This window comes from Mustelus asterias, chromosome 2 (genome assembly GCF_964213995.1).
Source record: "Mustelus asterias chromosome 2, sMusAst1.hap1.1, whole genome shotgun sequence".
NCBI lineage: Eukaryota > Metazoa > Chordata > Chondrichthyes > Carcharhiniformes > Triakidae > Mustelus > Mustelus asterias.
The window spans coordinates 65,897,302-66,041,480 of NC_135802.1; the positions used below are offsets into that span (position 1 = coordinate 65,897,302).

At 42.5% G+C, this 144,179-nt stretch overlaps 1 protein-coding gene and 2 non-coding genes across 3 annotated transcripts; 2 read left to right on the forward strand and 1 right to left on the reverse strand.

Moving 5' to 3' along the window:
* Nucleotides 1-7,733: 7,733 nt before the first annotated feature.
* LOC144508493 (receptor activity-modifying protein 3) lies at nucleotides 7,734-63,923 on the forward strand. The gene is made up of 4 exons (XM_078236464.1): nucleotides 7,734-8,079; nucleotides 8,732-8,761; nucleotides 9,612-9,789; nucleotides 57,545-63,923. The coding sequence occupies exons 1-4, from the start codon at nucleotides 8,028-8,030 to the stop codon at nucleotides 57,798-57,800; spliced, it is 516 nt and encodes a 171-aa protein (XP_078092590.1). The 5' UTR covers nucleotides 7,734-8,027; the 3' UTR covers nucleotides 57,801-63,923.
* A 76,454-nt stretch (nucleotides 63,924-140,377) lies between these two features.
* LOC144482104 (U2 spliceosomal RNA) lies at nucleotides 140,378-140,567 on the reverse strand. The gene has a single exon (XR_013495858.1). It is a non-coding gene; the product is annotated as a U2 spliceosomal RNA (small nuclear RNA).
* A 922-nt stretch (nucleotides 140,568-141,489) lies between these two features.
* Nucleotides 141,490-141,688, forward strand: LOC144482134 (U2 spliceosomal RNA). Its single transcript, XR_013495870.1, has one exon. It is a non-coding gene; the product is annotated as a U2 spliceosomal RNA (small nuclear RNA).
* The last annotated feature ends 2,491 nt before the right edge of the window (nucleotides 141,689-144,179 follow it).

The window sequence follows — 144,179 nt, forward strand, 5'->3', positions numbered from 1 at the left end:
ATTGGCCTCACCATGGCGATCTCTACAAAGTTAAGTTTGAAGTTTACTTTAAGTAAAGTGTTAGATTTCAATATAGAAATTAAAGAGGATAACAAATCTTAATGGCCTGGATTTTAACGGTGAACAGTCAATGTTCACCTTCATTGTCACTCTGAATCTGGCCGCAATCTCTCGACATAATGTAAAGTACAGATGAATATGGAAATCCTGTGTTCTCTAATTCACTGCTCTGCCACAGGCTTTACTGGAGACTCTCTACATCCACCGCAGACCCAACAATCAGCAAAGTTAATTAAGCTGGCAAAACTTTCTCCTATTTCTGTCAGAAATACCACTAAAAACCTTGTTCAAAGAGGTATAACTGTTTTTAATGGTGATTTGAATAATAATTTTAACGTTGTTAGTGGTCTCCATTGTGATTGTTTTAACCTAGATAATTTAAAATAATCAAGTTTTAAAATAAGCTTTTCATATTTCAGCTTCGACCTCCATCCTATTTGTATGTCCCAATCATTATTTTGCTCTGTGTAATTTTTTTTGAAGAAGTGATTTGATTATGAGTTGGATGCTGTGAGGATATTTAATATGACTGGCAATTTGGATAGCTTGATGATACCACTGCAGCTCCCTGCTGGAAATCTCTCTTAAACAATGCTGCAATCAATTACATATCAAGAGAGTTAACGTTTCTTCGAGGCTAGTGCCCGTGCTTTGCTGCTGACTAAAATCCAGGCCAATGTAAATTATTTGGTGATAAAATCTAGCACAAGAGGTTTATTTCTGGGATCATATCTTTTCCGATATTATCCAGAAACAAGACCCATAACTACCTACACATCAACTCACACTTAGCTGTTCAATGGCAACTTCAGTTCTCACAGCTGAAGTAGAGAAAGATACATCGTTCTCCAAAAAATGTACACATACTTAGAAAATAATCTGATAATTGAGAAACAGCATTCTTTAGAAAGAAGCTGGAGACGATTTTGTACTTCATATATGTGAATATTTTCCTTTGTATGCTATTTTTAGCACTGATAAATTCCTGTCTGCACTACTCCAGTTCAATCATTATATTGTTTAAAATAAATGGGCTAATTACTATGTTAAAATAGCCACCAGCAATTATCACAAACATGTTAACCAGTGCACTGCAAAGAGCAGATAAAAATAGACTCAATCATCCTCTGGATGAACTATCTGACACAACTCATTACTCTGTACTTACTACATGATTGAAACACACTTCCTCTCATTTTGTATTGATTAACTAGCAGATATTTCCTTCAAGATAAATAAGATGGTAAAAATTATTGTGCTCTACATTTTAATGCAGCATAAAGACCCAGATATTTCCGTTAGCAGCAATACAATACCCCAAGAATGTGTTGGGGATCAGCCCTCCCCATAGTTTCCCAAAAATGAATTACAAGGCAATTTCTTGGGAAGTTTGACTTCCAATGGGCAGTGGCCTGCACTGAGTCCCATCTTAATGCAATATGAATCGCAAACTTTGATTGGTTCCAACTGTCTTACGGCAATAGTTATCCAGAGAAAAAAACTAAAACTGCTTCTAGTTTCTGGGTAACTATTATACTGACCACCTCTGACTCATCACGAGACATCTGACTACTTCTCCCTCCCCCGAGGATCCTGCACAATGCCCCCCTTACCATCCCACGGGATGTACCACACAGACCCGACTCTGCACAGGACACATTCCCTCACTCTTTTGAACCTCCATGGGACACCTGACAACCACTAAATGATTCCCCCTCCAAACCTTCCAAGGGACTCTTCCTATCCCCTCTGATCCCCAGAGGACACCTGACAACTAGCCTCATAACCCCCACCTCCCCCGCAACCCCTCCAACAACATGCTCCTTATTACAACCCTCTCAATTACAACCACACTCCCCCCTCCGGCGACTACACCTCCCAGACTACGATACCCTGACTATACCACCCCACCCCCAGACCACCCGGCCCACTCTTACCCCCTTCACTCCAATTTTGCCCACTTACCTTATACCTTCTCCCTTTTGAATGGGGAGTAGTGGGTTGGGCTATACTTTTAATCACTCACCTACACCAGATATTATACAGTGGGGCAAAACTGGGCTAAGGGGTGTCCCTAAAGAGGGAGCTTGCAGTGTCTACCGGCACTGTTGAGGCCTTGTCTGGTGGGCACCGTGGGGACTGGAGTGACTTAATCTCTTAATCACATTTTGGTTTAATGCTTTAAGTTTCATTGGTGATTTGCTTTTTGATTCAGGCAATATCCCTTTAAGTGGCTTCTCCTTTTAATTTGTCCATCAGTTTATTTGATTTAGTTTAATTGGTTATTTGATTTATTCAAAATAAGAATACTGAGGTAAGTATTTAGGTAAATATCACACAACAGGCCCAATTGTCAGAGGCATGCTTGGATTGTCCGGGGCAGCCCATTGGAAGTTTAAACTTCCCGGGTAACTACTGTGTCATTTGCGTAGCTCAGGATTTCTGATGAGTCCCAATGTGCACAGGTTCAATATTTGCTGCTGCTGGCGTCAGAGAATTGGCTCAAATCATCAAAATAATTCATATCACTTTATTGCCAAAGCAACAAGAAAATTTAGTTATTTATAGTTTTTAATTTTTAGCAAGCACTCAGGACTTAACTAGCTTAATAACTATTTTCCTCATTAAGAGTGCAACATATGCAGACAAAAACATTACATGATAAGTAGTTGTACCACTTTTATGTAACCTGGAATCAGAATCTAAAATGGAACTATAAGCCAAAAGCAAAAGATAAAGGTCAAACAGCCTTTTGTGCTGGTTACAGTTACTCTCAGCTGCCATAGTAACTTGGACCTAAGAGCTGATGTGGAGGTTTTAGTCACATAGCTAACAATATACAAACATCTGAGCTATATATCACGAAGAATATAACAAGCATTCTCACATTGTCCCTTTATATCTAAGGATTCTGCCTGTCACTACAACAGTCCTGGCAAAATCCAATGTATTCCAATCTTGCAGAAGTGGGTGGTGGAGGAAAGGAATTAATCTGGAAGTATGGGTTTCCTTGAATGGCAAGGAATTTTAATTGCAGTGCATATATCTATTTGTTTTTCCAGGTATTTTTTATCTGACAGTCAGTCTGATTTAGTTGTGGAGCAGGTAGATCTAGTGGTGGTGAGAAGGCAGACAAGGGTGGCACGGTGGCACAGTGGTTAGCACTGCTGCCTCACAGCACCAGGATCCTGGGTTCAATTCTGACCTCGGGTGACTGTCTGTGTGGAGTTTGCACACTCTCCCCGTGTCTGCGTGGGTTTCCTCTAGGTGCTCCGGTTTTCTCCCAAAGTCCAAAGATGTGTGGGTTAGATGGATTAGCCATGCCAAATTGCCCCTTGGTGTCCCAGGATGTGGGGGTTAGGTTGGTTGGCCATGCTAAATTGCCACTTAGTGTCAGGGGGATCAGCAGGGTAAATACGTGGACTTATGGGGATAGGGGCTGGGTGGAATTGTTGTTGGTACAGGCACGATAGGCCGAATGGCCTTCTTCTTTACTGTAGGGATACTATGATTCTATAATCATGATGTAGCAGAGTGAGCATGAATGGAGAGGTCCGAAGGAGGAAGCAGAGAGATTTGTGGGGAGCAAAGAGAACATAAGGAGAGTGGGCAGATAGTGGGGGAACAGAGAGATTATTAGGGAGAGTGGGAAGAATGTCTGTGAAGTGGAGAGATGGTTAAGGGGTGGGGAGATTACAATACAAGATTGGTGATTGAGAAGAATTGGAATTGGACAGAGTGTGGAGGACATGGTGGTGGTGTGTTAAATGGTAGGTTAAGTGCTGCAAAGGCATTTAGCATATGAACCTAGTCGTTCCCGCTTCCTTTTACCTGACGGTTTCTTGGGACCAGGGAATTCTGGTTGACAGTAGTTAAAATAGAAATCATGTTAAAATGTTGTCACATAGTCTCCTTAAAAGAATTTAATGACCAGTTGGCCCCTAATTCAATTGAATTGTTATTATCCATTCGGAAATTCATTGTGATACATTGATTGTTCATCAAAAATCACACATAATGAATAATTAGAAAAAGAAAAATCACATCATCAGAAAAATCTGATCTTGATTTAAAATCTCAACTCTGTTAAAACCAGAAGTTTAAGGCAGGTTGTGTTTGGATTCATTTTTAAAAACATTTTAACTTCCCACCTGACCCAAAGCCATCCACTTGGGTGTTAAAACACCCTCACTAACTCTGGCTCCTTCTCTACAATTATTGCCAGGCATGCTGATTTATTTTCCATGATCTTCTGATTTTATTTTGAATTTCCAACATCTTTTGTTTTTATTAAAAATTCCTTTGAAATTTTAAAGAATATTTTAAATGAGATGATAGAAGGGAAAGCTAGTATACATTACATTATATACAAAAAAAATTACATTTCTTTTATACCTTAATTTGTGATGGAAGTCGCCGAGTATACATTTCCCTTCCCTCAGAGTGGAAAACGATGGACAATGTCTTCTTATATCGAAACTTTTATTTATAGAAGTGAGAACAGAAAGTGTTAAAAATACTCAGCAGGTCTGCCATCATCTGTGGAGAGAGAAACAGTGTGAATGTTTCAAATTGAATATGACTCTTCTTCAGAACTGAATGAAGATATAAATTATTTTCAGCACTTTCTGTTTTTATTTGAAATTTCCAGCATCCGCCTGCTGTATTTTGCTTTTTATTTTATTTATATAGTTTCTTTTTTAAGCGAACCCTTCAAAGTGATGGAGTTAGGGGATGATTTTTATGCCAGGGGATCTTGTACTGGTTTACGCCCTCCCAGGTCAGTATGGTATGTTAGACGTGGAGCAAAGCTTCCTGCACTTTACCCCAACATATTGACTCAGTCTTAACTTGGGAAGAACACCTTTATGGAAGAGATGTAGAACTTTTCCAATTTCCATGTTAGTATAAAGGGAAGGGTGGCATAGCTGTAATGTTACTGGACTAACTACTCACCAATGCTCCAGAGTGAGTGCAAATTCTTCCAGTGGCCGCAGGAATTTAATTAAAACATATGGAATAAAATGTTAGTCTCATTCATAATGTTCAGGAAACTAATCAAATTAGTGTAAAAAATCCATCTGGATCATTCATGTCCTTCAGGAAGGGAAATCGGCTGTCCTTATCTGGTCTGAGCTACATGTGAATCCAGCCGCTCCATAATCTGGTCGACTCTTTAACTGTTCTCTGAAATAGCCCAGGAAGCCACTCAATTTAATCAAAATGTAAAAGGATAGCACTCTGTGCATGCACCATCATCTTCAAAAGGCAATTAGGGATGAGAAATAAATGCCAGCCATGCACACATTCCTGGGGAGTGTGTTTTAAGTTATTTACATAGTTCAAAACAGTTAGCAGTTTTAAATGAAATAATGTGCTTGTTCCAATTATGAATGAAGTAAAGTAGTTAATCCCAGCATGTGATCTTAAAACGGATCAGTGGACTATTGGTAAATCAATTAAATAGCTTTATGTAAAGTACAAGATGTTAATGACCTTGTTATCGTACAGTTATTTTGTTATTTTACATTTCTATGATGTTTTCACAGTAACTTCATTGCAGTGTTAATGTAAGCCTACTTGTGACTAATAAATCAAAAATAAATAAACTTATTATTTTAGCACACAGTGTATTCATTTGTAATGAGCTGGCGATGAGGCAGTAATGGCCGATGGACATTGCAATTCTGTGCAGTATACCCCAGCAGGTAAATAGTTTTCCCTTTCCAATCTGAGGTGTGCTTAGTTGGATCTATTTAAGAACTCAATAATGAAAACTGCATTGGTAAAACAATGAGTTAAATACTAACGTTCATACAAAGTTGGTCTAATATAGGGTCAACAAACGACTCAGAATTCTGGACCAGGTTAAAGTTTGAAAGGAGTTCTTGTGGTGCAGAGGGTAGTGTCCCGAGGCTGGATTCTCTGACCTCACTTGTAGCTGGGATTTTCCCGTCCCGCTGCAGTGAACGGAGGGAGATTTGGCTGAGTGCCAAATTCTCTGTCCTCACTGTCAGTGCTGGCGGGGTGCAGACGGCCAGAGAATTCAGCCCCTATCTTTCAGCCAGAATCTCTGGAATCAAGTCGCATTCCCACACTCGATGGCCATGGAAAGTGTGTGTATAAAATGTGGCCAAACAAGTTGATTATGAGCCTACAAATTCTTCCAACACGCCTATAGGCAAACGGCTTAAAGTGAGAGAGACGCCTGGTCAGCCACACTTGGTGTGAAGTGGTACTCGCCATGCTCTACCCTCTGACTTAAAGTTAGTGACCTGTTCCAGGAAAAACACACTCCAAAACATGTGTTCAGTCTGCCTCATACCTGCCTCGGAGTTTTCTGGGCAGCACGGTGGCACAGTGCTTAGCACTGCTGCCACATAGTGCCAGGGATCCTGGTTTGATTCCCGACTTGGGATGCTGTCTGTGCAGAATCTGCACATTCTCCGTGTGTGAGTGCTCCGGTTTCCTCCCACAGCCTGAAAGACCTGCTGTTTAGGTGCATTGGCTATGCTAAATTCTCTCAGTGTACCCGAACAGGTGCAGGAGTGTGGCGACTAGGGGATTTTCACAGTAACTTCATTGCAGTGTTAATGTAAGCCGGCTTGTGACACTAGTAAGCAAAATAAACAATAAGTCTTAAAGGCTGAATTCACTGAGGAACAGAAGTCCAATAAAGTATGCTTTAGTTAATTTTACACTGAGTTGCAATTCTTCATAAGCTGTCTATCAAAAGAAAGGTCCTTAGAATTTAGCAAACCATGACAAAAAGTGTCATGATTTTCTATTATAAGCAGGGTAAGGAGGGAAACCCCGATTGAACCCGGTGATGTTGGCTTTAATCTGATTCATACACCGGCCATCCGAGCTAACCAGCAGCCCGGAGATGGAATTATATAGCCACTGTATTTACTCTGCCCAAGATCTGTGCGCAATCCAATTTGGGGGGAAATGCGTCCAATTTTCTAATCGCCAGGCGTGAAATCGGTTAATATCGTGTTTTTGCTTCAAAATTGTCACGGGGGGGAACAAGTTGGTGACAGGTTTATGTTTGGGTCATTTGGCTTTGCGTTGAGGTTCTGCCCCAAATTCCCAGAGAAAGCGGGACAGCTGAACTGTGTTTAATAAAATCCTTCGCGAGTGTTCCAGTTGGGAACGATGTGGGCCGGATATTAACAAGTCATCTGGCCAAAACCTGGGAACATAATTGCTGCTTTGTTTTCTATCTCCCATTCGGCATCACTGCCAACTAGCAGCAGTTTAAACACACATCAAAAACACACACACACAGGCTGGGCTTTAACGGGACCGAAATGAGAGTGAGCAGAGAGTTCTATCCTCTATCTCCCCTTTCTTCAATTGCTTCTGAATGCAGGGATGATTTTAAAATGTGATAGTTAGTGATAGCAGTGCGTGGCGGAATAATAATGTAGCCACTCTTCTTATTTATCAAACAATTTACAAATACAAAAATACATTACACTTTCAAAATGCCATCTCACAAGAATAAATGATAAAGATAACAATATAATGTAGCCTGTGAGCAGGATGGTGGTGATGAACAAGCAGCACAGTGCTGACACACACACACACAGTGCGGGAAGTGGCTCCTTATTTTGACGGCCATGTGATCCAGCGACAGCCAGATCGATTGGAGAAGAGCGCGCAGGGGAAGGAAGCTCAGACATCAGGGAGTCGCAACCAAGACCAAAACCTCGTCTTGTTTCACACACACACAAAACAATCCACAGAAAGGCTCAGGGGTATCGCGGAGCCCGCTCCTTCCGTTCCCAAAACCCGGACATCTAACAGACCCGTGGAGACACCAACTTGGTGAGACTGCCCGTCCCGTTCTGTCCCGTCTGCAGCGGGGACCATTTCAGTACCCGGGGAGGAGGAGGAGGAGGAAAGCAGCCCACTCTTTCGCACCTTTCAATGCAGCGCTCTCCCGGAACCCAGGCATCGTGATGGAGAAAGATGTCTTTCTTCTTCTTCAGCTTTTAGCTCTCGCTGTTTGGGGTAAGTGGCCACTGACTCACTAACCTGATGCTTCCAACGGGCAGCACCGTATGTCAGCAGGGCAGGAATCAGCCCACGCTGTTCACTGGGTCACCTGTACTAAACTCCTCATCCTGATCATTGCATGGGGCTAACATTTAGTGTAAGGTCGTGTCTCTCATATCTAAGTGCGAGTTATCCTTCTTTCTTTTAATAAATTAGCTTTAACCCCTTTTTTCACGTTTCTAACTTTTGAAATGTCTCTGTACAGCTCTCTTTGTTAAAACATGTTTCCCTTTCATTCAGTCTTTCTTCGCCCACCGCGCTTTTCTTTGTTAGATCGCCTTCGTTCAATTTCTTTTGCAACTTTTGCGGCTTCGTTTTCTGCACGTTGCCTGTAAATTTCATTTTCTCTTTACTGACATTGCCTGGGGACTGTGGCGCTCAACCCGGTAAACGCTATCGGCTGGGAACGGGAAAGAGACGGGATCAGAGATAAAGACACAGCCGCCTTTCCAAAGAACACCCCACCACAATATTACTCCCATACATGTATATTACAATATATATTGGTATCGCTGAGAATGATTTTAAACTGGAACAAAATCAAAGTCGATCAATGCGTTAACATCTTCATGGCCTCTTCTAATGTTTTCTATTTTCTGTTTTGTAGGTAATAGTTTATTGACATCAAGCCTTTCAGGTAAGAATAAGTTACAGCGATTGGCTTTGACCTAGTTTCCATCTGGCAAGCATTCTTTTTAATCTTCGCGCTCTGCTCATCTTGTTTGGCTCAGTTCTGGTGTCTGGTTCTTGTTTGTAACTTGGTTTTAAACAGTGCTATTTCTTTATGTAACAATGATAAGCCGCGTCGCAAACATTAACATGTAGCACTTGGCATGTCAGACTCATATGCGGCAGACCAGCCTAAGTCTGCTACCAAAACTTATCTTAACCAGTACAAGGTTAAGAACTAAAAGTTGGAAAGTAGAAATTTACACTTTGAGGTCTAGACCAGAATTCCAACACCTACTACATAGTATGTTCAGACTCTTATATCCACAGATATGTGTTCCTCTGTGTGTAAAGTTAACTACACAGATTATGCTTTGTTCAGACAATTAGTTGTTGCAGAACTGAAGTAATTATCTTAATGCTACAATGTTAAAAAAATGCCAAGTATCTCGAAACCATTACAAAACCCCTAAGGTTTCTTTGAAATTTTAGTCCCACCAGATAGATATTTTCAAAGCATCAATTTCAAAACAATGAAAAGCAAAGTCTAACTTGTGAAAAAATAATTAAAATGTCCATGGTGTATCTAATTGGAATTTAAGGGAAAGTAACCAAAGATGAGTGTTATTGGCTTAGTTTTACAGTGCTGTATTTGTAAGTTTCAACATTGCCAGAAAAATAATTTGTAATAATTATACATTTGAAAACTGTAAAGTAAGGTGTCACTGTCAAACAAAAGAATTTCTCTCTTTTGAAAAATGTGAGTTTAAAACATTGATGTATATGTATTAAATTAATAATCTTGTTCATTTTTCCAGCCAAGAACAATACAAGCCTGCATAATCAGCCACAATTAAACCAGTCAGACAGGAAAGCAAAACGGATCTGTAACGAGGCTCTCATGTTGGAAGTGGTGCACTTGTGTGGATATAATTTTAAAAGCCAACTTAACAGAATGAATTCCAGTGACTGGTGCAACTTCACACTCATTGCTGGGTATGTGTTTTTTTAATACATGTCAAATTTGCCAGAAGTTAAACCTACAAGGTTAGATGCTAAAGTTAACAATGAAGAAAAATTGTTGCACACTCAATATTTCTTGATCTTGGCTATAAAATTTGTAGTCATCCAAAGCTTGTGAATTAATCTGCAGTTTTCAAGATGTAATTAAATGTTCCATCAATATTCTGAATGTATTAAATTCCAGCAGAGAAATCAATATTTACCTATTTAAGTGAGGATAGATTCCAGAAACATGGTATGCACCATGGAGCCAATTCTCATTTCCTCTGCAGGCAGTTCATTGATTTTTATCCTGCCTTGATCTTTCTAGTATTATTTCTGGTCTTATTACAAATTAGCTGTAAATCTGGATCTATTACAGTATTTGATTTTGGCCAAGCAATGACTAATTTACTGTGTTGTCTATAAAGGACGCAAGCATATGCTTTTCTGGTACTGTGTAACACTTCTGAATGCATCTGAAGTTCATTAACAGCAAAAATGTTACACTCCATTGCTGCTAACATTTGCAACTTGACTCTACAGAATGTGTTATAGTTTGCAGTTAAAGATATATACCACACAGACCCATATATCCTGTATTCACAGCATACATTCACTATGTGCACCAATAACCACTATCCTCTCTATGTGCGTTCCCTGACCATTGAGAGGCAAGCACCTATCTCCTCTTCTCATCACCCTGGCTACTTAGATAAATTAAATTTAGATAAATGAAATTATCTGTATTTAATGACACACTTGATCAAATTCAGACATCTACAGAATATATGCTGCATGGAAAAGCACATAATGTTGTGATACACTAATATCATGATATTCTAGGTAATGAATCTCTGATTCTGTCAGAACATCAGAGATTTTGGGAAACTGTTGATGTGTAAGTACAACCACTCAGAATGGAAATGTCCCGCTGGCAGGGTGTGCCCATTCAGAAATTATGGTCTTGGCAATAGCAGTTTTAAAAAATATTAATATGTACCTGGAATCTTTGTATTGAACTTAGAATGTAAGGATTTACCTGGCCAAGTGGGAATCATGAAATAGGAGGGAGGATGTGTCTGGAATCCAGAATTTCCAGAGGCCCCACAGAATGCATCATGATGTTTGTTTAGGAGCAAAGGGCTATGATATTTTTTCTGATGCTCTGAACCAATGGTGGCCATCTGGGTTCTGAATATGGCTAACAAGACATTTTGTTGGGCATTGCCATATGCAGGATTGCCACATTACGCTGATTTCTGTCTGCATAGTTTTTTCCTACCAGTATGACTGAAAGTGGTTTCCATGTACAGCAAGGGCAGTTGAAGTGAGGTGGATGCTGATTGCACGCAACATTGAGAGCCCTGTGTCCAAAGTGCAAATATTCATTCTGCTTTTGCCATTTGAAGTTGATGCTTGCTCTATTAATATATAAATGATAACAGTATTTTCTCATCATGAAATTTTCAGTCTGTATTAAATGTATTTAATCTGATTCATGGGGTCATGGTTTGTGAACAAGCCTGATTTCAATCTAGAGGGCCACTCGTGCGGCTCATTCAGTAGCCTAGGTTGCCTATCGCTGCTCTGAATGTTTTAAAAGTTTATTTTGTTAGATGGTATTAGTTTTAGAATATGTGGGACATATGTCACAGCAGCCATAGTCTACAGAAAATATATTAGATATAAAGTAATGTGTTCAGTCAGAAATTTATCCAAATATAAATTATACCACAGGGATGGTTCTGCAATGTGGTTGCTGATTTAAGGGGGCTTATTGGCTAATGGATCTGGAATTTAATTGGTTAAATAGAATTGGTTTTACATAGAATCAACAGCATAGAAACAGGTTATTCAGCCCTGCTACTCTATACCAGCATTTATATTCTGTTTAAAGTGCTCCAATGAAGCAACTTGAGGCATCATATCATATTAAAAGTGCTATAAATAGTGCAGAAAATATTATACCAACAATGTTATTGAAATCATCCTTTCGTTCACACCCCAAAGTAGTGCTGTTGTTTTTAACCCTAATGATTTCCTCATTACACCACTGTTAGACCATAAGACATAGGAGCAGAATTAGGCCACTTGGCCCATCGAGTCTGCTCCGCCATTCAATCATGGCTGATAATTTTCTCATCCCCATTCTCCTGCCTTTTCCCCATAACCCCTGATCCCCTTATTAATCAAGAATCTATCTATCCCTGTCTTAAAGACACTCAATGACCTGGCCTCCGCAGCCTTCTGTGGCAAAGAGTTCCACAGATTCACCACTCTCTGGCTGAAGAAATTCCTCCTCATCTCTGTTTTAAAGGATCATCCCTTTAGCCTGAGGTTGTGCCCTCTGAACATAAGAACATAAGAAATAGGAGCAGGAGTAGGCCATCTAGCCCCTCGAGCCTGCCCCGCCATTCAATAAGATCATGGCTGATCTGAAGTGGATCAGTTCCACTTACCCGCCTGATCCCTATAATCCCTAATTCCCTTACCGATCAGGAATCCATCTATCCGTGATTTAAACATATTCAACGAGGTAGCCTCCACCACTTCAGTGGGCAGAGAATTCCAGAGATTCACCACCCTCTGAGAGAAGAAGTTCCTCCTTAACTCTGTCCTAAACTGACCCCCCTTTATTTTGAGGCTGTGCCCTCTAGTTCTAGCTTCCTTTCTAAGTGGAAAGAATCTCTCCAACTCTACCCTATCCAGCCCCTTCATTATCTTATAGGTCTCTATAAGATCCCCCCTCAGCCTTCTAAATTCCAACGAGTACAAACCCAATCTGCTCAGTCTCTCCTCATAATCAACACCCCTCATCTCTGGTATCAACCTGGTGAACCTTCTCTGCACTCCCTCCAAGGCCAATATATCCTTCCGCAAATAAGGGGACCAATACTGCACACAGTATTCCAGCTGCGGCTTCACCAATGCCCTGTACAGATGCGGCAAGACATCTCCGCTTTTATATTCTACCCCCCTTGCGATATAGGCCAACATCCCATTTGCCTTCTTGATCACCTGTTGCACCTGCAGACTGGGTTTTTGCGTCTCATGCACAAGGACCCCCAGGTCCCTCTGCACAGCAGCATGTTGTAATTTCTTTCCATTTAGATAATAATCCAATTTGCTATTATTTCTTCCAAAGTGAATAACCTCGCATTTGTTAATGTTATACTCCATCTGCCAGATCCTCGCCCACTCACTCAGCCTGTCCAAATCACTCTGCAGACCTTCTACGCCCTCCACACGATTCACTTTTCCACTTATCTTTGTGTCATCTGCAAACTTTGTTACCCTACACTCAGTCCCCTCCTCCAGATCGTCTATATAAATGGTAAATAGTTGAGGCCCCAGTACCGATCCCTGCGGCACGCCACTAGTTACCATCTGTCAACCAGAAAAGCACCCATTTATTCCGACTCTCTGCTTCCTGTCGGATAGCCAATCTCCAATCCACGCTAACACCCTACCCCCACCTCCGTGTGACCCAATCTTCTTCAGCAACCTTTTGTGAGGCACCTTATCAAACGCCTTTTGGAAATCCAAAAACACCGCATCTACCGGTTCCCCTCCGTCCACCGCACTAGTCACCACTTCATAAAAATCCAACAAGTTCGTCAAGCACGACTTTCCCCTCATGAATCCATGCTGCGTCTGCTTAATCGAACCATTCTTATCCAGATGGCCTCCTATTTCTTCTTTAATGATAGATTCCAGCATTTTCCCCACTACAGACATTAAGCTAACCGGCCTGTAGTTACCCGCCTTTTGTCTATTTCCTTTTTTAAACAGCGGCGTAACATTAGCCGTTTTCCAATCCGCCGGCACTACCCCAGAATCCAACGAATTTTGATAAATAATCACTAACGCATCCGCTATTACCTCTGACATTTCTTTCAGCACCCTGGGATGCATTCCATCCGGGCCCGGGGACTTGTCCACCTTCAGTCCCATTAGTCTACCAAGCACTGCCTCCCTGGTAACATTAATTGTTCTGGTTCTAGTTTTTCCTACTAGTGGAAACTTCCTCTCCACGTCCACTCTATCCAGGCCTCGCAGTATCCTGAAAGTTTCAATAAGATCCCCCCTCATCCTTCTAAACTTCAATGAGTACAGACCCAGAATCCTCAACCGTTCCTCATACGACAAGCTCTTCATTCCAGGGATCATTCTTGTGAAGCTCCTCTGGACCCTTTCCAAGGCCAGCACATCCTTCCTTAAATATGGGGCCCAAAACTGCTCACAATACTCTAAATGGAGTCTGACTAGAGCCTTATTCAGCCTCAGAGGTACATCCCTGCTCTTGTATTCTAGCCCTCTCGACATGAATGCTAACATTGCATTTGCCTTCCTAACTACCGACTGAACTTGCACATTAACCTTAAGAGAATCTTGAACAATGACTCCCAAGTCCCTTTGTGTTTCTGATTTCCTAAGCATTTTTCCATTTAGAAAATAGTCTATGCCTCCATTCCTCCTTCCAAAGTGCATAATCTCACACTTTTCCACATTGTATTCCACCTGCCACTTCTTTGCCTACTCTCCTAACCTGTCCAATTCCCTCTGCAGCCCCCCTGCTTCCTCAATACCCCCTGTCCCTCTACATATCTTTGTAACATCTGCAAACTTAGCAACAGTGCTTTCAGTTCCTTCCTCCAAATCATTGATGTATATTGTGAAAAATTGTGGTCCCAGCACTGACCCCTGAGGCACACCACTAGTCACCAGCTGCCATCCTGAAAAACACCCCTTTATCCCCACTCTCTGCCTTCTTCCAGTCAGCCAATCCTCTATGTGCCCTGTTTACACATTAACAGTTGATCCAGCATTTAGTTTTTTTTTTTCTCTTTGCACCAATTATTGGGTGCCCTGCATTTTCTGTCTATGTTGCAATCCATTGCTCTTATTCCTATGAAACCATTTAATTGAAATGCAGTTCTTGAAATAAAAGTAACCAGTTATTATAGCATTAGTGAAAGATACACTGTGTTCTGTTTGTGGAGCAGACATATGCATAGGCCCAAACAGTATTTCATTTTATTGGGTTGTTAAAATAAAAAGAATGTTCAATGTTTCTTCATTTCTTGGTGTATTTCCGAATTCGTATTATAGTGTGCTGACAGATTCATAAGCAGAATCTTGTATTATTAGCAGTCATTTTCCTTTTTGCAGCCCAAAAATTGCCAGATTTATTAAATGTGTTTCAGAATCTGTCATGGTGAGACTATGAATGCTCAACTGCTAGGTTCTGAATCTAATACTGTAATTATAATTCCAGAAGTGAGGTGAAAGTGACTTTTCTCTACATCAAGGCAACATTTAGTGTGTGGCATTATGGAGCTCTAGCGACGTTGTGGTCAATAGGAATCAAGAGGTAAATTCTCCACAGGTTGGAGGCATACCTAGCACAAAGGAAGATGGTGCTAGTTTTTGGAGGCCAATCATTTTAGTTCCAGGCTATCTCTGTAGGAGTTCCTCAAGCTAGTCCTTGGCGCAAACATCTTCAACTGCTTCATCAGTGACTTTCTCTCCAGCATAAGGCCAGAAGTGAAGATGGTTGCTGATGATTTCATTGTTTAGTACCATCCTTATCTCAGGTACTAAGTAGTCCATGTCCACATGCAGCCAAACTTGGACAAAATTCTAGCTTGGGTTGATAAGTGACAAGAGACATTTGCAACACATAGCCCCAGGCAATGAGCATCTCTACCAAGAGAGAATCTAACAATCCCCTTTTTACATTCATTGGTGTTACCTTTGCTGAACCCCCACCATCAAATTCATATGGGGGTGGAGGGGACAGGGGGGGGGTCACTTTTGACCAAAACTAATAAATATAACGGCTGCTATATTAAGTCAAAGACTGGGAATTCTGTGACAAGAATTCACTGACACCGCATGGTCTCTGGTACAAACGTGTGAGTTTATTAGGAGTTTCTTCAGTTGACTCATTACCAGATGTTCACCAGCTTCTCAGTCTCACTCGCCCTCTCTCTCTCTTTCTCTTACATGATGTCACCAGTCTTCCTTGCTCTCTGTCTTACAGTTATTATTGTACATTATTTCAGAGAACACCCCCTTCACATTCATTGGTCAGTTGAATACGTTCACATAAAGTGACCAACACTGATTAGTCTGACCTCTGGTCATGTATTATTCATGAGTTAGTAGTTTCTGCTGAGATTAGCAAAATCACACACTGAGTATGTGATAAGCAGAGCAGCACATCTCAACATGTCACATTGTAACATGACCCCAGCACTAGTGAAACTTGAAGCTTCAGTAGGATTTATCCCATGTGCAAATGTTAATACAAATACACCGTTATAAAATGTTATTTAAAAATAAAATAAAACAGTGGCTTCCCACAGCTACCACATATTTGCATTACAGCAGCTGTAAGATTAACTTGCTCTTTTTACTCTGTGTACAGGTTGAGCCCTGTAGCTTTACAGCATTTGGCAGGTACTGGGAATTCGGGGTCGGAGGGGTTGGGGACAGTGGGAGACTTTGAAATAGAGACTCAGAGGGGCACGAATGATTGGAGAATGGCTCATGACAATTGTGTTTTAGGTGATCGCCATGAACACTTGACGATCGCCTGATAGACTATGGGGTCTGATGTGTTTCAGGCACCCTTGTGGCGTAGAATACAGCATCCTGAAATTGGTCCTTGCTGCCCCCATTTTCTACCTGGAAAATGATTGTTGTGAGGGTCAATTTCTTCTCCAATAGCTTTTCATTTAGTTGCGATCATCTGATTTTTCCACCTCCCTACAACTTAATTCAGTAGGAAATTTCATGAGTTTTTATTTCACAGAGAAAAGAAATACTGTTTTGTTTCTATGCCGTGTCTAAATATTTTTATGGGTGTCTGTGAGGTAGAGCTTTGTTCAGCCTCCATCTGTACCAGTCTTCTGGAAAATTTGTATTATAATCAAATTCTACCCATTTACTACCAGGTTTTCAGTTATACTCTTTCAGCCAAGCTTGGTTGTAACCATTTGTGTTGTCAATGAAGAGAGGAAAGATGCAGTTTTGGCATTCTGTTTCCTGAGAACCGTTAGTAATGGTGACGTCACTGACCAATCCTCCAGCCTCAGACTGGTTCCATAATAAGATCCAGTATAGTATAATATTTTGTGTTGACCACTTGTAAGTATAATGGCGTATGACTGAATGTATTGCTTTTCCAATTATTCATTAATTCATCTGAAATATGAAATATTCAATATCTGGTTCTTCTAAACAATTATGATTTGTAAATGGACTCCTCATTCACTTGAGCCAGTTTTCTGTAAAGTAAGATTGCCAAACCTACATTTTGATTCTGCTGACTTTAGTTTGATCTATTAATAATCAAATTTAAAAATCTGGAAAAAAACTAGTTCTTTGGAATGGATTGCTCAAAACTCTATGTTCCCAATCAGATACAGCATATCCTATGCCAATTAAGTGTTCAGTTATTATTATAAAACTAGGAAGTTAGCATACAAGTTGGGGGACAAAGTAGAAAGGGTCGAGAGCTTCAAGTTTTTAGGTGTCCTGGTCCTCTCCATGCCGACACTATAGTTAAGAAAGCCCACCAACGCCTCTACTTTCTCAGAAGACTAAGGAAATTTGGCATGTCAGCTGCGACTCTCACCAACTTTTACAGATGCACCATCGAAAGCATTCTTTCTGGTTGTATCACAGCTTGGTATGGCTCCTACTCTGCCCAAGACTGCAAGAAACTACAAAAAGTTGTGAATGTAGCCCAATCCATCACACAAACCAGCCTCCCATCCATTGACTCTATCTATACTTTGACAAAGCAGCCAGCATAATTAAGGATGCCTGCACCCTGGACATTCTCTCTTCCATCTTCTTTCGTCGGGAAAAAGATACAAAAGTCTGAGGTCACGTAGCAACCAACTCAAGAACAGCTTCTTCCCTGTTGCTATCAGACTTTTGAATGGACCTACCTTGCATTAAGTTGGTTTTTCTCTACACCCTAGCTATGACTGTAACACTATATTCTGCACTCTCTCCTTTCCTTCTCTATGAACAGTATGCTTTATCTGTATAGCATGCAAGAAACAATACTTTTCACTGTATACTAATAGATGTGACAATAATAAATCAAATACAATTGCATTGCCAGTCCTTTTTTTAAAGATGATAAGACTATGCTCAAAACATTTAAACAAATGAAACTTTTGAATTCTTGAGGATTGGAATTTATGTATACAATTAATTTTAATGTAAGATTATAATTATTGCAAGGTGGTAGCTGTTTTCCTTGTTTCTTAGATCAGTTTAAAATAAACTTCCTTGTCAATATAACAGCACGGTGAGGCACCATTTTTGATTTCTAATCTGCTCAGAAAATATGAATAGAGAAAAGGGTTTGCATCTGTGATTTCTCACATTGCTATCTTAGCTATTTTAATCTGCCAGATGCTAACAGATGTCAGACGCCTGCAGGAAGAGAAAGGTCTGAAATACAAAATGTTGGAGTGTTATTGAAAACTCAAGGTAACCGTGATTCATTTGCTCCTTGTGTAGTATAATTTTTTCCAATTATATTTTATTTGAGATCAAGTTGGGTTGTGTGAGTTGAAAGGTATTGCATCACACTAGCGGCAGTTAATAAAATCTAATTGAGATGGTGTGCACTAACAGCACCATACAGGAGAAACTGATAGTGGGGGTGAAATTTGACAGGAGCAGGGTTGCAAATCAAGCAGTAGCACATGGGTTGCCTGTCTACCCTCTTTAAATATTCAGTTCCATTGACTTCTGTATAGCGGTTGGAAGATGCGATTCTGCTATGGAATAGCGGATATGAGAGGTGAGATTAATCGCATCAACCTGAACAGAGAGGTTTTACTATAATTGTACAAAGATCATGATGGATCTCATCAAATATACTGTCAAGGACCGAATCAGAAACTCCAAGGTATATTTTGAAGTTGGACTAGACCCCAACTTTTCCTGATTTTGACATTAGTGTGAGCATAAGGTGTTCCACTCCAGGTGTGATTCTATTGACCCACTAGGAAGCTTTTATTAAAACAAACTTTATTTAACAACACAGTTAAAAGATAACAAAAATAATTAGCACAACTTTTACCAATTGAAATACTTAAACATGACAGATATAATTCTTAACTGCTAGCTATTTCTATTAGTTCTAATTTAAGCCATATGTCCATAGACGTAAATTCCATTTCAGAATCAGTTAGCAAGACAAACAAGCTTACGTGAATTCCCAGTCCTCCAGCCTTTTAACCCCTCTGGACAGGGATACAGAAAGACACACGTCGTCTGACTCTCAGACAACAGCTGCCAGACTTCAATTTTCAGAAAGAAAGAGAGCGAGAAAGAGCTAGAGCTCTTTTCAAATTCAACTGCAACTGCTCCTAATTATTGGAGTGTTTGTTTTAATCTCGGCTAATGTTATTATGTTGTTATTCTTAGAGTTGTTTCCTGGGGTTTCAGAGTAGGGTTTGATTAGGTTGATTGACAAGAAAATCATGTGCATGGGTGGAGCTAGGCTTACAGAGAGGATAAATGCAGGCAGTTGCAGATGCTATTTTTTACATTTGTTCATGGGATGTCTCTGGCTAGTAATTAATTCTAATTGCCCTGAGAAGGTGGTGAGCTGCGCTCTTTAACCACTTCAGTCCACATGTTGTAGGTACATCCAGAGTGTTGTTAGGGAGGGCTTTCCAGGATTTAGTTTGACCCAGCAACAGTGAAGGAATGGCAATATATTTTCAACTAGTAGCTTGGGGGCGGCGGGGGGAAGTTCCAGGTGGTGGTGCTTCCAAGTGTCTGCTGCCCTTGTCCTTCTAGATGGTTGCGGGGTTCAGAAGGTGCTGCCTAAGGAGCCTTGGTAAGTTTCTGTTCCGCATCTAATACTAAATAGCTCCAAAGTCGTCTTATCTGCTTATGTGGCTCAGTGCCAAACTCTAGTACTACGACATTCAAGGCACACTTTATGAATGTTAATTGTTGAAATTGCTGTTATTCTCGGGAAGCATACGTTGGCGTTGGGTTGGGTGCAGCACAGATTCATCAGATTGATACCAGGGATAACAGCTTACATAGACAAGGCTCATAAATACTCAAATATAGAAGATTAAGGGATTGTGTTTGAGATGCCTCAAAGATTTGGCAGGGTATACAAGTGAAATTATTTCTTCTGGTGGCTTAGTCTAGAATGAAGGGGCAGAACCTTAGTAATAATGAAAGGCATCTCAGGGATGCTGTTAGGAAATAGAGTAGAGGAAATCTGGGACTCTCCACCTCAAAAGGTTGATGAGGTTAGGTCAATTGAAAACGTTAAAACTAGGATTGAAAAATATTTGATAAGCAAGAGTATTAACTGATATGGAACCAAGGCAGACAAATGGAGTTAATGCACAGATTAGTGAAGATCTAATTAAATGGCAGAACATGCGTAAGGGACTGACTGGCTTATTGCTGTGTCTCTACATTCCTACTTATGGAATCTCACAAAGGGGAGGTGGTGATGTAGTATTGTAACGGGACTGGTAATCCAGAGACCCAGGGTAATGCTGTGGGGACTCTGAAACATGGCAGTTGGTGAAATTTGAATTCATGATAATGACCGTGAATTGACTGTTGTTAAAAACTGATCTGGTTCACTAATACCCTTTAGGGAAGGACATCTGCCACTCATACCTCGGTCAGGCCTCCCTGTGACTCCAAACTCCTGATCAACAGAAATGTGGTTGATTCATAAATACCCTCTAGAATGGCCTAGCAAGCCAAGTTCAGGGTGATTAGTTCTTTGGCAGTAAATGTTGGTCCAGCAAGTCATTCAGTCCTATGAATGAATAAAAGGAATGTGATGTGAACTGCCAATACTATATGAAGAAATAAAGAAAAACATTGTATCAACATAATGCCTTTAATGACTTCAGGATGTTCGAGAACATTTCACAGTCAATGAAATAGTTTTGAAGTTCAGTCACACTTGTAATAGCGGAAAGCACACCAACTAATTTTATAGAACATAGGGCTTGATTTTACAGCCTTACGTCTGGCGTAATTTTGTGCACGTAAAATATGATGAGTGGCTAGCCCACTGCCTCCCCATATCAAATATTAAGCTGGCAGGCACTGAAATTGGCCACCATTTAAAACAAAAAAAAATTAATGGGCAATCGAGCTTGTAAACAAACCAATTCACTTCAATATTATTCTGCCCATGCCATAGTGTGGTTGGCATGAACAGGAGAATGGGAGTGGACAGGCCATTTTCTAATCAAAACTGGTTAAAATGCAAGATGGTCAGGAGTGTATGCCCATTGGGGTGGCTCCCTATGCCCATCAGGGTTACTCTCCCTTTGTCACTTCCGCCTGGCCACCAAAAACTGCCTGCCGCCGCTAGGATCCATGCTGATTTCATCCTGCAGCCTACCTGCACTCCTAGCAGCTGCGATTGATTTTTAGTGCAGCTGGGACTGCTAAAGCTCTTGAGGATGGGACTTCCACTGAGGGACAGAAGTCTGACTCTCAGCTTGTTGTGGTTTCCCCTAATGTATGTTCACTGCTGGGCGGCCTCAGTTTGGGGTTGACTTGTTCCAGGCAATATTCTTAGCTTTGCAACAATTTTCAACATCAGTACAGAAGTAAGAAATAAACCAGTCTTCAAAACTCTTCCTGGCTCTCCATTCTTTCTTCTTATCCATCATAAAACAGGAAATGTAGCCATAACATACCTCTTTATAGAGTCCTTGGATTTTACTGTGATTTGATTTATTATTGTCACACGTATTGGGATACAGTGAAAAGTATTGTTTCTTGCGTGCTATACAGACAAAACGTACTGTTCACAGAGTGCATTGGGGAGAAGGAAAGGAGAAGTGCAGAATACAGTGTTGCAGTCACAGGGTGTGGAGAAAGATCAGCTTAATATATGGAAGGTCCATTCAAAAGTCTTCATCGGTTTCAAGCTAAAATCTCCGTTACCATTGGACCAAATGAAAAGCAGTTAACCTATCTTTCACAGCCTTAAATCCAGAGCATGCTTTTCTTCTACAGAAATATAAGTTTGGTTCATTTTTTTTCCAAAAGAGACCTTCTCGTCAACATTGAAGACTTGACTAGGTAAATAATTTCCCTTCTCAATGAAACTCTTTATAGTTGAAGGATATGCATCTGCCTTAATTATATCAGTACTTGCCCCCTCATCAGTAAACTTCAGGTTTGTCCTCTTCTTGAACACCTGAGTTTGCTTTAAGTGAAACATTTGAATATACTTTGTCCTTTAATTTCAAATTCTTGATGAGACTCCTCGCTTCTTCCTGCATGACAACTGTGCTTAAAGGAGTTCCGCTAAATTCACAAGTTGAAATTAATGTTAAATAAAATTTTAAATACTGTAGGTGAAAATAAGACACCCTTACAGTGATGCATAACCTTCAACAGAACAAATTTTTGTAATGTCACTGAAAACAGTTTAGGTGCAGTTTTTGACACATGCACAGTATTTGCAATCAGCTGTTTCTGTGAGTGCATGCATGATGCTCCTTCATAAGGGTGGTTCCTGGCACATGTGGAATTAACACCCAAAACAGCGTTTGCATGCACAGAAACTGCGCCAAATCAAAATGGAAGGCAATTCTGTTTGAATAAGTTCAACACTTTATAATTTGCATAAAAACAGAAATGCATTATTGAACACGCTTTAAACAGGTGTTATTTGTAGTCGTTATCCCAACACTGATATTAGACTGATTAGTCTGTAGTTATCAGGTTTATCTCTCTCCCTTTTGGAACGGGGGTGTAACATTTACAGTCCCCCAGTTGATTGGCAGCACTGCGGGGGTTCGGACTAGGTTGATTGACAGCGTCATGTGATCTTGTGGTTTATGTGCTGTCCTGGATTTATGTGCAGAAGAGAAACAGGTTTTGCAAACAAAGGAGTTTGAGTTTGGCTATTCTGGTTGAAGTCAGGAGAAGTTTGCAGACTTCTATATATCTCTGAAAACTCCAAAGCAGTCTAGTCTCAACATAGCAAATATATTGGTGATTGATAACTATATTTACAGTGGGTTTTAAGCCTAAGATAAATGTTGCTTATTTGGAACTGAAATAGTAATACGTTAGAAAATAAGAGTTATTTCTTTTCACGTTTAAAGACTGTTCAACTGCTAAGAGTTAAACTGCTTTATTCTGTTAGAGATGTACTTAAACTGTGCTATGAATAAAGCTTGTTTTAATAAAAGACCCCTAATTTGTCAGTGAAATTATTCCTGGAGTGACATATCCTTTCCTCACAATGCCAAAATAGAAATATTGTTGGGGTCCAGTTTGGCTTCATAACATACCTTGGGGTTCAACCCTTGATTCATCCAATCTGGACTGGGTGACATGTTAAAATTTGAGTGATGCTAAGCTATTATCATCTTCCTTCCATTTTTTTTCAATAATAGCCTATATTTCTATTCGTTTTTCCTCTACTGTAACATAAATGGATTATGGCATTAAGTTAAACCCTTTTGTGAAAACAGATGCAAAGTATTCATTCAGTACCTCAGTCATGCCCTCTACCTTCACAAGAAAATATTGCCCCTCATCGGCCCCACCTATTCCTTTAATCATTTTTTGTGCTCACCAGCTCTCTCAAACAGCAATGAATTAAATGGCCTAATAATATGTTTTTTGTAGTGTTATCAAAGGATTAATGCTGGTCAAGATACAAGCTGAACACTCCAATCTCCCTCCAAAATGCCATAGGATGTTTTACATTCACCCAACTGGATTTGCTAAGATCATTAAGTAAAACGCATCAGAAAAAGGCAAGTGCCCTCTTAGGGCATAGACGCTGAGGGATTTAATTATCATGTTGGTAACAAAAGACTACTACAAGATTATTTTTCTTTAACATTCAACACAATGCATTATACTCGAGGCACATTGGGAATTGAGCTTTAAATATCTTTGCCACATTTCAGAACAATGACATTTACCTCATCTGATAGTTTCAGCATTTTCCCTTCCAAATGAATGTTGATTATTTTACAGAGACTTCAGTTGAATAGGATCCCATAAAACTATCAGCAATATTCAGGAAAGAAAATCAAGAGCTTTACCATATTTTTTTAGGAACAATCTTATCTTGTATTGGTAAATATTGGAAAGAAGTATGAAGAGAGTCATTGAGGGTTGCATTTTAAATGAAGCCTAATATTCCCAAGGATTCTGAAAGAGTGTTCTCTGAAAGATTAAGTTGTTAAAAGCTATTTTAATTGTTTCAGCCAGATTGGAAATAGAAGGCATTCGTTCAGCTGTCCAGTGGAAACGCTTAGAACTGACCCCTAAATTTTAATTGTTGCTGAATAACTCAATCAAAAGTTAATTTAATGGATCATTTTAGATTTTTAACCCATAATCTGGTTTTATTTGTGAATCTAGACCACATTAAATTAAATTAAATTCTGCAATCGGTTCCTGTAAGTTTCTGTTTTTCTTTCTCTTTCCATCTTACAGATATCAACAATTAAAATGTTTACATATTTGAATTAGCTGTAAACAGTGGCAATAATCGGACACTTTAGGGTAACACACAAACTTAAAATTCATTTCACTTGCATAGAATTTAAATTGGACATTTTGTTTGTTGTTAAATTTCAACTTTTTAAAAATACCCAATTTAAGACGAATAAATACAGAGGGTGTGATTTTGGATAGTTTGAGAGGGCAGGTTTGGGGCAAGCGGTCACTGAAAGCCAGTCTGGAGTTGGTGTGCCAGTTTCCAGTGTGAACCCAGCATGTTCAGAATTTGGGATGTGCTGATGGGAGAAAAGGCAACGCATCCTGAACCTCTGAATCTCCACATAAGTGTATTATCGAGTTTGTTGTCAGCCCGTGCAGTGGACAAATGCGAGTTTTCATTTATTGGAACGTGTTGTCAGAACCATGACATGGAGGAGGAGCTGGTGACAGAGCGGTGGGCAATCTGTAACTGCAAGATAAAGGCAAAAGGAAGCATTGAAGAGAGAAGACTGAGATAGGCCTCAGTGTTGGCCGCAGAAATTATGCAATGTTCGTAGCAACAGTAAATTTCCAAGGTGCTCTGGAGAGATAGGATTCAATACAGATAAAAAAACAAAATTCTGATAACACGTTGGCAAGTCTATTAACATCCATATGAAGAAAGGACAGGCTAGCATTTAAAGTGCAAACTGTTTTTTTATGGCCACCCTTCCTTATTTCTCTTTCCTTGGTTATGTTCTCTTTTTCTCACACAGCTCTGTTTAGGAGGTTTCTTTACGTTTAAGGTATTTTATAAATGGAAGCTTTTGGCACTGCTGGGTCTGACTGCATCTATACCCGAAATGTTAATGTGTCTTTGCCCTTTGGGGAAGTTTATGGACTTGCTGCCAAATTGCCCTTTCCTGCCACTGCCATCTGCTTAGGTTGTGCTTCCATTTTGTTAACATGCAGCAGCCTCAGCGGAGACTATCACTATTCCTTTAAGTGGGGCCTGCTTATGGCTTGGTTCCACCTCCTTCCCATGTCTGCCATTGCTAATTGGGTGACAAATGTGACTCCAGGCAATTAAGTACTTTGTATATTAAAATTATAACATGTATGCCTTTCATGTCAGTGCAGGGTCAGGATCTGGAAGTCATCGTAATGTCAGAGTTCTGGCCCAGGAATTGAAATCCCACTACTGTGTGTGTGTCTCTCTCTCTCTCTCTTTCTCTTTCCGGGTCTCTCTCTTTCGTGAATGAATTGTCACTAATTTGAGCTACCATCAGTAAAAAACTAATGACAGCTAGGGACTTTCTGTTTGCTTTCAAAATTCAACTCTTTTTTTAAAAGAGAATTAAGATATGAGAAGATTGTGTCTTCTCTCTGTAAACAGAGTTGATCTGGCCATTTCCAACACTTCCTGCTTTGTGTCATTTATTTTAAGATCAGTAACAGTTGCATTATTTCTGTGGGGGAAATACAGTGTTCTCTAATTTGCTTCAACATTTTAATATTGAATCTGTTGTAACTGTTTTCTGTAATCACATGTTCTGATATCACGAAAGAGTTGTGTTTTCCAATTCAAACAGACCCCAAAATTGCCAAATAAGCAATGGCAAAGTTTATGGTAATTGCCAGTAATGTGTCTGTTGACAGACGGCCACCCTGCCCTCCCCTCCTCTTTAGGGTCTCAGCCTCTCACCAAGTTGTATGCACTTGAAGAACAGAGAGTTGTAAGTGGCATAATGGCTGAGGGAAGGACACTATTTGTGGTGGGTGACTGTGAGGTAATGGTATACAAGGGTAATAGGAGAGTGAGTGTGAACGTTCATATGGGGACCTTGAAATATGTGCAAAGAAGAGATATGCCAGGAATTCCAAATTGTCACATATTGCAGGATCATTTGTGCCACTCTGTTTGCAAAACAGAACAAATTGATTTCAGGGATTTTGCTGCTCCATACAGACTAGAACTTGTCCCGTTTGTGCAATGCCTCCAGTGAGTGGAAAGTGTGTTTTTAGTGTTATGTAGGGCAAGTCTTCCCATTTTAAAATCCTTATGGGACAATTGTTGATCATTAGTTTTTGCTTCATTATAGTGGTCTTTATTCCTCCAACAACCATGGCTAGAGATGTGTTTCCCAGAGGTTTTTCTTTCAAAATGAGTTTTTTGTCGGGCGTTTGCATGACTGTCTGAAGGGGTGATAGTTTGTGGAAGGTACACCATTCTAAAAGGCTGAATGGATCAACTTTTCCTATTTTTTTTGTGTTTGTGTCCATTGGAAAGTTTTGTCATTATTTTGACTGCATTTCTGTAAAGTTTTTGATTGAGGTTTTTGGTCCTGGGTGTAAAAATTCTCTGTTTGTTTGAGCGAGAGAGATGTAATTTCGCTCCCAAATTAGATAGCCACAAGTTGTTCAGGAAGATTTATTTATTTTGCCAGTGTATCAGTTAGTAAGGGGATACAGGGAACTGAACAGTCATCACCATATATCCTAAAATAGAAACAGAGTTGCTAAATTTTAGTTTTTCAGACTGAATTATATTCAGAAGAACATAGCATCAACAATGTTTCTTGATAGTAAGGAGGTTATATTTCAGTTGTACAGGGCATTGGCGAGACCACACCTGGAGTAATATATGTATAGTATTGGTCTCCTTATTTAAGGAAAGATATAAAAGTTAGAAGCAGTCCAGGGAAGGTTTACTAGACTAAATACCAGGAAGGGGTGGGTTGTCTAGTGAGGAAAGGTTGGCGAGATTAGGTTTGTATCCACTAGAGTTTAGAAGAGTACGAGGCGACTTGATCAAAACCTTTAAGATCCTGAGGGGTATTGACAGGGTAAATGCAGAGTGGATGTTTCCTCTTGTGGGAGAATATAGAACTAAGGGTCATTGTTTAAAAATAAAGGGTTGCTCATTTAAGACAGAAGAGGAGAATTTGTTTTCTCTGAGGGTCGTGAGTCCCTGGAACTCTCTTCCTCAAAAGGTGGTGGAAGCAGAATCTTTGACTATTTTTAAGACTGAGCTACATTGATTCATAGAATCATAGAATCCCTACCCTGCAGAAAGAGGTCATTGGGCCCATCGAGTCTGCACCGATCACAATACCACCCAGGCCCCATCCCCATAACCCCACTTATTTACCTTGCTAACTCCCTGGGTTATGGGGATAGGGCCTGGGTGGGATTGTCGTCGGTGCAGACTCAATGGGCCGAATGGCTTCCTTCTGCACTGTAGGGATTCTATATCAGTTGTGCTCAAAAGGAAACTTAACATTTACAGCTGATTAAATTCATCATCAGTTTTCCTTGCATTGCATTTTTTAATAGAGATTTCAAAATGAGTCTGGTGGTCCATTTCCTGTAAGTGTTAGGGTTATTCAGATTCAACTTTTGTGCTTTTTAAGTAATCTGCTGCCGTTAACAATGTTGATGGCCGGAACTTTACCGTTCCGCCTGCCACGGGAAACTGAGCAGGCGATGGGCGAACCATGGAAAGGTCATTTGACCTCGGGCGGGATTTTACGGTTTCGGGATGAGTGAGGCCATAAAATCCCACCCGATGTCTTTGTACCATTTGCCATGGCACTGCTAGATTCAGCCCCAACTTACAGAATACCGAAAGGCCTGGATAGAGCGGACGTGGAGAAGATGTTTCCATTAGTAGGATCTGAGGGACAAACCCTTTTGAAACGAGATGAGGAGGAATTTCTTCAGCCAGAGGGTGGTGAATCTGTGGAATTCATTGCCACAGAAGGCTGTGGAGGCCGAGTCATTGAGTGTATTTAAGGCAGAGATAGATGGGTTCTGTAGCTTCTGACAATGCTCCTCACTATCTGCAAGTCCTGCCAATTTTGTGTCGTCTGCAAACTTACTGATCACCCCAGTTACACCTTCTTCCAGATCATTTATATAAATCATAAACAGCAGAGGTCCCAATACAGAGCCCTGTGGAACACCATTAGTCACAGGCCTCCAGCTGGAAAAAGACCCTTCCACTACCACCCTCTGTCTTCTGTGACCAAGCCAGTTCTCCACCCATCTAGCCACCTCCCCCTTTATCCCATGAGATCCAACCTTTTTCACCAGCCTTCCATGAGGGACTTTGTCAAACGCTTTACTAAAGTCCATATAGATGACATCCACAGCCCTTCCCTCGTCAACCATTTTGGTCACTTCTTCAAAAAACTCCACCAGGTTAGTGAGGCATGACCTCCCTCTCACAAAACCATGCTGACTATCGTTAATGAGTTTATTCCTTTCTAAATGCGCATACATCCTATCTCTAAGAATCTTCTCCAACAACTTCCCCACCACGGACGTCAAGCTCACCGGCCTATAATTTCCCGGGTTATCCTTCCTATGCTTCTTAAATAATGGGACCACATTAGCTATCCTCCAATCCTCTGGGACCTCACCTGCGTCCAGTGACGAGACAAAGATTTGCGTCAGAGGCCCAGCGATTCCATCTCTCGTCTCCCTGAGCAGCCTTGGATAGATTCCATCAGGCCCTGGGGATTTGTCAGTCTTTATATTCTCTAACAAACCTAACACTTCCTCCTTTGTAATGGAGATTTTCTCCAACGGTTCAACACTCCCCTCCGAGACACTCCCAGTCAACACATCCCTCTCCTTTGTGAATACCAACGCAAAGTATTCATTTAGGATCTCCCCTACTTCTTTGGGCTCCAAGCATAATTCCCCACTTTTGTCCCTGAGAGGTCCGATTTTTTCCCTGACAACCCTTTTGTTCCTAACGTATGAATAAAATGCCTTGGGATTCTCCTTAATCCTGTCTGCCAAGAACATTTCGTGACCCCTTTTTGCTCTTCTAATTCCCCGTTTGAGTTTCTTCCTACTTTCTTTGTACTCCTCCAGAGCTCCCTCCGTTTTTAGCTGCAAAGTCAACAAACTAATGATATCTGGGCCCAGATTTTGTAGTCAGTGGTGAAGCAACAATGCTGCTTCATTCACTAACTTGACCCATGGTGACCTATGACGTCCAGGATTGTTACAGAAGTATTGGTATTTTTTTCATGAGTATGGCTCAAAACTTGAAATGTGGAAGCTGAGTTTAAATCTAGCCGGACTCTGCAATTTGCAAACTGCAGAGCTGGAACAGACAGTATTCATGCAGCCAGGCCTTGGGCAATCAACTTCGCATCGAAACCAGACAGAAAATGCTAGAAAATCTCAGCTGGTCTGACAGCACCTGTGGAGAGAGAATGGAGCTAATGTTTTGAGTCAGGATGATTCTTTCGAAAGGTTGGCTCTATTCTCTCTCCACACTTGGGATGCAAGAAGACAAAGTGGGTTTGACTGTGGTAACCCTAAAAAAAAAATCAGCCTGTGCAAATCTGTAAATGCTTATGATCACTAAATCATGAACATAAGAACTCGGAGTAGGCAATTCAGCCCTTGAACCTGCTTTGCCATTCAGTACGATCATGGCTGATCTCATCTCCACCTTCCCGCCTGCTCCCCATAACTCTTCATCCCACTACTAATTAAACAAATTTACAGAGCAGATAGACTTTGTGTTCCGGCATCTACTGCATTCTGGGGTAGTGACTTCCACAGATTCACGACCCTTTCAGTGAAGTGATTCCTCCTTGTTTCTGTTTTTAAATCAGCCACCCCTTAACCTAAAGCTATGGCCTAGAACGTCCAACAAGGAGAAACATCCGCTCTATGACTACCCTGTCAATCATTTTTAACATCTTGTATACCTCAATTAGATCTCCTCTCATTCTTCTATACTCCAGTGAGTGCCTAAACTGCTCAATCTCTCTTCATATGACAAGTACTTCATCCCTGGAGTCAAGCTAGTGAACCTCCTTTGAATTGCTGATAGAGCATTTACATCTTTCCTCAAATAAGGGGACTAAAACTGTGGGCAGTACTCCTGATGTGGTCTCACCAATGCCCTACACAGTTGCAATAGCACTTTCTTACTTTTATGCTCTATTCCATTAGCAGTGAATGCCAAAATCCCATTTGCCTTCCTTATTACCTTCTGTACCTGCATGCTAACTTTCTTCAATTTGTGCACGAGGACACCCAGATCCCTCTGCACCAAAGATGATGCTCATTTGGAGAGCCAATGCAGATACAACAGGCCGAATGGCCTCCTTCTGCACCATAATTCTGTGATTTGGTGCTGTAGAATGAGGTTACAGGAGAGCTAGTGACCTAGATGAAACTCACCTAAGAGGAGTAGGAGGCTATTTGACTCCTTGAGCCTGCTCTGCCATTTAAGATGGGTCTGATCGTGGCCTCAACTCCACTTTCCTGCCTACCCCCTACAACCTTTGACTTCCTTTTGGATCAAAAATCTGTCTTAGGCAGTCTTGGATATATTCAATGCCCCAGCCTCCATTTTCTCTGGAGTACAGAATTCCAAAGGTTAATGATCCTTTAAGAGAGGAAATTCCATCTAATCTCTGTCTTAAATGGAAGGCTACTTATTCTGAAATTGTGTGCCCATTTGTGTTCTTTTATGAGAGGAAACATGCTCTGTGTCTTGTCAAACCCCCTCAGAATCTTATTTTTTTTCAGGAAGATCACCTTTAATCCTCGTAAACTAATGAAAATAGGCCCAACATGCTCAAAATCTGCTCATAAGAAAACTTAATTATCCCAAGTATGAACCAAGTGAACCTTCTCTGAACTGCTTCCAACACAACTATATTTTGAAGTGTTTTATTCATTCATGGGATGTGGGCATCACAGGCTGGATCAGCAATTATTGCCCATCCCTAATTGACCTTGAATTGAGTGGCTTGCTGGGTCATTTAAAAGTCAACCATTTTGCTGTGGATTTAGAGTCACATGTAGACCAGACAAGTTAAAGGACATTAGTGAATCACACACAGATTTTACAACAACCAACAATGGTTTCATAGTCATCAATAGACTTCTAGTTCCACATTTTTATTGAATTCAAATCTCACCATCTTCTGTGGTGGGATTTGAACAGTGATCGCCAGAGCATTACCCTGCATCTCTGGGTTACTAGTCCAGTAACAATACCATTACGCCACCACCTTCCACTATTGTGAAGTATACAAGTTAGATTTTAGGGTTAGTCATAACCTTCAATGAGAGAATAAAAAGAGGAAAAATGTAAAAGGAATAATTATATTAATGGAATTTTGTAATGGTCTTATGGGATTTGGTTCAAAGCCTTATGGGCGGTGGTGAGTTGGGGCATTACATTAGGCATCAGTGCCTTAGGCTAAGGAGCTGGAAACAAAAGTCTTGTGCCTGATTGTTTACTGGTAGCTCCCACTGGAAAATGTGCGTATGTGAACTTTAGGCAAGGGCAGGAATGGGCTTGGCTGAGATTCCTTTGTTAATCGAAAAGCCTGCTGACACATGAGCTGTGGCTGCACAAATGAAGGGAAGCCACTTGGTTAAGCTCACTATCCTAACAGTGGCTGTTGAGCTGTGTGTCTGTAAAAAAATAATGCCCTCAGCAACGAAAGAGAGGCAATCAGCAAAGCATTTCTACTTTCAAAAGTTTATTTTTAAATGTCGTTAATGGTTAACAAAAATCAGAAAGCTGGAGAATTTCTCACATGTTCCACTCGTTTATCCTGCACCAGGATGTTTCCTCTATTAATAGAACTGCTACTTCCTTCTACTCCAAACTCGACACAAGTAAGCACTTTTGGCCGTATGCTTTTGCAGTTCTATTTTTACTTATACTGCTTTTCCTGGTCTGATCGAACCTGGACATTCCCAGGAGTGGTGTGTCTGAGAGTGACTGGCATCCTCCCTCACCTATTGGAAAACTCCTTGGAGCGGCTCGAGCTCCACTGGTGTTCACCTTTTGGAGTGGATCTAAAGCCCACTTACAATCATAAAGGGGTCTCAGCTGTGTTTGATTTCACTTTAGAATTATTTTGGACAGGAATCAAAAACTCTCCTCCTAATCAGCTGTTCAGCTACCTCTTCTACTGCTGTTCTTGACTATTCTTACAAGTCGACCAGTGCAACCCGGATCAAGAGGCCTGAGGTCAACCATGAATTGGGCTTCAGACTTCAGTTTGTGTTGGGAAAATGTTGCCGCTGTTGTTTGAACCTCCACAGCTATATTGTCCTCCAAGGAAAATCAATTTTGGGCCACCTACCTACCTCATGGTGTCTGTCACACAAGTTCTGCGAGCAGTGTTGGAGAGGGCAACACAGATCTCATCACACATTTACCTTTAGTAGAAGGTTGCTGAAAGATCCTGGGCGGGGCAATGCAGACAACACTTCATCAGTTATTAATTTTGTAGAAGGGTTTTTCAAGAGGTGTTAAATCCCACATTCACACATTGAAGGGTGTTTGCTGATGTAAAGTAAATAGTTAAAGTTTATTTATTAGTCACAAGTAGGCTTATCTTAACACTGCAAAGAAATTACTGTGAAAATCCCCTAGTCACCACACTCTGGCACCTATTCAGGCATACTGAGGGAGAATTTAGCATGGCCAATGCACCTAACCAGCACGTCTTTCAGACTGTGGGGGGAAACTGGAGCACCCGGAGGAAACCCCACGCAGACACGGGGAGAACGTGCAAACTCCACACAGACAGTGACCCAAGCAGGGAATCTACCCTGGGTCCCTGGCGCTGTGAGGCAGCAATGCTAAACACTGTGCCTCGTGTGTGAGGAGCTCACCAGCGCCGTTGTGATTGTGCTGATTTTTTTCCAAGAATAACCACCAGATATTCCCATTAAAATTCTGCCTGTTTAGATGCCGCTGGTTTGTTACAGTGGCAAAGAAAGCTGCGTTTATATGGAAACATTTCCCATCTGTCATTAATACCCAAAATTGCATCAGATGCAGTAATGCCTATTTGAGGTAATTACCTAGTTAACTAAAATAACACTATAAGAAGGATGTGGAAGCGCTGGAAAGAGTGCAGAGGAGATTTACCAGGATGCTGCCTGGTTTGGAGGGTAGGTCATATGAGGAAAGGTTGAGGGAGCTAGGGCTGTTCTCTCTGGAGCGGAGGAGGCTGAGGGGAGACTTAATAGAGGTGTATAAAATGATGAAGGGGATAGATAGAGTGAAAGTTCAAAGACTATTTCCTCGGGTGGATGGAGCTATTACAAGGGGGCATAACTATAGGGTTCGTGGTGGGAGATACAGGACGGATATCAGAGGTAGGTTTTTTACGCAGAGAGTGGTTGGGGTGTGGAATGGACTGCCTGCAGTGATAGTGGAGTCAGACACTTTAGAAACATTTAAGCGGTTATTGGATAGGCACATGGAGCACACCAGGATGATAGGGAGTGGGATAGCTTGATCTTGGTTTCAGATAAAGCTCGGCACAACATCGTGGGCCGAAGGGCCTGTTCTGTGCTGTACTGTTCTATGTTCTATGTTCTAACAAACAGTGGGAACATCTCCTGTGTAGGTTGGGTGCATGCCTTCCCATTTCTAAACCGGTGTGTTTGGCACCCATTTCACGCCAGAAAAACAGTCAACACATACCAATTTCTCACACAGCTTTTGGAACATCTTGCCATTCACACAGACTTTCTGACTGCAGTTGGGATGAAGTTTTTTTACTTGTCACCCGAGCTATTAAAGGAGGTGAATTACTGTGATAGAGTATCTCCACTTGGGAAAGCAAAGCTGCCATCTATGTTCTACTATTTGTTGTACACTTGCTGTATATAAACGCACCTTGTATCAGCCAGTCAGTTAAGGAGAAGCATTTGGCTCTGCCCATCTTGCACTACTGAAAACTGAAGGTCACATAACAGTGAGGACTTGCTCAATATGAAAACAAAATAAATATTTGGCAACACAAGTAATCTAAAGGAATTGTCTTTATAATTTTATGTTGGCATTAGAAGGGTGTTTGTTGATGTGAGGAGCACACCAGTACCATCCTGATTGTGCTGATTATTTTCCAAGAATAACCACCAGATATTCCCATTAAAATTCTGTCTGTTGTTTAGATGCCGTTGGATTGTTGGTGACAGAGAAAGCTGCATTTATATGGAAATATTTCCCATCTCTCATAAATACCCAAAATTGCAATGGTTGCAGTGAATTACTGTGAAGTGCAGTGATGTTCATAGAATCCCTGCAGAGCAGAAGGAAGCCATCGGCCCATTGAGTCTGCATGACTACAATCCCACCCAGGCCCTATTCCTGTAACCCCACATATTTACCCTAGCTAATCCCCCTGATACTAGGGGGACTTATGGCCAATCAACCTAACCCGCACATCTTTGGGAGGAAACCAGAGCACCCAGATGAAACCCATGCAGACATGGGGAGAATGTGCAAATTCCAAACTCACAGTGACCCACGGCCGGTATTGAACCCGGTTCCCTGGCGCTGAGGCAGCAGTGCTTGCCACTGTGCCGCCTCCGTTGTTAGAATGTGGCAATCATTTTGTGCACAGCACGGCATTAGTTCAGCAAACATATCATTGAGGAAACATTCAGCCCTAATAATGCACTGTACAAATCCAAGAGTCTCAAAAGTATTGTGCCCACCAGTGTTTTCAGAACCAATGCATCTAATTTGCATAAATCCTTTGAGTGCCCATAGCACTATGATTTATATTGCCAAAATCTCCAGGACTGGCAGCCAACTAGCTCAGGCATCTCCTCCCAGATTTCCTCACTTCCAGCCTTTTCACAGGCATAAACATCTGATCTAACTTTGGTGTCCTGGCCTCCAGTTTCATTCCCCTCATGGGCTGGGAAACGGGAACTCCCAGCGCAGGAAGTTTCCACCCTGACCCAGCACTTCTGACGTGTCTGGTCTTACAGGGCCGGCCGAGATTTTATAACTAAAGTATATCCCAGTCCAGGCTATTTCCTGAGTGGATTGAAGAAATCTAGCCCCAGCTGTTGACATGCAGAGGATATTACATTGACAATGTAAATGTCCCTCAAAATTTCACTGGCATGTCACCCTAGTTTACACTGTCAAGTCCCTGCCACTTTCTAACTCAGATGTGAGTGTAATTAACTCAGCCAGACTGATGCTTTAACACACCGATTGGAATTTTATTGGCACAACGGTTGTCACAACAATGGGACTTAAAGCCTGTGACAACCCTGCTTCGGCTATTCGTGGGACCCCAGTGGCATTTTTCAGCCATCTGGCAACTAATTAATTTCTGCTGGGGTTCCTGGTCCTTTGAAGGACAGGCGGCTGTCCTCAGGACCTGCCAGCCATTCACAGGATCTGCAGTTTGGCTGTCACAGCAGCGCCACCAGGAGCAGTGGCTACTATAGGCACTGCGCCTGGAAGAGAGGATGGTGTGGAAACAGGCTGCCCTCCCAATCAGGTAAGTGAGGTCCGGGACACCAGGGCCAGTCAGGCAGGCACTGTTGTTTGTGTGTGGGGGGTGGGTATTGATTAAATTTGGGGGAATTTCAGGTCAAAATGGCACCAAATCAAATCGGGAGTATACGGTGATCGATGCCATGATCTGCCTATTTTGCCATACTTGCAATGATTCAGTTAACACTTTCTCTTAACTTAGCACCTGAATGTGTGTTCAACAACAGGGCCATTTAGAAGAATCTCTCCAGGGCCGTTTTGAGGAATCACCAACCACTTTCAAGTTAGTTGACGATTGATTTCTACTAGCAGCTGTCAAGTTTGTAGAAGTAGATTTCAACATCCACATAAAGTTGGTGAAGTCTGTAGGAAGTGGGTGGTACATGGCAAAGGTTGGGTTCTCACTTTGACCATTCTGGTCAGATAATTGGCTCCTAATCACAGGTCCAATAATTAAATGAGCCTACCCATTGTTCACCAGCATGACAGAGATGGAGAAGAGGCAGCACAGAGGAAGATAAACAGCTTGAAGATAGAGGAGGGCAAGCGGACAAGTGTTATCGGTAAGAGGCTCTATTCACCCAGGGTTTTCACGGAGCAATTATTTTACCTCAATCTCGGGGTGGAATTCTTCCATCTCACCGATTGTGCATTTGGTAGCAGGAGGAACAGAGAATCTAATTAGAGCTAAAAAGTTGGAAACCCGGTGGCATAAAATCCTGTTGCAATTCTTCCAGTGGCGGGTTAATGATGGGTCAGTCTTCCTGCTTGCCGGTGGTATGAATGCCATTTGCATTCATTTGCATCCCATGAACGCTCATTAAAACAACTGCCCACTGACATCCTGTCAGGCCTTTCAATCTTGCATCATGCCAACATGGAATTACATTGTTCTAAAACCTAATTGATAAAGAGTGGCATGCTCAAGGTGGCCCTCCGTTCACAAGAGACTTGGAGCTGAGTGCAGCAAAGCCTTGCTGTCATAGTGCTGCACTGCTCCTGATGTGCTGTACACCACTCTACCAGGGCAGACCAGCTCCTGCCCTTCATCTCCATGCTGAGCTGATCCTCATGTGCTTTACCATGCTGTGGATCCATGAACCCTTCTGAGTCACCACCAAAAGAGTGGTTTGACGGTTGAGGAGTGTGAAGTGAAGCCAGGGCACAGTCTGCAAAGACAACGGGTGGGGGGTGTGCGCAGGGATTCACAATGGCACAAGAGGGGCAAGGATGTGGATGAAGGTGAACAATGGAAGGCAGAGGGAAGACTGAGGGGAGGAAAGCTGGACCCTGACAAAGCTGCATGAGAAGTTCACAAACAGGGGAGGGGGTTGGTCAAAGGAATAGCACATTGTTTACTTGAAGGGGATGCATGAAGACTCCAGACACAGTAGCCAGAACACCACATGGGGCATGGATGCCTTGCTGTGGGGAGGGTGGTTGCATCAAGAATCAGACTTCGCCTTGACGCTGCTGGCCTTTTCCCTTTGGGTTGTTGACATTCTGCACGGTGTGATGAAGACAATTAGGCTCGAAAGAGTGATACAGGTGTGCTGGACTGCTGTATAAATATGACGCTGGGACCTTCGAACTTGCCAGCTGACAGCGGCCAGCCCACCAGGTGACTCAGAAGGGAACTCACCTGTGTGTAATGAATTGGGTTTCAGGCGTAGAAACTGACGTGGGATAATGTCATTCTAGCCAGAAGGAAAGGCTATTGGAACCACCTGCCACCACATTTGGGACGGAACTTTCCTGAATATTGGCAAAGGTCGATAGCAAGTGGGAAAAGTGGCGTTGAAGCTGTAAACACCAACCACTGCTTTCTCCAGCACATCACAAAAAAAAGACAAGTGCTGTTCCCACGACATCGGGATGATTAAGCCTGCCTGGCCAGGAACTTCGTTTTTTGAAAATTGAGGCGGCGTTTTGAAGATCACCAGGAACCCCTGGCACTGCCTGGGCATGACCTTCTCTTCCCTGAGCGATGAACTCGCTTGATCTCTCGGAGGTCTGCTTGTCAGATGCTTGCCTTGCGAAACCAGTCTGGCTACAGGCCAGTCTGCCCTCACGCCGATGAGAATGACCTTTCTGAGAGTTGAATGATGCAGGCGCAGAGGCCTGATAATGAGCTGCTAATATATGGAAATGATGTTCCCTGTTACGTCACTGGCAGGGGAGGGACAGTCGCATCGTGCTTTTATGTCAGCGTGAAACGCGATTTGGACATCGCGTGGGATTTTCCACTCCTGTCGCCAAACCTGCCCAACCAAATTGGGAGCAGAAAATCCCAGCATTCTCAAAATTGGACAATTATGCCCTCTGCGAGAAACAGTGAGTGGAATCTTCCAGTCGTGGAAGTGGGAACTTAATTTGGTGGGAGATCAAAAATCAGTTTCCTGACAGTGGGATGAAATTTAGAAATTCTGTTCTGGGGACTTGTAAGGTAGGTTGAACTTCTTCATGAACAATGTCATTTTATGCTCCTGCACCGCAGCCTGGCCACGTCACAGTACTTGTGTATTTAAAATAAGAAAGGGTAGGGTTGTAGTGAGGGGTTGGTTTGGATAGGGATTGAGCAATGGGTGCATGCTTACATCTGAAGTTTAGGAATCTGAAGAGATTGTGAAATGATGGGGATGTGTGTTGGGAGAAGGAGGATTAGAGAGGAGCATGTCGTCATCTTTGATACTTTCAGCCCTCCCACTGGCAACACACTCAGTCATGATTACCCCAAAAATGGCGTGCACACTCATCTCCATCAGGGTGAGAATATGTAGCTGTGCCTTTGTCCCGCTGATTAGGTCTGCTATTGCCATCGGTTCTGTGCCACCTTTACTGCAAAAGAGAAAGAAAAGTGCCAGTGTGTATTAGGTAATATTTAGGTAATGAGGCTATCATGATTAAATAGATGGCAAAAGTGCAAGATGTGAGATGCGGACATATTTCTTGTAGGTGTGCGAGCACCTTCCAAACCCATGACCACTTTTATCTAGAAGGACAAGGGCAGCAGATAAATGGGAACACCACCACCTGAAAGTTCCCCTCCAAGTTGCTCACCACCCTGATTTAGAAATATATTGCTGTTCCTTCACAATCGCTGGGTCAAAATCCTGGAATTCCCTCCCTCATGGCATTGTGGGTCAACCCACAGAACATAGACTGCAGCGATTCAAGAAGGCAGCTCACCATCACCTTCTCGAGGGCAACTAGGGATGGGCAATAAATGCTGGCCAGCCAGCGACGCCCCATCCCATGAATGAATAAAAAAAAAAGCAATGACTTTTATGTTTAGTTGTGATTGAAAATATTGTTGATAGGTGCAATTAGTAGAATATGGTATTTGAAAAGGCATTCACTGGATTATATCACTCATATAATACCATTGATCTTTTGGCACTGCATCCAGTTCTCAGGGTTACTCTGCTCTCCGAGACTATCTACTCCTGCCTCTTCTCAGAGATTGTCTTCTGGGTCAGTTTGCCCCTGTGGAGAAAATCTCTCTCCATCTGTCAACCTCTTGTACCAAGTCCTCCAGTGCCCTGTCAGAGAACCTTGGAGGCCACTCTCTGCTGCGTTGTGCTATTCCTACCTTTTTCTGAGATCAAAGTCGTTTGTGCAAAAAATTCCAGCACCTACTCCAGCCCAAATGCGCCATCCTTAAAAAATAGGTGCGCGCTTGCTTTAAGTAGCATAGGCTACCTTAAACTCATGTTAATCCTTTGAAGATTTTTCAGAATCTCCTACTCGCATGTGCAGCCACTCAACAACAGGCTTAATCTGGTTGCATGCTTCAATCATATAAATGAGCATGGCAGCCTGAAGTTTACGCGCTGTCTGCTGATGCAGGAATGGGTTCAGGCTAACCATGCATTGTGATTCCTGTGTCCATTTTTGTGTCTTATCCAATTTTTGCCCGAGGTGTTTTGACTCATTAAATTGGGCTAGTGGGCTCCGGATTGTGGCCTGGATTGCTGAAGATAAAAGGGTAAATGCCTTGAAACTATTTTGCCAAAGGGACCATTTGGGGGCGGCTGAGTGCCTTTTTGGAGATGGCCCCACAAGCTTCCAATTGGCACACTTGCACTGGAGATTTTTTGGGTCACTCAAAGTGTGCCTAGTGGCATGGATATCTGCCTGAGGTATGACCTTGTAAACCATGGCGTAAGTTTCTGAAGTCCTGGGAAGGTGTAGTTTGGCAGGTCCATGTGACTGCACACTTCACAATTTTTGACTCAGTATGCATTAACGAGAATATCACACTGCATTGCATCAGTGTGACACTTTCCCTCTCCTCACACCCACTGGGTGCTGATGCTAATTTCATACCAGACCAATTTTGGTTGCATTGTGTACTTTCTTGTGACATAGATATATCCTTAACCATAACCACATGAAAGTTGTCCAAATTCATTTATTTAGAAACCATGGGTCTAATAAATTGGAACTTCCTAAATGAACTATTTTCAATATATTGGTTAACACACTTACCTTACCCAATCCCTGCCCTTGGTTTTTAACACAATCATGATTTGATTTATGCATATATGTTGATTGGTTATAGAGTAATAGAAGTTTACAGCATGGAAATAGGCCCTTCGACCCAACTTGTCCATGCCACCCAGTTTTTATCATCAAGCTAGTTCCAATTGCCTGCATTTAGCCCATATCCCGCTATACAAATCTTACTCATGTAACTGTCTAAATGCTTTTTAAAAGACAAAATTGTACCTGTCTACTACTACCTCTGGCAGCTCGTTCCAGAAACTCTCAACTCTCTGTATGAAAAAACTGCCCCTCTGGACCCTTTTGTATCTTTTCCCTCTCTCATTAAACCTATGCCCTCTAGTTTTAGACTCCCTTACCATTGGGAAAGGATACTGACTATCTATACCCCTCATTATTTTATAGACCTCTATAAGATCACCCCTAAGTCTCCTACGCTACAGCGAAAAAAGTCCCAGTCTCTCTGACCAATGAAACCAAGCATGCTGAGTTCCTTCTTCACAACCCTGTCCACCTGTGACTCCACTTCAAAAGAAGCTATGAACCTGTACCCCTAGATCTTTGTTCTATAACTCTCTCCAACACCCTACCATTAACTGAGTAAGTCCTGCCCTGATTCGATCTACCAAAGTGCATCACCTTACATTTATCTAAATTAAACTCCATCTGCCATTCATTAGCCCACTGGTCCAATTGATCAAGATCCCAGTGCAGTCCTATATAACTTTCTTCGCTGTCCACCATGCCACCAATTTTGGTGTCATCTGCAAACTTACTAATCATGCCTCCTAAATTCCCATCCAAATGATTAATATAAATGACAAATAACAGTGGACCCAGCACTGATCCCTGAGGCATAAAGCTGGTCACAAGCCTCCAGTTTGAACAACCACCTTCTGTCTTCTGTCATCAAGCTAATCTTGTATCCAATTTGCTCCCTCATCCTGGATCCCGTGAGATTTAACCTTATGCAACAACCTACCATGTGGTGCCTTGTCAAAGGCCTTGCTAAAGTCCATGTAGACAATATCAACTGCACTGCCCTTATCTACCTGTTTGTTTGTCCAAGGTTTGACAAGAGGGTGAAATCCAACAGTGAGGAAGCATTACAAAAACATAAGATGCTGGAAAACTTCAGATCTGACAGCATCTGTGGAGAGAGAACTGAGCCAACATTTTGAGTCTGGATCAGAGCTGGACCGATGAAGGAGCAACCCCTGTGGAGCTGGAACTCCAGTTCCACAGATGCTGTCAGACCTGCTGAGATTTTCCAGCATCTTCTGCTTTTGTTTCAGATTCCAGCATCTGCTGTATTTTGTGAGGAAGCATTGTTTTGGATTCAAACACAGGGTCCAAAGTTTAAAGTATTAGGGTAATATTAGTGTATGGTATTAGTGTACAGTGAGACATTTGGTCAGTTTGTAGCATGACAACATTTCCACTCGAACTGGGAACTGTTAATATGTTCAGGTAGACAGGGTGAAATTTTGAAGGACTGCTGCAGGTGTTAAAATTTCTTTTGATGGATGATTGCATTCATGTTGTTAATGTATATAGCTGGCAAATCATAGACTAAAGTGAGGACCTTATAAACAAGGAAACTGATTGCGAATTGTTACCTTTATTAAACAATACAAAATCATGAAATAGTGAATTCCGTGAATTAAGTAATTTTACATTGTTCAGAATCTTGCAAAGTCTTGAACATTTTAGCATTTTGTATTAAGAAACAGAATCCTTTTTTGGTCTGAAAGTTGTAAGATGCCGAAATCCTTTTGAGGAGCAATTTGGTTGCCAATACATCCATGGTTGTTATGGAAATGCAAGTTTGGCCTCCACTTTGCATTGCAGTGGCACAGTGGTTAGCACTGCTACCTCACAGGGCCAGAGACCCGGGTCCGATTCCCGACTTAGGTGACTGTGTGGAGTCTGCACATTCCCCCGTGTCTGCGTGGGTTTCCTCCGGGTGCTCCGTTTTCCTCCCACAGTCTGAAAGATGTGCAGGTCAAGTGGATTGACCATGCTAAATTCTCCATCAATTTTAAAAGTTTATTTATTAGTGTCACAAGTAGGCTTACATTAACACTGCAATGAAGTTACGGTGAAAATTCCCTAGTCATCACAATCATGCGCCTGTTCGGGTACACTGAGGGAGAATTTAGCATAGCCAATGCACCTAACCAGCATGTCTTTCGGACTGTGGGAGGAAGCAAGAGCACCTGGAGGAAACCCATGCAGACACTGGGAGAACGTGCAGACTCCGCACAGACAGTGACCCAAGCCGGGAATCGAACCTGGGTCTGTGACGCTGTGAGGAAGCAGTGCTAACCACTGTGTCACCATGCCACCCAAATGTACCCGAACAGGCACCAGTGTGTGGCGATTAGGGAATTTTCACAGTAACTTCATTGCAGTGTTAATGTAAGCCTACTTGTGACATGAATAGATAAACATTTAAAACTTTAAACTCTTATTTTGTATGTAATGGAAAGGAAGAGGTTTAAAGATTTACCCCATTTCCCCACCAATGGAGGCTTCCTAAATGTGCAAATCCATAATTACTTGAGATCCTTATGCAGACAATGAAGCTCAAGAAGGTTGCTTTAGTGAGTACATCCCCAGAGACAAATAATTTGGATGCCTGACAGATCATTTGTATACTGTGGACCTGGCTGCAAATTTCAAAAAAAGTAGCTGAATTGAGAAAAAATACCAAGGGCTCTACATGTCCCGAGGTTTGTTTTCAGAAGCTATTGCTTTGCGTATTTCTCCAAAGCTTCAATGCAACTGTACAACATTTTGAATGCTAGGAATTCATGACAGTGCAGAAGCATAACAAATATACAGTTATTTTGAAACTGAATCCACCTCAAAACATTCTTCCTCCAAACCTAAACTAAAAGCCAAATACTGCGGATGCTGGAATCTGAAACAAAAACAAAAAATGCTGGAAAATCTCAGCAGGTCTGGCAGCATCTGTGGAGAGAGGAAATAGAGTTAACATTTAGAGTCCATATGACTCTATTTCAGAGCTCCCAAGAGGAGTCATATGGACTCGAAACATTAACTCTATTTCTCTCCCCATAGATGCTACCAGACCAATTTCCAGCATTTCTGTCTTTACGTTCCTTTAAACCTCTCTACCTCTTCGCTCAAAGCCAACTATTACAGCCAAACATTTGGTCACCTCTCCCAATTATCTGCCATGGCTTAGTATCAGTTTTATAGCATGTTTTTTGTCCCTCGCCCCACTATAAAATATCTTTCAGCTAAAGACCAGTTCCCAGCATATGGCGATAGATGGTAAATATTGAAAGGAAATACACTTGTTCTGGAGGTGAATGCTGAAATTACTTGACTCTCTTTAAAGAGACTACCTGCACCTGCTTTTGCCTTTGGGAATGTGTAGGAGGAAGATGAAATCTAAGTGCCTAATTCGTGTAAAAACTGGAGTAAATCCTGCTGGTTTTTTCAGCGGGTTTTCAAAATGAATTTCCCAAACCCGAAGCTCTGCAAAGTGCCCGACTGTGAATCACGATAAAAATCTGTGGGCGGGGCTTTTTCCCACTGGAGAGGCTGGCAGCATAGCACTGAGTGGACCACTGCGCATGCGTCGGTCTGTCAGAGCGGAGATTGGCACGTGCGCAGTAGCCCTGCACTGCTGGTCTCCCAATTGCTTGCTAGCTTGATCACTGGCCAGCCTCACGACCCCACAACACTGCCCCTCCGACCGCACCCTCCCCCCCCCCCCCGGCCACCGATTGCTGGCCTCCCTCCCTCTGCCACTGATCCCAAGTGCAGAGTGGCAGCGGGGCCCCACCCCCCTTGGCACTGCCCGATGCCCATTGGGCAGTGCAAAGGTGCCCCCTGGGCATTGCCACTTTGCGCCTTGGGCAGTGACCCCGACCTCTTGATGGGGGCTTTCATGGCTTCCCTTCACTCCAGCAGGGTCAGACTTCGATTTGATTCATTATTGTCACATGTATTAACATACAGTGAAAAGTATAGTTTCTTGCGTGCTATACAGACAAAACATACCGTTCATAGAGAAGGAAACGAGAGAGTGCAGAATGTAGTGTTACAGTCATCACTATGGTGTCGAGAAAGATCAACTTAATGTAAGGTAAGTCCATTCAAAAGTCTGACAGCAGCAGGGAAGAAGCTGCTCTTGAGTCGGTTGGTACGTGACCTCAGACTTTTGTACCTTTTTCCCGACGGAAGGTGGAAGAGAGAATGTCCGGGGTGCATGGGGTCCTTAATTATGCTGGCTTCTTTGCCGAGGCAGTGGGAAGTGTAGACAGAGTCAATGGATGGGAGGCTGGTTTGCGTGATGGATTGGGCTACATTCACGACCTTTTGTAGTTCTTTGCGGTCTTGGACAGAGCAGGAGCCATACCAAGCTGTGATACAACCAGAAAGACAGCCAGCTCCCCATTAGTGCGGAGCTGTTGTAAACCTCGCAGGAGTGAACCACTCCTGGTAAGGTGGGCAGAGGCTAGCGGGCCTGGAGACATCAGTCTCGGGCCCATTAATAATGTTAAAATGAAGATTTTAAATATTTAAGGCCGTCAGAAATTTGGGGCCTGGAGGTACTAGAGCAGCGCAGCGGGCTGGGAGAATCGTCCCCGCCACATTATGCTCAGGTTTTGATTTTCCCTTTCTCATTCATGGATACACCTAACTATAGAACATCTCCGAGGGAAATATCTTGCAGTGTTTTTGAATGTGGCTCTTCAGGTTATCATTCTAACATATGTTTCTCTATTGTTCCTGTTGGCATTGGAGAACAGTCTACTCCCTTACCAGTGGTCCAGAGCAAAATAGCTTTTCGGGAAAATATATTCTTCGCACCATATTTACAAGCATCAGCATAGCTCCAAAACACTACAGACAGTGAGTTTGTGGAGGTAACACTAGTGGTGAGCAATATGTAATGTCAGAAAAGGTCCAAAATCAACTGTCTGGATAGTTAGATAGATTGCCTCCAAATTGCTGTGTGCATGATGTGAAAGAAAGAACTTGAATTTATATCATGCCTTTCGTGAACTTAAGATCTCTCAAAGGTTTTACAGACAATGAAGTATTTTTTGAAATACTTGTAATGCAGCAGGGTGGTGATAATTGGCAACCATTTCATACTATTGTTATTCAGTGGGATACAAGTACTGAACTGTCTGAACAATGCCTCAGTCAGTTGTTTGATTTGGCTGTGTAGAAGAAAAAAAGAGGCTTGCATTTATGTAGTGTCTTTAATGACCACAGGACGTCCCGATGCTCCTTGAAGCCAATAAAATACGTGAAGTGTAGTCACTGTTATAATCTAGGAAATTTGGTGGCCAATTTGTGCATTCCAAGCTCTCAAATAATTTAATAATCAGTATTGATTGAGGGATATGTATTGGCTCAGCACTGGGGATAACTTCCCTGCTGTTCCTCTGATTACTGCATAGGATCTATTATGTCTACCGCAGAAGGAAGAAAGGAATTCAGTTTAATACCTATTTTAGTCATTCATGGGACAGGGGCATCGCTGGCTGGCCAGCATTTATTGCCCATCCCTAGTTGCCCTTGGAGGGCAGTTGAGATTCAACTACATTGCTGTGGCTGTGGAGTCACATGTAGGCCAGACAAGGTAAGGACGGCAGATTTCTTTCCCTAAAGGACATTAGTGAACCAGATGGGTTTTTCTGACAATCGACAATGGTTTCATGGTCATCAGTAGATTCTTAATTCCAGATATTTTTTATTGAATTCAAAATCCACCACCTGCCGTGACGGGATTTGAACCCAGGTCCTACGACCATTAGCTGAGTTTCTGGGTTAATAGTCTAATGATAGCACCATTAGGCCATTGCCTCCCCTTCTTTCAAAAGACGATCTTTGAAGGTGACAAGGTGTATTGAGAAAATAATTAGCAAAGCATATGTGATTTTGGTTATGCCAATAAAGCTCTGGTTAGGCCCGAAGTAGACTACTGCGTCCAGTTCTGGCTACCATTCTTCAGTATGGAAGGGAAGATCCTTGAGAGCTTGCAGAAGAGATTTACCAGAATAGTTCCAGTGCTGGCAGATTTTAGTTACAAGGCTAGGTTGGAAAAGTTGGTTTGTTCTCCTTGAAGCAAAGGAAATGGGGAAATATTTTTATAGAAGTGTACAAGATTATGACAATTTTGGATTAGACAAATCCAGATTAGGAAAAACTGTTCCCATTAGTTAATAGTACCAGGATTAGGGGACACGGGTTTAGGATTTTGGGCCAGGGATATAGAAGGATTGTGAGGAGGAACTTTTTTCTCACACTGAATTGTAATGCACTGGAACTTGCTGCCCACAAAGATGGTGGAAATGAAAATACCCAATGATTTGAAATTGAATGAACATTTGAAGGAAATAAGCCTGCAGGGCTCCGGGAATTGAGTGGGGGAATGGGACTGATTGGATTGCTCTGTGACATGGACTTGATGGGCCGAATGACCTCCCTGTTCTGTAAATGACGCCTAGGCCCAGATGTTTGCTCCTGTGGCAGGGAGCGCAATTTGGGAAATTTTTCTGCTTGCTGAACCTGCCTCAGGAGAAACTCCCGCAAATGGCGGGATCTTCAATCAGGTGGTGGGCAGGCAGGTGCAGGTTGGAGACAGGCCCACCACCCCTGGACGCAGATCAGAGGTGGTCATCGAGCCTGCTGACTGCCTAGGTGGGCTGTTTAAAAGACCTCCCTTTGTTCTCTGGACCCTCACCCAGTTGCTCATAATTCAGATCTTCTAGCCTTCGCCCCTCATATCCCACACCTCTCTCCATACTCATCAATGTCAACTCGTGCCCCACCCACCCCAAACATCCCCTCATACCCTTCCATGCCAACTCATTACCTAAAACCCTCCATGCCAATCTATGTCCCAACCCCCATGGTCCCTGATAGCCGCAATGCTAACTTACTTCTAACTCTTGACAACTCATGCCAACCCACATACCACTCTTGGCCGTTATATCTTCCATTGCCAACTCACCAGAATCTGCCATGGAGAGACCTCATGAGCCATGTTGAGATGATATAAAATAAAGTTCTAAATGCTATGTTAAGAAAAGTCCCATTCATGAAAGCCCATTTAAAACTTTTAAAAGTCCTCAATGAGTGGTGGATAGACACTTAAATAACTTCAAAGCTTGAATGTTTTTACTTCTCACTGACACAGCAGGCTGTTGCTTTGTACTTTTTAAGAGCTGGGGATTTAAATAGCCTCATAACTTGATGGTTCCACAAACCTTCCCCAGCCTTCTGGAGCATTTACGCCTATTCGTAAAAAGTCATAACTTCCACACTGTGAGTTAAGGTCTACAGCAAAAATGGGGAATGTTTGAACTCATTGATTTTTGAGCTGATGTTTTAAGAGTGGGGCTAAAACTCGACAACCTTCTAACTCTGAGGCAAGGCTGCAACCAACTAAGCCACGGCTGACACCTAAAAACCTGGATGATGATGCAGGTGATCCTATGCCAACTGGGGAGAAGGCCCAGGCTGGATGCAATCTGGTCTGTCACTGACAGTTTCAACCTTAGAGTGGAATTTGCTTGTTGAAGATGGTACAGCTGTGGAACCACTGACCTGGAGCCGGCAGTAGTTATTGCGTACACAGATGTGCAGACATAGTTGATGCATAATGACAGGCAGTCTGACTCTCTGCCACCTGATCTCTCCGACACGTCGTTTTTATCCACTTCGCTGCCCTGCATGGAATTCTGTGGAAACAGAACTTTGAAATTAGCCACGGTTTCTTCCAAAAAATGCCCGTTTTTAAATAAAGGATCACGTTACACCTTTCAGACCTGTCTTCATTACATGTGATAATCTCACTAGCCTCCGATGCTCACTTTAAATGGATAATTTTAACTGGCAGTTAAATCATGGTAGGAATCAACGGCTGCATCCTTAATATGTACATTTGCATACTTTTTCAAAGCATAATGAAATTCTCTCAAGTATACAAGAGCAAATATTCCCCATGTGAAACCAGGTTGGGAATATTGAATAGTTACAAATGAGCAGGGAGCTGCACTTGACCAGTTACTGCAGCTGCAATGTTTCCACCAACTATGATTTTTATGTTCTGTACAAGCTGCATGTATTTTCCTTAATTAAAGATGTATTGAAAACCTTTAAATAGCTCAATATGAAATTCTGATGGACAAAGTGAGCAATGTGAATAAATGGTTTTGATGTCTGTGCTAAATAGCAAACAGGAATTTTGGTGGAGTGTGTTAGGAATTCCTAAACCTTGGCCAATCAGAATTTTAACTCATGGGGTGTGACTTTCCTCCCCCTCTGCGGTGTTTTATGGTGGCAGGAGATGATGCACCACTTACTGGATGCAGGATCTTATGGTCCTGTCACTGTCAATGGAATTTCCCTCAAACGCACCCCTCGCCGCTGGGAAACCCATGGTGTGGGTGTGCCGTCAGCGGGGCCGTAAGATCCTACTGGTGTAAACGCCAGCAAGATTTCAGTGATAGTCAGCTAGGGAATTGACTTTTCTGGACCATTACTTACATTGTCAAGGAATGCCAGAGAAAATTTAATAGCAAGAATTTTTATATTGTCAATGTTTAAATGCCACTGAAAAAAATCTATCATTTAAAAAAGAGATGACAATGATCACTCAATTGCTGGGGTCTTATTGAAAATTTCTGCTTGGAATTTGGGCGATTTGATCAAAGTTGCATTTATTGCCAGTCCCTAGTTGTCCTGAGAAGGTGCTGGTGGGCTTTCTTCTTGAGCTGCTGCAACTGTTTTGTTGATTACTCTCCTGCAACGATGTTAAGTAGGGAGTCTAGGAACCTTACCCAATAACAAAGAATGGACATCAATGTGTGTTAAAATCAGGATAGACCATGAGACCATGAGTCATAGGAGCAGAAGTAGGCTGTTCAGTCTATTGAGTCTGCTCTGCCATTCAGTGGACTGATCTGATATGACAGTCCTTAACTCCATATTTCCACCTTATTCCTATAACCCTTGATTCCCTTACTGATTAAAAATCTGTCTATCTCAGCCTTGAATATACTTAACAATCTAGCTTCCACAGCTCTCTGTGATAACGAATTCCAGATATTCACTACCTTCTGAGAGAAGAAATTTCTCCTCATCTCTGTCTTAAATGGGCGACTCCTTACTCTGAGATTATGCCCTCTGGTCCTCGACTCTCCCACAAGGGGAAACATCCTCTCAGCATTTACCCTGTCAAGCCCCCTGAGAATCCTATATGTCTCAATAAGGTCACCTCTCATTCTTTTAAATGTCAATGAGTACAGGCCAACCCACTCCATCTCTCCTCATAAGGAAATCCCTCCATATTCGGGATCAACCTAGTGAGTCTTCTCTGGACTGCCTCCAATGCCAATATATCTTTCCTTAGATAAGGGGACCAAAACTGTTCACGGTATTCTAGGTGTGGTCTAACTAATGCCTTGTGTAGTTTTAGCAAAACTTCTCTATTTTTATCCTCCATTCCCTTAGAAATAAAGACGAGCATTCCATTTGCCTTCTCTATTACCTGCCGAACTTATCATAGAATCCTACAGTACAGAAGGAGGCCATTTGGCCCATCGAGTCTGCACCGACCACAATCTCTCTGTGCTGTAGCTTTCTGGAGTCTTTTGCCATTTAAATAATATTCAGCTCCTTTATTCTTCCTACCAAAATGCATAACTTCACATTTTCCTATATTCCATCTATCAAGTTTTTGCCCATTGACTTAATCTGTCTATATCCCGATATAGATTCTTTGTGTCTTCCTCACTACTTGCTTTCCCATCTATTTTTGTGTCATCCACAATAGGACATTCATTTCCATCATTCAAGTTAATGATATATATTGTAAATAATTGTTGACCCAGCATTGATCCCTGTGCCACTCCACTTATTACAAGTTTCTATTCTAAAAATGCCCCTCTTATCCCCTCTCTCTTCTATTAGTTAGCCAATCCTCTATCCATGCTGATATACTATCTCCAATATCAAAGGCTGTTATTAAGTAGCCTTTTGTGTGGTACTTTATCAAATGCGTTTTGAAAATCCAAGTATATTACATCTATTGGTCTCCTTTTAACTACTCTGCTTATTACCACCTCAAGTTCTAAAAAAATTGGTCAGGCGTGATTTCTCTTTTATGAAGCCATGCTGACTCTGCTTGCTTATATTGTGTTTCTTTTTAAAAAATGCATTTTTATTGAAGTTTCTTCCCATTCTTACAAACAATGCAACAAACCCTCAAGGATTGGTACAGTACAACATAATCATTTTTCAACATACACACAGAAAGACACAGCAATAACACAGTTGGTTTATTATTCAATACAGACGGTGTCTCCAAAGATACAAACTATGAAAGGATGTTTCAGTGATGGGGGGGAAAACAAGATAACAAGACAAGCCATGTGTATTCAGCCAAGAAGAATATAGGATATTGACACAAGTATAGAACAGTCAAAGATTCTTGCACTATGCTAAGGTACAGACCGAAGCATACTTCCCCATCTCCAGTTATATCAGGGGCACCATTAATACAAAACAATGTATTTTTTCCAAGCTACGTACTCTGTCCGCACCTTTCCAGGAGTCTGTCAGAAACTCTTTGACCCCAAAATAACAAAAATATAGGAATAAAATGTGCAACACCAATAGTTCTAAAGGGATTTTCCTCAACAGCTTTGAGGACTTAGTGGGCCATACCTGCAACCTCCACAACAAACCATTCTCCCACCTCCCTACAATGGTGCTACTCATGTTAACCATGACGAGTAAAGGATACTACATAGTATATATCACCATTATAAATGCAAGGGTTACAAGAATAAAAACCAGATAAACACAGCCCTAGTGCCATACAACCTATCCAGCATGCTCCCTAACACACTCAAACTCTTTAAGGATATTAAACCACTAGGATTCAATTTTGACACAGGACCAGAATCAATGCAGGTAGACCCTGTGCCATCTTGCACTCCTGGCACAACAAGAATATCATAGGACCAAATCTGTATCTTAACCTTGGTGTAGTTAAAGGAACACACCATTATAAACAAATGGACATCCCTAGTTTTCAAAGGATAACAGGCAAAATATGCCTCAGTGCTCATGTACTAGATCACCCTGTCAGCGTGATAGACCACATCACAAAATCAAAAAAGTAGTGTAACAACAAGGAGTAAATTCCAGGATTAGCGATGAACTGCAGATTATAACTCCAAATTATTGCCATCTATAGAGTTTAGAGAGGCCACTGTCAAAGTCTTAAGGGTCGGTCAGATGTCACCCTCAATGTAGCAGAATAAAACAGGACAAAAGATATTCAGATAGCTTACAGATGCTTTCTAGCCTCACCGAAACCTTTGCGACCAAAGCTATAAAACTGCATGATAACCGGCCAGGATTCAGGCCTCGAAAACAGGATTGATATGCTCAGCTTTCATGTCGAGATTAAGAAAATGTGGTGGAAGGTTCTCAGAAGATTTAGCTCAGCTCCTTCTGAAATTAAGGTAACCTCCAACAACAGTACAATGTCATGCTTAGTTAACAGAGCTACCCCACTACCTTTTCCTTGCTGCTTTCTGAAATATCAATACCTTGAATATTTGGGTTCTGCCCTCATTAACCTTGCAATCATATCTCTGAAATGACTATCAGCTAATAAAATAAATTTACTTAGTGTTGTCAATTCATCTGCTTTGTTAAGCTTGCTGTGTGCATTCAGATACAGGGCATTTAGATCTGTCTTCTTGCCAATCCTACAAATTTTGGCCTTATCTGCTGGCGCACCCTTGAATTTATACACTCTGTCCTTTCCTGGTACACCCTGCATTATTATCCCTATCACTGTTCTAATGCCTTATCCTTTCTCTTTAATTTATCACATCTCCCCTTACTGTGATCCCCTTACTATCGTCCTTATACACTGATGACTATGTGGCCAAATTCCACTCCAACTCCATTTTCAAGTTTGCTGATATAGTGGGTCGAATCTCAAACAATGATGAGACAGAGTACAGGAATGAGATAGAGAATCTGGTGAACTGGTGCGATGACAATAATCTCTCCCTCAATGTCAGCAAAATGAAGGAGATCGTCATCGACTTCAGGAACCGAAGTGAGGACATGCCCCTATCTACATCAATGGGGATGAAGTGGAAATGGTTGAGAGCTTCAGGTTTCTAGATGGCCAGATCACCAACAACCTGTCCTTGTACCCTCCATGCTGATGCTATAGTTAAGAAAGCCCACTAACACCTCTAGTTTCTCAGGAGGCTAAGGAAACTTGGCATGTCCATTATGACTCTCAGCATTTTTTGTGGATGCACCATAAAAAGCATTCTTTCTGGTTGCATCACAGCTTGGTATGGCTCATGCTCTAACCAAGACCACAAGAAACAACAAAGGGTTGTGAACGTAGCCCAATCCATCACGCAAACCAGCCTCCCATCCATTGACTCCGTCTACACTTCCCTCGGAAAAGCAGCCAGCATAATCAAGGACCCCACGCACCCCAAACACACTCTCTTCCACCTTCTTCCGTCGCGAAAAAGATACAAACGTCTGAGATCACATACCAACCGACTCGAGAACAGATTCCTTCCCGCTGCCATCAGACTTTTGAATGGACCTTGCATTAAGTTGATCTTTCTCCATACCCTAGCTATGACTGTAACACTAAATTCTGAACCCTCTCCTTTCCTTCTCCCCTATGTACTCTATGTACTCAGGTGCAGGATCAAAAGCTATACTTGGTCTTAGCCAAAAGGCTGAGATCATTCTATTTTGGGAGTAACAGCTGGTTTTAAGGTAACTATCTTTTTCAAAATAGGGAGCAATAAAATGAGCATAGTCTTGAATGAGCAACCATTGCATAGTGCAAGAAACAATACTTTTCACTGTATACTAATACATGTGACAATTATAAATCAAATCACATCATTATTTAGTTTACGCAGAGAGTGGTTGAGGTGTGGAATGGACTGCCTGCAGTGATAGTGGAGTCAGACACTTTAGGAACATTTAAGCGGTTATTGGATAGGCACATGGAGCACACCAGGATGATAGGGAGTGGGATAGCTTGATCTTGGTTTCAGATAAAGCTCGGCACAACATCGTGGGCCGAAGGGCCTGTTCTGTGCTGTACTGTTCTATGTTCTGTTCTATGTTCTAAAGTTTGAGCATTATTAGCATTGAGGGTGGATGAAAAGACTGACCTGCTGTGCATCAAATGAGTGAATCAATGTAAGGGAAACCCCGGAGGTAGTGCTTCACCAACATCAGCAGAGAAGATTCAGGTTCTTGATACAAACATTAGGATTGAAGGTATGGGTCATTTGAGGTGACCTGTTAGAATGAACAGTGTTTTAGATGATCAGGAATGGAATGGGTTGAGCTTATTGGTAAAACGATGACTTTTTAAAACAAAATTCTCATGTATTATGACATTTTTGTGCGTATACACTAGATAATGAACGCTTATCTTCTGGTGGCTTGAGAAAGAAAGCACCTTGACTGGATTTCTTTTGTTGTTGTTTGTGCCTTTTGAGGAAATGGATTTTTAAAAAAAGTTCACTTCTGTTTAGTGAGCAGAAAATTATTCAATCAGCACTCAGGCTTTTAAACAAGGACATTTTCCCATGCCATACTAACACCTCCCCATAGTTTCTTGGACACTTTGAGTGATAAACACATATCTGACACAAACCAATCATATTCAGGGTTGAAATTCCACAGAGTTTCATCGCTTTGGTAGAAGATCAGTTGAAACCTTGGAAAAAGGGTAGAACTTGAATGACCCTCCTGCCAAAGTTATGATGGAGAGGGGAGTCCACACTGAAATCCCAAACAATGGGGCTACTTTATTTTCAGTGTTAATTTTAAATGTATTCTGTATCTCCACATTTCTAGCCTTTTGGTACCTTATCAGGTAAATAGAATTTGTTGTGCTGACGACAGTCTGGATATTTTCACAGCTCATGAATCAAAACCTTTCACGTCTTTATTATTTTAATTGGAAGTCCTAGCGCTTAGGCTATTGGGCCAGATCTTGCGGTCTCAATAACCAGGAACACAGCCATTTGCCCTTTTGAGTGCCATAACAGAACTTCAAATTCCAGGGTAAAAGCAAATTACTGCGGATGCTGGAATCTGAAACCAAAAGAGAAAATGCTGGCAAATCTCAGCAGGTCTGGCAGCATCTGTAAGGAGAGAAAAGAGCTGACGTTTCGAGTCCAGATGACCCTTTGTCAAAGCTTTGACAAAGCCAGCTTTGACATAGGGTCATCTGGACTCAAAACGTCAGCTCTTTTCTCTCCTTACAGATGCTGCCAGACCTGCTGAGCTTTTCCAGCATTTTCTCTTTTGGTTTCAGATTGCAGGGAGCTAACTTGCGATTGAATCCATTATTTGCAGTTTGCCAGAATGGGCTGACAGCTCCACCCAGCTCCTCAGTCCCAGCTGATTTGACCTACTTTTTTTTGATTGTTTGTACTTTGGCTGATAGTTGTTTTTGAATGGCAGTAATTGAAGGTAGATACGTTCACTGATGTCGGAGTTTGTGTATGCCAGGGTGGGGGCTAGAATTAAAAGTACATTTAAAATGATTAAAAACACTTCTCTGTAATTGAGCTGAAGGCAGACCTCAAGTCTTCAGCTTGTTTTACTGAATTGCACCACATACTCCGGATTTACCTCATCAATGGATCCATGCTGCAGCTGGGAGATCAAGGGGGAGATTCTCCCAAAAGTGCTGAATTGGTGGGAAAGCTGGCCTTGATCACGACTGTTTTTTCAGTGCAACTTCAGACCTGAATCTTCGCACTCTGTGCAATGCAGAGGTCACAACTGTGAATCTCATTAAAAACCCTGGGGGGCGGGGCCTATTCGCGCCAGAGTCTGACAGTTCTGGAACTCTGCGCATGCGCAATGGCCCCGATCTGTCAGTCTCCTCGGTTGCTGGCCAGCCTGGGACCCCCGCAGTGTTGCCCCTCCAGCAACCCCCCCCCCTCCCCCACGGCCCGATCATGACCCCCATAACAATTCCCAGGCCAGCCCGGGACCCCCGCAGTGCTGCCCTGCCAGCCCTGACCCCCCCCCTCACCCCGCACCCAGCAGTGGTGATCCCTCCACCCCCCTCACTCTGGCAGACCCTCCCTCGGGGTCAGATCCCCCCCCCCCCGCCCCCCCGGGAAGCAGACCCTCACCCCCCGGCAGACCACCCTTCCCCCAGCCTGTCGCAATCACTGGCCTCCCTCCAGCCCAGACCGATCCCCATGCAGAGTGGCAGCGGGAGCCCCCACCCCCACTGATTGCGCTCAGGCCCTGCCCACAATAGTCCCCACCCCCTTGGCACTGCCTGATACCCGATGGACAGTGCCAAGGTGTGCCCCTTGGGCAGTGTCAGGGGGCAGAGTCTGGCCCTGCCAGGGTGCCCATGCCCAGGGGGCACCACTCCCCCACTGCCTGACCTCCTGGGGGGCCCTGATTTCCCTCCTCTTCACTCCGGCGGGGTCTCCCACTAGTTCCCTGAACATGGGGAGTTACTCTAAACCCCGCCGGAATGAAGTACTCCTGGCAGGGTGGGAGATTCAATCGGGCCTGGCAAGTTCCATGCCTGGCCCGGTAATCACATTTAAACTACATTTAAAATATATTAAAAGCAGATTTAAATGACCTACCTCTCTTCCTGCCGGTTTCCAGCACGGTCCCGACTGCGACTGTTCCCTGGCACTGGGAGATGCGCATGCGTTGGGAACGCATGTGCGAATCCCGCGAAATGGCCGACTTGCGATTCACCCGACTGGACCCGCCAGAAAATTTGTGGGTCGCAATGGGAGAATCGCTCCCCAACTTTCCATTGCAGTCTATGAATAAAAGTTGAAATGTATTTTATATTGGTCAGTGACGTAGAGCTTTACTTCGCTGCTGACCGTGAGATCCGGGTCATCATAGTTGAATAGCATAGGAAGTAAACATAAAGTGAAGTAAAATTATGTGATCCCAAAAATGTCACACTGTGCACTGTTACATTGTCACTGTCTCACACTCACACTGTGCACTGTTACACTCTCACTCCATCACACTGCCGCTGTCGCACCGCCGCTGCTGTGCCGCCGCGCCGCTGCCCTCGCGCCGCCGTGCCGCCGCCCTCACGCCGCCCTCGCACCGCCGCCCTCGTGCCGCCGTGCCGCCGCCCTCGCGCCGCCGTGCCACCGCCCTCGCGGCGCCGCCGCCGTCGCACCACCACTGTCACACCTTGCACAGTTGGCCTCTGTGTGATGCACTTTTGGTGTCCTTATCTAACGAAAGATACACTGGCATTGGAGGCAGTCCAGAGAAGGTTCACTAGGTTGATCTCGGGTGTGGAGGGATTTTCTTATGAGGAGAGGTTAAGTAGGTTGGGCCTATACTCATTGGAGTTTAGAAGAATGAGAGGTAACCTTATTGAGACACACAGGATTCTCGGGGGGCTTGACAGATGCTGAGAGGATGTTTCCTCTTGTGGGAGAGTCTAGGACCGGAGGGCATAATTTCAGGGGTCACCCATTTAAGACAGAGATGAGGAGGAATTTCTTCTCTCGGAGGGTAGTAAATCTGGAATTCTTTACCACAGAGAGCTGTGGAAGCTAGTTTGTTAAGTATGTTAAAGGCTGAAATAGACAGATTTGTAATCAGTAAGGGAATCAAGGATTATGGGATAAGGTGGGAAAGTTAAGTTGATAATTACCATTTCAGATCACTCTTGATCTCATCGAATGATGGAACAGACTCACTGGGCCGAATGGTCTACTCCTGCTCCTACATCTTATGGTCGTATGGTTTTTGAAAGCTGTAGATCATAGAAACAAAGAAAGGCTAAGCGAGATGAAGTCCTGAAAATAAAAGCAAAATACTGCGGATGCTGAATATTTGAAATAAAAACAAAGTGCTGGAAGAACTCAGCAGGTCTGGCAGTATCTGTGAAGAGAGAAACAGAGTTTCAAGTCCAGTATGACGACTTTGGAACTGCAGATAACACTGTTTCTCTCTTCAAAGAAATTCTTAAGTTGTGAGTTTGTGGAAAATAAGTGCTGGAGAAACAGGCAGTACAATGAGCATTAGTTTCAACGTGGGATGTGAATTTAATCTTCACTGTTTATTCATTGCAGAACAGGTCACCTGCCTGTTATAGAATGTATCCAAAATTTCATTTCATAACAGGTTCTGATTGTAGTGGGTGTATGATTCACTGCCTTATTATTGTCCTTTCGGTGAAGCAACAATTTACCTCATGGTCAGTTTTCCTCCTAGTTGCAGACACCTTTTCTGGTTCAATACGTTACCATGAAATAAAGTTATAAGCTTTTTTGTTTATGATACATTATCCTCAAAAATATATATGTTAATTAACATTGTCTTTTTTTTCCACAGCCATTACAATATTTTCTCACAGTGCATGGAGTCCTTAATAGAAGAAGTTGATTGCTTCTGGCCGAATCCACAAGTGGAAAACTATGTAATTAATATCCATAAACTTTTCTTTTCAAACTGTACTTTGGAGATGATAATCTTCCAGGACCCTCCTGACAAGATCCTCATTATCCTCATCACAGTGCCTATTTTACTAACCATTGTAATGATAGCCTTGGTGGTGTGGTGTAGTAAAAGGAATGATATACTGGTGTAAATTTCAGAATGCCTAATGGACAGCAATATAAAACTACTATTTTACAATCACTCTACCTTAATGTGATTGAGTCGATTCCACTGACAATGTCTAGATTGTTGTTCATCGCCTTCAGTTGGAAGGGCAAATGGTCCAACGGTGATCTCCGAACAAGCACCTGCAACAGAGATGAGTTAAAGCTGTGAACCTTACTGGGGAAGAAACAATGTCTGATTTATTCAGTAACAAAAAGTTGACCTATTGGATTCAAATGAACACACTTAAACTGTGTTACAAACTCATGCGGCTCAACAATTTAACTCTGTTTTATCAAACTCGTACACAATACTGGATAACCAATTATATTCACTGGCCAACATCGCAAATTAAGTTTGTAACTACCCGAATCTACAGTAAATTCTAAAGCCAGCTACAGAAAGGTGAGAAGGGACATCTTTGGACACAATCATATGAAGAAGGTATCAGCACTTACTGAAAAAAAACCGTTTCCAATCTACTTTAAATTGATTTTGCGGAGTTGGAGCATGTGGAGCAAGCTCCAGGAAGGATGTTGAGAGTGCTTCCCAGAGAAGGAGAAGAATGAAAGGAAATGGCTGACTGTGCTTTCGTCAGGAGGGGTACGGGAACTGACAAGAGCTCTGCATTTCCTAAGCTCTCTGTTGTGACTTAGAATTAAATATGCTGCTCATCTCCTCCCAGTTTGTTTTGGGGCAGGGGAAAAATGACAAAGGTTGTTATGTGACAAATGTTATGCTATTAAGATCTTAGTATTAAACAGACATAAGCAAAATAGATAATTGTTACCACAAAATGAACAAAGATCAGAATGCAATAGTTTTGTCCCAATCTGTGTTTGCTGTAATGTGAGTAGAAGTGAAGATTGCTGTGCTGTGTCCTATTTTTGTCTAAAATTACATATACTTGTTTGTATATTTTCAGCTGATGACCTCTTCAAACAATGGTAGGAAATTAGAGTGTTGTACTTCGTTGAAACATGCCTTTTAGTAAGTTAGTTAGTGCACCTGGGCTACACATGAAAGCACAACATCTCATTTAACATGTTCATTCACTCTCGCGACAGTTTGAGGTTATTTTCTTTGCCCTGAAAAATATCTGCAACAATCCTGGTAGTTACACTTAGATTACACTGCCAGTTAAGTTCTGTTGCTGAACCCTGAACCCACTGTACTCTTATCAGGTCAGGGATAATGTTGCCTCTAATTATTTTTGGAATGTGTGGCTGTTTTGTTCACGTGCACAGGTCCCCTAATGCATTTTGCATGCCTGCACATGCGCGTCAATGTAAAAGGGTCAACTTTAATTGTGTACGGCCTATGTGGCCACTTTTGGGATAATGCGTGGCCTTAGGAGGAGCATTGGTCAGGAAGAGGTTATCTAATTACATTGCTCTGGAGGACATCCAAGCCACATTGGCTTCTTATTCAGTATCTGCCTTCCACTAGAAATTGCGCATAGCTGAAACATGATCTTTGTAATTAGGTATCAGCTGTCTCATAATCCAGGTCATACAATGACCACTTTGGAGGGCATTAGACCATAAGACATAGGAGCAGAATTAGTCCACTCAGCCCATCGAGTCTAAATATCAACCATGGCTGATATTTTTCTTATCCTTATTCTCCTGCCTTTTCCCCATAACCCCTGATCCCCTTATTATTCAAGAATCTATCTATATCTGTCTTAAAAACACTCAATGACACTCCGCAGCCTTATGCGGCAAAGAGTTCCACAGATTAACCACTCTCTGGCTGAAGAAATTCCTCCTCATCTCTGTTTTAAAGGATCATCCCTTTAGCCTGGGGTTGTGCCCTCTGGTTCTAGTTTTTCCTCCTAGTGGAAACATCCTGTCCACGTCCACTCTATCCAGGCCTTGCAGTATCCTGTAAGTTCCAATAAGATTCCCTCTCATCCTTCTAAACTCCACCGAGCACAGACCCAGAGTCCTCAACCGTTCCTCATACGACAAGCTCTTCATTCCAGAGATCATTCTTGTGAACCTCCTCTGGACCCTTTCCTAGGCCAGCACATCCTTCCTTAGATACAGGGCCCAAAACTGATCACAAGACTCCAAATGGGGTCTGACCAGAGCCTTATACAGCCTCAGAAGTACACCCTTGCTCTTGTATTCTAGCCCTCTCGACATGAATGCTAACATTGCATTTGCCTTCCTAACTACTGACTGAACCTGCACGTTAATCTTAAGAGAATCTTGAACAAGGACTCCCAAGTCCCTTTGTGTTTCTGATTTCCTAAGCATTTCCCATTTAGAAAATAGTCTATGCCTCCATTCCTCCTTCCAAATTGCATAACCTCACACTTTTCCACATTGTATTCCATTTGCCGCCACTTTGTCCACTTTCCTAACCTGTCCAAGCCCTTCTGCAGCCCCCCATCTTCCTCAATACTACCTGTCCCTCTACATATCTTTGTATCATCTGCAAACTTAGCACCAATGGCTTCAGTTCCTTCCAAATCGTTAATGTATATTGTGAAAGGTTGTAGTCCCAGCACTGACCCCTGAGGCATACCACTAATCAGTGGCTGCCATCCTGAGAAAGGCCCCTTTATCCCCACTCTCTGCCTTCTTCCAGTCAACCAATCCTCTAGCCATGCCAGGATCTTACCCTTAACACCTCTTAACTTGGGTTCTTAACTTATTTAACAGTCTCCTATCCGGCACCTTGTCAAAGGCCTTTTGGAAATCTAAATAAATCACATCCACTGGTTCTCCTTTATCTAACTTCCTTGTTAGCTCCTCAAAGAACTCTAACAGATTTGTCAGACATGACCTCCTCTTGACGAAGCCATGCTGACTCAGTCCTATTTTATGCACTTCCAAGTACTCCACAATCTCATCTTTAATAATGGACTCTAAAATCTTGCCAATGACCGAAGTCAGGCTAACCGGTCTATAATTTCTCGTCTGCTGCCTCCCTTCCTTCTTAAACAGCAGTGTTCCATTAGCTACTTTCCAGATTGGGATTCAGATGGGACAGGCGAGCCAAGGGACCTGCTCTGCCTGGAAGCACGAACACTTCCAACTCTGGTCACACTTCCACTACATCAATGGTCTTGCTTGAGACAGATAGAGGTTCTACTCCCCAAAAAGCCATCAAGAAACATTGGAAACGGGTTAGAACCTAGAGTACTTAGGACTTGATCTTATTTTCAGCCATTCTGCTGTACTCCACTTCCAACCATGGTTACATTGAAATTGCACAGAAGGACTGAGGATTTTAGGTGGCTTGAAGTTTGGTGAGTTGGTTAGCTCAGTTAGCTGGACGGCTGGTTCGTGATGCAGATTGATGCCAACAGCGAGGGTTCTATTCCCATTCCTGCTGAGGTTATTTATGAGGGCCCACCTTCTCAACCTTGCCCCTTGCCTGAGGTGTGGTGATCCTCAGGTGAAATCATCACCGGTCACACCTCCTCCTCAAAGGGAAGGCAGCCTATAGTCATCTGGGACTATGGCAAATTTACCCTTTTACAATATTGAATATATGTCCAGTGAATGAGAAAATCCATTGCTTGGATTGTACTCCTGAGTACAGGTCCACAAAAAGCATCCTTCAAAAATGTAATATATACAGATTAAACAGTAAACTATATTAAGATTAATATATTTTAAAAATCAAACAATTTTATTTAAGTTTACTTCAGTCCATCTTAGAATTGGAGTCCTTAAATATCTGAAACAATTTAGTTTATTTCCTAAAAGCAAAATACTGTGGATGCTGGAATCTGAAACAAAAACAGAAAATGCTGGAAAATCTCAGCAGGTCTGACATCTTTGGAGAGAGAATAGAGCCAATGTTTCGAGTCTGGCTCGAAATGTTGGCTCTATTCTCTCTCCTCATGTTGTCAGACCTCCTGAGATTTACCAGCATTTTCTGTTTTTGTTAGCTTATTTCTTATTGTATAGAAGCAGCAACTGAAAAACCCTCAATTGCCATACAAAATGAACTGACATATCTTTTGTGTTGAATTCTATATCTAATTCTCCCAGTTTCAAAGAACACAATGGTTATCTGAAGTGGGACTACCATTGTAATTCGGTGCTACCTTTGATTCAGATAAGACTACACATTGTAAAGTTAAAGTTACCTGTTTTGTTCTTTGCATGAGGAATTCTGGCAATGATCACCCTTGTCACTCAAATTTCAGAGTAGCTGGAGAAGTGTCCTCCAAGTTTAGAATTAGTTGTCATAGAGTCATAGTGCAATACAGCATGGAAACAGGCCCTTCGGCCTAACTGGTCCATGCTGACCGTGGTGCCCTCTCAGCTGGTCCCAATTGCCTTAGTTTGGCCGTTATCCCTCTATATCCTCCATCCTTTTTTAGGCATTCTCCCACCTCATCCCTATCATCATTAGTCAAATCGCCAATTTCTAGACCACTGCCAAAGTTGGTTTTGAACCAGCTTCCAGGGAAGACAGGCCTGGGGAAATGCTCGGTGTCTGCTTGATCATGATCGGGATTTTGCCACACACAGTCCTAAACATGAGCAGCACCTTAAGACTTAACAATGACTATATTAACAGTGATGTATTTTTCCATTGCTGCATTGCTCTGTGTAGAAAATGCAATTTGTAATAAGTTGTCACATCACTATCATGATCCTAAAGATGGTAGTTGGATAAAATTCACTATAATCTTGATACTAAGCATTTTGTAGAACCTGACAAAGGTTGGGAGTTACGCTGGCTGACAACAGAGAAGCTACAGAAATAGTCTGGAACAACATTTTCATAAAACCACCGTAATCAGAGATTGGTTCAAATAACCAGTTTAAGACTTCCATGTTTTTGACTCATCATGCTATGCAGAATTCAGCGTTCAGCACTTTGCCAGTTCCCATCTGAAGTTGACCATTATAAGGTGTAAACAAACAGGCTGGGGTAATTGTCAATTCCTGTTATCCTCTTGTATTGTGGTGAAACATCTGAGCTATTACAATCCACACCTCTCCATTGTGTCATAGTTTAGATCAGACATGGTTGAAATAAAAATGCATTTGCTGGTGCAATCTGTTTACATTCAAACAAGCTCTATCACCAGTGCACCACTTAGCCCTTTCGCTATTATTTCATGCTCAGTCTATCAGTACCAATCTTTTATTTTCCTGATTTGTTTTGATCCGATGGCAGTGTCTTACACAGGTGACATCAAGCCTCCAGTATCTCGTGCAAGCCAAGACAACAACAGCAGGCAATTTGATCAATAGAAGCATCAGTTGATCCTCCCCTTAACTGATGATCATGTATATAAAATGCCCTTTCCAGCAGAAACTAGTGAATAGCAACCAGCATCAGGAATAGTAGCTATTTTTTGTACTTCTAAGCTCTGGGCATTGAGGCCAGATGAACCACTCTTATTCTTGTCATTGTTGAAAAGCCAGCTTAATCAGCTCAGACCCAGAATCAAACCTGACACCTGATGGTCTTCACCGTATGATATATTTACCCATCAAATTACTGGCAGAAGTTCTACCAGCCTCAATGGAACTGATTGCTCTGTCAACAACAATATGTTCATGTATCAGTTCTGGTTTGTAAACCAGAAATGTCTGGTGCCATTTTCTTTACTTTTCCTTTTGAATCTACCTCTGTTCCCCTCAAAAAAGCACAGGAATATTAAATGCTATGCTTCAATTTGCAGTGTTTGAAAATGCTTGTTCTTTTGCTTTTAATTGACAGCACATTACTTTTAAAACTGTATTCTTGAGGCCTATTGCATCCCAGTGTACATAAACAGCCTGCAGGTGATTTATATTTGTTATGCTCCAGTGCACAGTGCTCCTGTGGGTGGTTAAGTGTATATTATGCTCCAGTGCACATCACATTGAAGGTCATAACATTTCAAAATTTTTAGAAGCTTGAAAAATACATATGTATTCATTATCTTTCCTAAACATTTATGGTCAAAAACGATTCCCAGCATTTTGAAATTAATAAGAAAACAGATATATAAAAGGGGATGCTGTGCATCTTTGATTTCCAATGTTTCCAAATAATGTAGTCTAATCTAACAGGAAAAATCCAGCTTTGGTTTTGTCCAGCTTTGTATTATTTAAAAATTGAGTTTTGGAATAAAATGTGAATTGTTGTGAAATTTGTAGAAAATTGTGCATTTTTCCCTTCAAACTTTTAAAATACAGATTCAATGCTGTGATTGTGCCAGTTGTGACATATTAAGCAGAAACAATGTCCAAATTCCACATTGAGATGGGTGTTGCAATTTGCAGCACTATCATGCATTGTTTGTGATCAGCTGCACAATGGCTACAGGAGTTATGTTACCAGAGGCTTGGACGACTAATTTGGAGATATGAGCTCAAATTCCATCACAAAAAGTTGGGGAATTTAAACTCGGTGATTTACCTAAGTCCCCAATTAAAAAGTAGTGGTAAACATGAAACTACTGGATTGACAAATACTCAACTGGTTCATAATTTATAGGCTTTGATCTATATGTGACTCCAGACCTATAGCAATAACTCTGAACCGCCCATTGAAATGGCCTAGTAAGCCCCTCATTTGTACTCTAGGATGACAACAATCCAAGTACCTGCTTCAAATATGACAAAGGGTCACCTAGCCTAGTCAACAGCCCAGTCAACCTTGCAAAGACTTCCTAACATCTGAGGACTTGTGCCATAATTGTGAGAGCTGTCCCACAAACTTGTCAAGGAACAGGCTCAGATAGTCATTCTCTCAGAATCATACCTTTCAAGAAATGTCCCAGAGATCTCTATCATCATCCCTGAGTGAATCCTGATACATCAGCTGGTTTGGCACAATGATATTTAGTTAGGGGCAAGTGGCTCTGAGAGATTTCAATATTTACTCTGGATCACAGGAATTCCATGGCAAACATAGACATCAAGAAATGGTTCCGCTTACTTGATATGGCAAAGGCTATGGGTCTGGATACCATCATTGCCGTATTCCAGCCAAGTTCTCCTCCAGCTAAGCTTTTCCAGTACAAGTACAACACAGGCATTTATCCAACAATGTAGAAAATTGCCCAGGTTAGGTCCCTTCGATAGAGAAAGCCAAATCCAATCCAGTCAATTCCCACCCCATCAATCATCAATTGTCAGCAAAGTATGAGAAGGTGTTGCCAATAGTGCTATCATGTGGCATTTACTTAATTAAAGCCTGCTCACCAATACTCAGTTTGCTTTTCGCTTGGATCACTTGGCTCGTTACATCCTTTGTCCAAATGGATGGAAGAGCTGAATTCCAAAGGTAAGATGGGAACAACTGTGCTTGATATCAAGGCAGCCTTCGCACAAGTGTGGCATCGAGGAGCTCTGGTAAAATAGGTGTCAATAAGTATCAGGGAAAAGATAATCCACTGGCTAGATTCATAACTAGCACAAAGGAAAATATGGTTGTTTGAGGCTAATTGTCTCAGCTCCAGGACATCTCTTCAGGAGTTAAAACTGATTTGCAGAAACCCACCAAGGCTTCTTCAAGAACATCTCCTAATCCCACAACCTCTACCACCTAGAAGAACTAGGGCAGCAGGCACATGGAAACACCACCATCTCCAAGTTCCCCTCCAAGTCACACATCACTCTGACTTGTTCATTGCCACTGGGTCAAACCCTGGAATTCCCTCCCAAACAGCACTGTGGGTGTAACTACATCGCAGGGATTTAAGCGGTTCAGGAATATGGCTCACCATCACCTTCTCACGGGAAATTAGGGATGGTCAATAACAGTTAGCTTTGCCAGCGACGTGCACAACCTGTCAAAAAAAGGAAGAGAAAGCACAGCTTTCGAATTACGATTTACAACTGTTCTATTTTGTTTCCAACTGTGTTTATGTTGGAATGTGTTCAAGCAGCGAATCAATACTGTACTCTGAGAAGCAAATAATTCAACTGCCACAGTTGGGTTGCCCATGTATACAGTGTAACAAAACAAGCTGCCATGCAAAAATATACAAGGATTGCTAGAGATGAGAGTCAGGCTCTATACATAGTCATGCACGGTGGCACAGTGGTTAGCACTGCTGCCTCAAGCGCCAGGGACCTGGGTTCAATTTCCGGCTTGGGCCGCTGTCTGTGTGGAGTTTGCACGTCCTCCCTGTGTCTGCGTGGGTTTCCTCCGGGTGCTCCGGTTTCCTCCCACAGTCTGAAAGACGTGTAAGTTAGGTGCATTGACCCGAACAGGTGCCGGAGTGTGGCGACTAGGGGAATTTCGCAGTAACTTAATTGCAGTGTTAATGTAAGCCTTACTTGTGACTAATAAATAAACCTTAACTTTTTGCACTGCATATCCTCGGGTGAAATCATAACATATTTTCCATCTACTGTATTTCTGCTGAAGTTGTTCATAGAACAAGCTAAACATTTGTTAAGACCTGTCAGAGATTGTGGTGTACGATTACCGTGCACGCAATGGAAATGATACAAACTTCATGCTCCCTGCTCATCTCCATGACTGGGGTGTGCAACTCAGAGCCAGTCGTGCTGCTGACTGGCTGTAGGCTCAGCAGGCGGGAAGGATCATGAAGGGTGAGGCCGATTAAAACTAGCTTTAATTTCTTAAAGCCAGCCTGCACCTCTTCAAGAATAGTGCATTCTGACTGCAGCAAGCACTGGAGGAAGCTGTGGAGGAGTTTCTGAGCTGAGGAAATTGAAGTAATGAAACAGTCGGCCAGTAAGAATACTCCCATGTTTTCAGATTCAGCATTGAAGGCCTTGGTTCAAGGAAATGGAAAGGAGAGAAATAATCTTTCACAGGGGACCAGGAAGTCCTCCAGATGTACACTGTGACAGTAATGGCAGCAGATAGCCAAGAAGGTCAATGTCAGGAGTTCAGCCCCAAGGAGCTGGATACAATGTTGGAGAAAGTTCAATGTCCTCGCATGAGTGATCAAGGTCAGTGAATACATCTTCAAATCTCATCACCTACTCATCACCAACTGCACACACTGCTGAATGCACCACATCACATTTTATGGCCATCAGCAACCTCTAGCTATCAGTACTCATGCCTAATATTCATTTGCTCCACCTCACCCTCCTACATTTATAGTTGTTGTGAGTTCAATACTTTCATCTTATAATTTCTGCATACTAACAGCTATTCAGCTATGACATGCATATCCTTGAAGCAGATTTCAACTTATTCATTTACATTGTTGCCTCGATCTTTATAGAACAATGTTGCACCTGACATTTCGCTATTCCTAGATGACCTTGGTGAAGTCTTTGAAGAATATCAAACTGAAGAGTTCATGGTATAACTATTCTCTCACTCAAGACTAGTAAGTTGTCCATGTCTATGAGATGCTTCTGCTGTTTAAAGTACTGCTGTAGTATTGGATTAGTGGTGATATAGTCTGGCCACCCTTCCAGACAATAGATTTTGGAGACATTCTTCATCTTGTTGTTGGACTTGTTTGATTTCCTGTAATTTTTTTGCAGTAGCTGGTAAGTGCTGAGTGAGTAAGGATGTAAATGCTTCAACCTGCTTGATAAATCTTCTGGTTTGGTTCCTTCTCATGACGGGGTATCTGCTGTTGTTTGATAATTCCCTTGTACATACTCTGTGATGGAATTATATCTCATCAATATTAATCTGAACCACTGGATTCTGGGTGGCATCTTCTGAATTTCTTTCATGTTCAGAATGGTGATTGGTAGCTTATGGTTTGTTTCAATCTTGAAATGCAATCCCATAACGTAGACTGAAAATATTTGCTTTCCCATGTTGCGGTCAGTGGTGGTTCTTCTATTGTGGGGTACATTGTGCTGTTTCTGTTAGTGACCTAGAGGTTTAGCAGACTAGACTATACTGGCTGTCTCTGCACTTGAAATAAAACTGTCCCAAGACCAGAAGATGATGTATTTGCTGCTACTATGGTCTGTAATTCTGGGTCATAATATGCCTAGGTTTCAGGAGAGATTAAAAGTTGTTGAATCCTTTCAAAAGCACTTTGCTGGTCCACATTCCAGAACCACTGTTGACTCTGTCTCAAGGGCTCATTGCCCTCTGCTAAATTTGGTAGGAACTTGCCTACTTGGTTGACCATCCTAAGGAATCCTTGTAGCTCTGTCATGTTCTTGGGTTGTGGAAATTCTCTGATTATTTTGGTTTTCTGTAAAGCAACTGTGATTCTATTGGCTTGTACTTTGTAACCTAGAAACTTGACCATAGGTTTTGTGAACTCACATTTTTCGTTCAATTTTAGGCCTGAATCCTGTAAGACTTTCAGGACAGCTCTGACTGTGCGATCATGCTCTTTTCTCATGGAGCCATGTGTAAGTACATCATCCATATGGCATATTATTCATCCTTCTGGAGTGTGAGATATTGTTCTGTTGAACACATTTGGAGCAGACCATGTATGCCAAAGGGCAATTTTTTGAAACAATAATGACTAAATGGTGTAATAAATATGGTCAGCAATCTGGATTCTGCCAACTGCCAAAATTCACTGTGTGCATTCTATTTGTTGGGAGAAGATGATCAGTTTTAGGCATGCCTTTTTGCTTACTAGAAACCATACTTTATTTTGAGTGGCAGAGAATTTGACAATTTCTCAGGCTTGATATTTCAGCTTTGCCATGCCTTTGGCTTTTAAAGTTGTCCCACCCATGACCGTAACCTTAGAAATCTTAGAAACCCTACAGCACAGAAAGAGGCCATTCGGCCCATCGAGTCTGCACCGACCACAATCCCACCCAGGCCCTAACCCCATATCCCTACATATTTACCCACTAATCCCTCTAACCTACGCATCCCAGGACACTAAGGGCATTTTTCAGCATGGCCAATCAACCTAACCTGCACATCTTTGGACTGTGGGAGGAAACCGGAGCACCCGGAGGAAACCCACGCAGGCACGAGGAGAATGTGCAAACTCCACACAGACAGTGACCCAAGCCGGGAATCGAACCCAGGTCCTTGGAGCTGTGAAGCAGCAGTGCTAACCACTGTGCTACCGTGCCGCCCACGGTAACTTAATAGATTAGGGTTGCTATGAATTCATCTGATAAAACAATCCCTGCTCTGGTGTCTAATTTAAAGTCTGTGGGGCCTCCATCCACTTTAAGTTTAATGCTCCAATGCTTGTTTTCAGCTCTCATTCACCGTCAGAGAAAATGGTGGTGCCATGGGAAAATCTGGAGAGAAATGGGAAACGCATTTCTCGTCGGAGAGATCTCGTTTCCGGATTTTCCACACCCCTCACCGGTGACATCATGAGGTCCATGCCCACAAAGGGTGGGAACCTCATTTTAATGGCTTTGAATGAATTTTAATCTCATTAGCCAGCCCCTCCACCACATGACCCTCTCCCTGAATATTCAAACCTCGCCGACGCGACGTCACACCAGCGAGGTTTACAACAGGTATTGAAAAATGAGATTCAGTTGAAAGGATGCCCTGGGGGCGCAAAGTTAAGTTTAGCGCCCATGGGGGAGGGACATTCCTGGGCAGTGCCCTGGCACTGACCCCTGGCACAGGTCGGCACACAGGTGCAGTGCCAACCTGGCAGTGCCAACCTTGCCATGGTTGACAGGGCACTCTAAACTCTATTTCTCTCTCCACAGATTGCGGAGTGTTTCCAGCATTTTCTGTTTTTGTTTCGGGTTTCCAACATCTGCAGTATTTTGCTTGCACTTACTTATTTGCCAGAAACACCCAAGGCACAAAAATCATCTGAATATGTGCCAGGTCCCTTGTCAAATAAACGGCACCTCTATTATTAAGCATACAGAAAAAGCTAATCTTCTCCATTAGTTTAATCTGCCCAATGGGAAAAGGACTATTAGGGAATATTGCTGTATCAGCCACCTTAACATTTTATAACAAAAACAGAAAATGCTGGAAAATCTCAGCAGACCTGACAGCATCTGTGGAGAGAGAGCAGAGCTAACGTTTTGAGTCTGGCTGACTCTTGGTCAGAGCTGGTGTGACATTGGCCATCTGAATTTTCCTAGTCATCTCACCCATTCCAACCTGTCTCCTTCTGAACTTGCTGCATTCTGTTCTCTCAGGTCCAACCCTTACTATGTCATCAAACTCGCCAGTGTGGAGGGATTGTCTTATGAGGAACGATTAGACAGGTGGGACTCATTGGAATTTAGAAGAATGAGAGATGATCTCATTGTATCATATAAGATTATCAAGGGGCTTGACAGGCTAAATGCTGAGAGGATGTTTCCCGTCCTGAGAGAGTCTAGGGCCAGAGGGCATAGTCTCAGAATAAAGGGGTTCCAATTTAAGGGTGAGATGAGGAAGAATTCTCTCTCAGAGGGTTGAGAGTGTTTGGAACTCCTTGCCACAGAGAGCTGTGGAGGCAGATCGTTGTGCATATTTAAGACTGAGATGGACAAATTTTTAACAGGTAAGGGAATCAAGCATTATGGGGAAAGGGCAAGAAAGTGGATATGGAGAATGTCGGGATCAGCCTTCATTCTACTGAATGGCAGAGCGGGCTCGAGGGGCGGAATGACCTACTCCTGTTCCTATTTCTTATGGGTGAATGGTATTGAACCCTCTGTAATTCTAAGGTACAACTGGGTGGAGGGTGCACCATACATATGGTATCAAAGGCAATGAGTAGCCTACCAAGTGGCTCTAAAAGGAACCACCATGACTGTTCCACAAAAGGGTTACAAACTTTCTTTTCTTTTTACTGTGTGGGGCCAGGAGGTGTAAGAGTGTTTCTGCTGGCCCTTCAAAAATATTGTAGTCTACTGCCGGCATGTGTTCACACATCTATTCCTGCCTGCCTCATTCCTGTCCAGTCAGACAGCTCAACATACAAATTGAATGATTACATCCCCTCCCACAACTGACAATATAAAAATAACTTGAACATCTCAGAGCTGCCTACAGGAAATCGATGCAGTTGTTCTGTTGACTAATGTTAAAGTTTATTTATGAGTCACAAGTAGGCTTACATTAACACAGCAATGAAGTTACTGTGAAAATTCTCTAGTCGCCACACTTTGGCGCCTATTCAGGTGCACTGAGGGAGAATATTGGCGTGGCCAATGCACCTAACCAGCGTGTCTTTCGGACTGTGGGAGGAAACTGGAGTACCCGGAGGAAACCCACGCAGACATGGGGAGAACGTGCAGATTCCGCACCAGACAGTGACCCAAGCTGGGAATCGAACCCGAGTCCTTGGCACTGAGAAGCAGCAGTGCTAACCACTGAGCCACCATGCTGCCCCATCTGCACCCATTTTAGGTGGAAGTTGAGGATTCCATCCTGTCTGGGTTGTCCCCGGAAATTCCCTTTAAAGAATGTAGATGATGTGTATTTTATATTCTGAATCAGATGTCCTTATAAATGACTCCTCAGTGGGATGAGAAAGAGAGGCTGATGGCTAATGGGACCAATCTCTAGAATAGAAGTGGACCAATAGATGCCTTGTAGTGAAATTGGTGTGGTAACGACATGGGGCTGAGATTGGAGATAGGTACTTTATACAAAAATTCATGTTAGGAAGCAATAACTATAAACAAAAAAATCACAATGTGATGTTATAATAATCATGTGCATCACAGTTGAATGAATGTCGCAGCTGTGACATGAATGAATTTGCTTGATCCACTCCTCATTTGAATGTATTATAATACATGGCTGCCCTCTAGTACCTCATTGAGTGCCTATTACTGAGATGTGTCTGCAGGCTATTTGTTCACCGGGGACCTTTCTAATATGAGTCAGTGGTTAGCATACAAATTTTTCTGTCCCATAGCCCAAGCCAATTATGCTAACTCTACTCCAGGGTCCTGTAACTGAAATGAAATTAGACAGATTGGACTTATCCAGGATCCTTTCTGGATTGTATGCCTCACTGCTCAAATTCAGTTTCCTGTGTCCTTAAAATTATATTTTTCTCTCCCTTTCTTTTTGTTTTTCTTTCCTTCTACGACCACCAGATTTTTAAATTGAAGATTGCAGTACCTAACTGGTACTGTGTTTCTCTTCAAGCTGCACCAAAATCTTAATTTTTTTATAGAAGGTAGTGGTAACCCACCGTATATTTGTCCTTGATTCAGTTCCAAGTGCAGTTTGGAAGGCCAGAGACAGATTCCAAACCTTAAGCTAGACTTCCTCAAGACTTTGAAGCCATTGTTTAAGCCAGCAGGCACACAAAGTATTCAAGTTAAATGATTCAAGTTTCATGCTAACCAAAACCAAAATTCCCAAACTCAGTGCTTCCATAATCTATGTTGAGGGATCGTGTCAGCCTTGGCTCATGGGCAACCCATTTGCCTATCAACCCATAATCCAGGATGAAGCTTATGTGCTGAAGGAATGCTACACTGTGAGAGGGGTAGTTCCCTCAGGTAGATGTAAAATGTCCCATGATTCTAACTGAAAAAGAGCAAGTGAGTTCTCCTGGTATTCTGTTCTTCAAACAGCACTTGCAAAAATGTTTTATTTGGTTATTTGTACTTGGGGAACCTTGCTCTGTGAAGATTGGCTGCTGCGTTTGATTACAGTGGAACAATGGGCTGAGTTTTGTGGCAAGGCTACAGGTCCTAACATTAGGATCAGAAACAGGTACCATCTCCATTGGGCATTAAACAGCTGGCCACACACAATCTTATCGTGGCTGACCGGTTAACTCTGGGGAGGGGGCATGGGGGAAACAAACGATTGTACTTCAGAGGCAGAAAACGAGCCGGTGGAGGTGGTGCATATTTAACAGTCTGCCAACCATGCAGTCACTGCCATTGACTGGTATCAAGGAGCTTTCGCCTCCCTGCCTCTCTTCAGTGACCCTCTGCCCGCCTCTCTTCAAGGAGCAAAAATGGAGCCTGCGAATACAATGGCATATGGAATACCCCAGGTAACCCTACGGTTTACCGATGCCTGCTTGCAGGTTCTCCTCCAGGCTGAGCGAATGAGGCGGGAAGCCCCCTTCTCCAGAGGCTTCCCCCCCCCACGCCCCCCTCCCTCCGACCAGACATGCCTACACAAAATCACGGGAAATCAGCAGCCATGGGGGCCACCCAGAAAACCTGGATCCAGCGCTGCAGGCATGTTGAGGATCACATTTGGTCAGCCAAGGTGAGTACTCCATGCCTCATTTCCATTCAGGGTTTGCATTTGGAAACACGAGGGACTGACCACACGGTTGGTAACAATGGGATCACGCAGTAACATAACCTCTGAGAGGCTTGCCTGCCTCTTGGTGAGAGACGCCTTTCTACCTTTGTTGACCTATACAATATTCCTCAAGTGTTGCCACTTGCAGGGCACCAGTATTGCTGGGCTGCCACTTAACATTAGGGGTTGTGCTTGACTCCATGGAGAAACTAACATTTTTCTTTTTTGTGCTCACAAGCGAATATAGTATGTAACACCCAGGAAATGGCCAAGACTGGCAGAAGCGTGCTGTATCTACCATAACCTGCCCTCTCTGCCTCTGAACCAATTCCAAATGAGTACTTGGTTTGATGAACTCAATGTTGAGTCCAGAAGGCTGTTAAGAATTGGGGAAAATTCAGATTAAAAAATGAAATTGGGATAAAATCAAAAAAGAGGAATTGATAAGTGTAGCTAACTGAAGGGGTGTTTTGATATGTGAATTAGCATACCAGTGATAAAATCAAGTGTTTACCTTTGTGACTAGGGGAAAACAATAGGGTGTAGAAGAGGGAGCTTCAAAGTGGAGAGGTAAGGAAATTGGCACTCATATGCTAAAAGCCAGGTCCACAGAGTGGGCAACATCAAAGGGAAAGAATGATATATCCAGAGCACAATAATTGGAGAATGACGCACAGAAAAACAGCTATCATTATAGCCACACCCAGCTGTAGAAAATAATCTCCACCGAAAACAAATTATTGCTAAAAGACGGCTGGTTAAAATCCCAAAACCTGAAAAGAGAAGGTTACACCTTGGTAGAGACTGAAGATGGTTTTCCCAAATGTAGACAAATAATCTGTGTGTGGTAAATATCTGCTGGATTTAGCTCCTAGAGTTACATAATATTGGATGTTGTTTGGAGAAAAGGGGTGTCTCAGAGTTCAGGAAATGTAGGTAATTGGGAATAAAGGGGTAACTTCATGTAACTGTGTGTGTGTATGGCCATCAGTATAGTTAATGGTACTTGCTGTAGTGTATTATTGTCCTTGTGTGTTTTTCTTATTTAAGTTAATAAATATTCTTTATTAATTTATCACAATGACTGGACTGTTCCTCCCTGGTTTGCATATCTTTTCTCACATTGTACTAAATTGAAAATATACATCACTAAGACCTGGTGTTCCATGTTACTCTTCTGGGTTTTGGGATACCTTTATATTTAACATCAGGTCTGTAACAAGACTGTAAAGTGCCAAATCGGAAGATGAGGTGCTATTCCTCTAGCTTGCGTTTGGCTTTACTGAAACATTGTAGCAGGCTGAGTGCGGAGTTGTGAGCATGAGGGAAAGATTGTGAACTTATTCATTCATGGGACACGGGCATCGCTGGCTGGCCAGCATTTATTGCCCATCCCTAGTTGCTCTTGGAGGGCAGTTGCGAGTCAACCACATTGCTGTGGCTCTGGAGTCACATGTAGGTCAGACCAGGTAAGGTTGGCAGAATTCCTTCCCTAAAGGACATCAGTGAACCGGATGGATTTTTCCAACAATTGACAATGGTTTCATTATCAGTAGATAGCTGATCATGCGCACAGACAGAGTAGTGTTCAACAAAGAAGCTACCCAGTCTGCTTTTAGTCTGCCCAATGTAGAGGAGACCACATTGTGAACAGTGGATACAGTAGACTAAATTGAAAGAAGTACAAGTAAATCATTGCTTCACCTGGAGGGAGTGTTTGGGCTTGGACAGCGATGAGAGAAGAGGTAAAGAGGCAGGGATTCCCTCCAACATGGGAAGGTTCCATTGGAAGGAAATGAAGTGTTGGGGGTGATGGAAGAATGAACCAGGGTGTCGCAGAGTGAACGGACCCTTCAAAATGCAGCAGAGGAGGAGAAGATATGTTTGGTGGTGGCATCATGCTGGAGGTGGCAGAAATGGCAGAGGAGGATCCTTTGAATATAGAGGCAAATGGGTTGGAAAGTGAGGACAAGGGGAACCCTATATTCTGTATGAGTAAATCTATGTATTGTACCAGTTTGCAAATTTCTGATTCAAGGCCAATGGAACCTATTAGACCTGATTATATTCTCTTTCTTGAAAAATTGTTTTGTGTTTCCAACAAAGTATGATGTTTGAAGTACGGTGGTTGGTCTATGGTCTAAACTGCATGGTACCCATGTCTCCTGGATACTAGCTGGTACATTACTATGATAAAATATGAAATCATATACAAATAAAGAGCTACATTTTATTTGTACTATTGTTAATATTATTCAATTGGAGATGGCATAATAACTCAATTTTATTTCAATCTAATTACATTTCCAGCACACAGGGTACTTCCACTTTGCATGGTTGAGATCTAACAGTACATCACAAGAGGGAGATGATGCAGGAATTTAAAAGGTAATTTCTTCCCTGGTAATGGGACTGGAAAGAAAACAATCAATATTGCATTAAACCCAATAGTGTCACCACTATATTGCTTGAAAACAACTCATGCTAAAATCTGAGGCTAACAGGCAGGCACAAGATAAATTAACTTACATTGCTAGCATATTTAATGCTTCATTAATATTTTCCCCGTATTCCCCAGCCTCTATCGAAGCAAAGGGCTGAATTTTGCCACTTGAATTGGATACCAATGTCAGCCTTGATTCTGGGCGGGAACCTGTCATGGTGGGACATCACTCGCAATCTTCCCAGAGGCAGTCAATTAAGAAACTGTGTTTGGAAAGCCTGTCCAATTCTAGACTGAAAATGTTGGGGGGCTTTGGGAGGGTCTCACAGAGACACTGGGCTGGCAGCCCCTCTGGGAAGGGTGAGCACTGCTGATACAGTCCAGAGATCAAAAGGGTGCCTGGAAACAGAGCCATCTCTGCAGCATTGTAAAAAAATTAAAATTTCCTCATGGCCACAGCTGTCAAGTTATCAGCATGGAGGATAGTCTATAGGATAGACTATGGCCATGGCTGCTGCCATCACATTCTAGCCGGTCTGTGATGGGATGATGAAGAGGAGGTACTGTGGCAGGCCACCTTCAGTTAAGTGATGCCCTCAGCCTCAAAATCCCTCTCCCTATTCTGCCAATAATTGACCTAAGCAGATCACCTCTGCCACTCCCACCCTGCCTTCAGCAAGATTGCTTGCAAGTGGGAACATGTTAGGTTGTCTACCTTAATGTTCTCTTTTTCTGAATTTGCTTCTGGTTCTGCTCTCGCTTATCCCTGTGGGATCGGAATAATTCAGTCTATAGACTTTCATCCTTTTACTTAAAAATTGTTTTAAGGGATGTGGGTATGGCTCACTATGCCAGCATTTATTGCCCAAAGCCAGTTGCCCTTCAGGCAGTGGTGGTGAGCTTCCCTTTTGAACCACTGCAGGCCCTATCTTTGTAATCAAATAACTCAGTGTAATGAAGAAAAACAAAAGGGGCGCGACTTTCACTGAGTGAGGATGACTATGGAGCCATTTAAAAATGGTTGGAAGGACACTATTCTATGATTCCCACCTTCTGCCCCGGCATCGACAATTTTCACTGGTGTGGGATAAGTGTGTGACGAGATGGCCACATGTGTTCCACATGTCCTCATTATTCATGTTTGGCTTAAAGCCCAGCCCAATAAAATTCTCAGCAGGGAATTTGTTTTGGCAAGTCAAATAAATTATTGACTTTGTCTGATTGACATCTTTATGTGGTTATAATAAATTGTTCTTCCTGTGATCTCTCCTGCCAACTTCTCGAAGTTTATTTGGACAAAATTAAGAGGTGTGAAGAAATTGAAGCTTCTGTTATTGATACTTTCATGTTCTATTTGACAAACACTTTTAGGGATGTCAGAACAGTACCTATTTTCCCCAAAGTAGCATTTCTGCTTTTTTCTCAACAGTTCCACACTTACCCTTGTTAGTACCTGACTCATTTGTAAAATACATAGTCCATACTATGGGTGAATGGACATGGAAAGGGCATGAGTTGGCATTGTGTTGGCTTGGAAAGTATGAAGGACTCTAGCGAGTTGTCGGTGGCATGAGTTGGCTGGCAGGGTATGAGGGGTCATGGGAAGTGGGTGAAGGGACGAGGTTGTGCAAGGGGTGAGGTATGGAGGACTGAACTGCTTTTATTATAACTGCCTCGAAGTCCCAGTAAATTGTGGCAGCCTTCTAACTAGCCCATCTTGGCAGTAGCCCACCCTTGCGACTGCCTACAGAATCTACTCGTGTGTGTGGCCAGGCCTGATTCTACGCCACACTCCACTACGTACCTTCCCCTCCAACCCTAAAGCAAACGTTGTGTGTGACCAGACCTTTAAAATGAGGCAGGTCAGCCAAGTTGAGAAATTTCCCAACTTACACTATCTATCTCGGAGGCGAATATCTGGCCCTCGGTCTTGGAGAGAGCAGGGACCTGGGTCTCTGTTATCTACATGTTTGATTGAATAAATTCTCTCTGATTCCAGAATTTAATTTTCCCTGCTTATTTTTCTTACTTTCTGTCTCGTCTCTGAAGTTGACTTTCAGAGGTGTCTAGCGTAATGATTAGAATTGGATTTGTAATCATCTGTATTCAATTAGGGTTACAGATTATTTCTAGATTTTTCTCTAGTGGCATCCAATATTTCCTTGCTTCTGCACTTACTGTTATGGTGATATTTGATTGCAGAAGTTTGCTTTATGCTGAATAACACAATAATTCAAAGCAGATTGAGTTTAATAACTTGTAAAAAGATATTGCAGCCAAAATTGCAGTGCAGTCAGCAGAGGGTAAACAATGAATTGATTACATTTGTCGAAGTTTATTTACATAATTTTATACTTTGGCTTATTATTCGCTGTTCTATACTGGATACTCTGCCAATGATGGTACTTTTTCATGAGTTTAAATTATAGGAGTTTAAGAAAAGCTTGGATGGGAAAAGGCCAATTGGCACATGTAATTCAACAGAATGTAGATCATGCCCTCTAACCCACCTCATTAAAATGCTGATGCAAAGTTATGCATCATGCTCGATTATCTCCCAAACCAATCAAGCAACACTACAAAATATTCAATCAACTTCACATCTCCAGTAGCCAGTTATCATTTTCCAGATGATATCACCTTCTGGCTTCAGTGGCACTGGAACTATGGGTGGTTAACATGATCTTGGTGCATTTTCACCATAATGACTGCTTGTGTCTGTGTGCTTCATGTTAATCTTCACTTCTGTGAAGTCATGAAGTTCTTGGAGCAGCAAGAGTTATACATTTGGCCATAGACATTTAGAATTAGAACTATAAGCTCTGTTAATTCCTTTATTATCCATGTTTCATTGTGTAGTTAGGGTCTAGACCTAACTTTGTGGATTGTCTGTTCTCCCTAGTCTTTATCGCTATTATGTTTACATCCTCCTACATCTCCCCCAGAGTCTCCAGACTTTGGGTTAGACTCAGGGTTAGTCTCTGAGGTACCTTAACCAATCTCCCTGATCTCATTCTGATTTCCTTTTGAGGTTAAGGTTGTCTGTATTCTCCCTTTTGTCATTGTGAGTTTTCTTCTCTGCGGTGGTTGTAGTGCTTGTAGTAAGTCTTTCTTCTTCAGGATATTAAGGCACCTGCAATTTCTCCCTATGATACTCTGGTCTGCCTCAGTTTGGTATAATCTTGGTTGTGGGTTTTTTTCAATGATTTCACCTTCCCTTTGTTGTTCTCAGACCCATACTTTCTCCCTGGTAACTCACATGCTCTATGCCTGTGATTAAAGTTCTTAGCCTGGTTGCTCTCTGTTCTTCCTCATATTGCTTAATCCTCACATGGTCATTCGTGGTGATATTAGATATGATTTTTTGGTGTCAGAAATGGAAACTGTGTTCTCAACCTCCTACCCATTAGTAACTCTGATGATGAGAAGCCATTTTGTAGTAGAGAGGTTTGATAACTTAGAAAAGCTAGATTAATCTTTGGTTTGTTTTTCTTCAATAAATCCTTAGTGGTTCGCATCCCTGTCTCAGCTTTTCCATTTGCTTATGGATAGCTGGGTGAACTGGTTATGTGAATGTACCGGTATTCTTTTGCTAAATTGTGGAATAGGTCATTAGCCAATTGCCCATTGTCAGGCACTATGATATCTGGGATGCCATGCATAAATTCTCTTAAGGGATTGGGTGCTGCTTCTGTTGTGATACTATGCAGTTGGTTTACTTCACTCCACCCTGAGAGTAATCACTGATAATAAGGAGTATTTTCCCTATAAATTCATATAATCCATTCCCAGGAACCCTCATGGTTTTGATGGAAAAGACCAAAGAACAAAGAAAAGTACAGCTCAGGAACAGGCCCTTTGGCCCTCCAAGCCTGCGCCGATCATGGTGCCTGCCTAAACTAAAACTGTATGCACTTACGGAGTCCGTATCCTTCCATTCCCATCCTATTCATGTATTCATCTGGTTTTTTTGTTCTCGGCTGGTAATGGCACAGGTAAGACAGTTAGAAATGATTTTTTCTGTAGGGTGAATAATGCCTGGCCACCAGACTGATTACTGTGCGCTCGACATTTTGCATTCCGAGATGACCTTGGTGAAGTATTTGAAGAATATCAAGCCAATGTATTCTGTGTGACTATTCTCTCATTGAAGACTAGTAAGTTGTCAGTTATAGTGAGGTGTTTTCGCTGTTCAAACTACTGTCACTGTATTGGATTACTGGGATTATAGTCTGGCCTTTCTTCCCGAAAGTATGCTCAGACTTGGAGACATTCCTCATCTCATTTCTGGGCTGTTTTATTTCCTGCAACTTTTTTGTAGAAGTTAGTAAATGTTGAATGATTAAGGATATACATTATTCAACTTCCTTGATGAAGTATAAATCCTTTTGTTTGGTTCTTTCTGGTGGTATTCATGACATTGTCCAATGTTGTTTGATACTTCTCTTGCACATATTCTGAAATTGAGTCATACCTTATCAATCTTAATGTGAACCATTAGATTCTGTGCAGCATCTTCTTTCATGCTGAGAAGTGTGACTAATAGCTAAAATACTGGTCCAATTTTAAAATGCAACCCCATAACAGTCTGAAAATTCTTCGTATGCCCACATTGCTGCCAAAATTTATTTTTCTATTGTGGAGTATCGTTGTTTTGGGCAGAATTATCCATGCAACTGGCCATGATCCGAGGCAGTCCACCATTGGCTGGAGGTGGGATCTTCTGGTATCATTGTTATCAACAGGGACCCCTGTTGAATGCACCCCTTGCTGCTGGGAAACCTACCAGACGGCGGGTTTCCGAGAAGATCCAGAAGATCCCACGGGCGTGAATGGCTGGAAAGTTCCGGCCTCTGTTTCTGTTAGTAATTTGGAGGCATGGTAGATTGGATTATGCTTGCTGTCTCCCTACAGTTGAAATAAAACTGCCCAAGACCTGTAGACAATGCAGCTGCTGCTACTATGGTCAGTAATTCTGGGTCATAATCTGCCAAGATTTCAGAAGGGATTAAAAATTGTTCAATCCTTTTGAAAGCATTTTAATGGTCCACTCTCCAGCATCACTGTTGATTCTGTCTTAACAGCTGTTCCAAAGGTTCATTGACCCACTGCTAAATTTAATAGGAACTTGCCTCCTTGGTTGACCATCCCAAGGAATCTTTAAAGCTTAATTATGTTCCTGGGCTGTGGAAATTCTCTGATTACTTTCATTTTTTGTGGATGAACTGTGAATCCAGTAGCTTGCATTGTGTGACCTAGAAACTTGGTCATAGGTTTGGTGAACTCGCATTTTTCATTCAATTTTAGGTCTGCATCTCATATGAATCGCAGGACTTCTCTGACTCTACAATCATGCTCTACTCCCATGACGCCATGTATTAGTATGTCATTTATATGGCATATTGCTCCTTCCCTGCCTTCCAGAATGTGAAACATTGTTCTCTGGAAAATATCTGGCATGGACCAAATGCATACTAATATTGTTTCTATTGAAATAATACTGACTAAATGGTGTTCTAACTGAGGTCAGCAATCTGGATTCCTTGTTCAAGAGGCATCTGCCAAAATCTGCTGTTTGCATTCAATGTAGTAAATAAAGTACTCTTGGCTATTTTGGCAAGGCTCTCATCCACTGAGGCTACGGAGTGAATCTCACGTTCTGCTGATTTGTTTAGTTAACTCCACGTAGACTTTTACACAGCCATTTTGGGACTGTAGCCATACCTGAACACTATTTTGTTGGCATGGCGACCAGTGAAATAACCCCTTGCTGCTGCTTCTTTTAAATTTCACCCTCGACTTTGCCCAAGAGTGGGTGAGGGACTTACTTTGGTGTAAAGAAGCAAATGGGTTTAGCATCAAATTGTTGGGTTTACATCCCCTGACATCTCCCCCCAGAGTTTCAAATTTTGGGTTAGACACAGGGATGGTCTCTGATGTATCTTAACCAATCTCCCTGATCTCAAATGGTACTCGATCTTTAACTACCCTAGCCCTGCAAACAATTTTGAAAATTCATTAAAAAATTTACTGCTGCAATTCTCATCAGCAATTTCATTCACTTTATAGATTAATTTCAGTTTTAGGAATGCCTTTCTGCTTATTGATTGTGAATAACAGAGAGAGGTTCAAGGAATTCTTGAACTTTATATTTTAACTTCATCATGGGTTGGTCTTTCACTTTTAATGTTGTCTTACCAGAACCTTGTAATTTAATAGATGAGGGCTGCAATGTAATCTGTTTGACTTCATCTGATAGGATAAAATTCCCCGCTTCTGTGGTTAATTTAAAGTGTGGGGTGTCCATTCGTTTTGAGTCCAATATTCCAATTGTTGTTTTTAGTGGACTCAGAATAGAATCGCTAGAATGCAGAAGGAAGCTATTTGACCCATCTTGTCTGCACCAACTCAGCATCGTACCCAGGCATTAGTGGTGATTTTTCCGAAATAACTGGAGTCAGGGAGGGTCCCAGAGGACTGAAAAATAGCTAATGTAACACCCCTGTTTAAAAAGGGAGGGAGGCAAAAGACGGGAAATTACAGGCTGGTTAGCTTGACCTTGGTCGCTGATAAGATTTTACAGTCCATTGTTGACGATGAGATTTCGGAGTACTTGGAAATGCATGGTAAAATAGGGCAAAGTCAGCACGGTTTCATCAAGGGGAGATCATGCTTGACCAATCTGTTAGAACTCTTTGAGGAAGTAATGAGCAGGTTAGACAAAGGAGAGCCTGTGGATGTTATCTACCTGGATTTCCAGAAGGTCTTTGACAAGATATTGCACAGGAGGATGCTGAGTAAAATAAGAGCCCATGGTGTTAGAGGCCAGGCAGTAGCAAGGAAAGAAGATTGGTTGACTGGCAGAAGGCAAAGAGTGGGGGTAAAGGGGTCCTTTACAGGATGGCAGCTAGTGACTAGTGGAGTTCCACAGGCATTAGTGTTAGAACCACAACTTTTCACTTTATACATCAATGATCTAGATGAAGGAATTGAGAGCATTGTAGCTAAGTTTGGTAGATGATACAAAGGTGAGGAGGCTGCAGAAGGACTTGGACAGTTTAGGAGAGTGGACGGAGAAGTGGCAGATGGAATGCAACATGGGAAAGTGTGAAGTTATGCACTTTGGTAGGAAGAATAGAGGTGTGGACTATTTTCTAAATGGGGAGAGAATTCAGAAATTGGAAGCGCAAAGGGAGCTTGGGGGTCCTTGTTCAGGATTCTCTTAAGGTTAACTTGCAGGTTGAGTTAGTAGTTAGGATGGCAAATGTAATAGAAACATAGAAAAACTACAGCACAAACAGGCTCTTCGGCCCCACAAGTTGTGCCGAACATATCCCTACCTTCTAGGCCTACCTATAACCCTCCATCCTATTAAGTCCCATGTACTCATCCAGGAGTCTCTTAAAAGTTCCTATTGAGTTTGCCTCCACCACCACTGACGGCAGCCGATTCCACTCGCCCACCACCCTCTGTGTGAAAAACGTCCCCCTAACATTTCCCCTGTACCTACCCCCCAGCACCTTAAACCTGTGTCCTCTCGAAGCAGCCATTTCCACCCTGGGAAAAAGCTTCTGAGAGTCCACCCGATCTAAGCCTCTCAACATCTTATATACCTCTATCAGGTCTCCTCTCATCCTACGTCTCTCCAAGGAGAAAAGACCGAGCTCCCTCAGCCTATCCTCATAAAGCATGCCACTCAATCCAGGCAACATCCTTGTAAATCTCCTCTGCACCCTTTCAATCATTTCCACATCCTTCCTGTAATGAGGCGACCAGAACTGAGCACAGTACTACAAGTGGGGTCTGACGAGGGTCTTATATAGCTGCATCATTATCCCCGGACTCCAAAACTCAATCCCTCGATTGATAAAGGCCAGCACACCATACGCCTTCTTAACCACCTCCTCCACCTGCGGGGCCGATTTTAGAGTCCTATAGACCCGGACTCCAAGGTCCTTCTGATCCTCTACAGTACTAAGAATCTTTCCCTCAATATTGTACTCCTTCATCCCACTTGACCTGCCAAAATGGACCACTATGCATTTATCTGGGTTGAAGTCCATCTGCCACTTCTCCGCCCAGTCTTGCTTCCTATCTATGTCCCTCTGTAACTTCTGACATCCCTCCAGACTATCCATAACCCCACCAACCTTCGTGTCGTCGGCAAACTTACCAACCCATCCCTCCACTTCCTCATCCAGGTCATTTATGAAAATGACAAACAGCAAGGGTCCCAGAACAGATCCCTGGGGCACACCACTGGTGACCGACCTCCATTTAGAAAAAGACCCATCTATACCCACTCTCTGCTTCCTTTGGGCAAGCCAGTTCTGGATCCACAGTAATGTTAGCATTCATTTCGAGGGAACTAGAATGCAAGAGCAGGGACATACTGCTGAGGCTGTATAAGGCTCTGGTCAGACCACGTTTGGGATATTGTAAGAAATTTTGGGCTCTGTATCTAAGGAAGGATGCGTTGGCCTTGGAGAGGGTCCAGAGGAGGTTCCCAGGAATGAAAGGCTCGATGTATGAGGAGTGTTTGCGGACTCTCGGTCTGTACTTGATGGAGTTTAGAAGAATGAGGGGGGATCTCATTGAAATTTACAGAATGCTGAAAGGCCTGGATAGAGTGGACATGGAGAAGATGTTTCCATTAGTAGGAGAGATTAGGATCTGTGGGAACAGTTTCAGAGCAACAGGGATGAGAAGGAATTTCTTCAGCCAGAGAGTGGTGAATCTGTGGATTTTGTTGCCACAGAAGGCTGTGGAGGCCAAGTCATTGAGTGCATTTAAGACAGAGGTAGATAGGTTCTTGATTGGTAAGGGGATCAAAGGTAATGGGGAAAAGGCAGGAGAATGGGGTTGAGAAAGATAGCTATGATCAAATGGCAGAGCAAACTTTATGGGCTGAATGGCCGTATTCTGCTCCTATACCTTATGGGCTTATGGAGTGATAGCAGAGATTGGATGGTTCTGATGAGGCCTGGAATTGTCTCTGCCTCACTATTGCTGCTTGCTCTTTCTCCCACTCTGTGTCTCAGCTCGCATCTGCTGCTCCTTAATGTTCCAAACTCCTGGGTGAGTTTTTTTTCCCTTTTCTTCTTCCCTCAGGATCTCTTTTATTTCCATTCCTATAACATCTTTTAAAGGTTTTTTTAGGTCATATACTCATTGTCACCATGTTTCGTTGTTTCATGGGATCTAGTTGGAGTTTTGGGGATTGTTTATTCTCCAAAGGTATGCTGTTTGGTACTGAGGTTTTGTAAAAGCATTACCCTTTATTTCCAGTATTTACACATTTAGACCTCTATGAGATTGGAACTTCTCCTCTTCCAGATCTCTCTTCCTTCTCAATATTGTGATCTGACATCATTATTACATCAGCTCCTTGTATGCTTCTAATGTTAACCTATTACTCTACAATTCCTTCCTAGCAGACTCCCTCTGCTGGTACATGTGTCTATGGTAGCCTCAAGTGGACAAAATCATGATGCAATTTTCAATACACTGAAGAGTTCAACTCATTTTAACAAATCATCAGTCATACCAGAGCACATCATGGGGTCAGTAGAATTTCATACCTGGGATCTGGACATCACTGCTTACGCTGTCGTTCGTTGTCCATTTCCAGTTATCCTTGGGAAAGCAGTAGTTGGTGTTCTTCTACTGTAGTGGTTTGATACAATTGATTGCTTGATGGACTATTTTGTGGGGTAGTTAAGAATCAAGCACATTGGTGTGGAAGTGGAATCACATATATTCCAGACCTGACTAAAATCATCACGTTTCTCTCCGCAAAGGACATTGTTTAGCTTGGGCTTTTATGACATTCTGATAGCTTCATAATCACTTTTCGTAGAATCATTTTTATTGGCACCAGTTTATTATCTCCAGAGTTTTAAAAAAACTGAATTCAGAATCTCAAATCACTATGTAGGGATTTGAACTCAATTTCTTTGGATCACTGTCTGGTCTAGTAACATAACCACAAGGCATATTGTGCATATTTAGACCAGGAATTATCCATTCCATTCTAGCTCAATCACAAGTGAAGTTTTCTTGGCTACATCTGTTTACAATCTGCTTTAACAGGACAAGGATGAAATGGTAACAGCATTACTGAAGTAATTCTCATTGCTGAGGGCAACTGCTAAGTATTGACCCTTTGAGGCCAGAAATTTAATTTCTGCATCAAGAATTGGAATCTGTTTTTAGTTTTAATATTACTGTGGAGCAAATGTTCTTGTTCTTTTGATTCATTCGTATCAACTATTGCCAGGACTTACTGAAGATGCGCCTGTGGGTTTCTTTGAATTACTCACAATAATTTTGACTGATAGTTGGAGAAAGCACTCAGCGAATTGAAATTGATAGGAACAGAGGAGGAGGAATAGGCCATTCAGTCTCTAAAGTCTACATTGCCATTCACTTTGATTGCAGCTGATCTGTACCTGAGATCCATTAACCCAGCTTAATTCCATATTACCTCCCACCCTTGTGATTTCAAGACGGAGATCTCCGCCTTGAAAGCTCCAATTTTTTTTGCATCCACAGATTTTTTGGGTTGAGAGTCCCAGGTTCCTCTGTCCTTTCTATGAAAAGTTTTTTCCTGATTTCTGTCCTAAATGGCCTGGCTCTAATCTTAAGTGTCTTGATTTCCTCAGAATTTGGCTGAATGTGGCTCTAAGGAATTTGCAACTATGAGGCCATTGGGAAAACCTTCCAGTGTGTAGGTTCTATCTGTCAAAAAGTAGGGTTACACTTCTTAGAGGCCCTTCATCACAGGCCAGGGTATTGCAGCAGGAGTCGGCAGAGAATCGTCTTCAGCCCAACTATCTTCCATCATATGTTCAGGACTGACAATGCACATTGCTGATTTCTGCATTCAGTTCCATTCACAACTGTTCTGATAATAGAACAACAATGTCACCCTACAAGGGATCCTGGATAATGTCTAAGGTTTGTCTGAGAAGTGGAGGTAACAGGGACCAGTAGCTTAGCTGGGCCAGCAATATCAACACTGTGGCTACAATAGTTTGGCAAAGGTTGGATAACTGTCAAATAGGTAGCTCTCCACCATCTACAGTGCTGAAGTCTAGAACGTGGTGTGATAATCACTACTTGTCTGGATAGGTGCAACCATAAGAACATTCAAAAGAGTGTTCAAAACATTCAAAAGATCCCTCCCATCCAGATTCATCATACAAGGTCATCAGAAAGATGAAGTTATATCTAAAGAGGAGACAGAGCAATCGCGAAACCTAATTGGTTAGCTGAATGTATTGGAGTTAAGTATTATGATGGAACACGCTAAATTGGGAATGTATTAAGAGCAAATAAAACATTTTTTTAAAAATCTGGAGAAATGTGTACTTAATTTCCCACCTTATGCAATCCAAACAAAATCAAACCAGTCACTTTTAGTGACATTTGCTCGTCTTCCTGAAGGAAGTGCGGTTGAGTTAATAATATATCCTTATGAGTAAGAATGGGAAATGCTGTCCTTTAGCTTGGGAAGGTGAGAAAATAAAAATAAAAAAGAGCAGACTGAAAGAGGAGATGGGGGAGCAGAAGTATTTAGCAGCACCTAGAAGAGAGGACAAAGGGTGGACACTGGAGTAGTCAGTAGCACCTAGAAGAACTATCAAATCCAGTGCAGCCTGTGGCTTCAGGTTGGAGAGACATCAAAGTGTGTCTTCACAGGAAAATGGATGGGTGATTGGTTACCAAATATTTTGCTTGTTTATCTTCAGAACACACATAATTAATTAGTAATTGTAGGGTTAAATTCCTTGCAGTAAGTTTACTAGCAGTAGTAAAGGTTATTGAAAGTAGCAGTGTTTATTAATTATAAATGAATTAAGAAAATTAAATTAATTAATATGTCACAGGGCAGGTGATGAGTCATGGCTGCAGCATGTGGGAGCTCCTAAATGCCGGTCTGATCCAGGACTGTGAGTGAGGCAGGCACGGGGATTCAGAAGGTAGAAGTGGAGGAGCCTCAGCTTTTGCAATTATGCAACAGGTTCAAAGTTCTTGCAGCATTTATGGATGAAAGCAGTGGGTGAACAAAACTGACCATAGGACAGTGGTACAGGAAGCCATTGAAGTGGGGGGAGTTAATAAGAATGTAGTGGTAGTTGGGGACAGTGGGGGGAACTCTGGTTGTTCACGCCAGTGGGATTTTCCAGTCCTGCTGGCAGCGCACTGCCCCTCATGGGTTTTGCAGTGGCATGGTGTTACGGGGCTGTTACGATGATTTTCTTGTTGTATTTAAAATTATCGTTCCCCTCAAGTAGCCAAAGAAAGTAACGCAGTGGTTTCAAGATGAAGTTTACTATAGCTATAGGACCCTGAATGATGCCATTCCGATCATTCAGGATAAAAAAATTCAGAAATACAAAGGCAATTAAAGTCTCAGCTTTGATTACAAGTAATTAGCATATACCAATAACAAAATAGGAGTTTTCTCCATCCAATCACAATTATTAATTAATGTAACAAAAAGTACAGTTTTAAAAACTAATCACAATCCATCTACACTTGATTAATTATAATATCCAACTGACGTTAGGTTTTTACTTGCCTCAATTGAGTATTGTTTTCAAATATCTTTAGACATTCCAACAGTGCCTGGATATTAGAACATGGATCACTCCCTTGTCCAGTGCATGATTGAAAGGCTTTCACCCAGCATAGTATCTTTCTCCTTTCTTTATTTGAAGGTCAGGTGTCTGGGACTAGTTGCTTACTATCTTGTAGTTAAACATTGTGTAAGCTTTGCGACTTGTCCCAGTTAACCCTTTCACTGGACACAGTTATTAATGTGGCTATTATTTTCCTCCATAATTATTAATGTGGGTATTAATCCCCCTGCCACTGGGTGACATCAATGGGAAAACCCATTAACAGCAGTGGGACCACACTTTGGAAGGGGTTAAATAATGGAAGAAATAATGGGAGCTTGTGAGAAGATACGGTGATCATCATGGATGATTTTAGTCTACATTAGATTGGAAAAATCAGATTGGCAAACATAACTTGCATGATGAATTCAGAGAGGTTTGTGGACAGTTTCTTAGAACAGCATGTTCTAACACCAATCAGAGAGCAGGTTATACGAGATATGGTAATGTGCAATGATACAGGGTTAATTAATGACCTCATAGTGAAGGCGCCCCTAGGTAGCAGTGATCACAATATGATTGAATTTCATATTCATATTCAGTTTGAGGAAAGAGGACTAGATTAAGACAAATGTGTTAAACTTATATAAGAGCAATGATGAGGGCCTGACGACAGAGCTAACTAAAAGTGAACTGGAAAATTAGGTTAAGGGAAATTAAGGTCAGTTGAGGTGCACTGCAGATATTTAAGGAGCTATTTCAGAGTATCCAGAAAAGATACATTCTAGTAAAAAAGAAAGAGTCTAAGGGAAGGGTGCACCATCTGTGGCTAATTAAAGAAGTTAGAGATAGTAACAAATTTGAAGTAAAAGTGTATAATTCATAAAGTTGAGTGGCTTGCCAGAAGATCGTCAGAATATAAAGAACAGCAATGAATGGCTAGAAGTTTAATAAGGGAGGAAAAATTAAAGTACAAAAGAAAGCTAGCTAGAAATATCAAAACAGAGCGTAAGAGTTTCTACAGGTATTTAAAAAGGAAAAGGGAAACTAATGTGAGCCTTGGTCCTCTGGAGAGTGAAACTGAGGAATTAATAATGAAAAATAAGGAAATGGTGGATGAATTGAACAGATATTTTGCATCTGTCTTCACTGTAGAGGATACAAATAATATCCTAGAAATAATTGTGAATTAGAAGGTGAAAGGGAGAGAGAAACTTAAAGCAATTACAATTAACAGAGAAATGGTTCCGAGAAAATTATTATAACTAAAAGCTGAAAAGTCCCCAGGTACTGATGTACTTCATCCTGGAGCCTTAAAAGGATTGATTGCTGAGATAGTTGGTTTTAATTTTCCAAAATTCCCTCGATTCAGGAAAGGTCCCAGCAGACTGGAAAAGAGCAAATGTGACTCCACTATTCAAGGATGGAGGGAGACAGAAAGCAGGTAATTACAGGCCAGTTAGCTTAACATCTGCCATAGGGCAATTGAAAGAATCCATTATTAAGAAGGTTATATTTGGGCACATGGCATATCCCAATGCAACCAGGCAGCATGATCATGGTTTTGTGTAAGGGAAATAATGTTTGTCTAATTTATTGGGGTTCTTTGAGGAAATATCAAGCAACATGGATAAAAGGGAATCTGTGAATGTGCTATACTTAGATTTTAAGAAGGCATTTGACAAGATGTCATGTCAAAATTACTACGCAATATAAGAGCGTATGTGTAGATGGCATCAGCATGGATGGAGGATTGGTTAGCTAACAAGATTCAGGGAATAGGTATAACTGGATCATCTTTGGTTTGGCAAAATGTGACAGGTGAAGTGCTATAACCTCAACTATTTGCAATTTATATCAATGACTTTGATGAAGGGATTGAATGTAAGGTTGATAAATTTCCTGATAATACAAAGCTTGGCAGAAAAGTAAGTTGTGAACAGGACATGAGGGGGGTGATTCTCCTGGCATGCTGCGCTGCTCGAGTAGTGTAGCGGGCCTAGAGATATCAGCGAGGGGCCTGCAGCGGAATTTGTGATTGCAACTCTCCATCTTGCGACAGGCCATTTTTTTTAACGTAATCAGCCTCATGCTGGAAATCAGCCTGAGGCTGATTACAATATGGAAATTTGCATTTCCAGATCATTAGCGAGCCTGGGATGGCATTTTCTGGGCTTGCTAAAGTCTCCCACTCCACCAAGAGAGGTTGCCAACAGCAGGGATTAAAGCTGTTCCCCATAAACGGGAACCAGGCGTGATCACCCTGCTAGTGGGAACAGAGGCTGCTGAAATTCCCCAGGGGTTGGGGGCAGGGGATTGCCCCTTGGCCAGTGCCAGCCTGGCACCCTGGCACTGCCCACTGGGCACTTTGGCACTACCCACTGGGCAGTGACAAGGCAGAGGATCCTGGGGGGATAGGGCCTACTGGGGACAGAGCCGATCGGGGCGGTGGGGGGGAACCTGCTGCACACTCTGCATTAGGGATCAGAGGCATTGGGAGGGAGGGAGCGATCGGAGCTGGCCTTGGGGAGGGGACTGTCAGGCTGGCCTTGGGGAAGGAGGGTGGGGGTCAGTGGGACTCTGTACAAAGTTTATACTCAGTAGAGTACACCCACTAAATCTTATATTGATAATCATTCATTGTGGAAAACAAAGCATGAAAAGTGTTAGGGTACAAATCAGAAACCCCAAACTATGTTATGAAGCCCAACTGGACTCCAATAGTTTTTTTTAATTTTGGCATTAATGTGAGGATAAGATGTTTCACTCCAGAGGTGTGTTTCTATTGACACATGAGGAAGCTTTTATCAAAGTTGAGGTCCCAACACAGATCCCAATGGCACGTCACTCATTACATCTTGCCAACCAGCAAAATACACATTTATACCCCATCCTCTGTTTCCTGTTAACTAGCCAATCCTCTACCTATGTCAATATGTTATTTTAACACCATGAGCTTTTATTTTAAGCAATGACCTTTGATGTGGCACCTTATTAAATGCCTTCTGGAAATCTAAATACAGTACATCCACCAATTCCACTTTATTCATGGCATATATTACTTCTTCAAAGAACTCTAATAAATTGGTTAAACTTGATTTCTCTTTCACAAAACCATGTCAACTCTGCCTGGTTACAATGAGTTTTTCCAAATATCATTTAATAATATATTAAATGTTCTGATAATTTATAACATTTTCCCTTTGACAGCTGTTAAGATAACTGGCCTGTAGTTTCGTGCTTTCTGTCTCCCTCCCTTTGAATAATGGAGTTCCATTCGCTATTTTCCGAAGTAATGGAATCTTCACATAATTTAGTGATTTTTGGAAACTTAAAACAAATGCAGCAACTATCTGACAAGCCACTTTTTTGACACCCTAGACCCATCAAGACCCAGGGATTTGTCAGCCTGCAGCTCCAACAATTTGGTCAGTCTGTGTGGTGATTAAAATTTCCCTGAGTTATTCCCTCTCTTCCATTTCCCGATTAACATATTTTTGGGATGTTACTTATATCCTCTACAGTGAAGACTGATACAAAATACTGATTCAATTAATCTGCAGCCTCCTTATTCTTTATTATAAATTCCCCAGACTCACTTTCTATAGAACCAACACTCACTTAATTAACTCTTTGCTTCTTAAAATATGTATAGAAGTTCTTACCACCTGTCTTTGTATTTCTAGCTATCTATCTCCTGCAATCTAATTTTTCCTTCCTTATTTGGTTAGTATTCTTTGATGTGGCACCTTGTCAAAATCTTTCTGCAAATCTAACCAAATACAACTCATCCATATGTCCATTTGTTTAGTGAAAGTACAATTTTTAATTTCCTACACTTAATTTCTGACACTCCCATTGTCACTTCTGCTTCTTCACCTTGTTTTTTTTCAACTAATACAGATCATAGAGTCATAGAGGTTTAAAGCATGGAAACAGGCCCTTTGGCCCAACTTGTCCATGCCACCCAGTTTTTACCGTTAAGCTAATCCCATTGCCCGCATTTGGCTCATATCCCTCTACGTCCATCCTACCCATGTAACTAAATGCTTTTGAAAAGATAAAATTGTACCTGCCTCTACTATTACCTCTGGCAGCTTGTTCCAGACACTCACCACCCTCTGTGTGAAAAAATTGACCCTCTGGACTCTTTTGTATCTCCCTCCTCTCATCTTAAACCTATGCCCTCTAGTTTTAGACTCTCCTACCTTTGGGAAAAGATGTTGACTATCTACCTTATCTATGCCCCTCATTATTTTATAGGCCTCTATAAGATCACCCCTAAACCTCCTACACTCCAGGGAAAAAAGTCCCAGTCTATCCACCTCTCCTTATAACTCAAACCATCAAATCCCGATAACATCCTAGTAAATCTTTTTTGCACTCTTTCTAGTTTAATAATATCATTTCTATCGTAGGGTGACCAGAACTGTCCAGAGTATTCCAAGTGCGGCCTTACCAATGTCTTGTATAACTTCAACTAGATGTCCCAACTCCTGTATTCAATGTTTTGACCAATGAAACCAAGCATGCCGAATGCCTTCTTCACCACCTTGTCCACCTGTGACTCCACTTTCAAGGAGCTATGAACCTGTACCCTTAGATCTTTTTGTTCTATAACTCTCCCCAATGCCCTACCATTAACTGAGTAAGTCCTGCCCTGGTTCAATATATCAAAATGCATCATCTCACATTTATCTAAATTAAACTCCATCTGCCATTCATCAGCCCAAAATCAGATCATTTTTGTTTAAAGCCTGCTGCACAGCGCTAGTTATTCCGCCAATGTTGGATATTTTTCCCTACCCTCTTTGGATGAAGCATATGCTTTGTGTATAGCCATTCCTATTCCGCAATAGGTGCAATGATACAGAAATCTGATCCCTTCTCTTTTATACTATTTCTCCATACATGTGTTTACCTCCAGTTTCTTAGAATTCTTATGATCAATAGCTGTGAAACTGCAAACAATCCCAAAATTACCACCATTGACGTCTTGCGATTTAATCTATTTTCTAATTCCTGCAATTTCTTATAGGTCACAGAAAAAAAGCACACTAATATACTCAGAGGAGACTTACACTTGGTTCACAAGCTGTTTGCAGAGAGTTACCAAAGACTTGATAACTATGTTTTGCAAATGACAAGACATATAATTACATTTGAGTTATTAAAAGAAAAGAATCTCAGCGTATCAGAATGGATTAGAGATCTGGAGAATTGGGAGATTGCAGGTCAGTGGTGGGAAAAAAGGGAATCGAGAAGAAACGCCAGTCATGATGAGGATGGGTGCTAGCTTGTGTCCTTTGGATTTAAGGTCACCTGCTCTTCCTGGCAGGGGTCCCAAGGTTTGATTTACCTATATGTGGAAAGTAAAAAGGGCTTAACATGTGTTTCAGGCATAGGCACTGTTGTGGAGATAGGAAACTGCAAATTATCTTTGCTCTTCAGGATGAAATTGAGTAATGGATCGTTTTTGATAGAGGAGAATAAAATCTGATGGTATTTGATGTGGTCATGCTGGATTTGTTGATAGGTGGCTAAAAACTGGTCAGGTGTCAAGAATGCTCTCATGTGCCCCTTGGTTTGAGAATGAGACAGGATACCTCAGTGTGGAGAAGTAAACAAACACGTTTTGGAAGGAGTGGTGAGAGGATGGACAAATGTGTAATGCTTGAAGGAGTTAAATGTGAAGAAGGTGAAGAAAGTGAGGTGTAATTTGGTGATAAGTATATTATTCCTGGTCACATTGTGCATGGCACAGAAAGTATACAGGGTTTGCTGTGGTAAGCAAACATTAGCTTTATTGGAATTCCTGTGCCTGCATCGTTCCATGAGGTCTACCAGAGAGAGCAAGAAAATGAGACATTGCATTACTTCTGTGATGATGTAGGGGGGATGGGGGGATTGTGGCACTGTGGTCAGTGGTTAGCACTGCTGCCTCGCAGCACGGACTGGTGTTAAATTTCAACCTTGAGTCTGCACGTTCTCCCCGTGTCTGCATGGGTTTCCTCTGGGTGCTCTGGTTTCTTCCCATAGTCCAAAGATGCGTACGTTAGGTGCATTGGCCATGCTAAATTACTCCTTAGTGTTCCTTAGGGGGATTAGTGGGGTAAGTATGTGGGGTTACGGGGATAGGGCAGGGGGTGAGAGAATCAGTGGAGACTCGATGGGCTGAATGGTTTCCTTCTGCACTGTAGGAATTTTATGATTCTATGAAGCTATATCCCCCCCCCCCCCCGCCCCACCCCCATCCCCCACCAGACCCCACCCCCTTCTCCATTATGCTTTTGTTTGATTCTTTCATGGGATATGAGCATTGTTGGCTAGGCCAGCATTTCTTGCCCATCTCTAATTCCTTATGAGAAGTGGTGGTGAGCTGCCTTCCTGAAGCACTGCAATCCAAGTGGTGTAGGTATACCCATAGTGCTGTTAGGGAGGGTGTTCCAGGATTTTAACCCTATGTCAGTGAAGGAATGATGATATATTTCTAAGTCAGGATGGTGTATGACTTGCAGGTGGTGATGTTTCCATGTTCCTGCTGCCCTTGTCCTTCTAGGTGGCAAGGCTGCAAATTTAGAAGATGGTGCCTAAGGAACCTTGGTGAGTTGCTGCAGTAAATCTTGATGCATTGGTGATGAAGGGAGTAAATGTTGAAGATGGTGGATGGGGTGCCAATCAAGTGGGCTGCTTTATCCTGGATGGTGTCAAGCTTCTTCAGTGTTGTTGGAGCTGTACTCCTCCAGGCAAGTGGAGAGTATTCATTACACTCCTGACATGCACCTTGTAGATGGTGGGCAAGCTCTGATGAGTCAGGAGGTGAGTTTCTTGCCACGGAATTCCTAGCCTGTGACTTGCTATCGTAGCCACAGTATTTATCTTGCTGGCCCAGTTCAGTTTCACCAAGGTTAAGACCCAGGATTAAGGGCGGCATGGTGGCACAGTGGTTAGCACTGCTGCCTCACCCGGGTTCAATTCTGGCCTCGGGTCACTGTCTCTGTAGAGTTTGCGCGTTCTCTACATATCTGCATGGGCTTCCTCTGGGTGCTCCGGTTTCCGTCCACACTCCAAAGATGTGCGGGTTAGGTTAATTTGCCATGTTAAATTGCCCCTTAGTGTCAGGGGAACTAGCAGACTTGATGGGCTGAATGGCCGCCTTCTGCACTGTAGGGATTCTATGAGGATGTTGATAGTGGGAGATTGAGAGATAGTGATACTATTGAATGTCAAGGGGTGATTAGTTAGATTGGTTGTTGATGTAACGGTTTCTAATTCTTCAACAAGGGCTATATCACAGAGTTCTGAAGAAGAGTCACGTTGGGACTCAAAACATTAACTCTGGCTGGGATTTTCTGGCTCTCTATAGTGGGTTTTCCAGTGGTGGAAACTGCTCTCCACTTACTGCTGGCAGGATTTTCTGATAGCCATTTTTGTTGCTCGATGGTCCCGTCACTGGGAACTTCTCTGGAGTTCACCATTGGCAGGACTGGAAGATCCCACCGGAGAGAGACCTGCAAAGTCCAGCCCTCTGTTTTTCTCTCTCTCCAGATTTTCCTTTTTTCCAGCATTTTGTGTTTCTTTATGGCCCTGTTCAGGCCTTTCTAATTGGATATGAAAGTCTGCAGAAATCTGCTGTTTTCCCAGAATGCACTCTGTCTTTGCTTCAAATCTTACTATCCTCAGTCTGAATCTTTGGGGGCGATTCTCCCAAAAACAATTAAGTGCCCAACATGCGGGAAAATGGGAGATTTTCCCTCCCATTTTTGGGCCAAAAACCATGGCCTGGCAGACTCGCGATCGGCTGGACACTGGTCGCGAATCCTGCTACAGCCCCCCTGCTGAGTTCTCCCGGCCCACTCTGCTACTGGAGCAGCGCAGCAGGCCAGAAGAATCTTCCCCAATTGTATTTGTGGAGGCATTTTTGCTATCCCCTTAGAATTTAAGTGTTGCACTTTATTTATTTAGTGTCACAAGTAGGCTTACATTAACACTGCAATGAAGTTACTGTGAGAATCCCTAAGTCGTCTCACTCCGGCGCCTGTTCGGGTACACTGAGGGCAAATTTAGCATGGCCAATGCACTAACCAGCACGTCTTTCGGACTGTGGGAGGAAACCCACGCAGACACGGGGAGAACGTGCAGACTCCGTACGGGCAGTGACTCAAGCTGGGAATTGAACCCGGGTCCCTGGTGCTGTGAGGCAGCAGTGCTAACCACTGTGCCACCATACAACCCCCCACTCCCTCTGAGTGAAGTAATTCTTCTTCAACAGCCTGAATGGCATACCTCTTATTCTAAGGTCGCGTCTCCTGGGTCTACATCACCACCCAAGCCAGGCAGAGCATCTTCTCTGCATTGACTCTGTCTAGCCCCTTAAGAATTTTATATGTTTCAATGAGATCACCTCTCATTCTTCTAAACTGCAGAGAATACGGACCCAGTCTCCTCAATCTCACCTCATAGAAGAGTCCTGTCATCCAAGGGATTAGTCTGATGAACCAGTATATCCTTCCTCGGGAAAGGGGATCTTTGCTTTTTTGTGGCCTTCTTTTGATACTACTGTGGGTGGAATCCTACCAAAAAATGACAAAGTGACAGAATCTGACTGAAAACCAATGTGTTTCTCTTGAGAGGTACAGGCAGGTTTTCTCTCCACACCTTATGACACTTTGTCAAAAAAAAGCAAGGGGGCATGTTTCATGCCATCAGCTTGAGGCGCATGGTCTAAGGACACCAGCAAAGCCGGGTCCACAGAGATTGGGGCCTGCCAACCTGTGCTGGGGGCTGTGCCAGGGGGCATTGCCAGGATACTGACTGGCCATGTCTCTGTCTCCCATGGGCTATATGCACCTTTGCATCCCCAGAGGGATTCCATTGACAGGTTCATATCTGGGTGAACCTTCTGTAAACCTCGCTGAAGCGACATCACATCAGCAAAGTACAAACATTGAGTGAGAGGGGAAGATCTGGTGAGGAGGGTGGTTAATTATATTTAAATTTATTAAAATGAAACAGGTTCTCGCCCATTATGAGTGTGAACCTGATTACATTGCCAGTGAGGGGTGGCAAAAATCGGAAATCACGACCTCGCCGGCAAGATTCCCAATTTCTGGCTTTTCGCCGGATCTTGAGTCCCCGCTGGCGATCTCATGCACGGAGATTGTGGGCCCTAGATCCCACCCTGTGTGTTGTATTCCACTGCTTATGTTCCTCTGCCCTATTTAGATTTTTATTTTGCAAGTAATTTATCGCCTCCTCATTTGTCCCACCAAAATGCAGTGATACACCTTTAATTGTGTTGAAATTCATTTTCAATTATATGCCTATCATTCAAGTTAATTGATGTACTTTTGTAATTGATGTACTTTTGTAATTATGTTAAGTTGAATATATTTGCTGTTTGTCTTTAAATTTCTAAATACAATCCATTGACTTGTGTCAAAAAGATACTGCATAATAGGCTTTATTGTTCTGGTTCATTTTTTTAAAGTTAGGAGGGTGTTTATTTTCTCTATGGCTATATAACAATTATGACTCTTTAGAACTAAATTGACTTTTTTCAATTCTTCACTGGCCTCTCGAGGAAGGTCATGAATGTTTAATTTGTTGACTACGCTGACTGAACATGATTTATTTATTTTTTTCAGAGGATATTTTGAAATTTGGGGTCAAGTACCTTGTATTACCTTCCATCTCAAGTGGACTGTTGAGAACTTTATTGAGATACGGCCAAATGTAAAGGTTTATTTTATGATATGTGTGATTAGACTGAATGAATGCTATTATCACAGTAAGAATTTCACCTTCTCTATCAAAAATAATAAATTATGTAAACTTTGTCCCCGATACCTTCAGTTTACCAACGTGTATCGCTGAACTGACTGGTGTTCATTTAGAATCAGAATTCATTGCCCCGGAGAGAAGAAATCAAAACATTGGGCAGAATTCTCCCCAAAAAAATTCTAATTGTTGAATTTGTGTGAAAACCGGAGTAATTCACGTTGGTTTTTCAGTGGGAGTTCAGAGAAGAATCAATTTTGAGAATACATTTATGCCTGCTGAAAAGTTGGAGGTGAGACAGCAGAAGCACTATTTTATATATATATATATGGAAAAGGAAATGATGCCTTACGATTTGCAGAGAGCTGAAGTGATTTCTTTATTTAAAAAGTAAGATAGAACAAGTCCAATTAGCTTAGCATCAATCTGCACTGCAGAGGCCACCAGAGTGAATATCATTAAATTTCAGGGGACGGGGCCTACTCCCGCTGGAGTCATAGAGTCATAGAGGTTTACAGCATGGAAACAGGTCCTTTGGCCCAACTTGTCCATGCCACCCTTTTTTTTAAAAAACCCCAATTGCCTGCATTTGGCCCATATCCCTCAAAACCCATCGTACCCATGTAACTATCTAAATGCTTTTTAAAAGATAAAATTGTACCCGCCTCTACTACTACCTCTGGCAACTTGTTCCAGACACTCACCACCCTCTGTGTGAAACACTTGCCCCTCTGGACACTTTTGTATCTCTCCCCTCTCACCTTAAACCTATGCCCTCTAGTTTTAGACTCCCCTACCTTTGGGAAAAGATATTGACTATCTCTACCTTGTCTATGCCCCTCATTATTTTATAGACGTCTATAAAGTCACCCCTCAGCCTCCTATGCTCCAGAGAAAAAAGTCCCAGTCTATTCAGCCTCTCCTTATAACTCAATCCATCAAGTCCTGGTAGCATCCTAGTAAATCTTTTCTGCACTCTTTCTAGTTTAATAATATCCTTTCTATAATAGGGTGACCAGAATTGCACACAGTATTCCAAATGTGGCCTTACCAATGTCTTGAACAACTTTAACAAGATGTCCCAACTCCTGAATTCAATGTTCTGACCGACGAAACCAAGCATGCCGAATGCCTTCTTCACCACTCTGTCCCCCTGTGACTCCACTTTCAAGGAGCTATGAACATGTACCCCTAGATCTCTTTGTTCTGTAACTCTCCCGAACGCCCTACCATTAACTGAGTAAGTCCTGCCCTGGTTCAATCTACCTAAATGTATCACCTCGCATTTGTCTGAATTAAACTCCCTCTGCCATTCGTCAGCCCACTGGCCCAATTGATCAAGATCCCGTTGCAATTGGAGATAACTTTCTTCACTGTCCACTATGCCATGAATCTTGGTGTCATCTGCAAGAGGAGAGGCTCAAGTCAGTGCACTGAGTGGGCCACTGCTCATGCGCCGATCTAGCAGTGCTGGGATAGGCGCACGCATAGTGGCCCCGCGCTGATGGCCTCCCAATTGCTGGTCAGCACAATCGCTGGCCCCCCGACCATTCCTGGGCCCAGCCCCGATACCCTCCTTCTGGCCTGCCATGATCTCCAGCACCTCTCACCGATTTCCCCCCACACCCTTCCCCGCAGTGTGGACCACTCCCAGCAGGCTGCCCCCCTACCCCTCTTCCCCCCCCCCCCACCCACCCAGCAGACCCCCCCCCCCCCCCGCCACCAGCCCACCCCGCTCGCTGGCCTCTCTGCTTCCCCCACTGATCCCAATGCAGAGTAGCAGCGGGACCCCCCACCCCCACTGATCACCCCCTTGGCCCTGCTGCCATATGCCCTGCCCCCTTGGCACTTCCCCATGCCTAGTGGGCAATGCCAAGGTGCCCCCTGGGTGTTGGCACTTTGCCGCTTAGGCACTGCCAGGGTGCCCATGCCCAGGAGGCACCAGCCCCCGCCGCCCAACCCCGATTGCCCCCCTTCATTCCAGCGGGGGTTGGGCTGCTAGCTCCGCAAAGTGGGAGCTACTGTAATCCCTGCTGGAGTGAACCACTTTGATGGGGTGGGAGATGCTATTGGGCCCGAAGACTTCAGTCCTGGGCCTGCTAATCGTACTTAAATTATATTAAAATAATCATGTAAATGGTCTTGGCGCCTTCCCACCAATTTCCAGCATGAAGCAAACGCCGCTGGAAATCCGGCGCTGGGAGACGCAAGCGGGGCGTGAATGCTCACGTGAACCCTGCGAATCGGTCGATGCGAGAATCTCCTGGCCTGCTAATGTTTTAGCGCAGCGGGATGGGAGAATTGTGGCCTTAACCTCTAACTCCACCCTCAGCTCTGAGTTGAAGCTTGTCAGGCTGCTAATTGAAGATCCTGCCTTAGATAAGAAATTTCCTGTCCTCTCAGAGAGAGAGATACTGTAATTATATTACCTCCAGAGTTAGGGTATTCCTCTGTGCAGTCTCTGACATGTGCCACTAAACATATTTTAATTAATCCACCTCTGCAAAATTGGGCTCAGTGTTAATTTTATACCACACCTGATTTCAGCCGTCATTGAATTGGGCTGATACGTGAGAAGTGACATCTGTGCCAGGCAATGATCATCTCCAACTGGAGAGAATCTAACCATCTGCTCTTGATTATCGATAGCATCATCCTCGCTGAATCTCCCATCGTGAACATCCTGAGGGGTTATCATTGACCAGAAACTTAACTGGACCAGTCATATAAATACTATGGCTACAAGAGCAAGTTGGAGGCTGGCAATTCTGTGGTGAATAACTTGCCTCCTGTTTCCCCAAATCATGTCCGCCAATTAAGGCACAAGTCAGGAGTGTGATGGAACTCACTCCACTTGCCTGGATGGGTGTAGTTCCAACAGAATTCAAGAAGCTCAACACCATCCAGGACAAAGCAGACCCCTTGATCTGCACCCCATGCAGCAGGTTAAACATTTGCTCCCTCCACCACCAGAGCTCAGTGGCTTGTGTACCATCTACAAGATGCACTTCAGCAATTTGCCAAGGGCCTTTGGACAGCTCCTTTCAAATCCACAACCTTGACCATGATGGAGCACAAGAGCAGTAGAAGTATGGGAACACCACCTTCCGCAAGTTCCCCTCCAAGTCATTTACCATTCTGACTTGGAAATATACAACCTTTCCTTCATGGCTACTCCCTCTGCAGTAAGAAGTTTAACAACACCAGGTTAACGTCCAACTTGCAACAGTAGATGTACCTACACCAGATGGACTACAGAGGTTCAAGGTGACAACTCACTATCTTCTCCACTGCAATTAGGGATGGTCAGTAAATGCTGGCTTTCTCAGAGGTGCCCACATCTCAAGAACATTAAAAAAAAAAATTAGGGGGAGGTAAAGCTGACAATCCACCTGACCCCATGCGTTTTCTACCCAACAAGCTGGATAAAATTAATCCATTGTCTCAAATGAATCTGGTCTGTGAGAAAACCAATTCTGAGATGACTGGTTAAACAGCTAACCATTCCAACTATTGTTGTGCCAGCCGCACAGTCTGTTTTAACCCTTATACGATGGACAAAGAATTGCGAGTAGACTTCCTGTTAGTCCAACCAATATTTATTTATAACACACAATCAATAATCACCCACCCAACCAACAATAAGTTATCTTACAGAAAATATTAAAGTTCAAGTCCAATACTAGACCTTGACTTAACTTTGCGTGACTGGCAAGTACCCAAGCAGATATTGGCCTTTATCTGTGATCTGGTCTCTGTAGTCCTCTGCGTAGTCTGGCCCTTTGGTCTGGTCTGGCACTTTGGCTCTGGTCTCCTTTTCTTCTCGATTGTGGTGGCTGTCCTCGTGCTGGTTGTTGGTGGTGACAGTCACCGATGTTGTAGCTCGTTAGTGGGGTCAGAGAGAGAGAGAGAGATTCTTGGTTGCGCAGCACCCTTTATACCCCGCTGGGTTTTGCGCTCCTTTTGGCCATTGCCAATCAATCGATCAGGACTTGATCACCCTGATCGATAAAGTCCAATCGGGTGCTGCCACACCAATCTCTGGGTGTGTCCCCAACGGCCATGTCTGTAGGTGCTGGGGGCACGTAGGACACACACCTCCCTCCCAAATAAGGGGTTACGGTGCCCCTATGTCTCCAGTTTGACTAGAAAGTCCCTTTCGTCCTGGAGATGGCCCATATCCTGTGTATTCAGTCGTCTGAGCTGCAGCCTGTTTATCTCTGTCTTTTAGGCTGTAGCCTGCTGTTTTAGTTCTTGCCCAATTGTCCCAGAGTGCTTTACAAATCACCATTTTAGGTGGCCCGTTTGGCCACACTATCTTAAGAGATTCTGAAGCTTACCATCTTTGAAGCAAATGTAATTATATGGTAACATCATATTATAATTTAATCTAAGAATCTGTTCAAGGCCAAATAGGTTACAATCATGAAATAAGACACGAACTTGATTTTTCACTGATTGACTGTTTTGGATATTATAACTGTGTTTGAAATGGGTTTCTTTGTGCTGATTGTGCAGTTTTAATATGTTTAAGTAGATATACGAGTGAAAGGCATTTGAGTAATGTATTGTCAACTGAATGAGAAGGCAGCCAAGTGAATCAGAGTGAGTTTGGCTTGAACTTCATTTCAGCACTGACATTTATTTGGCTTGAAGTTGCTAACAACTATTGGTGTTTCCAAGTCTTTTGAGTCTGTTTAACTGACAGACAAAGGAAATAAATGTTCTGTAGAACCTCAATGGTGTCAACATGTCTGAAAATCACAAATATCCAGAACAGCCACAAATATAAGAAATATGTGCAGGATGACCCAAAGCTGGTGAGCTTGAAAAATAGTTGGAAACACTACATAATATAGGAAGAGGAAAGCTTCCTAAAGGTCCCATTTCACAATGTTTGTCCCCTTCTACCAAGAGAGTAAGAGAGGCAAATGGGTAACCATTAACAGGAGGCAGTGGGGAATGGGAGAATGGGGTGGGTGGGAGCGAGTGTGCAGGAGGAGGCGAGAAAATAATGATTTGGATAGGTAAACTACATTATATTATATCTCCTGAAAATTCTAAGCTTTCTGCTACTAAAGATTTCTAGGGGACGTGGTCTTGTAGTTGTATTGTCACTGGACTGGTGATCCAGAGACCCAGGGTAATGCTGTGGAGACCTGGTTTCAAATCCCACCACAGCAGATAGGGGAATTTGAATTCAATAAAAATCTGGAATTAAAATTCTGATCATGTCCATGAAACCACTGTTGTAAAAACCTGTCTAGTCCCTAATGCGCTTTAGGGAAGTAAATCCGCCATCCTCAACTGGTCTGGCCTACACCCACATCAATGTGGTTGACTCAAACGCCCTCTGAAATAGACTAGCAAACCACTCAGTTGTATCAAACCACTACAAAGTTTTTTGTTAATAAATAGAATAAAACCAGATGTACCAAAAACCAGATGTACCACCCATTGTGTTGTATGGTACCACCATCATGCTAAATGGGGTAGACTTTGAACAGATCTAGCAACTCAAGACTGGGCATCCATGAGGTGCTGTGGACTATCAGCAGCAGCAGAATTGTATTCGACCACAACCTGCAACCTCATGGCCTTGCATATCCTCAACTTTAGCATTACCTCCAGGGGATCAACCCTGGTTCAATGAAGAGTGCATGATGGCGTGTCATAAGCTAAAAATGAGGTATCAACCTGGTGAAGCTACAACACGGGACTACTTAAAGTTTAAAGTTTATTTATTAGTGTCACAAGTATGGTTACATTCACACTGCAATGAAGTTACTGTGAAAATCCCCAACCAATATAAGCAGCAAGTAGATAGAACTAAGCAATTCCACACCAATGGATCAGATCTAAGCTCTGCCGTCCTGCCACATCCAGTCGTGAATGGTGGTGGATAATTAAACAACTCACTGGAGGAGGAGGCTCCACAAATGCCCCCATCCTCAATGAGAGAGGAGCCAGCACATCTGTGCAAAAACTAAAGCTGAATCATTTGCAACAATCTTCAGCCAGAAGTGCTTAGAGGACGATCCATCCTCCAGAGGTCCCCAGCATATTAGATACTAATCTTCAGCTGCTTCAATTCACTCCATGTGTCATCAAGAAATGGCTGAAGGTAATGAATACTATGGACCCTGACAATATTCCAGAAATTGTACTGAAGATTTGTGCTTCAGAACTTGCTGTACCCCGAGCAAAGCTATTCCAGTACAATGACAACACAGGCATCTACCTGGCAATGTGGAAAATTGCCCAGGTATGTCCTGTGTACAAAAAGCAGGATAAATACAACCCGGTCAATTTCTATTGTTTACCAGTTTACTATTGGTTACCAGTTACTATTCATCATCAGCAAAATGATAGAATGGGTCATCAACAGCTCTACAGGCAGCACTTACTCAAAACTAACCTGCTCATGGTCGCTCAGTTTGGGTTCTGCCAGGGCCCCTGAGCTCTTTACCTCATTACAGCCTTGGTTCAAACATGGACAAAAGAGCTGAATGCCAGGGGTGAGGTGAGAATGAGTGGCTTTGACATCACGGCAGCATTTGACAGTGTTTGGCATCAAAGACCCCTAGCAAAACTGGAGTCAATGGAAATCAGGATTACAATCAGGTATCATTCCTGGCAGAAAGGAAGATGGTTGTGGTAATTGGAGGTGAATTATCCCAGTTCCAGGACATCGCTGGAGAAGTTCCCCAGGGTTATGTCCTAGAACAAATCATCTTCAGCTGCTTCATCCATAACCTTCATGAGGTCAGAAATGGGGGTGTTTGCTGATGACTGCACAATGTTCAGCACCATTCGCAACTCCTCATACTGAAGCAGTCCATGTCCAAATACAATAACACCTTGACAATATCCAGGCTTTGCTTGACAGGTAGAAAGTAACATTTGTGCCACACAAGTGCCAGGCAATGACCATCTCTAACAAACGAGTATGTAACCATCACTCCTTGACATTCAATGGCATTATCATCCCTGACTGTCAACAACCTGGGGATTACCATTGACCAGAATCTTAATTGGACTAGCCATATCAATACTGTGGCTACAAAAGCAGGACAGAAGCTAGAAATCCTATGGCGATTAACTCAACACCTGTCTCACCAAATCCTGCTACCACCTACAAGGCACAAGTCTCCTCTTGTTTGGATGAGTGAAACTCCAACAACAATCAAGAGGCTTGACAACATCCATGACAAAGCAGCCTGCTTGATTGGCACCCCTTTCATAAACATTCACTCCCTCTCCCAACGACTAATAGTGGCGGCAGTGTGTACCATCTACAAGATGCACTGCAGGAATTCATCAATGTTTCTTCAGCATCACCTTCTAAACAAACAAACCCTACCATCTAGAAGGAAAAGGGTAGTAGATACATGGGAACACCACCATCTGGAAGTTCCCTTCCAAGTCACTCTCAATCCTGACTTGGAAATATATCACCATTCCTTCACTGTCACTGGATCAAAATCCGGGATCTCTCTCCCTAACAGCAATGTGGGTGTACCTACAACTCAGTGATGGCAGCGTTCAAGAAGGCAGCTCACCACCCTCTTCTCAAGAGCAACTAGGGATGGGCCATAAATGCTGGGCTAGTCAGTGATGCCCATGTCCCGTAATTGAATACAAAAAAACGGAAGATTGGGGTGGCACAGTGGCACAGCGGTCAGCATTGCTGTCTCACAGCACCAGGGACCCGGGGTCAATTCTGGCCTTGGATAACTTTGTGGAGTTTGCACCTTTTCCTTCTGTCTGCAAGTGTTTCTTCTGGATGCTCCGGTTTCCTCCCACACTCCAAAGATGTGCAGGTTAGGTAGATTGGCCTTGCTAAATTGTCCCTTACTGCCCCAAGATTTATAGGTTAGGGGTATTAGCAGGGTAAATATGTGGGGTTATGGAGATAGGATCTGGGTAAGATGCTGTCGGAGTGTTGGTGCAGAAATGATGGGTTGAATGGCCTCCTTTCTCACTGTAGAGATTCTACTACACTCTTCTTCGAACAGCATCATAGAATACTTAACATCCACATGAACAAATAGACTAGACCATCATTTAATATCTTAGCTGATAAATTGAGTTAAACAGATATTTAGGGCTATAGTAATTTAACTTGCACTTAATCCAGACTAATCTGAGCAGCTGTAATATCTGGATTCCTCAAGAGGATGGTAATTTTGGTTTTGTTCTCAATCTGGTGTTCTTTCCTCCTTGAATAAGTGACATCTGGGATCTTAGCCTGTAGAGTTGTAATTGTGAGGAAATTCCTCCCTAAATCCTTATTGCTGGTGAGAGATATAGCAATCAATGCAATCATGCCTTCACAGTCACCCAGTGTATCTTCAGAGCTACTCATAATCACATAGCTCCTGGTCTTGCTTTTCACACCACGATCTATTTGACTGAAATAAATCTTGTTGAATTGAAACTTGGAACATGAACATGAACTATGAAAAGACTGTTTAAGTTTGTTTATTTCAAAACATCCAGAAGCCTTAATGGGTTTGATCTCTAGTTCCTTTAATGCAGCAATGGCAAGATTGAAGCCCATATAAAGGCACATTCATCTATCACAGATCAATAGCATGGTAATTCAGGCAACAGTTAAACATAGATGTTTGCATTTGTAAATCTATTGAAAACTAGGCAAGCTCTACTACACACTGAGGCAATAAGAAGTATGGGCTTCCATTTCTCATCGACATGAGGGTGGTATCATTGTAAATTACTCAGGAAATAGCCCCCAAATGCAAGTATTCTTCACAATTTTTCGATCACGATTTCTATAAATTGGGATTATTAAGCAACTTCTTGTAAAACTTTGTCTATTGCCCACCTAACCATATATTCCAAACATTGCCTCAATAAGAAAACATATGCAGATACGATCAAATTTTTAAAAAGCTACTTGCTTTTTACAAATTCTTTCACAGGGCATGAGCATCACTGGTTAGACCAACATTTTTATTGCCCTTATTTAATTGTTTTGGATGGTGAGCTGCCTTTTTGAACTTTTGCAGTCATAGAAACATAGAAGATAGGAGCAGGCTGAGGCCATTTGGCCCTTTGAGCCTGCTCCGCCATTCATCACGATCTTCCAACTCAATAGCCCAATCCTGCTTTCTCCCCATAACCTTTGATCCCATTCACCCCAAGTGCTATATCTTGAATACAGTCAAAGTTTTGGCATCAACTACTTCCTGTGGTAATGAATTCCACAGGCTCACCACTCTTTGGGTGTAGAAATGTCTCCTCATCTTTGTCCTAAATGGTCTATCCTGAATCCTCAGACTGTGACCCCTGGTTCTGGACTTCCCCACCATCGGGAACATCCTCCCTGCATCTACCCTGTCTAATCCTGTTAGAGTTTTGCAAGTCTCTATGAGATCCCCCCCCCCTCATTCATCTGAACTCCAGCGAAAACAATCCTAACCTAGTCAATCTCTCCTCACACATCAGTCCCGCCATCCCCGGAATCAGCCTGGTAAACCTTCGCTTCATTCCCTTGAGAATAAGAACATCCTTCCTCAGAAAAGGAGACCAAAACTGCACACAATACTCTAGGTGTGGCCTCATCAAGGCCCTGTATAGTTGCAACAACACATCCCTGCTCCTGTACTCAAAACCTCTCGGCAATGAAGGTTAACAGACCATTTGTCTTCTTTACCGCCTGCTGCACCTGCGTGCTTACCTTAAGTGACTGTTGCACAGACACCCAGGTCCCTTTGCACACTCCCCTCTCCCAATTTACAGCCATTCAGGTAGTAATCTGCCTTCTTGTTTTTGCTTGCAAAGTGAATAACCTCACATTTATCCAAATTATAGTGCGTCTGCCATTGATTTGCCCACTCACCCAACCTGTCCAGATCATGCTGAAGGATCTCTGCATCCTCGTCACAGTTCACTTTCTCACCCAACTTGGTATCATCTACAAATTTTGAGATGTTACAGTTTGTTCCCTCATCCAAATCATTGATATATATTGTGAATAGCTGGGGCCCCAGCACCGATCCCTGTGGCATCGCACTAGTTACTGCCTGCCAATTTGAAAAGGACCCATTAATTCCTATTCTTTGTTTCCTGTCTGCCAATCAGTTTTCTATCCATCTCAATACACCTCCTCCAATCCCATGCGCTTTAATCTTGCACGATAATCTCTTACGCGGGACTGTGTCAAACACTTTCTGAAAGTCCAAATATACCACATTGACTGGTTCCTCCTTGTCAACTCTACTAGTTACATCTTCAAAGAATTCCAACAGATTGGTCAAGCATGATTTTCCCTTCATAAATCCATGCTGACTCTGTCTGATTCTGCCACTGCTTTCTAAATGCTCTGCTATAAAGTCCTTGATAATGGATAATACACCCACAGTTCTCTTAGGAAGGGAGTTCCAGGATTTTGACTGAGTGGCAGTGAAGGAACGGTGATACAGGTCTATGTCAGGATGGTGAAGGGCATGCTGGTGTTCCCATGCATCCGTTGCCCTTGTCTTTCTAAGTGTTAGAGGTTGCAGGTTTGGAACGTAGTGCTGAAGCAGCTCTTGGTGCATTCCTGTGGTGTATCTTGTAGATGACACACTCTGCTGCCACTGTGCATCGGTGATGGAGGAAGTGGATGTTGAAAGTGGGAATGGGGTGGTGTCAAGCTTCTTTATTGTTGTCGGAGCAGCACTCATTCAAGTAATTGGAGAGCATTGCAGCACGTTCCTGACTTGTGCCTTGTAGATGGTGGTCAGGCTTTGGGGAATCAGGAGGTGAGTTACTGTCCGCAGAATTCCCGGTCTCTGACCTGCTCTTGTAGCCACAGTATCTATATGGCTGATCCAGTTCGGTTTATGGTCCATGGTGACCCTCAGGATGCTGATAGTGGAGGAATTCAGTGATGATAATGTCATAGAATGTCAAGGGGAGATGGTTGGGTTCTCCCTCGATGGAGATGGCACTGTGTGGTGCAATTATTATCAGCCCAAGGCTGAAGGTTGTTCAGGTCTTGCTTCGTATGGGCATAGGCTGCTTCAGTATCTGAGGAGTCACGAATAGTGCTGAACATTGTGTAATTATCAGCTACCATCTCTACTTTTTACCTTACGATGGAAGGAAGGTCATTGATGAAGTAGCTGAAGATGGTTGGGCCTAGGACACTACCCGGTGGAACACCTGCAGTGATGTCCTGGGACTAAGATGATTGATCTCCAAATAACTATAACCTTCTTTCCTTTGTGATAGGTAGGATTCCAACTATTGGAGAGTTTTCCCCCTGATTCTCATTGATTCCAGTTTTGCTAGGGCTCCCTGATGCCACACTCAGTCAAATGCTGCTTTGAGGTCAAGGGCAGTCACACTCACATCAGCTCTTGAGTTCAGCTCTTTTGTCCATATTTGGACTAAGGCTGTAATGAGATCAGGCACTAAGCGGCCCGGGCAGAACCCATACAGAGCATCAGCAAGTGGGTTAAAAGCAAATAACTGTGGATGCTAGAATCTGAAACCAAAAGAGAAAACACTGGAAAATCTCAGCAGGTCTGGCAGCAACTGGAAGGAGAGAAAAGAGCTGACGTTTCGAGTCCAGATGACCCTTTGTCAAAACTAAAAGGCATAGAAAGTGGGAGATATTTATACTGCAGGGTGAGGGAATGAAAGATGAGTCATAGCCATAGAAACCAAGGGAAAAGACTGCTAATAGTTGTCCACGGAGAGAATAAAGGGTGTGAATGGCCAAATGGCAGAGAAGCTGTAAGCTGTGACAGATGGAGATGTTGGGAGGGGGAGGGGGGAAGATGAGACAGTGGTAGAATGTAGAAAACGGGAACGTGGGGGAGAAAAGGTACGGGAAAGGTTGCTTGCCATTTTAACACACGATCCTGCTCCCATGCCCATGTCTGTCCTTGGCCTGCTGCAATGTTCCAGTGAAGCTCAACGTAAACTGGAGGAACAGCATCTCATCTTCCGGCTAGGCACTTTACAATCTTCCGGTCTCAACATCGAATTCAACAACTTCAGATGATTTACTCTATCCCACCTCAACCTCTTTGTTTTCATTCTATTTTATTTACTTTTTACTGTGCTCTACCTTTTATTCCTTTATTGTCTTTCTTCATTTTTTCTTCCCCCCCCCCCCAACTCTTTCCCCCGATTTCATCCCCGCTTTCCTTACCTTTTCTCCCCCCTTCCTATTTTCTACATTCTGTCCCATCTTTCCACCCCCCCCCCCCCCCCGCACCACCCCAACATCTCCGCCTGTCACAGCTTACAGCTTCTCTGCCGTTTGGCCATTCACACCCTTTATTCTCTCTGTGGACAGCTATTAGCAGTCTTTTCCTCTGGTTTCTATGGCTATGACTCATCTTTCATTCGCTCACTCTGCAGTATAAATATCTCCCACTTTCTATGCCTTTGAGCTTTGACAAAGAGTCATCTGGACTCAAAACGTCAGCTCTTTTCTCTCCTTCCAGATGCTGCCAGACCTGCTGAGATTTTCCAGAGTTTTCTCTTTTGGTTTCAGTAAGTAGGTTATTGCTGAGTAAGTGCCGCTTGATAGCATTGTCAACAGCCCGTTCCATCACTTTGCTGATGTTGCTGCTTCTGAAGAGATGCCATTAGTTGGATGCACAGCATCAAATATTTAAACAACATTGCAGGCAATTCCTCCCTGGGCTGTGATTTTGTTTTTAAATGTCACATCTATTCAGAAGTTCTGAATAGAACAAAACATGTGGCTTGGATCACCAGGGTTTTATGTTTGCAATAAAATAAAATTCAGATTAGGATTGCATTATCTGGAGTTCAGGATGAATTATGTTTACTCCCATAATTTGTAGATACTTCTGCTGGGTAGTTTTAACATTTCCTGCTGCTATTGCTGGTATGAAGTTGTGAGTTCTTTGAAGGAACATGTACTCAGTGCCATTCCGCCATCTTCTCCCTATATCCGTGCACATTTTTCCTTTTCAGATAATAATCCAATTTCTTCTTGAATGCCTTGATTGAACCTATCTCCATCACAATCTCAGGCTGTGCATTCCAGACCCAAACCACTCACTGCTTGGGAAAGCTTCTTCTTGTGTTTCTGGTTCGGCACAGACAAGAAGGGCCAAAAGGCCTGTTTCTGAGCTGTAATTTTCTAAATTTTCTATGGAATCATAGAATTATATAGTGCAGAAGGAGGCCATTTGGCCCATCTAGTCTGCATTGACCACAATCCCACCCAGGCCCGATCCCCAAACATTTACCCTACCACTGAGGGGCAATTTAGCATGGCCAATCCACCTAACCCGCACATCTTTGGACTGTGGGAGGAAACTGGAGCACCCGGAGGAATCCCACACAGGCATGGGGCAAATGTGCAAACTCCACACAGACAGCGACCCAAGTCGGGAATTGAACCTGGATCCCTAGTGCTGTGAGGCAGCAGTGCTAACCACTTTGCCATCGTGCTGCTCTTGTACGCTATGCCCCTAATAATAAAGCCTAGGATACTGTATGCTTTAACCACACTCTCAACATACCCTGCCACCTTTAACGACTTGTGCACATATGCCTCCATGTTCCTTTGCGCTTGCAGCTCCTTTAGAAATATACCCTTTATATTATATTGTCTCTCTATGTTCTTCCTGCCCAAATGAATCACTTCACACTTCTCTGCACTGAATTACATTAGTCACCTCTCTGCCCATTATTAATTAAAGAAATATGTTCTGCTTGAAGTTTATTAAACTTTCAGTTGTTAGTGCTGTATCTCTAAAATTCATTACCATCTCCCGACCTTCTAGAGTGCTAGCTAAAAGGAAATAAACTTGTATTACTGCGGATGGATACAGCTCTAACAATTCAAAGTTTACTGAAATACAGAGAGAGAGAGAATCCTTCTATTAAATTTATTGGGGTGGAAATTCTTGTGGGGTTGTAACTGGAAAGTTACACCTGAAACTATTCATTGGTGCAACAATTTTGTGAATATCATCTTACTTTTAAATTTCCATATACGCAGAAATATGAAATTCAGGATACATTTCAGAAATTAGTATTAAAAAAAACAGGGCCCAAAAGAAACACTGCACTCACACCACATATTCCTTTTTAAAAATGAAAATAAAATTTTCAAGTTATTTAAGTATAGCGTGCTTAACGACCTGCAATCTGAGAAGCTTTTCAATGTTTAATGTGACTCATACTCAAGCCATAAAAAGCACAGAAGATATAGTGCGGCTCTCAGTGAAGCACTAGCAAAATGACCTTGTTTCCTGCTGCACCTAAAATTCTGGGCAGAATTTTACATCCGTTTTGAACCGACATAATTACAGGAAATTTGTGTCTACAGCTCTATAGCTCGAGTACAGGGTGATTATAATGAGTAGAAAAGCATTTACTGCAAGGATCAATGGGTGGGTTTAAAGATTTGAGGCAATTTGGGCCTAATGTAACTACGTGTATAGCACAATTGTGCTTTAGTTTGGTCAATTTTCTATGTTGGTATTTGCTTTCAGCCCCGATTATGCATCTTTCTCATTGGAAATGCACAGGAAATTCAACCCCATTGTATTTTTTTTGTTTTATTGCTTTCAAATTACACTCTAAAAGAATCTGATGAAACATTGCTTCTTTACGATTTGAAATAGTCCAAAGCAACAATTGGTGCTCCACCAAAGCCTGCAAAACAATACTTTGGATAAAAAAATTGCAATAAATAATGGTGCTATATTTAAGTGTTTCGGTGCCAGAAATAAAACCACCTGTCCTTGAAAGTGTTCAAAAGGCATGTATCCAGCTTCTGTAGAATGTTTTAATGTCACCACATTTTCCTTCAAACTAGGAATGGCTATCAATTCTTGGGCTTGTGATGTTTCCTGTTGTTTTAAACTATAGTTCTGCCAGCTGCTCTTTCCCATTAGGATTTAAAAATGCTCAACTTTTCACACCATTATTTTGAGTAAGAAAATCAGACACAAATAAACACGGTGACATGTAAACTTAGCACACTCTTTGTGGGCTCAAATTCTTTTTTCTTCCTGTAATTCTTTGAAATTAATTCCTAGCAGATATACAAGTTAAGTTTGAATGCTATATTTTCCTTGCTAAAGTTGATTTTCTGCTCCTCTCTGTAGTTCACTTGCTGGACTTGCGGATAGCGAAGAGCATTGTCGGGCAATACAGCAGGATATAGATAGGCTGGAAAATTGGGCGGAGAGGTGGCAGATGGAGTTTAATCCGGATAAATGCGAAGTGATGCATTTTGGAAGAAATAATGTAGGGAGGAGTTATACAATAAATGGCAGAGTCATCAGGAGTATAGAAACACAGAGGGACCTAGGTGTGCAAGTCCACAAATCCTTGAAGGTGGCAACACAGGTGGAGAAGGTGGTGAAGAAGGCATATGGTATGCTTGCCTTTATAGGACGGGGTATAAAGTATAAAAGCTGGAGTCTGATGATGCAGCTGTATAGAACGCTGGTTAGGCCACATTTGGAGTACTGCGTCCAGTTCTGGTCGCCGCACTACCAGAAGGACGTGGAGGCATTAGAGAGAGTGCAGAGAAGGTTTACCAGGATGTTGCCTGGTATGGAGGGTCTTAGCTATGAGGAGAGATTGGGTAAACTGGGGTTGTTCTCCCTGGAAAGACGGAGAATGAGGGGAGATCTAATAGAGGTGTACAAGATTATGAAGGGGATAGATAGGGTGAACGGTGGGAAGCTTTTTCCCAGATCAGAAGTGACGTTCATGAGGGGTCACGGGCTCAAGGTGAGAGGGGCGAAGTATAACTCAGATATTAGAGGGATGTTTTTTGCACAGAGGGTGGTGGGGGCCTGGAATGCGCTGCCAAGTAGGGTGGTGGAGGCAGGCACGCTGACATCGTTTAAGACTTACCTGGATAGTCACATGAGCAGCCTGGGACTAGACAAACGATTGGTCTAGTTGGACCAAGGAGCGGCACAGGCTTGGAGGGCCGAAGGGCCTGTTTCCTGTGCTGTACTGTTCTTTGTTCTTTGTTCACCTTGAATGCACGCATTTTCTGGTTATTGTGCCAGATACCAAGGCTTGAAGTGACTCTTTGGGCCACACTGGTGACTCGTTCCCAGATGCATATACAATTGGATTAACAGTTACCCTCAGAATATTTTACTCTACTCTATTGACAGTCATGGTACAATGAGCAGGATTCCATCCGCTGCCACAGCGGAACCAGAATATCCTGCTGGCGGGCAGGGGCAAAATATCCTGCCCAATGCCTGCATTTTACAGATGAAAATCAAAAATAAAAGTAAGCCGTCAAAGCAATATTCCATATACACATAGGCACCAGGAACAGACTCAAATCTTTGATATGGTGCATGCTTATTTCTCTAACCGCGTTGTTCAAATTTAACTAAACAAAATTTCTCAATGGGAATTAGAAAAAGAATGATTCACAACAAACCAATTTTCAGAATTGCTTAAGATTTCATCAGCATAAAGAATATATCTCGTCAATTATTATAACCTTCCAGCGATCGCAATTGCACAAATGCTGATGCCTATGGAGTGTGATGTGAAGTTGGGTGTCCTAAGTTACAACTGAACTTAAAAACAACGAAGAAAGCAAAATACTGCAAATGCTGGAATCTGAAACAATGACGAAGGGTCATCGAGACTCAAAGTTGGCTCAATTCTCTCCCCACAGATGCTTTCGAACCTGCTGAGATTTTCCAGCATCAAATCTGCATTGACAACAATCCCACCCAGGTCCCATCTCCTTAACTCCACGTATTTACCCTGCTAGCTCCCCTGACACTAAGGGGCAATTTAGCATGGACAATCGACTTAACTTGCACATCTTTGGACTGTGGTAGGAAACCGGAGCATCCAGTGGAAACCCATGTAGACACGGGGAGAATGTGCAAACTCCACACACACAGTGATGCAAGCCGAGAATCAAACCTGGGTCCCTGGTGCTGTGAGGCAGCAGTGCTAACCACTGTGCCACCGTGCCGCTCCTAACCCACACATCTTTGGAGTGACAAGATTTCTCCATTAATTTATGAGGATTCTCAAGTGAATTTGTTCTGGTTGTGTCAGGCATAGTTTGGAACTGTTGCTTTTTGAAAGGCATAGATGTGAAAGTGTGAAGCAATAATTGTTTCCTGGTTAAGTCTTCCTCTGATGATAGCCTCTTGCTCCAGACTTTCCATCATCGACTTCCTACACTCCTTTCCTCTGATCAAACTGCTTCAGTTCCAAGCTTCAGGGTAACCCACACCTTGGCCACACTATGTAAAAAGCAAAATTAAAGTAACCCGCATACAAAAAATAATAAATAGAAATTACTGTTGGCAATATTTCGCACTCCATTCTTTGACAGGTGTTAACACATTTATTTCAAGTGGGTTAAAGAGAGTAATGGAATAAATTCTGATGTTGTTATTCTCGGGTTCAAATTTAGCTTAAGACTCAGGCTTTGATGTAGAGCTTTCAAACTGCAGAGTTAGTTAGTTAAGTACCTTAGTTAAACAGGGAGCTAGCTGCCTGGCATTGGGAGTTATCTGTCAATCAGCTGAAAGTGGTTGCCTTGAATAGGTGTTAATTATTGTTACAGGAAATTGAGCTAGCATTGTAATTTGGGAGTGAGTCATTAGTGGCTTTATTAAAGCAGACAAATTTGCAAACTGCAAGGATTAAGGAAATGCTTAGAGTGGGACTACATTGAAGTGGGGCAGAGACTGTGGGTGGGATTTTACAGCCTCACTCATCCCGAAACCCTAAAATCCCTATCGAGGTCAACGGATCTTTCCATAGTCCCCCACTCTCCTGCTACGATTCCTGAGGTGGGGGGGAACAGTAAAATTCCAACCAGTGAGTGTTAAATTGGGAATTTGGGGCAGAAGGAGAAAGAGGTGCTCCTTTCACTAACTTTTATGCAGCCTCCTGTAGAAGAATAGAAGACACAAGTTGCTTCCCAGAAATATTTGATTTGATTTATTATTGTCACATGTATTAGTATAAAGTGAAAAGTATTGTTTCTTTGGTGATATGCAGACAAAGCATACTGTTCATAGAGTACATAGCAGAGAAGGAAAGAAGAGGGTGCAGAATGTAGTGTTGCAGTCATAGTTAGGGTGTAGAGAAAGATCAACTTAATATAAAGTAGGTCCATTCAAAATGTTGATGGCAGCAGGGAAGAAGCTGTTCTTGATTGGTATATGATCTCAGACTTTTGTACCTTTTTCCCGACGGAAGTAGGTGGAAGAGAGAAAGTCTGGGGTGTGTGGGGTCTTTGATTAAGCTGGCTGCTTTTCAAAGGCAGTGGGAAGTGTAGACGGAGTCAATGGATGGGAGGCTGGTTTGCCTATAGAGGGTAATCTAGAGACAGCAGTGAAAGTTTGAAGTGTGGGGGAGGGGAGAGGGAGCGAGTCTGTGAGTTCAAAGCATTCTAAAGAAAATCAAAATATAACATAAGAGGAAAGAATTTAAGTGATTGATTTGCTGCTGAGCATTTTCTCTTTTCTAAACTAGAGAATTTTAAACAGGAATGATATAACATTAAGTCATTTGGTAATACAAAGCTTGAGTGTTGCTGAAAAAAGAGACGTACTGTCAAAACTTTTTGTCTTGCACTCATCAAGACAGATTCATAAGAATACTAATTGTGAAGGGAACAAAAATTTATACTGTATGAGAAGAGAGTGCTGATTGGTTGGCAAGTTGACTCTGATTGGTAGAGGTGTTTCCATGGAGAATGCACCAGAGAATAGTTAGCTGCCAAGATTTTGTTTAAATTCAAACCAACTAGGTTGACTCTGATTGGTTAAGGCATTACCATGGGGAATGAAGCAGGGAATGGCTGGCCCCCAAACTGGTAGGTCAGAATATTGGACATATTTTAGGAACCAGCAATGAATGACCAATAAAGTAATAAGATGGAGAAATTAGAGTATGAGAGAAAGATGTGAGAAAAATAAAAAGAGTTAGTCTCAATAAATATTTGAAAAGGAAAAGAAGGACTGAAGTGAGTTTTGGTCCCTTAGAGGATGAGACTGGGGAATTAATAATGGGAAACGAGGAAATATTTAATACTTGAAAAAGGAGAGATAAAAGGGAGGGAGTTTCTTTAATCAATTACTAGCAAAAAGGTACCGGGAAACCTATTAGAACTAAAGGTTAACAAGTTCCCTGGATCTGATGGCATTCATCCTAGTGTCTTAAAACAAGTAGCTGCAAAGATAGTGAGGACATTGGCTATAATTTTCTAAAATTCCCTAGATTCTGGAAGGGTCCCAGCAGCTAGTAAAAACTAATATAACAGCATTGGTCAGAAAGGAGGGACATAGAAAGCAGGAAGCTACAGGCCAGTTAGCCTAACATCTGCCATAGGAAAATGCTAGAATCCATTATTAAGAATGCAATAGTACAAAATTTAGAAAATTATAATACAATCAGGCAGAATCAGCATGGTTTTGTGAAAGGGAAATCATATTTGACTAATTTATTAGAGATCTTTTGAGGAAGTAGCAAGCAAAGTGGATAAAGAGAACCTGTGGTGTTTTTGGATAAGGTGCCACACCAAAGATTACTGCATCAAATAAGAGCTCATGGTATCGGGGATAACATATTAGCATGGATAGACAATTGGTTAGCTCATGGGAAACAGAGTAGGAGTAAATGTATCATTTTCAGGTTGCCAATTAAACTGTTGGATGAGAGGAAAGAATCTATGATAGCCAAATTTGTTGATAACATAAAGATAGGTATGAAAATAAGTTGTCAAGAGGACAAGGATCTACAAAGAGAGTTAGATAGGTTAGTGATTAGGCACAAAAGTCTGGCAGATAATGTACAATATGAGAGGATGGGAACTTGTCCATTTTGGCAGAGCAAATAGAGAAGCAAAAAATTATTTGAATGGAGAGAGATTGCAGAGAGTTTAAACAGTTTTAAAATGAGGGTCCTCCCACTTAAGACAAAGATGAGGAGAATTTGTTTCTCTCAACGGTTCACTAATCTTTGGAGTTCTCTTCCCCAAAGAACACTGGATCATTGAAAAATTAAAAGCTGAGTGAGATAGATTTTTGATCACAAGAGACTCCAGGGTTATGAGGAACAGACCGCAAAGTGGAGTTGAAACCACAGTCAGATCAGCCAAGATCTTATCGAATGGCAGAGCAGGCTTGAGGGGCCAAATGGCCAACTCCTGGTCCAAATTCTTGTGTGTACTTGACGTGCATCTATTAAAGTACTGGAGGCAGGAAGTTAGCATGATTGCATTAAACATTTCTGTGATAACATCACACAGTGATTTGTGTTGTAACATAGAAAAATATTTATTTAATATGAAGACTTCTCACATATTAATTAAGCAAAACCAATTGTGGTCTTCATTTGAATTAGGTTTGAGTGAGGGTACTTGAACCAACATATGTGAACATAATTTATTTCTGATTTAAAGTCATAAATTTGATCCTTATTTATACTTAAACTTTCATTTTATATCATTATTCAGTTAACACAAAAGGCTTAAAGCAATTCGGGAAGCTGAGTTGATTAGAATATCTTCTTTTTAGGCTGTCCTTTGGGATTGAGAATCACTTTCTTGCACCCTAAAGTTGTGGGCCCTGAGGTGACTTAAAACGTCCAATGCTGGATCCACGCACTCTGCCACAGGAGGGGCAGGCAGTGCTTGTTGAGGCGGCTGGATGGGGTGCTCAGATTTTCATATGCTCCTTCTGTTGTTTACGCTTGGCTTCTGCTTGAGCCTGTCGGAGATGTTTGAAGTGGTTGACACTTTTATCAATGTTTCTTCTCCAGCTTGAGCAGTATGGAGCAGGGGATTCCCACAAATTAGTGGAAACGTTGCATATTTTTAGCGAACCTTTGAGGATGTCCCTGAAACTTTTCTTTTGCTCTCCTTATAACCACTTGCTGTGATAAAGCTCAGACTAAAGAGTTGTATTGGGAGTCTTGTGTTAGGAATGTGGACGATGTGGCCTGCCTAATGTAGCTGATTAGCCATAATCAGTGTCCTAATACCAAGGATGTTGGCCTAGACAGATATCCATACTGTTCCCATGACGAGAGCTTCAGGTTTTTAGGTGTCCAGATCACCAACAACCTGTCCTGGTCCCCCCATGCCAACACTATAGTTAAGAAAGCCCACCAACACCTCTACTTTCTCAGAAGACTAAGGAAATTTGGCATGTCAGCTATGACTCTTGCCAACTTTTACAGATGCACCATAGAAAGCATTCTTTCTGGTTGTATCACAGCTTGTTATGGCTCCTGCTCTGCCCAAGACCGCAAGGAACTACAAAAGGTCATGAATGTAGCCCAATCCATCACGCAAATCAGCCTCCTATCCATTGACTCTGTCTATACTTACCACTGCCTTGGCAAAGCAGCCAGCATAATTAAGGACCCCACGCACCCCAAACATTCTCTCTTCCACCTTCTTCCGTCGGGAAAAAGATACAAAAGTCTGAGGTCACGTACCAACCGACTCAAGAACAGCTTCTTCCCTGCTGTTGTCAGACTTTTGAATGGACTTACGTTGCATTAAGTTGATCTTTCTCTACACCCTAGCTATGACTGTAACACTACATTCTGCACTCTCTCATTTCCTTCTCTATGAACAGTATGCTTTGAAGCGCGCAAGAAACAATACTTTTCACTGTATGTTAATACGTGACAATAATAAATCAAATCAACTCAAATGACATCAACATATTGCAAATCTTAAATATTGTAAAGGTATCAAACTCATTTAATAGCAAGAATTAAAATCTGAATAGTCTGAAAGTGTTCATATTTGCTATCTTGCAGTTAGTCATTCCTTATTATTAAGTTTTGGAGGTAGGACTTTTATTTTAAATGGTTTGAAAAATTCCAGGAGGATGTTACCTGAGAAAGAGGACACTGATATTGCAGCACCTTTCCTGTCATTGGAGTTGTAGGATTTTGCAGAGGCACTGCTGGTGACATTTGTGCTGTCTGCTGTACATTATCCATGTCTCCGACACATACAGGAGAGCTGGTAACACTGCAGCCCTATGGACCATGAGCTTGGTGCCGGGTTTTCCTCAGATGGCCGAAGGCTACGGTGGCACACTGGAGGCGACGTTGAGTTTCACCTTTGATGTCCCATATCCTGATAAGAGTACAACAGTTACTTTACTGCACTAATCGAGACTCCAGAGGGTGGAGTAAAATTCAAATTTGGCAGGTGCACAAAAAGGGTGGAAGGGGTCATCCACTCTTTGTAATATCCTCCACAATTTCCCATTGTTGTCCATGAAAAGGATTGTCAGGCAATATATATAACCGGTGCCTGATCCACCACAGCCCATTCTGTGCTTTAGCCAAAGTTGAATTTGATCCCAGTTTCTCTTATGAATGAGAACATTGGAGTTAACAGAAAAGAGTGACAAAAATATGACACGAAGATCGATGGGCAGCTGTAAAATTTTAATATGATACTTGTCATCCCAACATTACAGTACACACAGAGAGTCAAGAATGATCTTCAAATGAAAGACAGTTAGAAGGTGGGGACTTAAAGCCATTCATGATCTCCAAATTTCCCAAAGCTTTGTTACGGACAGGAAGGGGGTTAATTTAAACAGCACTAATTTCTCCTCTCAGCACTTGTCTGTAAACGGAAAGGTGATTTTATTTTTCTTTCCCTCTTTGTAATCAGTGGCACATTCCCAACTCCTCGGTTTTTGTGTGATCCAATTTTTTATTAATAACCCCACAGCAAACTTGAGATAGGATGAACTCAAAGGGTTAGTTTATTTGCATGTACTCAAACATGGGAGGTTTGTAACATTGCTGCCTTTGTATTCATACTGTAAAAGAGGTAAAGAGAAAAGAAAGATTTGCAGTGCAGAGACCAGTCACTTTGATCCAGAAACTAGAGTCAGAGTCCAATGAGGTCTTTCTCACTGAGGCAGGTTGAAAACCAATGCTGTATAATCCATGTTTCTGATCATGTTGACGCACAATGAAATAGGCATGGGGGGAATAGTGAGTCTTGAAGATGAAGGTACAGAGTTTTCAGCGGAAGTTGTGCAGATGTGGTCACGTGTCTAACCTGGGCCAGAGATCTTTATCTGTAAGGCTGCTGGTTAGATAATAAATATGCAGCCTGAAGTCATGGTTTTCTAGCCTTGATATGGGGGTCCTTGCTACAGTGGATGTGACGAGCCAATCAAAAGTATATTAAATTCAATACAATTTTGCCGGCGTAAGATTCTGCCTTTAGTTTCAGTCATTTTAGGTCTTTGCCCAGAATGAAATTTTTAGGGATAGCAATGAGCGTATCTCCATATGATACCATGAAGGAAGAATAGGAGGTATGCATTTGTTCTCTCCTTTACATTGGCTTGTCTGACACACAGCTAGCAAGGGCATTTTTTTGAGGTATAAATCTGGGTTAATGTAGCAGCTAGGATGTGGTCTTTTTCCTGGGATGTGGAATGCGTAGCCTGACTTGGGAAGGTTCAAAATATGTTTTTATGGTGAAATCTAGTCAGGATGGAATTCTGAATTTTCCTTCGTTGGGGATCAGGCATAAGCAAAACCAATGTTTTCTGCCTGTCAAAATCCGATCCTCTAAAGGGCCTGGAGGTTTTACAGGGTGCTGGTCACACAGGAGATGAGTAATGGTCCAAGCTGCTTGGGGCTGTCTGCTTGGCAATGCTGGGTGTCTTATTCTGCGGGTGCCATGTCTTTTGATCACAGGGATGAACAGCTCTTGTCCAGCTTAGTTCCTCTCTGCTGCCTTTGGTAACCTGTGGGTTCAGTTGTTCAGACCCAGGAACTGTGGTTAAGCTGATTGTCAGTTGATTGGAACTTTGGCCTCTTTAGGGGAATTTGGCTTAGTGACTGGCACAGGGACTTGTATAACTGAGGTGTTCCCGTTTCTGTTGCTAGGTGCTTTACATTGGCACAGCAACAAGTGGGGAACCTGCTCCTGAACTTTGACCAGCCTTTCTGGGCCTGAAAGCTAGGAAGATTGCTTACTGGAAGGGGCCTCTCCTGCATCCATACCAGGAAGGATGTGTGCCAGTGGGATAGTCTGGGGGCTGTTACAGATAATTTTAAATGCAGTGGACAACCAGAGGTTGCCTTGCTAATCTGCATTAATGTGGGTGAGTATGGGGTCCAATCTGGGTGGGAGCTGTCTGTTGGTCAGTTGGGTAGTAGGCTCTGTGTCTTTTGGAACACAATTGCTCTCTGGTGGGTGGTCAGCTCTCACTGTGACTCCTGGTAGCTTTTCAACTAAGTGAGGTATCGCCCTTTTTGTTTCTGGGCCAATTTGGGAACTTTCCTGGTCACCATTTATATTTTCCATAAAGTTGTCAGCCAAACCATTCATGGGTTCTTACCTGATGCTTTTGGATTCGGAGGGGCACGCTGCTAACTAATTCCATGACTCTGGAACACCATTGCCCTGAGGTGGAGCTCCAGCTACACTCACTTGTGGTTCTTCAACTGGAGGAGGCATTTCATGCCGTATCTGCTCGTTGGTTTGGAAACTCACTTTGTCCCTATTTAATATGGACAAGAAACCTTTCGCCAGCCATACTTCTGGAAATTCCTTAACCTTTGTATTTCCTGGTTTAATAGCTTGTGCCCTTCAGGCTCTTTGATTAGGTGGGCATCTCTCTCACTTCCTCTTTCCCTGCTCTGGTCCCTGTTTAATTTGGGGGATGTTCTGTTGGCTGTTCCCTCTTTTAACCTCACATGTCTGGCTTCGACCGTGCTACGTTCAGCCCCCACTCAACATTGATGGATGTTTTTTCACCCTTTCTGGCCTCTGGACTTTTTCCAGTTTTCTGCTCTCTAGCAGGTTTTTGCTGGCTGCGCGTCTGCACTGACTAACGGTGACTTGCACTGGCTAACACTTTGATGCCAGCCGAATCATCTTCAAGGAGGGAACTGATTCCTATCATGAGTACTTCAGAGACAATTCCTGCTGTGACAGGACCTGAAACAAGGTCACACTCTAGGTGGACCCAATGGAAAGACATGAACACCAATCCTCCAATCGGGCTCCATATAAATAGACCTTTGAAGAACACCCCAGTGAGTAGTGCAGTCAAGCAGGCAGGCACTGTTGTGACAAAAAACTATCCTTTGGCGGGCATTGCACTCTGTGTGTCTACGCTAGGCCAGTGCAGGCTCGTAGCCAGCAGAAACCTGCAGGACAGCAGAAAGCTGGAAAAGGTTTAGAGACTGGAATGAGTGAAAAAGCACCCATCAATGTTGAGCAGGGGCTGAACGTAGCACGGTCGAAGCCAGACATATCCTCCACCCACTCCACTGTGATTTGGCCTTCAGGGAGGACTTAGTGGGGTGGGGGTGGGGGGTAGGTTTTAGATTTCCCTCAAAAATTAAGCACTGAGTGGCCCCTGTGTCCTGGAGCAGTACAACGGGATGGGTTGCTGTTCCTGAAAAGTCTGAACTCTGGAAGCTCTTTCGGGGTTTGTCTCGCTCAGACACACATAGTGCCATGCCCTCCAAAGGATAGTTTTTGTCGCAAGAGTCTCTACCTGCTCTATGCACCACTCACTGGGGGGTCCTTCAAAGGCCTATTTATATGGAGCCCAATTGGATCTACAGGCTTTCTTCGCAATCTCCAGCCCTCTGGTCTGGAATGGCCTGTTGTTCTGCAATGGGAACACACTGGCCTCTGGCATTCTCCTTTTGGGTTAACAAAGAACAAAGAACAATACAGCACAGGAACAGGCCCTTCGGCCCTTCAAGCCCGCGCCGCTCCCCGGTCCAGGATTGAATCCTGAATCCAGGATCCCCGCCCAATTTTCCAGCCTATCTACATCCTAATATCCTATCCACCGAGCTGTCCCTCACAGCTACGATGCTTTGTTCATCACAACCTATTAACTCACCCCCACCCCCCCATTCCAGACCAAGTGATCTCCAGGCAGAGGCGAAAACCCAGAGTGAAAACCCCAGGGCCAATATGGGGAAAAAAAATCTGGGAAATTCCTCTCCGACCCCCTGTGGCGATCGAAACGAGTCCAGGAGATCACACTGACCCTGATCAGAAAATGCTTCCCAACCCTATTCATTTCCACTTCTGCTTTACGAACACCATCTGAATTCCCTGCCCCTGAGACAGGTTCCCAACTATCCGCAGTCTTGCTCTGTACTGGCACCAGCAAGATGATCATAGAATGAAGCCTTGAAACGAGAAACAAAGAACAATTAGCCCGCGCCGCTCCCTGGTCCAAACGAGACCACTCTTTTGTATCCCTCCATTCCCACTCCGTTCATATAGCTGTCTAGATAAGTCTTAAACGTTCCCAGTGTGTCCGCCTCCACCACCTTGCCCGGCAACACATTCCAGGCCCCCACGACCCTCTGTGTAAAATATGTCCTTCTGATATCTGTGTTAAACCTCCCCCCCCTTCACCTTGAACCTATGACCCCTCGTGAACGTCACCACCGACCCGGGGAAAAGCTTCCCACCGTTCACCCTATCTATGCCTTTCATAATTTTATACACCTCTATTAAGTCTCCCCTCATCCTCCGTCTTTCCAAGGAGAACAACCCCAGTTTCCCCAATCTCTCCTCATAACCAAGCCCCTCCATACCAGGCAACATCCTGGTAAACCTCCTCTGTACTCTCTCCAAAGCCTCCACGTCCTTCTGGTAGTGTGGCGACCAGAACTGGACGCAGTATTCCAAATGCGGCCGAACCAACGTTCTATACATCTGCAACATCAGACCCCAACTTTTATACTCTATGCCCCGTCCTATAAAGGCAAGCATGCCATATGCCTTCTTCACCACCTTCTCCACCTGTGACGTCACCTTCAAAGATCTGTGGACTTGCACACCCAGGTCCCTCTGCGTCTCTACACCCTTTATGGTTCTTCCATTTATCGTGTAGCTCCTCCCTACATTATTCCCACCAAAATGCATCACTTCGCATTTATCAGGATTGAACTCCATCTGCCATTTCTTTGCCCAAATTTCCAGCCTATCTATATCCTTCTGTAGCCTCTGACAATGTTCCTCACTATCTGCAAGTCCTGCCAGTTTTGTGTCGTCCGCAAACTTACTGATCACCCCAGTTACTCCTTCTTCCAGATCATTTATATAAATCACAAACAGCAGAGGTCCCAATACAGAGCCCTGCTAGTCACAGGCCTCCAGCCGGGTTGCAGGTTTCGCACACTCCTTTGTGTTTTCTTTTCTAGATATGGTGTCTTTCCTATCTTGGTTGCCCTATTTATCTTTCCAATGTTTCATGGGAATGGTTTGGAAAAGTTCTGCCTGAGTTTCCAGGCCTCACAGTGAGATCGTAGTTGCCTGCTCTTACTGCTGCATCCCAGGCTGTGAGAATTCTTTGCTCCTGCAAATGCACCATAAGGTTTATAAATTCCTCTCACACAGTCCTTCATAGGCTCATGTAATTCTTAGAGAACTAACCCATTGTTCGAACACAATTTGCTTCATCCATTCAAACTCAATGCAGGTTTGTGTGGGTTTCTTATGAGCAATGTGGAATTGCTGGCAATATGCCTCTGGGACCAACTTATCAACAGTAAGGATGAAAACTTATATTTCATGGACACTTCAAGAGTCATCATAGAGCAGACCTGTTGAATTAATAATTCCCAGGTATCCAATGGCAATTTTAGCTGTCCAGCTAATTAAGTGGCAAAAAATGACTCTGCATTACTCTCTTTGAATTTGGGGATGAATCTGGCAAGAACAAGGGCCTCAGAGAGTGGTTCTGGGTTAGGAGGATAATGGGTGCAACTGGGTGGAGAGAGATTTTCCCTCACAGCTTCCAGCTGTGTAGTCTCGCTCTCCCTTTGAGCTGTTAGTCCCATTTTGATTTTTCAGAGATGGAATTCTTCTCTCACCCTTTCTCTTGCTCTCTATCTTTCCCTTTCTTGTGCTTCCCTTCCTTATCTTTCCCAAACTTTCCGTTCTCTATTTCCCTCTCCTTAAATCCTAGCTGCATTCTGAGCTTTTCAAGATTGACTTTGCGAGCGTGGAGAGTGGGTATGCGGAGTCATGGTTGGGTGATCTCTTAGTCTAGCTGTTCTACAGGTAAACTGAGATCCAAATGTTCTCCCAACAACTGGATCAGTTTGCTTCTCTTCACTTTACCGGGTAATTGTAACTGTACCTCCCGAGCTACTGCTTGTAGTAGTTGCTCTGTGCTAAGGAATGCAAATGTTTCATCTTTCAAATTTCCTTGTAAGACCCATATCTGAGCATCAAAAGTTGTCATTTTCTTTTTGTTATGGAAAAGGAATTCTCTGTGTTAAGTTACTGTGTTTTAAAATGTGTCCTAGCCACATAGTTTTCCTCTTAGCTTCTAGCTGATTCTTTTATATCAGATTTGGCTCATGTCTTACACTTGGACTCTGGTCAAATTCAAATGGATGATAGAATCATAGAATAGAATCACATAATCCCTACAGTGCAAAGGGAGGCCATTCAGCCCATTGAACCTGCACTAACTCTCCGACAGAGCATCCCACCCAGGCCCTTTCCTGTAATCCCATGTGTTTACCCTGCTAATATCTCTAACCTACAAATCTTGGGACACTAAGGGACAATTTAGCATGGCCAATCCACCTAACCAGCACATCTTTGGACTAAGAAGAAACCAGAGCACCTGGAGGAAACCCACACAGACACATGGAGAACGTGCAAACTCCACACTGACAGTGATCCAAGGTCAGAATTGAACCCAAGTCCCTGGTGCTGTGAGGCAGCAATGCTAACCACTGTGCCACCATGCTGCTCTGATAATCCTGGATTAGAGTTCCCAATTTCTGTTATGGATAGGGTTATTTAAGCACTAATCTCTCCTCTCACACCTGTCTGTAAACAGAATGGTGTTTAGATTTGTTTGCCCATTTATAAGCAATGGCGTATTTTCCAAACCCTTGCTTTTGGTGTGATCCAATTTTCTATTAATAACCTCACAGCAAACTTGAGATTTACAGTGCAGAGACTACTAGGAAAAGAAAAATCATTTCACATGGGTCCATAAACAAGAATCGAAGTACAGTGAGGTATTTCTTCACAGAGGTTGGTGGACTGGAAACCAATGCTGCATAATTCACTTTTGCAGTGGTGTTGACTTTGCGTGATGAGATAAGAAGAATCAAGATAGCATTGAGGATACCTCTCTATATTTTACAAAAATATGTCCCTCTCACTTTATATGAATATATGTTCTTTGTTTCTATAAATGTTGGCATGAATACTTCTTCAGTTATTCACAGCCCCAGAATGCAGTCAACCATGCCCTCTTCTGCAGGCTGCTGGTGTCGAGTAGTTATAACTTATTTACTGCGAATAGATGAAGTCAATCTATCTACATTGGATGCCACCATGTAATTGGCTATCTCATCCCTGTGACCTCTAGATTTTTGCTGCCAGTTCTCTAAGAGATTGGCAATGGTTTGCATTGAGGCCCATGGTGGACCAAAAAACTACAGCTTTTCTGACAGGCTTCCAGTTTAAGTCTGAATCTCACTAATCTGATTTTTTTGAAGAGGCGACAAAAATGATTGACGAAGGAAGGGCCATGGATGTTGTCTACATGGACCTTCGTAAAGTATTTAACAAGGTCCCTCATGGCGGGCTGGTGCAAAAGGTTAAATCACATGGGATCAAGGGTGAACTAGCTAGATAGATTCAGAACTGGCTTGGCCATAGAAGACAGAGGGTTTGGGGTGGAAGGGTGTTTTTCTGAATGGAGGTCTGTAATTAGTGGTGTTCTGCAGCGATGAGTGCTGGGACCTCTGTTGTTTGTAATATGTATAAATGACTTGGAAGAAAACGTAGCTGGTCTGATTAGCAACTTTGTGGATGATACTAAGATTGTTGGAGTTGCGGATAGTGATGAAGATTGTCAGAGAATACAGCAGGATATAGATAGGCTGGAGAAATGGCAGATGGAATTTAATCCAGGCAAATGTGAGGTGATGCATTTTGGTAGATCCAATTCAGGTGGGAGCTATAAAATAAATGGCAGAAACATCAGGAGCATAGACACACAGAGAGATCTGGGAGTACAGGTCCACAGATCCTTAAACGTGGCAGCACAGGCAGAAAATGTGGTGAAAAAATCATATGGCATGTTTACCTTCATTGGTCGGGGCATCGAGCATAAAAGTTGACAAATTATGTTGTAGTTATATAAAACGTTGGTTTGAATACTGTGTCCAATTCTGGTCGCCACACTATCAGAAGGACGTGGAGGCTTTGGAGGGAGTACAGAAAAGGCCTGGTATTAGCTATGAGGAGAGATTGAATAAACTGGGATTTCTTTCCCTCAAAAGACAGAGGCTGAGGGGTGACCTGATGTAAATTTATAAAATTATGAGGGGCATAGATAAGGTGAACATTTGGAAGCTTTTTCCCAGGGCAGAAATGAGAATTACAAGGAGGCACAAGTTCAAGGTAAGGAGGGAAACGTTCTGTAGAGATGTGCGGGGGAAGTTTTGTTTACACAGAGGGTGGTGGGGGCCTGGAATGCGCTGCCAAGTGAGGTGGTTGAGGCAGACACATCAGTGACATTTAAGACTTATCTGGAGAGACACATGAACAGGCGGGGAATAGAGGGATACAGGCAGTTGGTCGAGATAGGACAATGTGATTGGCGCAGGCTTGGTGGGCCGAAGGGCCTGTTCCTGTGCTGTACTGTTCTTTGTTCTCTGTAAAGGTACTTGCTGAATGGATTCCATCCGGCATGGACCTGTCAATGCCAAATCCTAGTGTTAAACCTGACTTTCTGGGATAGCGTTGTTGGAGGAGGAGCAACCGTTTACTCCTACAGGACTAGAATACAAGGAGGGAAGGTTTGTCATGAGGACTCTGTGTCTTGTCCCATAATCATTGGCAGGGTCAGTTGTGGAGTTCAAAGGCAGGCATGTTTCCAGCACATCTGCAGAAACCAGACCACCCACAGATTTTCCATGCCTTCATCTCATCAGATCTCTTGCTTCAGATTTTTACTCCACATCCCCATTCCATTTCTTTTCTTGAAAATAGTATGTAAGTTGCATTATTTTTTTCAATGTTTAAGACAGCTCTGTGTCTGAATGAGAAATTAAATTTTACAAGTCTATCAAATTTAATATTATAATATTTCTCGTTTGTAGAAGTACAACTGCTGTTTTGACTGAATATGGCAATTTCCACCAATTTGTGTCAGGATAGATGTGCTATGTGATGGAAATGAGAGTATAAAGTTAGTATTACAGTTCCTACCTCTACTGACCTCACTGATCAGCTATGGCCATAAATATATTATAAGTAATATTAGAGTCCTCAAAATGGCCTGCAACTATCTGAGAAAAAGGCAGCTCATGGAACTGTGCGACTCACTTAGGAGTTTGTAACTCATGAGTTTTACTGCCTTTCGCTGCTGAAGAAGAATTGTATGTAACAACTTCAAGGGTAGCTGCTACTTACAGACTGACAATTGTGAAGCTTATTGTTAATGATGCAATGAGGATCTTCTGCAGCTGTCCCACCTCCAGCCTTCCTCTGGGCATGCCGGATGTTGTGAGTTTGATGTTGATAGTTTCGAGACCTGCTGAATCCACGAGGTTAGGTGTGCACTGCAGAATTTCATAAGGCTCCTTTTTTTTCAGAATTTCTTGTTTTGGTTGTACTGACCACCTTAATTTATCCTGAGATAGTAGTCCACATGAGATCTGCTTGGGGGTTCTGCAGTCATCCATGTGGAAGATATGGCCTGCCAACTAAATTGAAGTTTCTGGAGGGTGGTCTCCATGCTATTGAGTCCAACGTGATGAAGGATGTGGTTGCTTGTAATTTTGTCATGCCATCAAGTCCTCATGATGTACCTCATGAGTGTTTGGTGGATGCATTCCAGAGCATTGATGAGGTGCCTATGGAAGACCCAGGATTCTGTGCCATGCAGCAGAGTGGTAAGGACAATGACCTTCTTCTTATTTTTGGTCTTATTCTTCACCTTTGTGCTTGCTACTTTCAGACATGGTTGTGGGAGTTGCCAAAGGCAGAACCTACTTTCTGAATGCATGTACTGATACCTTCATCAATTGTGACATCACTCAAGAGCACACTGCCAAAGTATGAATTACCCGCACATGGTTACACCATGCCACTGCCAGTTTTTTAAATTCACCAGTGGGATGTGGGTATTGCTGGCTAGGCTGGCATTTATTATCCATCCCTAATTTCCCTTGAGAAGGTGGTGGGGAGCTGCCTTCTTGAAACGCTGCAGTCCATGGAGTGAAGGTGCACCCACAATGCTATTAGAAAGAGAGTTTTAGGATTTTGACCCAGCGACTGTGAAGGAATGGCAATATATTTACAAGTCAGGATGGTGAGTGACTTGGAGAGGACCTTCCAGATGGTGATATTCTTATGTACTTGCTGTCCTTGTGCTTCTAGATGGGTTGTGGGTTTGGAAGGTACTTTCCAAGGAGCCTTGCTAAGTTCTGGCAGTATATCTTGTAGATTATACACATTGTAGCCACTATGTGTTTGTGGTGGAGGGAATGAATGTTTGTAGATGGTGTGGCAATCAAGCAAAGTGCTTTGTCTGGGATGGCGTTGAGTATTGAGTGTTGTTGGAGCTGCACCATCACACTCCTGACTTATGCCTTGTAGATGGTGGATAGGGTTTGGAGAGTCAGGAGCTGACTTACCTGCACAAGCTTCCAAGTTTCTGTCCTGCTTTTGTAGCCACAGGATTGATGTGCTCAGTTTCTGGTCAATGGTAACTGCCAGGATATTGATAGTGATGCATTCATTAATGGTACTGCCACTGTCAAGTGGCAATGGCTCTTGACAAGGGAATATTTCCCTCTTGTTGAAGATGGACATTACCTGACACTTATGTGGCATAAATGTTACTTGCCACTTGTTAGCCCAAGTTTGCATATTGTCCAGGTTTTGCTGCATTTGGACATGGACTGCTTATGACGACTCTGAGGAATTTCAAATGGTGCTGAACATTGTGTAATCATCAGCAAACATCCCCACTTCTGACCTTGAGCTGGAAGGAAGGTAATTGATGAAGCAGCTGAAGATGTTTGGGTCTAGGACACTACCCTGAGGAACTCCTGCAATGTTCTTGAACGCCATTGAGTGATCTTCAACCATTTTTTTTGTGTTAGATATAACTCCAACCATTGGAGAGTTTGCCCCCTGATTCCCCTTGACTCCAGTTTTGCGAGGACTCTTTGATGCCACACTAGATTAAATGCTGTCTTGATGCCAAGGACAGTCACTCTCACCTCGCCTGTTCAGCTGTTCTGTCCATGTTGAATGAATGAGCAACAAGGTGGCAGAAGGAATTTAACATTGGCAAAATATGAAGTTATTCACTTTTGTCGTAGAAAGGAAGAATATTCTTTGATATTCTGTGATAGATGTGGAACTTGTAAATGTTGACATTGAGAGAGATTTGGATGTGCATGTACAAGGAACGCAGAAAGTTAGCAGGGAGGTACAGCAGGCAATTAGGAAGGCAGGGGACATGTTGGCCTTTAATGGAAGGGGACTGGAGTACAGAAATAAAGAAGTCTTGCTACAATTGTACAAGGTTTTGGTGAAACCACATCTTGAAATACTGTGTGTAGTTTTGGTCTCCACATTTAAGGAAGGATATATTTCCATTGGAGGTGGCACAGTGAAGGTTCACTAGATTAGAGGCTGAGCGCATTGGTCTCGTATCTTCTGGAGTTTAGAAAAATGAGAGGTAATCTCATTGAAATATTCAAGATTCTGAAAGGCCTTGTAAGGATAGATGCTGAAAGAGTATTTCTGCTGAATCATGGGAGCACAGTCTCAGGATAAGGGGCTGATTATTTAGGACTAAGACAAGGAGAAATTATATCACTCTGAGGTTATAAATCTTTGGAATTTCCTACCCCTGAATATTATGGATGCTTTACTGTTGAGGTTTTAAGGCTGGGATAAGAGATTATTGATTTCTCTGGGATTTTTGAACAGTAAAGGAATTAACGGTTATGGTGAGCAGGGTGGTAAGTGGAGCTGAGTCCATGAAAAGATCAGCCATGATCTGATTGAATGGCAGAGCAGGCTCGAGGGGCCAGATAGCCTACTCCTGCTCCTAGTTCTTATGTGATTAAGGGTGTTTGGAACAGACGGAAAAGTGGAGTTGGAGCTCAAGATCAACCATGATCATATTGAATGGTAGAGCAGACTCAATGTTACATGGCAGACCCTGGAATCAGAGAGTATTGTCCCTGTGTTTTGGAGTAAGCCTTGATAATAGTTGGTGTGAAATTCCACAGAAGAGAGTGCAGCTTGGGTATGTCCATTTAAGGGAAACCCCTGCCTGTTATAATCTAGTTTGCAACTTTCCAGAAACCTGGCGAAGCTGTTGAAGTTGCAAAAGTCAGGTGACCCCCCTTGGCAGCCACCAGGGTCCATTGTAAAGGGAGTACAGTTTTTAAAACAAATTGTAATATTCTTATGCCTGCACTGGTATGAGGCAACGCAAATACCATACCGTGAATTATTGTATGAAAACATGAAGGAATTCTAGTCGCTGCACATTCCTCACGTACTGAAGCTTCAAGTTGTACTGTACACCATGTCCTTGTCACTGCCCTCTTGTTTTTGATGGAGTACTCTGTTCCCTTCAGTACTTTCTGTACGTCTGTAAACATCTGCTATCTGCAACTTGAGAGATGTGAGGTTTTGAGAATGTCTTTTCATCTCATTTCCCAAACATGATAGCATACTTGCACCATAAATATATAAGAAACACAAAGTGGGAGCCTTTCATTTGCAATTTCTCAAGAGGGTGACATTTATCTTCTCAGTTTCCACTCATGTTGTGCTGGATTTTATTTGATGTTGGAATCTCCCTACTCCTCCCCCCACTCCACTACTTTTAAAAATTTTTAAAAATACTTTTCCAATTCAATCAAATCAAGTCCAATTCAGAGTCTCAACAAGTTGAGACATTTCCGATCCAAGCTGACAAGACAGGGCATGCGACCCTTTACCCTGTCTTGGGCCTGATCTACATGAGCCAAGCTGATTGGAGGAGGTCTTCCTCCTCCAAGGCTTGATCTCATTTGCATCTTAGGCAAAAGGCCGAGATGCCGCTTTTAAAAATTGCTTCATATGAAAATGAAGCTTAAATGTAACCCAATGGCCTCAACCAAGCGCAGCATCCGCATAACTACATTTGATCTTAGCCAAAAGGCCGAGAGATGTTGATGGTGAACTTGCCCACAATCTCGATGATTGCCCTGCAGCAAACTAATGCTAGGGACAGCGTTAATTGCTTTATGGTGAATCTGCCAATCGGAATGGCTGACAGCTCTGAAGTCCCAGCAGCACCAGCCGGGGGGCAAAGGCAATTGCTGAGGACACAAGCATTCCTACCATTGCCGAAGCGTCCATGTGTCAAGAGGTCTCAGTCAGGGTGCTATGGTGGGGAGGTCTCAATGAGGGTGCTAGGGTGGGGAGGGAGAGGGAATATCGGGTGTGGTGCCAGGTTCAAGAAGCCAAAGGAATGGAATAATTGGGAGAAGGGTTTTGGAGAGGGTGCCTCTGATAGGCCCAGGTGCATCCACCCACTTGCCTGACACCTGCCCACAGTCGTAATTGTGGGGCTGTCTCTTTCAGACAGTACAGCAGAAGAAGGTTACCTGACTTGAAGGACCAATGGTAACTGAGAGTGAGTGATCATCCCAAAGGGTGGAGTCCTCTCTTGGGCAGAAAACTCCTAGAAGCCATTGAAGCTGGATGGCTAACAGCAAAGCATGATGGGAAAAGTAGCCAATCTTACACAACACAGGGTCTGTGAAGCAGCTTGTTTTTGCAAGCAAACGTGATGAGGTGTACTCAACAAAGAAAACAAGGCCAGCAGATTTGGGTTTTTCAAGCTGGCATTGAGGAAAATGGGTGACAGGGCATCTGTATACATGAAAAAATAACTCTCTTGATGCTGGAAGAAACTGAATAAAGGGAGAAGTTAGCAGATTCAGCAGTGAGACCTGCAGGATCAATCATCACATAAGAAGACTACCCTGAGTTCAGGATCGGAGAAGAAGGCCCACAGAAGGGAGCCTGATCACCTCACCTTGCAATGGGTAGTATTTAAATCCAAGCCATGAGTTTTGTTAATCATCGTAACTAACAAATAGTCAGTACTCTGTGAAGTGAAGTAAAGAGCAGTTCCGTGTTGATTGTGTATTTAAACAGATAACAAGTAGTTTAACAAGTGATATATGTGAAGATAGAGCAGTTCAGTGTTTATCAATTGTTTTAAACCTTAATAAAGAGTGATTTGTACGAAATATCTCGTGTTTGTGTCTCTTTGTCCGTCACATCAATTAACACCCTAGTTTGAGGGACAACACTATGCAGTAATCATGTAAGGACTGGAGCAGCTGGTAGGCTGCCCCAAGGCAGCCTAGGGCTGCCACCTGTACCAAGATTCTCTTTATCAAAAAATACCTTTTGTTCTGACAAAGTCTGAAATCTCTTGTCGATGACCGGAAATGCCACTATGTAACTTTGCTTTGTAACAGCTTTGACAAAGGGTCATCTGGACTCGAAACATCAGCTCATTTCTCTCCTTACGGATCGCATTTTCTCTTTTGGTTACAGATTCCAGCATCCGCAGTAATTTGCTTTTATCCACTATGTAACATATTGGTGATGAGGTGGATCAATTGGATGGCACAGCCTACATGTGAGTACCTGATTTAGTTGAAGTTTGGAAAACAGGGATACCCAGCCGAATGTCTGTTCTGGGCAAATAGACTCAGAGTTGTTCGGGTAGTGCCAGACCCTGAGGGGCAGATGAAGTAACGGACCTAGTGCGGTCGGCAAGGCAATAGGTTTGGAAAGATATAGAAAACTAAAATGAAGAGAGATCAGTCTTAGGGGAGGCAGTGGCCTAGTGATATTATCACTGGACTAGTAATCCAAAGACCCAGGGTAACACTCTGGGGACCATAGAACCATAGAAAATTACAGCTCAGAAACAGGCCTTTTGGCCCTTCTTGTCTGTGCCGAACCATTTTATGCCTAGTCCCACTGACCTGCACTTGGACCATATCCCTCCACACCCCTCTCATCCATGAACCCGTCCAAGTTTTTCTTAAATGTTAAAAGTGACCCCGCATTTACCACTTTATCCGGCAGCTCATTCCACACTCCCACCACTCTCTGCGTGAAGAAGCCCCCCCTAATATTCCCTTTAAAACTTTTCTCCTTTCACCCTTAACCCATGCCCTCTGGTTTTTTTCTCCCCTAGCCTCAGCGGAAAAAGCCTGCTTGCATTCACTCTATCTATACCCATCAAAATCTTATACACCTCTATCAAATCTCCCCTCAATCTTCTACGCTCCAGGGAATAAAGTCCCAATCGATTCAATCTCTCTCTGTAACACAGCTTCTCAAGTCCCGGCAACATCCTTGTGAACCTTCTCTGCACTCTTTCAATCTTATTTACATCCTTCCTGTAACTAGGTGACCAAAACTGTACACAATACTCCAAATTCGGCCTCACCAATGCCTTATATAACCTTACCATAACACTCCAACTTTTATACTCGATACTCCAATTTATAAAACCTGGGTAAAACCTGGGGACCTGGGTTCAAATCACATCACAGCAGATGGTGAGATTTGAATTCAATAAAAACCTGGAATTAAAAGTGTAATGATAACCATGAAACCATTGCCAATTGTCATAAAAGCTCATCTGGTTCACTGATGTCCTTTAGGGAAGGAAATCTGCCATCCTTACCTGGTCTGGCCTACAATGTGACCCTAGACTCACAGCAAAGTGGTTGACTCTTAAAATGCCCTCTGAATTGGAGGATAGTTAGGGATGGGTAATAAATGCTGGCCCAGCCAGTGACACCCACATCCTGTGAATGAATAAAAAGAAAAGCCTTCAGGAGCAAGAGAAGTAAAACTTCTAAAGAGAAAAAGGACAGGAGTGTCTGATGTAAAAGGAAGGGAAGAAGCTGGAAGAGAGCTGTGGTCCCGATTTAAAAAGAAGACATTTGGATAGAAAGCAGAGATTTGCTACAGTTAAACAGGTTCAGAGGCTGAAGCAGAAAAAGGGGAAGAAAAGCTTCTGGGAGTTTCAGAATTTATCTGAGAAACATGGGAAAGTGAGAAGCTGAGATTTGCACATCTCCCGACCTGTACAGAGCCTGCAGGGGGTCCGGGGAGCGATCCCGGAGTGGCAGTTCTGGAACAAAAGTCCTTCACCTGTTAAAAAAAACAAGGATTTTTTTAAAAAACAGAAGCTAACGGTCTCGATCAGACAGCACGGCAGCTACTAATGAAGTTAACAAAAAGGACGGCATCAGGAGAAGAGAAAAACGGACTCCCCAGCCAGCCAGAAGAAATAAGAAAACTGTAGAAATCGTTGTGAAAGCCTTCTAACAGAAACAAAATAAAGAAGTTAACAGTCTAACAGGGGTCCAAAAAGGAGATGTATTTTCCCGCTAAACCATCAAAAGCGTGGGAGAGGCTCTGACAGAGAAATAGCAGCTGTGGCAGTTTTAAAGCAAGGAAAGTTGGCCATCTTAAAGCACTAATACATTTAAAGTTGTACAACATTTAATGCAACAACCACAAGAAGGAACACAAACAGGGACAGGAAAATCAGAGAAGACCCCAGATAGAGGGCAACTCTCAAAAGGGGGTCCATAAGCAATGCAAAACCTCAGTGGAGGAAGTTGAGACCTCCAAAAGAAGCAGCAATGCTGGAGCTCCAAGGAGGTAATACACCCTCAAGGAAGAGGTAACTCCAGACTCAGAGTAGGCAGTAAAAGATTCCGGAGAAGTGTGCGCTGAGAAACCCCAGAGAGGGTGGAGCACTGAAAGATGCCGGGGAAGGAGGACACCAATGTACTCTAGAAATAGGGCTCTGAGAAGACCCTAAATGAATAAATGAAGAGCAGAAACAGTAAGACTCGATTGTGTCCCATCCTTTTGTATTGTAATGAAAAGTTCTTCAAAGTTTTGGCAATAAACTACAAGTAAACAATAAAGATGCAACCAGTCAGAAAGTAAGACAAGCCACCGCAGAAGAAATAACAGTGAAAAGAAAAGAATTCAATAAACTTCACCGAGAACTACAGCAAGTAGAAAATGAGGTAAAAATTTGTGACCTGTAATCTAAATTCAGCACAGAGGCAGAAACTGTCCAGCGTTTGAGGGTGCTGAGGAGGGCTTAGCAATGGACAAACCCAAAGAGAAAACACAACTGTTGGAGCGAGTTAGGAATTCAGGAAAATTGTCCAATAAATATAACAAGAAGAAGAAAGAAATATTGAACGTAAAAGTAGAGTTTGTTGCAACTACAACAAAAGGAACATATCAGTTCTCTGAAAACATGCTAAGTATGAGAAGAGAGATCATTATCATATGTTAGAAGGGAATGATGGATTCATCTTAGAAGAGATTTAGAAATGGATAAACTGAATGGATTGCAAAAACAGAGCAATGGACTCTAGAGTTAAACTTGCACATACTGTGAATGAGAAACCCAGAAGAACAGTTTAATCATTGGATACAAATAAATCAGCTCTCAATTGAGAGATTGGGAAAGCAACAGTTGAGAAATAAAGTTAAGTTGGAACAAATTTGGAAACAGCCTGAAGACTGCAGAGAACGCTCTGAACAAAGAGGGGCCACTTAAACTTGTCAGTTCATCTGAAGGTACTTCAGGTGAATATCAAGCTGAAGGAGAAGAGTAATTTAAAACAAAGCAATTGCAGAAGATGAAACTGGAAATGGCTCAGACCAAACTGCAAGTGCTGGAGGCTGAATGCAAAATACAGGCGGAGGATTTGATTTGATTTGATTTATTATTGTCACATGTATTAACATACAGTGAAAAGTATTGTTTCTTGCGCGCTATACAGAGAAAGCATACCGTTCATAGAGAAGGAAACAAGAGAGTGCAAAATGTAGTGTTACAGTCATAGCTAGAGTGTAGAGAAAGATCAACTTAATGCAAGATAAGTCCATTCAAAAGTCTGACAGCAGCAGGGAAGAATCTGTTCTTGAGTCGGTTGGTACGTGACCTCAGACTTTTGTATCTTTTTCCCGAAGGAAGAAGGTGGAAAAGAGTATGTCCTGGGTGCGTGGGGTCCTTAATTATGCTGGCTGCTTTGCTGAGGCAGCAAGAAGTGTAGTCATCAATGGATGGGAGGCTCGTTTGGGTGATGGATTGGGTTATATTTATGACCTTTTATAGTTCCTTGTGGTCTTGGGCAGAACAAGAGTCATACCAAGCTCTGATACAATCAGAAAGAATGCTTCCTATGGTGCATCTGTAAAAGATGGTGAAAGCCATAGCTGACATGTCAAATTTCCTTTGTCTTCTGAGAAAGTAGAGGCATTGATGGGCTTTCTTAACTATATTGTCGGCATGGGAGGACCAGGACAGGTTGTTGGTGATCTGGACACCTAAAACCTTGAAGCTCTCAACCTTTTCTATTTTGTCCCCATTGATGTAGTAAGAAGTCTCACAACACCAGGTTAAAGTCCAACAGGTTTATTTGGTAGCAAATACCATAAGCTTTCGGAACACTGCTCCTTCGTCAGATGGAGTGGAAATCTGCATTTCCACTCCATCTGATGAAGGAGCAGTGCTCCGAAAGCTTATGGTATTTGCTCCCAAATAAACCTGTTGGACTTTAACCTGGTGTTGTGAGACTTCTTACTGTGTTCACCCCAGTCCAACACCGGCATCTCCACATCATGACTCTCATTGATGTAGACAGGGACATGTTCTCCTTTATGCTTCCTGAAGTCGATGACAATCTCTTTAGTTCTGTTGGCATTGAGGGAGAGATTATTGTTGCCACACCAGTTCACCAGATTCTCTATCTCATTTCTGTACTCTATCTCATCATTGTTTGAGATCCCACCCACTACGGTGGTGTCGTTAGCAAACTTGAAAATCGAATTGGAGGGGAATTTGGCCGCACAGTCATAGATTACAAAGAGTATAGTAGGGGGCTGAGAACACAGCCTTGTGGGGCACCTGTGTTGAGAATGATCGTGGAGGAGAAAGCAGATGCATTAAACAAAGAACTGCTCAGATCCAAGCAGAAGATTGGTTAATGCAGAAGATGAAAGGAAGAGATTAGAAAATGAAGCCACTCATTTAAAAGAACTGTGCTGGAGAGAATTCGACAAAGCAGCATATCAGGCAGCAATGGAACCTGAGATTAAATGCCAGAACAAGATTGTTGAATTAATCACATTAATAGAAATGCACAAGAACTAATATGGTGACATCGTTGATGGAAAAGATGACAAATAGAAATATTAGAAAGAGAAGGAACATATCACACTCCCTAAGTACCAGAAACAAAGTACCATGACCATTCCTTGACAAGTGACAGACTGAGTTTGTGAATGAGTTATCAAGATATAGACTGTGTTGTATTGTAATGATGGTACCTGCAAGCATTGTAGAGTAAGGTTCTTGACAGAGAAAAGGATCAATGAATGATTGGAGAGTGACACCGTCCGCAGAGTAAAGCATGTAGTCCTTCAGAGCACAGTCTAGGACAGAACTCAGAAAGCATCAAGCCTGTATGGAAGAATTCCGTGCAAGACTATATTTGGAACTGTGCATAGCTGAAACATACTAGTTGAAGTGTTATGTTAAATGCAAACCTCGAAATCTCAACATTGAACAATTGCTACATCGATTTGCAAATGTCTAACTTGTGTGTCTAATGTTTATTTAGAACGTGGGTTTGAGTAAAACAAAGTCTCAAAATTCTTTACAACGCCTTGAAGTGCCACTAAGTAACACTCACACAGCTTCCTGCATAGCATGGGCCTTCCCTGGCCGTAGGTAGGATATCAGTGGCTGTGGGATGAGGCCCTTAAGTGACCTCCATAAAATTCCAGACAGGTCAAGGGAAGGGCGGGTTTGTGGCCGGAAGATCACCCATTGGGTTTTTATCATGCCTCTCCAACTTCAAACCCATCTGTGGAGAATATAAAATCCGTGGTAACAAGGCAAGGAACTCTACCTGTTAATCCCTTTTATTCAAACTTCACTTTCTAACCTCTGAGAATAGTGGTGGATCTTAACAATCTACTTGAAGTCCCCTGGAGCACATAAGTAAAGAATTTTTAATCACAGTTTCTCTGCTGAGGTGTCCTTACACCAGGTTTAAGCCCTCTTGACTAGCAAGTGCAACAATGCCACTAAATATGTCTCATATCTGCAAGAATTTCACTGGGTCAATTAATGTCAAAAGCATGATGTCCAAGAAAGTTACAATATTAAAAGCTGCTAATTGAATGGCACTAACTTGTGTTGAGGATTGATGTAGTTTGCAGCAGTTTTCACCACCAGGGGGATGCCATTACTTATTCCTCATCCAGTATATTTTGGGGAGGATGATATTAGTGTAGCCAGCCTGTGCTCTGAATAGTACAATAGAAATCTTCAAAGCCTAATAGCTCAAACAGATTAAAAAGAAAATCCAATTCAATCAAATCAAGTCCAATTCAGAGTCTCGACAAGTGAGACATTCCTGATCCAAGCTGACAAGACAGGGCTCTCACCTCCTGTCTTGGGCTTGATCTACCTGATCCAAGCTGATTGAAGTAGGCATTGCACCTCCTCCAAAACTTGATCTCATTTGCATCTTAGCCAAAAGGCTGAGATGCCGCTTTTAAAAATTGCTTCAAATGAAGCTAAAATGTAACCTAATGACTTCAACCAAGTACAGCATGTCGATACTACACTTGATCTTAGCCAAAAGGCTGAGAAGCAATAGCAAAAGTCAACCTGTGCTAAAGGACAGCCATGATGTGGAGATGCCGGCGTTGGACTGGGGTAAACACAGTAAGAAGTTTACAACACCAGGTTAAAGTCCAACAGGTTTATTTGGTAGCAAATGCCACTAGCTTTCGGAGCGCTGCCTCTTCGTCAGGTGGAGTGGAGAAATGCTCACAAACAGGGCATACAGAGACACAAACTCAATTTACAGAATAATGATTGGAATGCAGTCTTTACAGATAATCAAGTCTTAAAGGTACAAACAATGTGAATGAAAGGAGCATTAAGCACAGGTTAAAGAGATGTGTATTGTCTCCAGACAGGACAGCCAGTGAGATTCAGCAAGTCTAGACAAGCTGTGGGGGTTACAAATGGTGTGACATGAACCCAAGATCCCGGTTGAGGCCGTCCTCATGTGTGCGGAACTTGGCTATCAGTTTCTGCTCTGTTGTTTGTCGTGAAGGCTGTCTGGAGACAATACACATCTCTTTAACCTGTGCTTAATGCTCTCTCCATTCACATTGTTTGTAGCTTTAAGACTTGATTATCTGTAAAGACTGCATTCCAATCATTATTCTGTAAATTGAGTTTGTGTCTCTGTATGCCCTGTTTGTGAGCATTTCTCCACTCCACCTGACGAAGGGGCAGCGCTCTGAAAGCTAGTGGCATTTGCTACCAACCTGTTGGACTTTAACCTGGTGTTGGTAAACTTCTTACTAAAGGACAGCGACAGAGATCTGAGGGGAAAGTACAATTGTAGAGCACAGCCACCAACTGTAATGCCATCCTTGCCAGGATGCACTGCCCAATAGAAAAGTATGGCCTTTTGGCTAAGATCAACTTCTTACTGTGTTTACCCCAGTCCAACGCCGGCATCTCCACATCATGGCTGTCCTTTAGCACAGGTTGACTTTTGCTATTGCTTCTCAGCCTTTTGGCTAAGATCAAGTGTAGTATCGACATGCTGTACTTGGTTGAAGTCATTAGGTTGCATTTTAGCTTCATTTGAAGCTATTTTTAAAAGCGGCATCTCGGCCTTTTGGCTAAGATGCAAATGAGATCAAGCCTTGGAGGAGGAGCTATTCCTACTCCAATTAGCTTGGATCATGTAGCTCAAGCCCAAGACAGGAGGTGAGAGCCCTGTCTTGTCAGCTTGGATCGGGAATGCCTCAACTTGTTGAGACTCTGAATTGGACTTGATTTGATTGAATTGGAATAAAAATACAAAAAAATAGAAAAGTAATGTGATGAGAAAATTAATTGCTTAGTTAGCCTGTTCCTTCACAGAGAAAATGAGTCAAAGCACCTCTCATCGGCCCAATTAGGCTAATCTTTGATGCATAACAATGGATTAAACCCAGAAGAGTAGCTGCTGGGCAGTTAGACTTATTGCTAGCCACTATCAGTCATGATTGTATCCAGATGAATTAACATTCATGGTGAGAGAGAGGTTAGTGGTTATTTGGGGAAAAACTAGATAATTATTTACTTCTGTGACACAGCCTAATTAAGAGATCTGAAGTTCAGTTAATTATCAGCCTCATCTCGCAGGTGAGTTAATTAAGGAGGCTTTGTCTGCCTATACAGGTGACTGTAAAATATCACACATTAACATTCAAAGAAGAGGAGCACCACCTTAAGACCAGCCATCCAAAAGATCAGAGCTCATGTTCATCAACATATGTGGCCCTAATAATCAGTTCCTAAAATTAAAGGCTAGCGTCACCTTGCTTTCCCTCCAGACTCAGAATGGAGACACCATAAAACTGTTTGAGTTTTATTGCAGATTCGGCAAACTTTCTTACATCACTGATGTCAACAATGATTTGTAACACTACATTTCAAAAGAATCAGCAGTTTGGTGGTGTTAATATATAAAATTTACCTTGCACTGTTAACATTTTTCATCACCAAATGGTACCTAGTGAACTTTTGAAACTTTAAATTTCTATTGTTAGAAAAGTGTTGATTATCCTGCTAGCTTTTCTGCACTTTCAACATGTCGTCAGCAATCTGTGTGTACTTTTGGGTTCTGCTTCTTCTGCTGATAGTGATAAAGCAAACAGTGCAATCACAGCTGCCTAGTTAAAGTCCAACCAATATTGCATTACTTCATGCAGTATGCCAGAATATTCATCTCCACTATTATCATAGCAATTGTCACTTAGTCAAAGTACCTCTTTGCTGGGCACTGCTTCTGGTTATGGCAATATCCTCCCTGAGTTCCTAAGATGCTTTGGTCCATGGAAGTTGAGGGCAGGTTTCTGACATACAAAACTAATGGGTGAAGCTTCTTGCCAGCAATATGAACTTTGAAATAGATGCCATGAACATACAATGTTTCTCAGCAAGTGGTTACTGAAAATTCAAGGCAAATTTTCTAACTGCATCAAAGATACGAAACTGGCAATTTCCTTTGATTCTCAACATGCAAGAACCTGTGTCTGCTGTGAAATCCACATCATGTAAATCCATTTAGCACATCACATGTTCAGCCCATGAAGACTGGATTTCCTCTTTCGGAAGCAAACATCCAGGAATTAATAAGTGCAACAAAGCTAAAAAATCAGATATAAGTAGCACAGTTCACCACCTCAAATGCAGTGGATCAATGTTACAGCCGGCAGGATTGAGATAAGATGTTGAAATCCAGGCTCTGCTAGCCAGTACCATGAAATTCATCCAGGTTAAAACTTAACCTTGTTAGAAAGTACCATGATAATGTGCAGGATCAAAACCAAAAGTAAATTTGGCAAAAGAAAATTAAATAAGCTTCTAATTTGGACTTCGACTTGTTTTGCCAAGTGGACGAACTTCACAATAGCTCAGATTTCTCCCCTCCTCTGATCCCTACCTGAATTCTGATGGTCTAGTGGAATACTGCATGTCAATTTTGTAAGTAATTGAAAGTTAACCCTGCTCTCAGGTTTTGCTGTTTCTAATGTTTCTTTTGCCAGAGTATCTGACAAAAGCTAAGGACATTGAAAAAATCAGTGGCAATAATGTATATAAAAATTAATACAATAAATTAATAAATTGCTGTCTTTCTAATTAATATTCAACCGAATAACAGAAAGCGGAACAGTTCTTTGAGAAGAAAACCTCAGAATAGCTGCTGTTGTGGCCAAAACCCGTCCAGATACTTTTTCTTGTATTCAGCAAAAAAATCCAGCTTTATTCGGTGAACTCACCACTTCCTGTAAATTTAACTGAGACCTTGTGCATGAGGTAATCTGGAACATTGTGGATAAACAGCAGTTCTGTTCATGCTCACTGGATTTCATGTGGGATTTCCATAACCCATCCATATCACTTCAGAAGATCAATCAGTTATTTATCTATTACACCAAACTGCCAAGCACATTACAGTAATTTGCAACAGGAACCGGGTAATTGCAAGTTGTTGAAATCAGTCCAAGTAACTCAAGTTGCTTTGAACTAGTTCGTAAAAGTGTTAAACAGCAGAGCCCTGTTGGTTGACTTACTTAGATTTCTTTTGTTTGTTGATCTTTAAGATCAGAGATTCACAGATACTTCGCAGAAGAAATAGCCACCCATGGTTATACTAAAGCAAAGTACTCCAGATGCTTGGAATCCAAAATGAAAAC

Excerpts from the sequence above, each read along its gene's own strand:
- LOC144508493 (XM_078236464.1), top strand. The coding sequence starts at position 8,028 with ATGGAGAAAGATGTCTTTCTTCTTCTTCAGCTTTTAGCTCTCGCTGTT. Across the intron at positions 8,080-8,731 it reads TTTAGCTCTCGCTGTTTGGG|GTAATAGTTTATTGACATCA; the intron begins GTAAGTGGCCAC and ends TCTGTTTTGTAG. Across the intron at positions 9,790-57,544 it reads AACTTCACACTCATTGCTGG|CCATTACAATATTTTCTCAC; the intron begins GTATGTGTTTTT and ends TTTTTTCCACAG.